The sequence below is a fragment of the Sorex araneus genome, chromosome X (genome assembly GCF_027595985.1).
Source record: "Sorex araneus isolate mSorAra2 chromosome X, mSorAra2.pri, whole genome shotgun sequence".
In the NCBI taxonomy this organism is placed as follows: domain Eukaryota; kingdom Metazoa; phylum Chordata; class Mammalia; order Eulipotyphla; family Soricidae; genus Sorex; species Sorex araneus.
This window is the reverse complement of record NC_073313.1, coordinates 314,673,779-314,816,780: the sequence shown is the minus strand read 5'-3', so window position 1 is coordinate 314,816,780 and position 143,002 is coordinate 314,673,779. Positions and strand designations below refer to the sequence as shown.

General features: G+C 45.9%; 4 protein-coding genes and 1 pseudogene across 10 annotated transcripts in view; 3 read left to right on the top strand and 2 right to left on the bottom strand.

Moving 5' to 3' along the window:
* MERTK (MER proto-oncogene, tyrosine kinase) overlaps window positions 1–2,154 on the top strand; it is a 122,654-nt gene extending 120,500 nt beyond the window's left edge. Inside the window, exon 19 of the mRNA XM_055122673.1 lies at window positions 1–2,154. This exon is cut by the window's left edge and continues 309 nt beyond it. Coding sequence (XP_054978648.1) covers window positions 1–211 — 211 coding nt within the window. The 3' untranslated portion in view covers window positions 212–2,154.
* A 17,997-nt stretch (window positions 2,155–20,151) lies between these two features.
* TMEM87B (transmembrane protein 87B) lies at window positions 20,152–65,734 on the top strand. The gene is made up of 19 exons (XM_055122350.1): window positions 20,152–20,599; window positions 25,883–25,943; window positions 33,437–33,528; window positions 35,279–35,413; window positions 36,656–36,706; window positions 40,137–40,227; window positions 41,685–41,746; window positions 41,890–42,073; window positions 43,682–43,781; window positions 44,553–44,646; window positions 49,685–49,758; window positions 51,366–51,472; window positions 51,559–51,617; window positions 53,510–53,613; window positions 54,298–54,371; window positions 57,870–57,943; window positions 59,584–59,636; window positions 61,348–61,378; window positions 62,241–65,734. The coding sequence occupies exons 1-19, from the start codon at window positions 20,462–20,464 to the stop codon at window positions 62,298–62,300; spliced, it is 1,644 nt and encodes a 547-aa protein (XP_054978325.1). The 5' UTR covers window positions 20,152–20,461; the 3' UTR covers window positions 62,301–65,734.
* LOC129399604 (protein FAM76B-like) lies at window positions 44,750–49,280 on the bottom strand (annotated as a pseudogene).
* Window positions 65,735–73,606: 7,872 nt separating the features above from the next.
* Window positions 73,607–108,768, top strand: FBLN7 (fibulin 7). Its single transcript, XM_055122890.1, has 8 exons — window positions 73,607–73,730; window positions 82,081–82,240; window positions 88,734–88,904; window positions 96,706–96,831; window positions 100,560–100,691; window positions 101,302–101,439; window positions 105,365–105,503; window positions 106,946–108,768. The coding sequence occupies exons 1-8, from the start codon at window positions 73,656–73,658 to the stop codon at window positions 107,319–107,321; spliced, it is 1,317 nt and encodes a 438-aa protein (XP_054978865.1). The 5' UTR covers window positions 73,607–73,655; the 3' UTR covers window positions 107,322–108,768.
* ZC3H8 (zinc finger CCCH-type containing 8) lies at window positions 90,315–139,664 on the bottom strand. 7 transcript variants are annotated; one of them, XR_008627406.1, is made up of 10 exons: window positions 139,498–139,664; window positions 133,977–134,073; window positions 130,266–130,500; window positions 128,330–128,466; window positions 128,069–128,191; window positions 126,954–127,065; window positions 126,109–126,218; window positions 125,072–125,113; window positions 122,902–123,150; window positions 90,315–90,446 (listed from the first exon to the last, which is right to left on the bottom strand). XR_008627406.1 is itself a non-coding variant. In XM_055122892.1 (9 exons), the coding sequence occupies exons 1-8, from the start codon at window positions 139,572–139,574 to the stop codon at window positions 125,084–125,086; spliced, it is 921 nt and encodes a 306-aa protein (XP_054978867.1). In that variant the 5' UTR covers window positions 139,575–139,664; the 3' UTR covers window positions 122,171–123,013; window positions 125,072–125,083. The 7 variants fall into 7 exon arrangements, 3 of the variants coding, with proteins under 3 accessions (XP_054978867.1, XP_004609369.2, XP_054978868.1); XR_008627405.1 differs by lacking the exon at window positions 90,315–90,446 and adding an exon at window positions 111,209–112,481; XR_008627407.1 differs by lacking the exon at window positions 90,315–90,446 and adding an exon at window positions 111,209–112,481 and having other exon boundaries at window positions 122,902–123,013.
* Window positions 139,665–143,002: the final 3,338 nt, after the last annotated feature.

Here is a 143,002-nt window from a genome sequence, read left to right as displayed (position 1 = left end):
CCTGAATGGGGCCAGCGAGGAGCAGGACGAGCCAGCGGCTGCCGCCCCTGCCACAAGTACTGAGGGAAAGAAGGGTGTTTTACCGGAGGACAGACCCCTAAGGAGTGGGGTCCCCTGGTCCCAGGCCAGCACGCTGCCCATGGGGAGTCCATCACCAGAGGAGCTTTTGTTTGTTGATGACTCCTCAGAAGACTCAGAGGACCCCATGTGAGCGGAGCTGAGAGGCTTTCCCTGGCCTGGGAGAGTTTCAACTCTAGGAGAACACGTGTGCATGCCATGATTTGGGTATTTGTCTTCCTTACCAAGTCAGCACCTTGACCTAAGGTGAATGTTGTCAAGTCATCATCATTAAAAGCACATAACAGGGGCTGGACGGTAGCACAGTGGGCAGAGAGCTTGCCTTGCACATAACCGGGTTTGATCTCCACTCCACATAGGGTGTCAGAGGCCTGCCGGATGTAATCCCTGAGTACAGAGCCAAGGGTTAGCCCTGGGCACTGCCAACTGTGGCCCCCCAAACAAACAGACGAAATTAAATGAAAACACGTAATATATTTATTTATAAAGAAAAATACATGGATGTATATGGTTGAAAGAGACAGATTTTATATTTTAATAAAAGATGATGTATTTTATTGCCCTTGCCTTGCAGCTTTTAAAATGGAAGCTGGATCAATTTTATCATGACAGTTCCTCGAGGTTAACACATGCAGAGCCAATGTTGTATTTATTTTTTTAAGAACTTTCCTTTTGTAAAGTTGTAAAATAAGTTGTAAAAAAGGTGTACATTTGTAAAATGAAATACCATATTTGACTTTGCTCCTGGTCTTAGGAAAAGTCTGACATGTCTGTCTGAATTCTGTGTTTGTGAAAATGATTCCTTGAATATTTAAGGTTTCATTTAAGGCTTGTTCTTCAATGTGACTTCCAAATAAAACATAACTGACGACAAATGTGTTTGACTTATTGGGCCCTTGGAAAAACAGTGGTCATTGCCGCATGGCGCCTTTGCAGAGGAATTCCTTCAACACTGGGCCTTTGGTATGTCTCCCAACTGTCATGGTTTCCATAGAGACATGCAAAAGTCACCCTAGAGAAACCAAAGATGAAGAGCAAAAATTATAAAAGGCTCAAAGAGCACAGGTCTGAGTGGCAGGTTCACAGTGAACTGTGGGAGAGAGAGTCACAGTGACAGGGAAGCCCCTGCCTGTGTCGAGCTCAGGTGGGAGAGGCCAGGCAGTGAGTGGGGTCAAGCCATGCACCCGAGTTCCCATCCTTAACTCACTTTTTTTTTTGGCTCTTTTGGTCACACCCAGCGATGCTCAGGGGTTGGTTACTCTTCGCTCTACACTCAGGAATTACTCCTGGTGGTATTCAGGGAACCATATGGGATGCCAGGGATTGAAGTCAGGTCAGCCACGTTCAAGGCAAACTTCCTACCCGCTGTCCTATTGCTCTGGCCCAGTTCTGTCACATCTTGCCACCATTGCCTTTGAGCACTTGACTGTCCAGTTTAATCTCTACCTCATTACCCTTGGTACCAGTTCAGCATGTTGGAAGAGCCAGGGATGCCCAAGCAGGGACGGCTGAGTACCCAGCTGTGGCCCACAGCTACAGAGGGCTGGGGAGGGGAGTAGAGAACAGAACCTTCTCTGACCTTGTGATTCAAAGGTCTGCAACAGGACATCTAGATTTGGGTGGAGGAGCCACTCCCTGGTGCTCACAGGTCACCCTGGTAATGCAGGGGGACCAGGCAGTGTCAGGGATCAAACTTCAGCCTCCTCCATGCAAAGTGTGTGCTCCAACCCACTGAGTTCTCTCTCTGGCCCTAGACTTTGGGATTTTAGTGAATAAACATGTACAGAACAATTACTTCGTTCATCGTTAAGACAACCACACAGTTATGTGCCTTTCACAAATGGCCATGTGAGGCAGGAAGAAACTCACTCACTCTGCTAGTAGATGCAGTCAGCTGACGAGTTGGTTCCTCTCAGCACTTGGGGCGGCCATACAGACCCAGGGTCACTGACATCCTCAGGTCTTTGCTCCTGTTCTTCTGAAATGCTCCATAGTACAAGCTTCTTATGGGTTTGAAAAGAACCTGCACTGTCATGAGAAAGGCCAACAGCATGTCTTAACAAAGAAAGAAAAAGGTGTTAGGTGCTAGAAGGATAATTTCTACCAGTGAGAACACTTGAATGATTGTTAAAACTTGTTATACCAACTCATTCATTTTCTTATTGGTGGAGACTAAAAATTTTGAATAATCATTACTTTGCCTTGATGTGGTTTGTTCACCCAAACCATATGTATGTGGTTTATATATACATATATATGTATATATATGCATATATATAAAACCATGTATATGTGTATAGGTATGTATGTACATATATATGAGTATAGGCGTGGTTTTTTTTCGATAGACAAAATCTTTAATTCTGATGAATTGACCATTTGTTGTTCCCTTACTGTTTCCTTTTTAAATCTCTTATATGGGAGTGATCTCTAGTGCAATTGGGGCTAGATTTATACTAACCTTGAAAAAATTGTGGTGATGTGGGAGCTGGAATTGCAAATTTTTTTAATTTATTTTATTAACTCACCATGTGGAAAGTTACAAAGTTCTCAGGTTTATGTCTCAGGTATACAATGCTCAAACACCCATCCTTTCACCAGTGCCTATATTCCACCACCAAAAAACCCCAGTATACCTCCCACCCCCCACCCCCCACCCCCGACTGCATAACTGATAAATTTCACTTCATTTTCTCTTTACCTTGATTACAAGGAATTGCAATTTTTAAGGAAAAAACCAAGTAGCAAGAGTTGCACTGAAAATATAAAGTATATAAAAGTATAGCTTTATATATATATATACATTTATATATGTACAAAAGAATAGTAACATCTGCCGAGCCAAATAAGTAATTATGAAAACTGAGCAATTTAGGCTGGAGAGATAGTAGAGGAGTCAAGGTGCTTGCCTTGCATGCAGCTGAACCCAGTTCAAGTAATTTTCTAATTTTAACTGCATGATGTAAATAAATATGAATCAATTATCAAACTGTTACTACAAAACTGTAGGCCTGAGTGGGTCCTTAAATTCCATCTGTAAAATTAGCATCAAAACTCCCAGTACTCAAGATGTATGTGAAAGTATCTTTGTGGTAAAGAGTTGAGTAGTTAGTCCTAGGTTCCTGCATGAGGTTCCTCTCTCTTCCACCCATAAGTGCTGTCACTCATCCTGTCCCTTCACTGTCCTCTCCTCTTGCATCACTTGTCCCCTTGCTCAGCCTTCCATAGTCTGGCATCCCCCGCCCCCAGCTGTCTGCAGGCGGTGTCCTCTGCTGTCCTGCTCTGAGGCCTGCTGCTGTGCGTGTGGCCTGTCTCGGGGCTCTTTGCCTGCTTCTCGAGTCCCATCACCCAGTGGCTCTTTGTCCCTCTTGCTTTCTTTGTTCTAGGGCCGCCTGGGTGAGAACTGCTGCTTTCCTGACACACCTCTCTCCTGGCAGATTAGGGGGCAAAGAGCACATTGCCTGACCTGGGTGCCGTTGGCTAGGCGTGCTGTCTCCCCGCACCTCTTTACGATAAACGAGCAGCCCGGATATCCAAACCAGTTTCTCCGTGTGGAAACACTGCGTGGAAAGCCCCAATCAGTTCTACTGGAGGAGTTCAAGTTGGCAAGTTTGGCGTCTGACTTTTCTTGAGCCATCATCAAAGATGGCAGAAGACTTGGCTTCACTCCACCCCCAATCACGCACAAAGCACCAACATGGGCAGCACCTTCGCTCTCCAGGAGAAGAGCATTTCCAAAACTTAAACACGTCTGTCTCCTGGCAGGGAACTGGGAAACCTTGGTCTTCATCTTGGTCTCCTTTGAACATGCAAAGGTCAGGAAAGAACTAGTCAGAGGGGGCCAAACTGGGTGAACTCTTGTACGAGTTTCTAAACATGAACTGGAAACTCAAATGACTTGTAAGCAGAATTTTCTGGGCAAAAAGAAAGAGCAAAAGCAGGAAGAAACAAGTCAGGTCATTGTCAACAAGCCATAAGTGGAGAGGTCAAAAAGACAACGGAAATAAATATCACAAATAACCTAGTTTAGCATTGTCACTGCTGGCTTTCTCCATTTTTTTCTTTTTTCCTCTTCCTTCTTTTCTTTTAGCTCTATTTCTTTTTTCTCTCTCTTTTATTGTTGCATTTGTTGATTCATTTTCTTTGTTAATTCATTCCCTCCTCCCTTTCCCTTTCCTTCTCTCCCCTTATTCTTTCTTGCTGTCTTCCTCACTTTCATTTCTCTCCTGGGTTCTTTCTCTCCTACCTTTCTCTTCTTTATCCCTCCCTCTTCTCCCTTCTCCTCCTGTTTCCAACATCTCTCTTCCTTTTCCTTCCCTTCTCCCCGGTCTTTCTTTCTGAGTAGAAAGAAACAAGGACTAGGGCCCCACTATTCAGTGACACCACAAACAACAAAGCCTGCACAAGCTCCAACCAGTCCTGACCTCTCCTTGGCCAGCTGTCTTGACGCTCCTGGTGCCTAAATTTGTGAGTATAAAGACAGCAGCACCTTCCTCTGTGAGTTGTTGCATAAGAAAAGAAGGAAGCTCATGCTTTGAATTTCCGGATGCTTTTCCCAACTAGAAGTATCTCCCAATTTAATTTCTTTCTTTCTTTTTTGTTCTCTTTTTTTTTAAGGGGACTGGGGTTGCCCACACCCAATGGTACTTATAGACTAACTTCTAGCTCTACACTCAGGGATCATTCTTGATAGTGTTCCATATGGTATGCCATGGAATGAACCCAGGTTGACCGCATGCAAGGCAAGCCCCCTACCCACTGTACCATATTTTCAATGTCATTTCTTCTATAGTGCCAGCTTATCATTTATCACATTTGGGGACATTTTCCTGATTTTATTATCTATCGGCTCCCTCCAAAATCACGATCACGATCACGAAATCCCGTTAATCATCGATTTCTCGAGCAGGTTTAGTAACTTCTTCATTGGCCTTTCCCTGAGATCTTAGAAGTCTCTCTTAACTCGGCCCTCCCAATGATGTTGCACTGGAGGCTCTTTCAGGGTCAGGGGAATGAGATCCAGCTTGTTATTGGATTTTGCATATGAATACACCATGGGAAGCTTGCAAGGCTGTCTCATGTGGGCAGGAAACTCTCAGAAGCTTGCCAGTTTCTCCCAGAGGGAGAAGTAGGCTACAAGATATCTTCTGGGAGCTTGCTTTTAAGTCTCTGGATGTTGGCCGTTGATGAGATTACACACACCTGAGTTCCTCTGCCGGTACCTTCATGCGTGAGGCCTGTCCGAACGTGTGGAAAGGGGCCTAAAGCATGGCTGTAGCTAGGTTCTGGTGGTCTTTGGCCACCGGGAGCTCTGCTCGGGGTGGGGAGGGAAACTGGAGCCCATCCCCACCGAGAGTCTCTTGCCCGCACACCTGGCTGTCTTCCCCGGGGCCCCCTCCAAAATAGTAGCTAAAAAATAAAAATAATTTCTTTTTTGCCTGTGATTCATGGTGTTGAGGAAATTGGTAAAGTGGAGAAAATTGGTCTCATCCTTCACCTCAAATGGCTATTGGGTCCAGAGGTGGCATCTCCCTGAGGCACGGATCTCTGGGTCTTATCCAGAGTTTAGTTGCTACTGAGTCTCAGTGCCCCCAGAGAACTAATGACAAGCAGGGTTGGCTTTGGGGACAAGATCTGGGGACATAATGTGGGTCAGAATCTCCTTCTGACATTGTCCCCCTGCCCCGGCCAAGCAGGGGGACACTTCCTGGTCTCTGCTCAGAAAGTGGCCAAATCACTGTTTCCCATCTTACAAATCACAGTGATTCTGGTTAGACCAGTCTGAACTCCTACAAGCCAAGACCTTTGTAACTTCTCTTGGTCAACAGCAAGAGCAAGTTGGCTGAGTCAATGGAAAAATGACCCCAAAATAAATTAGATGTGTCAGCAACTTAACTTCTCTAAAGACATTTTGTTGCCTTGGGTGACAAAGGGGAAAATGGGAAGTTTCGTTTTCACTGAATGATCAGTTCAGAGATGCACATTGCATTGAATTGAGAAGGTATTCATCCTCTTCCAAACCTTTCAAGAGAACAGAACTAAATGGCCAGAGGGGTATCTTTTTTTTTCTTTTTGGGTCACACCCAGGTATGCACAGGGGTTACTCCTGGCTCTGCACTCAGGAATTATTCCTGGCGGTGCTCAGGGGACCATATGGGATGTTGGGAATCGAACTCAGGTTGGCTATGTGCAAGGCAAACACCTTACCCGCTGTGCTATTGCTCCAGCTCCTAGGGGTATCTTTTAAAAAGCATGTCCAATCTACTTAACTTACTGGTATTTAAATATAATTATTTTTAGAAACTATAACCCAAAGACAACTATGTTTTTTAATATTTTTTAAAATTTTATTTTCATTAAGTTGTTCACATTAATTGATTACATTCAACATTTCAACACCAATCCCACCACCATTACACCTTCACATCACCATTACTTCAAATTTTCCCACCACCCCTCAAGGCTGTCTGCCACAGGCAGATGCTAGATAATTTATTTTCTATTGCTTATTATGAATACCATGGGAGGTCACGCGGCCACTAATGCATCTGCACACTTCTGGAATTCTAAAATTGTAAATGATTGGGGTCCAGAGACATCTCTGTAGGGAGCCAATCCATTCCGAGATCATTTGTGAGTCTCTGGATCCAGGCTGTTGGCGCACTTAAATGGCACCTGGAAGCAGTTTGTGGGTGTGACAGCCAAGACTCTGAAGAGGCAGGGAGGCAGGAAGGGGCAAACCATCCCCACTGCCACCATGTGGCCTGGAGTCTTCAGTTCCTGCTCCCTGCATACCTGGGTGTTTCTTCTGGAAGTTTGTGGCCGCAGGGGGTTCATTTGGAATAGACAGAGAGAGAACACCTGCTCCATCTGAGGTGCCCCAGCGAAATCACCTTGTCACGGGATCCGGAGAAATCTCCAGTGAGCGGCTATCTTCTAGGATTCATTGCTGAGTCTCTGGATCAAGGCCACTGATGTACTTAAATGGCACTCGGAGGCAGTTCATGGGGGTGACAGCCAGGACCCCGAAGGGGCAGGGAGATGGTAAGGGACAACCTGTCCCCACAGCCAGCTGGCCTGGAAAAAAGACAACTACTTTTTTTTTGCTTTTTGAGTTACACCTGGTGATGTCAGGGGTTACTCCTGGATATGCACTCAGGAATTACTTCTGGCGATGCTCAGGGGACCATATGGGATGCTGGGAATCGAACCCAGGTTGGCCATGTGTAAAGCAAACTCCCTGCCCACTGTGCTATCGCTCCAGGCCCCAAGACAACTACCTTTAAATACTTTCAAATGCAGTATCTCCTATTGAAAGGGACTCATGGATTAATATTTGAAAGAGAAACTTAAAAAGTGATCATATATATATATACATACATATAAAATACTCATATGTATGACCATATACTACATATATGACCTTTCCTACTACTTAAGGACAAAATAATTTCAAATCAATTAGAGTATTGAGACTGCACAATTATATATTCCAACTAAGACAATGTTTTCTAGCAATGGTCATGTGAGGACATATTCAATCTACTCGCCACTGTGCTACTGTTAGCTGAAGACAGGCCCCTTCTATACATTGGCATCTTGCAAATAATAGCAATTTAGTCCTTGCTATCTTAAATAGCAGTACAGAAGAGGAGATAGATGACTTCAAATTAATACTTTCTTTTAAAGACTTTTACATTCTGTCGTTCTGCAATTTTGTTGTTGCACAGTTTGTTGACGTTCTTTAACACCACAGTAAAGCAGATTAGCCAAGCCAGCAGATGCTGTTTAGCTCTGGAATGAGCCTCAGAACTAGAGATCAAATGCTTTTCCTGGAGCATGCTCTTGTCCCTGCCTGGCACAACTCACAACTGAAAGAGCAGCATTTGGAATTTTAAAACCGAAATTCAACTATACCACAAATAGTGTATGCAGCCTAAGGAAATGTAGGCAGCTTTAACCCTGAAGAAAATAAAATTTCAGACACTTACTCTTGTATTAAAACTTTTTGTCAGAAGATATAAATTTAGAGACTTAGGAGTTATTATTGGGTTTCATAAGCTTTCGTGGGTTTTGAATTTAGTCTTTTTACTTTCTTTACTTATTCATTTATGGGTTTTCTCATCCAATACTTTGGTGACGTGGGTATATTTTATAATCATGCATTAAATATTGCTAAGGTTTTTTCTTTCTGAATTTTTACGATCTAATAGGTTCTAAGTTTTCATACTTATTTTATTTATTTATTTATTTATTTATTTAATTAAGGCTGGAGTGATAGCACAGCGGTAGGGCTGTCGCCTTTCACACGGCCAACCCATGTTCAATTCCACCGCCCCTCTCAGAGCCTGGCAAGCTACCGAGAGTATTGCATCCGCATAGCAGAGCCTGGCAAGCTACCCGTGGCGTATTGGATATGCCAAAAACAGTAACAATAAGTCTCTCAATGAGAGATGTTACTGGTGCACGCTCGAACAAATCGATTTATTTATTTATTTATTTATTTAGCTACACACTCTGGTGCTCAGGGCTTTCTCCTGACTCTATGCTCAGAGATCACTCCTGGCAGGCTCTGTGGACCATACTGGGTGCCCAGGGAGTAACCAGTTTAACTTTGGGTCAATGAAGTGAAGGCAAACACCCTAACCGCTGTACTATTGCTCTGATTCCCCCTTTTAAAGAGTCTTTACTGGAGTAACATTGATTTATAACAGAGAATGGACTCAGGTGCACAGAACTATAAGCCATCATTCATACATGCTTTAATTTTTTTATACATAAACAATAATATTTTCACATTATGTTCAACCTCTACTACTTATATTACAGAATTACTTTGTAACTGGTTAAATTAAAATGTTGCATGAAAATTAATAAATGAATAAAAACCATTTAGGATAGACACTAATTTCTTTTTTGTTTTTTAATTAAGTCACTGTGAGATAGTTACAAAGCTTTCATGTTTGAGCTGGTTATACAATGATCAAACACCCATCCCTTCACCAGTTCACATTTTCCACCACCAAAATCCCGCCCAATTCCAACCCTTCCCCTGCCTGTGTGGCAGACAATCTCCACAATACTCTCTCTACTTTGATTACATTCAGTATTTCAACCCAGTCCCACCATTATTATTTGGAATTTTTCCGCCACCACTCAGACCTGCCGAAAAGGCAATGCTAGACCATTTGTCTTGTATTGCTGGTTATGAATAGATTATGATGTTGTGCAGCTGCTCTCACGGCTGTGCGCTCCTGGAATTCTAAAATTTTAATAATTAGGGGCTGGAGAGATCTCTCCAGTGAGCTGCTTGGTTCCGAGATTCTTATGTGTGTCTCTGGATCACGGCCATTAAGGAGCTTAAATAGTAGCCGGAGGCAGTTCTTGGGCGTCATCTCAGGGTCCCAGCAGGGTGGGGGGACAAGAGGGACCAGCTCCTCCCCTGCTCCAAGAAACCTGGCGCTTGCCGGTACTGCTCCTGTGTATCTGGGCTTCTCACTGGGTTCTGGAAGGTGGTGGCCGCTGGGATTCCTCAGGGCCAGGCGGAGGGACAGCTCCTGCTCTGGTCTGGAGCAGCCCAGAGAAAGTGGCCTGTTGCAAAGTCTGGCGGCATCTCTGCAGCAAACTGCTCAGTTCTGAGATTCTTTTGTGTAGAAACTGTAGCACTGTCATCCTGTTGCTCATCAATTTGCTCGAGCAGGCACCAGTAACGTCTCCATTGCAAGACTTGTTGTTACTGTTTTTGGCATATTGAATATGCCACGGGTAGCTTGCCAGGCTCTGCCGTGCGGGCGGGATACTCTCGGTAGCTTGCCGGACTCTCCGAGAGGGATGGAGGAATCGAACCTGGGTTGGCCGTGTGCAAGGCAAATGCCCTACCCGCTGTGCTATCGCTCCAGTCCAATTTCTACCAGACATTTCCGATGTGGATGCTGGAGAGATAGCGCAGTGCATAGGGCTCTTGCCTTTCATGCACTAGACCTGGGTTCAATCCCCAGCATCCCATAAGGTTTCTGAGACCACCAGGAGTGATTCTTGAGTGCAGTCTAGAATAAGCCCTCAGTGCTACAGTGTTACCCAAAAAAACAACAACAAAATTTTCAATCTGCTAGTGTCACCTGCTGGTGAGAACAGGCTATTGTTCTAAAAATAAGATGGTTTCTTCGAGTACTGGCGGTTTTTATGGTTATGTAACACATAATTTGCATGGAATAAAGAGTAAAATGACACAATTGGAAAAATATTCACATGAAGGGCTGTAGGTATAGCTTAGCAGCAGAGCTTTTGCCTTGCAACTAGGTCCGGGAGGGAAAAAGGATGGGGGGATATAAACATTTAGTCTTTATATTTGTTTTGTTTTAATTAATTAATTAATTTGTTTTTTGGGTCACACCAGTGATGCTTCGGGGGTTACTCCTGGCTTTGCACTCAGGAATTACTCCTGGCAGTGCTTGGGGGACCATATGGGATGAAGGGGATCAAACCCAGGTCGGCCGCGTGCAAGGCAAATGCCTTACCCAATGTGCTATTGCTCTGGCCCCTATATATTTGTTTTTTTTTAGTTGTTGTTTTATTTTGATTTGGGTCGTACCTGGCTCTGCACTCAGCGATCACTCCTGGTTAGCTCAGGGGTCTATATGAGGTGCCAAAGATAGAGCTGGTGTTGGCTCAAGGCAAGCACATCTGTCTGTATGGGCTCTCTGAGAGGGGCTGAGGAATCAAATCCGGATTGGCTGCATGCAAGGCAAATGCCCTACCTGCTGTGCTATCCCTCAGCCTTTTCCCCTTTGAGGCAGCATGGTGACCGCCACCATTCAGAATCAACTGGACAGAGAGGTAGCAGGTTTGCAGTGATGGGTCGCCCGCCCGGGGACTCTCGAGATGGGGGGCAGGGTGGGCAGAACCAGCCCTGCCTCCTGCCCAAATGAGACCCCTAGCGGTCACCCACAAACAGCTCCTCCGCTCCTGAACAGCCATGATCCCAGAGGCACACAAACCAATCTCAGAATGCAGCAGCTGCTGGCAGAAATACCTCTGGACTTAATACCAGAATCCCAAAACTGGGCGGCCGCTTTCGAGACCGTGCAACATCATATGCTCTTTGTTATCAACAGTAGAAAACATACGATCAATGATGCCATTCCGAAGGTCTGTCTGTTGGGGGAAAAACTCCAAATAATGATAGTGAGTTTTCTGTCAAAAATTGAATGTAATCAAAGTAAGGAGAGAGCAAAGTGAAAATCATCTGTCACACAGGCAGAGGGGGAGTGGGAAGGGGGGTATGCAAGGGTTCTTGGTGGTGGATCACGTGCACTGGTGAAGGGATGGGTGTTTGATCATAGTATGACTAAGACCTGATCCTAAAAGTCCTGTAACTGTTCTCACCGTGACTCAATTAAAAAAATAAATAAACCAGGGGCTGGAGTGATAGCACAGCGGATTTTGTTTGCCTTGCATGCGGCCGACCCAGGTTTGATTCCCAGCATCCCATATGATCCCCTGAGCACTGCCAGGAGTAATTTCTGAGTGCATGAGCCAGGAGTAACCCCTGTGCATCGACAGGTGTGACCTAAAAAGAAAAAAAACAAAAAAACTATTAAAAAATAGAAGATATGGAATAATGATTTCAAAATGGTTATGTATGTTTATAGTTATAGTAACATTCCATTCAGATCCCTTCTGCTAATTCTAATTTTGTGTGTATGTAAGTGTAGCAAGATTCAAAAGCCAAATAATACCAAAAGCAAAAGGAATCAAAGAAAAGTATCTGTAAAAGTATCTGAAAAGTGTAGCTCTGCTTCCAGCCTATAGCTAATTTATCTCATTATCTCAGATTTGTTTGCTCTTGGCTTCTTTTTTAAAAAATACGCAGGGGATGGAGAGATAGTACAGTGGGTTAGGTGCTTGCCTTGTACACAACCAACCTGGGTTCGACCTCCAGGGTCCCATATGGTCCCCCGAGCACCGTCAGGAGTGATTCCTGAGTTCAGAGCCAGGAGTAGCTCCTGAGTATTGGCAGGGGTGAACTCCCACCACCTGTGGAAAACAAACAAACAAACAAACAAACAAATAAATAAATAGCACTGTCATACCCTTGTGCATCGATTTGCACTAGTAGGTACCAGTAACGTCTCCATTGTGAGACTTCTTGTTACTATTTTTGGCATATCGAATACATCACAGGTAGCTTGTCAGGCTCTGCTGTGTGGGCGGGATTCTCTCGGTAGCTTGCCCGGCTCTCCAAGAGGGACAAAGAAATCAAATCCGGGTCGATCGCATGCAAGGCAAACACTCTACCTGCTTTGCTACAATGGGATAACAGAGCTACAGTGCTACTGAAAGGTTATCAAATAAATATATAAAACTTAAAAAAGAAATAATATGCAGGCACATATATTCATTATTTATAAAGTATAAACATAAAGATTATACTTGTTACTTATATTAATTGATCATTTATTACCCCTTTGTCTTATATAAAAGCTAGCTTATCACATAAATTTTTTTTTTTTTTTTTTTTTTTGCTTTTTGGGTCACACCCGGCGATGCACAGGGGCTACTCCTGGCTCTGCACTCAGGAATTACTCCTGGCGGTGCTCAGGGGACCATATGGGATGCTGGGATTTGAACCCGGGTCGGCTGCGTGCAAGGCAAACGCCCTACCCGCTGTGCTATCACTCCAGCCCCTTATCACATAAATTTTTCGCACCCTCTTGGAGAGAGTAAGCCTTTGTCAGAAGTTCTCCTCAGAATCAAGTGATGGTCAGAATGAGTAACAGCCTCCCAGAGAGGGTATCAAAGGGAGTAAGATCTAAGCCAGTGGAAAGGGCAATGCTTATGAGAAGCAAAGTTAAAGGAAGAACCTGCGGCCAGTTTTTTTTCTACTGTTTTTAGGTCCTCACCTGACTGTGATCAAGGTGTATTCTTGGCCCTGTGCTCAGGGATCACCCCTGGCAGTGCTCAGGGGACCATATGGGGTGCCAGGGGTCAAATTGGGGTTGACTGTATGCAACAAAGATTTCCTACCTGTTGAACTATCTCTCCAACCCCCTTTTGCCTATTTTGTAAAGTTTCCTGGGGGGGGGGGCAGAGCAATTGTACGGTGAGTAGGGCATTTTCCTTGGATGCGGCCAACCTGGGTTTGATCCCCAGTATCTCATGTGGTCCCCAGAGCACCGCCAGGAGTACTTCCTGAGTGCAGAACCAGGAGTAACTCCTGAGCATCACTGGGTATGACCTTAAAAGCAAAGAAAGAGAGAGAGAGAGAGAGAGAGAGAGAGAGAGAGAGAGAGAGAGAGAGAGAGAGAGAGAGAGAGAGATCAACTTAAGTTTCCTAACTTAAGCTTCTGATTATTTTATTTTGTTTTGGGGCCACACCGGCTATGCTCAGGGCTTACGCTCCAGCCCCCATACTTGGATTCTGAGTGGCCACTGACCCACTGTCCTCACTTGGTTCTAGGACTCTGTGTAGAGTTAATTTTGTTGGGCCAAACATCCTGTGGGCACATCACTCTTCACCCCTGCAGTAGGGGTGGAGTGGGGGTGAGGGACTACTGCATACCCAGACGTAGGAGATCCGTTTTTCTACAGAGGAGCTGCCCTCTATTGACAAAATGAGGTTAGGATTTTCTAAAGGGCAAATCAGACATTTGAGGACTGTTTGCATAAGTAAGTTCCAGTGTTTTCAGGCCAGAATTTCTAACTGGGAGGAGGGTCCCAGCACAGGAAGTCAGGTGGTCAAATTTTTTTTTTAGCTAGGTTTTTGTTTTTTGTGTTTTTTTTTTTTTTGCTTTTCGGGTCACACCCGGTGATGCACAGAGAGGTTCCTCCTGGCTCTGCACTCAGGAATTACTGCTGGTGGTGCTGGAGGACTATATGGGATGCTAGGAATCGAACCCGGGTTGGCCGCAAGCAAGGCAAACGCCCTACCCACTGTGCTATCACTCCAGCCCCCCGGGTGGTCGAATTTAAGGTAGGATATGGCTTAAAAGTCAGAACCAGATTCTCCAAATTAGTTCTTGTATCCCAGATCTGTTTGTGATGTTCCTTCCTGATATCCAGGGCAGCCTGACTTAGAAACTGATTAAAATACAAACAGAAGTATCTGAACGGCATAGCGTCACACCCCTCACCAGATCCAGGACTTACTGAGTGAGTGAGGGAGAACCTGTGGACAAATTGTTCTGTGTCTCATGGGTCAAAGAGTGATCATATAGTGGGTTAAAAATCCATGATTCCATGGACCAAAGGGCCCAGGCCTCATGGGTAGAAACACTTTGACGTGGTGCAGAGAAACACTGTCCTCTGGGGGGAAAAAAAAATCCAAGCACAGCCTTGTGCCAAGTCACCATTCATAAATGGGAAACCCAGAAAATTATTCTGGGTGGTGTTTTCCAGTCCCAGGCTGCCTGAGAACCTCGAAGGAACTATGGAGGCCTCAGCTCTGTTGAGTTTGCCACCAAAAACCTACAGAATAGGAATGGTTTCCTGGTGCTGAGATGAATCACCTCTCCCCAGGCCCAAAATCTGATGCCCACTGTGTGAAACAAATGGTCCTGAACTTCTAGAAGCACTAAGTCTATTAAGATTTTTAGCTGCACCTTCTAGACTCTCTTGTTTAATAAAATGCTTTAACAAAGTAGCCTTGAACTTGGTCAGTTCTCTTGACCATTCACCAAACTTTATCTAAAACTCTTCTCTCTTTTTTTTTTACTAATATCGGAGTACTGCTATTTGTTCAGCCATTTATTAAGCTGATTGAATTGTGCATGAACTCACATTACTTTTTAAAATTTTACTTTATTTTATTTATTTTTTAAAACTTTGTAGTGTTTAGGGGCCGGAGCGATAGCATAGCGGGTAGGGCGTTTGCCTTGCATGCGGCTGACCCGGGTTCGATCCCCGGCATCCCATATGGTCCTCCAAGCACCGCCAGGAGTATTCCTGAGTGCAAAGCCAGGAGTAACCCCTGAGCATCACTGGGTGTGACCCAAAAAGCAAAAAAAAAACAAAACAAAACTTTGTAGTGTTTGAATGGAACTATAGAGCAAAATGACAAATACATGTGTAATATTACCCACATCTATATTGAGGGTGCTTCCTTAGAGATATCTTCTTGGCACTCTATTCATTCATTCTTATGCATTCACATTTCACATAATGATATGTTGACAATAAAACAGATGTAGAATCTTATAGGAGAGGGGGTGTGAAATTGATCTCAGACTCTGAACCACATGTCAACTGCAGTCCCAGTAGCTTTCCTATTAGGAGTTCAGTGCCATAAGGATGAGGTCTCTTTAGTTGGTAGTTCATGCCCGCTCCAGGGACGCCAGCTGTAAAAAACAACTGCGGGCGGGGGAGAGCCCCAGAGGCTTTCCCTATCTGACACCTGGGTTTCAGGGGCCGGGGGTTAGTCCGGGCTGCTCGCTCAGCCGAGGTGACCCAGGCCATGGGGCAGATGAAAGAGGAAATGAGGGCCAAACTGGTTGATTGATCAGTTGCCATTTATTCCATTCTCTCCACGTGCCTATTACGGTCTCTCTGCGCTTCCCATTTCTCCTCTCTCCTCTCTCTCCCCTAGCACTCTTCCTCCCTAGTTCCTCATTCCTCCATCCCAGCTCTCTCACATTACTTTTTAAAAAATATTTTATTGTATCACCATGAGATATAGTTACAAAGCTTTGATGTTTGAGATTCAGCCATATAATGATGGAACACCCATCCCTTCACCAGTGCACATTTTCCACAACCAATATCCCCAGTATCCCCCCACCCATGCCACATCCCAGTCCTCACCCTGCCTCTATAGCAGACAATTTCCCCAATTTTCTTGCTCTAATTTTTCCAAATTTATGTTTTGCTCAAATTTTCCCACCACCATTGAAGCCTACCTGCCAGGGGCAGATGCTAGATAATTATTTTCCATTGCTCATTTTGAACATCATGAGAGCTTGCATGGCCATGGTTGTAAATGTAAATTTCGAGACTGTAAATGGTTAGGTTTCAAAGACATCTCTGTATGGCACTAATCCATTTTGGGATTCAATTGGGTGTCTCTGGGACAAGTCTGTTGGTGCCCTAAAATGGCACCCGAAGGCAAATTGTGGGCATGATCGCCAGTCTTCTGGGCAGGTAAGGACCCGGGGAGGGACAGCCCGGGTCCTCTGCCACCATGCAGCCTGGAGATTTAGTCCTGGAACCCGAATACTGTGGGCGGAGGCAGGAGCCTTGCTTGTGGAAGCTCTTGGTTACTGGGATTCCATCTGGAGTAGGCGGAAACTTTTCTTTCTTTGTCTCCTCTTGCCCCTGTTTTGCAAAATGTGAATTGTGCTTGTACTAGTTTCTTGTGATTGTGAGACTTTGTTTTGATTGGAAGCTTCCATTAGTTAGATTAAAATTTTCATAAGGCAAGGTTTCTGCAAGACCATCAAATTTTTTCTTATGAGCTTTGAGCTCCCTTGCAAATGGGATCTTATAAACTTCCCTCCCTCTGGCTACTGTACTTAGATTCCCAGTGACTATCTTCTAAAGATTTGGGATTCTCCTTTGCTCAAGTCCATTTGCTGTCCAATTATTCCTCCTGCTTTTCATGTCTAGATGCTAATAGTACCTATGCATATTTAGAGTTTTTCAGGAACATGCCATTCTTTTTTTTTTTTTTAATTGAATCACCATGTGGAAAATGACAATGCTTTCAGGCTTAAGTCTCAGTTTTACAATGCTGAAACAACCATCCCTTCACCAGTGCCCATATTCCACCATCAAAAAAAAAAATCACCAAAAACCCAGTAAACCTCCCATCCCTCCCACCCTCACCCCCCACCTCCGCCTGGGTAACTGATGAATTTCACTTTACTTTCTCTTTACTTTGGTTACATTCAACATTCCAACAAAAAACTCACTATTATTGTTAGGAGTTCCCCATTAGAGTCAGACCTGCAGAGAAGAGATATGAGGTCGCGTGGCCACAATAGCAGCCAATAGGTTTTGGATTTCTGTATTTTAGCAACTAAGTCCAAGGAAATTTCTTCCAGAAATTGGATCATTGCAAGCTTGTATCTCTCATTAGTGGTCCTCATAATATGGCAGTCACCATGCCCTTCCCCCCGGCAAGGAAAAGGCGGGGGGGCAGGGAGAGAGAGAGAGAGAGAGAGAGAGACAGAGAGACAGAGAGACAGAGAGACAGAGACAGAGACAGAGAGACAGAGAGAGACAGACAGAGAAACCATTCCCCTCCTGGGCAAGCATGGGACCTCAGCAGGTTCTCAGTCTGGAGACATTCTGCAAGGAGCTGCTGGTATCAAAAGTAGTTTAGCTGGCCTCTGGAATCATGATCGTGCAGCTGCGGTGAGGCCACACACGTGCAGCCCCCGGGATCACATCTCGGCAGCGAGCAGGGCCAGTGCTGCCCTGGACATGCCGTTCTGATTGTTATGTCGTGGGATTTAGGGTTATATGGTATGGGATTCCCTGTGTCAATGATAGTTTCTCAGAAATTATGACTAAAGTGAAATAGCGTATCATAAAATTAGGTACCCATCAAAAATGATGTTTTGTTCAATGACAACTATAGCACGGTAGCACTGTCCTCCCATTGTTCATTGATTTGCTCAAGCAGGCACCAGTAATGTCTCCATTGTGAGATTTGTTGTTACTGTTTTTGGCATATTGAATACGCCAGGGATAGCTTGCCAGGCTCTGCCATGTGGGTGGAATACTCTTGGTAGCTTGCTGGGCTCTCTGAGAGGGATGGAGGAATCGAACCTGGGTCAGCCCTGTGCAAGGCAAATGCCCTACCTGCTGTGCTATGGCTCCAGCCATAAACAAATGAAAACCTTAGGTGTTTTTTTGTTTTGTTTTGGGGACCACACTGGGCAGTGCTCAGGGGACCATGCAATGTCATAGATTGAACCTGGACAACTGGTTCAATAATAACAGCTACAGTATTTTGTTTATTACCAAAGTTATAACAAAATGAGACTGAATGAAATGATGTTATGTGGGACCTGTTGTGCTATCCTAGAGAAAGGTTATGGGAGAATCTCAGTAGATTAAGAACTAGATTCTTCACTGCCACCATCTTTCTAGAATTGATGGTTACCAGTGATTTTCCTGTGTGCTAAGGTTGCTGTACTCTCTCAGATTACTCCTCTCCTGACCTTTGTTCACCAGAGTCAGCCTCCTGAGCTCCCCTTTTCCCATGGTCCTGGTCCCCTTTCTCGTGTCACTGTTTCCCATTCACTGCCTATAATAAGGTAACCACAAAACCCAAGCACTTCCTCTGGCCACAAACTCATATTTATATACCTATCCACTCTCTGTCTCTACTTGTCATTCCACAGGCTGCTCAGACTTTGTTCGCATTTTCTCTTCCTCCTGATGATCTCTATTGTTCCAACTAGGAACCCTGGTACGAGCCTTAGTGCCTCTCCTTTCAGAGCCCCAATGTCTAATCAACTACTAGATCCTTTTTTTGTAAATAGTATCCATTTTCCACATCTCCAAATTTTACCCAAATCTTCATCACCCTGTTGCTTTTGTGCTGAGGCTACCATCTCTGAATTACACTTACCTATTCTGATCTGGCCACAAGTTATTAATTTATTAATAAATTTTCTTGGCAAGTTGCCCACCTTAACGATTTTAATACCACGATCAACAGTGGTAGGATAGTACAGTACAGCCTACCCAGGTTCAACCCCCAGCACCCAATAGGATCCCCTGAGCACCGCCAGGAGTGATCCCTAAGCTCAGAGACAGGAGTAAGCCTTGAGCACCCCCAGATGTGGCCCAAAAAACAAACAAAAACAGAAAAAACAATTTAGGTTTTGAAAAAAAAAAACGAGAGACCCAAGTAAGCCCTGCTTCTCTGCGCTTTAATCAGAAAATTATTTGGTATCGTCCTAATGACTTGACATTCACAACAGGGTGCTCTAGGTTCAAACGGCACTGGCCAGATACTTTTTACAAACAGAATATTTATTTCAACTGAGTTGCGAGGCAGGGAGTAGGATCAGAGTGTACAGGATTCAAGAAAGAGTCACAGCAGACCCGAACTTGAGCCAATCAGTTTATCTCACACTTTCCCATTAAGCGTCTGACTAAGTCCTGGACCCTGCCTGCCGCCCCGAGCTCGCCCCGCCTCCAAACTGAGGGCTCCATCTCTATCCCCGCCGGGGCCCCGCCTCTCCGTCTGGCCCCGCCTCCCCACTGGAGCCTAGTCTCGAATCCGGCCTCCTCGCTGGGCCCGCCTCCGCTCTTAACCACGCCCCCAATATGACCGATACGGGCCCCACCTCCTAGCCCCGCCCCGCCTCTGTCTGGCCCCGCCTCCAGCCCCGTGCGCGCTTCTGCTCTTAATCCCATCCCTTATTTATTTTATTTATTTATTTTTTTGCTTTTTTGGGGTCACACCCAGCTCAGGGGTTACTCCTGGCTTTGCACTCAGGAATTGCTTCTGGCAGTGCTTGGGGGACCATATGGGATGCCGGGGATCGAATCCGGGTCGGCCGCATGCAAGGCAAACGCCCTACCCGCTGTACTATCGCTCCGGCCCCTCATTCCTTATTTTGGACCTGCCTCCTCCTGACCCCACCTTCGGTCCTAGGCCCGCCTCTCCCCTATAGCCTTTTGTTCCGCCCTCACTTCTGGCTCCGCCTGAATTACCCGGCCCCTGCTCTTGAACCCGCCCCCTCCAGGCTTTATCTCCAGTCGTGGGCCCACCTCTGCTTAGTCCCGCCCCTGATCTTAGACCCAACCCCTCCGCGCTCACCTCCAGTCGTGGGCCCGCTTCTGCTTTTAGTCCCGCCCCTGGTCTTGGGCTCGCCTCCTCTGGCCCCGCCTCCAATCCCGGGCCCGCCTCTGCCCCTATAGCCTTTTGTTCCGCCCTCACTTCTGGCTCCGCCTGAATTTCCCGGCCCCTGATCTTGGAGCCGCCCCCTCCAGGCCTCACCTCCAGTCGTGAGCCCGCCTCTGCTCTTAGTCCCGCCCCTGATCTTGGACCCGCCCCCTCCAGGCCTCACCTCCAGTCGTGGGCCCGCCTCTACTCTTGGTCCCGCCCCTGATCTTGGACTCGCCTCCTCCAACCTCGCCCCCAATCCCGGACTCTCCTCGCGGCGCGGGGGCTGCCCCCGCCCCTCTATTGCACGCCGTGGCTCCTGTGGCTCCTCGCGGGGCGGCCCTGAGCTCTTGCTGCTGAGACCCGTCGAGACATCCCGGGCTCGAGCCGTGCTTGGCCATCCCGGCCAGAAGCTCTCCAGCTGCCGGCCGGAGCCCGGCTGCTCGGGCGAACCCGCCTCCCGGCGGCGGAGCGGCCCCAGGTGCGGGCCGGGGCGTGGCGCCCGGCGCGTCGCGGAGCGGCAGGTGCGGCTTCCGCGTCAAGATGGCCGCCGCGGGCCGCCGCCGCCGCCTCCCCGCCGGGCCCGGGCTGCCGCGCGTCGCCCTCTGCCTGGCGTGCTGGGCGCTGGCTCCCGCGGGCGCCGTGCCCGAGCTCGGGCTCTGGACTGCCACGGTCACTAATGTAAGTGGAACGGGCGCGTCTCCCGCGCGCCTCTGCGCCGGCCGGGCCTAGCCTCCGCCGGAGTCCGGGCCCGGGCTGGCCGGGGGCGCGCGCTCGGCCGGGCGTGCTTGCGCGTGGCCCGCGCCGGCCGCCCGCAGGTCCTGGCCGTGTGCTCCGCGCTGACTGGCTCGTCTGCTCGTTTACTCAGCCCCGAGCCCCCAGCCCCGGTCGCCCCGAACGGCGTCTTGGCCCGGTGGAAGCGGTCACTCGCCTCCGGGTTTGCAGACTCGGGCCGCACCCCTGACAGCGCCGGGACTTCGCAGGGCTTCTCTTTCGGCTTCAACTCAGAAAGCCCGAGTGTCTCGCCCCTTCTTCTCGTCCAGGGGGGAAACAAAGGAGCATGTAGTGAGTGTAAGCAGGCGCCTGCCCCTCTTTACAGCCCCTTGGTCCCTGATTTCCTCCCGGGTCCCTAGCAGCGTTGCGGAGCAGTGGGCGTGAAACCGTGCTAGAACGCGGGATTGATGAAGGAGGAAACTGGAGGCCTTGAGTGTGTGGAAACTGAGCATTCCCGGGCTGCCCGTTGGAGAACTTGGCATCCGGTTGTAACCCAGGATGATGTGGGCAGGATGCAGAGGCAAGTTTTTGTCAAGACCTGCTACAAAATTGTAAATAAATAGAAGGACCAGGGGGAAGCTCTTGGCTGTTTGGGATCTAGTCTTTTTCCACGTGCATTGAGGTGGTGGCCAAGTCCAAAAGGCAACACTTGCATTTTTATTACTTCAACCAGATAAAGAGTGGTGTCAGAGGTACCAGATACATCCTGCAAGACAAAAAGTGCATGGAGGAAAGAAAGTAGTTATCTTCCCGAGTCTCCAAAGACCTGTGTAGTCATTTTTCTTCCCAAATTCTTCTGAGTCGCTTCCCTGTTGCATACCAGGCAGATCACTGTATCATGGTATCGCTGTCATCCCGTAGCTCATCGATTTGCTCAAGCAGGCACCAGTAACATCTCCATTGTGAGACTTTTTGTTACTGTATTTAGCATATTGAATACGCCACCGGGAGCTTGCTAGGCTCTGCCATGCAGGCAGGATACTCTCAGTAGCTTGCCAGGCTCACGGGGAGGGACTGAGGAATTGAACCCGGGTTGGCCACGTGCAATGCAAACTCCCTGCCCGCTGTGCTGTCGCTCAATCTGCCTTTATTTCTGTTGTAGTATTTCCCAAGTATGAATTTTCCGGTGTTTCATAAATTTGATTTTCTATTGAAGGCTCTCTTACATTCCCCACATTTGAATGGTCTCTCTCCTGTATGAATCATTTGATGTGGAGTAAGGGAGGAGCTCCGGCTAAAGGATTTTCCACAATTACCACATTTGTAAGAATTATCTCCAGGATAAAGTCTTGTATTTTTATAACTGTCTTCAGTGTTACTGAAGACTTTTTCATATTTGTTGCCTCCAGAGGTCTTTGCTTTGGTATGAATATTCTGATGATGTATTCTGATGATGCTTAGTAAGGTTTTTCCTTGGGTGAAAACTTTCCCACGTTCACTGCATTTACACATAGAGCCTGCTTATTGCATTTTTCCCTAACAGTTAAAGGCGAGAACCTCATCCATGGTTTCCCCAACTTCTGTAGAGAATGGGCACAATTAATGGCTACTTCACAGGGGTCCGAGAGATAGTACTGAGAGTAGACATGACCAGCCCACATTCAAACCCTGTCATCCCATATTGTCCCCCGAGTAGCACTGGGTGTAGCCCAAACCCCTTCTCCCCAAGAAAAACCTCAACTAGGTCACAATAAACAGTATCGAGAGTGAGTCAGATTGTTGAACCGCTTTATGATGTCTGTGAAGATCTTTGCCCAATATACTGGGTGGTAAAGTTCCAGAGACCTCAGGAAAGGAATGGCTTTACTTGCTACTTGAGGCAGTATTTTTCCCCCCTTGGGTCCTTTATAATTTTTAGCCCGGTGTGACCCCACAAAATCCTTCATTGTAGAGACTAGCCTGATCTGCCCCCCATCTTCCATTCCAGCTGTCAGAACTTGTTCTTCTGAAAGAGATTAAAAGGAGTGCCTTTCATTTGTACTGCGGATCTATCAGGAAATTGTTGTGATTGTAAATTTCAGTACCAGATTTGTGTTCTTCTCTGGTTATGGTTGTGGAGAAGGTGAATTTTAGACCCCTGTGTCTGAGGCTTACACAATAGTAGGCATAGCTGATCGATGTGTATTAATTACATGCATGACAGCACTTGGGAGCTCTTACTGGAGAGCAAAAAAAAGAGCTAGCCTTGCTCACATGAGCTGGTCATGCCTGCCCAGGTCTTCATAGCTTAGTAGAAGCCACCTGGCTGAGAGAAGGAATGAGATAGAGCAGCTACTAGGTAGGAAATTCTTTTTTGGGGGGACATACCTGGTGATGCTCAAGAATTACTGCTGGCTCTGCATTCAAGGCTCACTCCTGGCAGTGCTCAGAGGACCAGATGTGATGCTTGGAATTAAACTCAGGTTGGCCACATGTGACGTTAGCACCCGTCTGCTACACTACCACTCCAGCCCAGGGCAGAAGACTCTTGGTGTCTCTGCTCCTGCTGTTCTGTTAGAGCCGTTGGAGGAATCTAACATGGAAGCCCCCTCCTACCTTCCATGTCAGAACTTGGCCATGAACCTGAGGCCAGGAACCTCCAGTCTGGATCCATGGGAACTGAAACAGATTGTCAGTGCACGACTAGGAATGCCGGGGGCAGGACTGCAAGTCCTTTCTGGAGAGGCATCCGAAGAGTCTGCTGGTATTTGAGAATCTGGGATCGGTTGGTGGATACTAGCAGTGTAGGCGCAGAATGGCCAGGTCTCTCTTTATGGGGATGGGGAGGTGCGGGAAAGGTTTGGCTACATCTGGTGATGCTCAGGACTTACTGACTCTGAGGGATCACTCCTCGTGGGGCTCAGGGGATCATCTGTGGTGCCAGGGATCGAACCCAGGTCAGCCGCAAGCCAAGCAAATGCCCTACCCACTGTACTATCTGTCTGATTCCAAATAAAGGGTTCTTTTTTGTTTCTTGTTTTTTGGGGGCTTTTTTTTGGAAGGGAGAGGGGTGTCATGTCTCCCTTTTAATGGGAAACCAGAACCCATGTTTTTATTAACTAATTCAGAACTGAGTAAGGGCCAAACAAAAGTTAAATGGCACCACCGCCCTGGTAACCCTAGTGGGAATTTTAGGGTGCCAGTGAGACTCCATAATGGCTCTAGGTGTTAGCTAGCTGAGGATGAACGGACAGTCTTGAGTCTGGAGACAGGGATATGACTTGTTCAATGCACAAGTATAGGCAGGAAAATATCGAGGGCTTGAATGAGGGCAGCTGTTGCAGGAAAGGAAGGAAAGAACTGGGATGTGTGTGAGATAAAGTAGGCATGGATGGGGGGTGAGAGGGCAGTGGAGTCGGGAACCATGGCTTGGGGGATTGCGGATGGCACCACCTACAGCCAGGGCCGACCCTGTGGGAAGGAAGAATTGGTGAGGAGCCAGGAGCCGAGAGGAAGGAGCCTGCATTAAGTGAGGTCACTGTGGGTGGCCTGTTGCACTTAGCCGGAGACTGAGAGTGTGGTTCTGGAGCTCAGAGAGGGGCTCGCACCGGGAGCCTTGATATTGTCCTTGGAGCTTCGTAAGGGGAGAAGAAAGTTGTTTGGAAGTAGTTGCTTGTCCTGTTTCTTTTTGGTTTTTGTGGAGAGGTGGCATTGCACCACATCTGACAGTGCCCAGCTTATTCCTGACTCTGGGCATTGCAGTCACTCCTGGTGGCACTCTGGCAACCTTTTGCAGTGCCAGGGATCAGACCTGAATTGGCCGCATGCAAGGCCAGTGTCTTCACACCTATACTCTCTGGGCCCTTGTTTTGTTTCTTAATTCTTCATTCTCTATTCGTTGGACCCAATGCCTTCAGACATGAACCAGGTCATTAATTGGTTCTTTTTTTTAGTTATGGTAAGAACTGTGAAGAACACATCCTTGAGACCATGTCAGGGATGACCAGGCCAGGCCTGGGTGTGGGGCGTGGTAGGAGGGTTCTTGAGGAAAGGGCTCTGAAAGTAGCCCTTGAAAGAGAAGAAGAAAGGAACTCAGTAAAGGAGGGGTAGGAAAAGGTTTTTAAGAAAGTCTGTGGGTTGGTTAATAGGTTGAGAGGGAATGAAGTTTGTGCGTTATTTATGTATTGTTTGAGATTTATGATGATGATGATGAATCACCGTGAGATACAGACTTACAAACTTGCATGATTATGTTTTGGTCATACGATGTTCAAGTACCCATCCCTCCACCCATGCCCATTCTCTGTCACCAGTGTTCCCAGTATCCCTCCTGTCACTACCCTCCTTCCCCCATGTGCCTCTGTGGCAGGCATATTCCCTTTTATTCTCTTTCCTTCTGGGTGTTATGGTTTGCAGTACAGGTACTATCGTGCTTTTACTTTTTAAGTTATAGTTGTGCTTTGTTTTGGGCCACACCTGGCAGTGCTCAGGGCTTACTCTTGGCTCTGTACTCAGTGATCACTCCTGGCGGTGCTCCGGGGACCGTATGGGAGGGGGATGCCAGGAATGGAACCCAGGTTGGCTGCATGCAAGGCAAGGCCCCTACCTTTACCCCCACCCACCCACCCCATCCCTGCTGTAGCGATGCTGGGAGAGTTGGAGCTTACTCTTGGAGAGTTGAAGGGCCGAAGGGACCCACGACAGTGTAGGAAGAGGGTGGTGGTTATGTCAAAAGTACAGCTGCAGATGACCACTCAGCCCGTACTGGAGCTGCATTCACTGAGCAGTGGCCGCGGTGCCTTCCCTCTGTCTTGTGGGCCCGAGCCTTCCCAGCCTAATGTCAGCTGCAGGCAGAAGAGACACTGCAGGTGATTTTAAGAAAGTGAACCAGGTGATCGGATTGATGTTTTGAATAAATTAACACCTCGGGGCCAGAGTGTTATCACAGGGGTTTAGGCACTTGCCTTGCACAGGCCAGTCCAGGTTTGAACCTGGCATCACCTATGGTTTCCCAAGCACTGCCAGGAGTTCCTCCTGAACACAGAGGCAGGAGTAAGCCCTGAGCATACGTTTGGGTATAGCTTTGGGTATCCTCCAGGCTCTTCTCATTTTATCAGAAGGGATCTGCTTCTGATAAAACAGAACAGCGCTCTGGGCATTGGGGGAATATACAGATTAGAAATCTTTATTTTCCAGGCTAAGGCTATGAAACGAACAGTAGAAAACACATTTTTAACAAGTTTTTTCTATATTTTGTTTCTTTAATTTTAGAAATCAGGACCTTTGGTATTTAGAAAAACTATGTTTAATTCTACTGAAATCAAGTTTTCTGGTAAGTATACTAAACTAATACAAATAAAATACAATTAAATTATAATGACTAGCATGTATTAAAAACTGTTTTATTAATGTAAATAAGTGTGAACTATATTAGAAATGAGGCAGCAATTTTGGTGTTGGTTAGGTAGAACATTGTAGGAGTTTCTTTTAGTTCAGTAAAGACAAGAGTGGGTTTTTTTGATCTCATAAAATGTAATGTAAATCATTCCTTAAAAATGATATTTGAGGGCTTGGAGAGATAGTACAGCCAGTAGGGTGTTTGTCTTGCCATGCAGCCAACCCGAGTTTGATCCCCAACATCCCCACCTGGCGTGATTTCTCAATGCAGAACGAGAAGTAACCCCCAATCACTGCTGGGTGTGCCCCCTCCCCAAAAAAGATAATTGAAGTTTAATAAAGTAAACTTCAATAAAGATATTTAACTTTTGTGAGATTTCACTCCAAATCTAAGATTTTAAATGTAGATCAATTCCTTTTTGTTAGTATATGAAATGGCTTCATTGTGATAAATTCAAGGCCCCTGAAAATTTTCCAGATATATACATATGTGAAATAAAATACTTAATAGCTAATCATGAGGTAAAAATTACTAGATGTTAGCACATTAATCTTAGATCTTTGACAGTAAAAATAACAGTATAATTGCTGATTTTGTGCAACTACCAATAACTCACAGATCTTCAAGTTTTCAGTTTTCTGAATGGACTAATATTAGGTCAGAGTTTGTCTTAAATTTAACCCCTTACATTTTTCAGTAATTTGACTAGATAAGCGGACTGCCAGGGTCAAGGTTTGGGATAAGCAAATTGGCTTCCTAGGGTCCAGAGCATACTCTGTCTCTGTAGCACACCATCTTCTGGTTGTTTGTTGGGTAATTCTTCTGTACTATGGGATCTGTGCTGACATCAGCTAGAAAGCAGAAGGTGTACAAGGCAGTTTGGAGGTCACAATCATTAGTGTTGCTAAGAGCTTGGTAAGAGGCAATACAAATCCAAAGTAGGTGAGGAAAAACTGCTGGCATCTTACTTGCCTTAATCAAAATATTGGCATCTAGAAGCTTTCATGTCCACTGTCTAGACAAATAAAATTTAAAAGCCTGTGGGACTGGAGTGGTAGTATAGCAAGTAGAGCTGACCCAGATTCATCCCCGGCATCTCTGAGCACTGCCAGGAGTAAGCCCAGGTCTGGCCCCAAAACAAAGCAAATCAAAAACACTAGAGCAGAAATGAACACGTATACGAACCACAGAAACACAAAAGTGGATTTAAGAACCAGCCATGTTTAATTTCTCACATCTGCCTAATAGACTGCAATCTAGATAGGGATTAATATACATAAAGAGTGAGGCATTGAGTAAAGAGTAAAGTTGAGGGGCAGAAGCATTCAAAAATGAGACCCCCCCTGCTTGAGCCACGAGACGTGATTGGGAGCTGAGAGGAGTTACAGCTGTTGACATGAAACCACCTTCCCCCTGACCTGGGAGGCAGTACCAGCAGATAATTTCGCCCTTCCTGGAGCCGCTGCTGTACTCTGAAGTTCTCAGCCAGCCTAGATTTTATAAAAATGAATTTTTTTTTTCTATTTGGATCATACCCAGCGATGCTCAGGGGTTTACTTCTGGCTCTGCACTCAGGAATTACTTCCGGCGATGCTGGGGGACCATGTGGGATGCTGGGAATCAAACCTGGGTCAGCCGAGGTCAAGGCAAATGCCCTACCCGCTGTGCTATCACTCCAGCCCCCTATAAAAATGAATTTTTTTTAAAAAAAGGGTTTAGTCAGGCAGAAGCTGGCAGTGTTCACCCTTCGGTGAGAAAGCGGTGTTGAATTGTCACTGTGGCTGTGACAGGTGGGAGGAGCGTCCGCCTGAGCACTGTGCTCACCCACCCAGCACCCTTCTCCGCCCAGTGGGTGGAAGGCCTGACGGAGGGGGACAGCCCATGGATAGTTACACTGCCACCGCACAGTTATGATTCATCCAACTGAGCAGTCAGATATTCTGCTTCTACATCTGCCTCAGTGGTTTGGTGAAGAAGTGAGTCGGTCTCTGTGTTTGCACAGAACTAGATTCGTGTCTCCCAAGCTAAATAAAAACATAGTTGGAAAAAACTCGATACTCATTCCTTGTAAAAACACTCAGAAGGTGGCCAGAGAGGTAGGGGTTAAGGGGCTTGCCTTGCATGCGGCCCACCTTGATTCAAATCCCCCATACAACGTACAGTCTGGGCGGCACCACCAGGAGTGATTCCTGAACACAGAGCCATGAACAGACTCTGAGCACCACCAGGTGTGGCCCAAACCTACCCACCCACCCACCTCCCAAAAAAACTCTGGAAAACAATAAACAACCCCCTCCACTTGATATATGGCATCGTGAAAAATATATCTCTAATCTCATACTTGCCGTTTTCCCCCAGATAGATAAATTGAGTTAATAATAATCAAAATCCAAGCCTGTTTTGATATGAAAGTTGAGTAGGCATTCTACGTATTTATATGAGAATATGAAGAACCTAGTACAGCAAAACCATTTTGCCAATGAACTTTTACTGTTTGATTTTGAAACCTAAGATGATGTCATGGAAATTGTGTGGTACCAGTATAAGGATGGATGTAGATTAATGGAACAGGTGAAGGAGCCAAAAATAGATCCACACATACCCGACCAGTTGATTTTTTTTTTCCCCTTAAAACAATAGTCCCAAGGTAATTTATTGAGGAAAGGATCATCTTCTCAACAGATGATTCTGGAACACCTGAAAACAGTCAGCATGGACTCTTACCTGGACTGTGGACTCACACTCCCGACTGTCCTCGGGAAACTCCACATACACATGCTAGGGCCTCTTGGCATCTCACATGTCACTGTAGCCATACTCACTTATGTAAGCTCTGTCTTCTAGGTAGGGGTCTTCGCCATTTCTAATCTGCCATTAATTTTGTTAAGTGAATTTTTCTTTTTCTAACTTTAGATGTTATGTTTCTTTAATCTCTAGAAGTTTAGCTCTGGAAAAAAATATTTATTTTTCTCTTCAGTAATATCATATTTTTCTTTATGTCTTTGAACATATAGAAACTATTTTTATTATTTCCATTATCTTTCTTATACATCATCTTTCTTATACTGAGTGATCTATTTTATGGTTATGGGTCAAATTTTCCCGCTGGTGTTTTTATTTAGAAGGTGTGGGCATTGTAAATGATGCATTCTCGTGAGTTATATAATGTTGGATTCAGTTGACAACTTTGTTCAGGCAGACAGTTGAGTTTCTGTTGCATCAATTTCCTCTTTTCTAATTTTTTTTTTTTTTTATCTTGGAGGCATACCAGGTGGTGCACAGGGATTACTCCTGGCTCTGCACTCAGGGACCACTCCTGGAGAGAGGCTTGGGGGATCCTGTGGGGTGCCGGGGATAGGACCCCGGTCAGCTGCCTGCATGCAACACAAGCACCTGGCCCACTGAACTATCTGTTGCCCACCTGTTGTTTTTTTTTAACTTGGATCTCTTTTAGCTGGTCCCCTTCGGGCCCTCTGGGTCTGGGTGCCTGTGCTTTCTGCAATCATGTCTTTGACTGTTGCTGCTTCATCAAGGTTGCCTTATGGCCCTCTGAGACCTGGTAGTTCTTATGTTGTTCCTCTTAAATTCATCCCAGAGTTTTCTGTTTATTTCAAGACTTATTTCCATGTTTCTTTTGTCTGGAGGTTTTCTTCACCTTATCTTGGAGTTCACTGCTTCTGTCCTCGGCAGCTGTTACTCTGCTGCTGAGGCCTTCGCCCGATAAGTTTCTCAATTCTGTCATTTTCCAGTTTCCTCATTTCTGCTCTCATACTCTCTTGTGTTTTATTGGAGGTGTATTTCATTGTTTCTTTGAGCTCCTTAAATATCCCCAACATTTCTTCTCTGAGGTCCTCATCAGAGAAGTTTCAGAGCTGGTTAATACTGGCTGAGTTTTCCGGGCTGCTGCCCTCACTAAGCGTGGGGGGGTTTTGCCTCTCTTCCCCGTGTGCCTGCTGCGATCTGGAGGTGTTTCTTGTGTGTTTTTGTGTGGCTAGGTGACTAGGGTTAGGATGTCTTTGTATGTTCATGGTGAGATACCAGGTGCAGACCACCCCACTGCCATGGCAGCACCCTGTCAGGATGGTCAGACAGTCTTCTCACACAGCCGAGGCCCAGAAGCCTCCGGGGCACGTGCCCAGTAGGATTGACTGGGCATCTCCTGTGGCTCCACTACCCAGGTAGTGTCGCTGCTGCCATGGAGCCTGAACTCGTGATGTTCTTTTCAAGCCTGAACTGAGCTGCAAAATCCTCTCCCTTACAGCACATCAGGAATACCGGCGGCCAGTATTCTCACTCAAGGACAGGAGTGCGGGGTAGTCCCCTTCTTTGGGCTTCTCAGCTTTGACTCGACACTTTCTCTGTCGCCTGGCCATCTGCACTCATCTTCTTGGCTTCAGGGCCCTTCGCTTAAACTGGCCTCTCCCCCTCCTGCAAGAGGGGAAGGAGCCTTTCTGGTTCAGTTGGGAATGTCATTTAGAATGGAGCCTTGGCTTTAGCACCACTTCTGGGGTGGGACCCTTCTACAGCTTCTCAGCACAGAAAAAGGCTTCTCCACTCTGACTAGGGGCACTCAAACAGTTCCCACCTCTGTGTGAACTCAGAATTATTAGTCTTCTTTATTTGCATGGACAAGCTGCTATTCAAGGGAATCTCTGTAGATTCTTTTCTTTCCTTATTTATTTATTTATTTTTTTAAGTGAGGGGTTGGGGCCACACCCAGTGATGCTCAGGGCTTACTACAGGCCTGATGCTCAGAGAGCAGTCCTGGTAGTGCTCAGGGGACTATATGCAATGCTGAGTATCGAGCCCCTGTACTGTCTGGCCCCAAGATTTTTCTTGGATGGAAAGGGAACGATTCCTAAGTAGTGCTCATGGGTCTCCAAGTCCACTCCCAGTGATTGTTTTTGGGGACCACACTCAATTGATGCTCAAGGGTTTATTCCTGGCTCAAGAATTCTTCAAAGCAGTATTCAGGGGGACCATATGGGACGGCTGGGGATTGAACGTTGATTGGCCTCATGCAAGGCTGTCCTCTTACCCCCAGTACTATCGGGCCCCCTGTGGTTCTCTGAAGGAGAATTTAGTGCAAGGGCCAAAAGATAGGTCCTACTTCTCAGGTACCAGGCACTGAACGTGGGTGCGGTGCATGCTCTGTGCTCTACCCCAGCTCCTCTATGGGTCTCTTTTCTTTTCTTTATTGTTGGTTTGGGGGCCACGCCCAGCCAATGCTCAGGGTTTACTCCAGGCTTGGTGCTCAGGGGCTCACTCCTGGTAGGGACTGAGGACCATCTACATTTCTGGGGATCAAACTTGGGTTGGCCACGTGTAATGCAAGTGGTGTTGCCTTGCCATCCCTTCCCCCCCTGCAGACTTTCTATCTTCTTTTTTTCCTGCTGTAGCTTTTTTCAGGCCTTGGCTATATTCTACCCCAGAAACTCTGCCAGCCTCAGCCTTTTGGACTTTTCTCTCTGTACTCGTTGAGTCTCTCTGCTTACCTGCTTTTAACCTGGCTTGTAGTGAACCTTGCCTCTCGGTCGTCAGGACTGCGTGCAGTTCCTTATTGTACCAGGCCCGGTCTGCCCAGGCAGCCGTGGCAGAGCAGTGGCATAGCCCTTCTGAGCCCCAGTCATTAAAGCGCCAGCGGCTGCTGCCTTGCTCTCCTGCCGTCTTCTGCCGAGAGCCAGCTGCCAGGTGGTGAAGACACGCCCCGAGGAACTTGCTTAGTTCTAGAATCAGCTCTTTCTAGTCTGTCTGATCACATTGCCCTCCCATGCAAATCTCTTGGTGGTGCCCTGTCATACACAGAATCAAGAAAACCCCTTCGTGCATCTGAGTCCTGGTGAAATCACTCTTCCCCAGTGCCAGTTCCCCCTCACGCCCTGATCTGACCAGAGCAGGTGATTCTCACGCGGTGTCACATCCATACCCCGCTCTCATGCAGCCTGGCCATGTGTCTTCTGCACACTTCCCTCTAACCTGACTGACCCTTTACCAAACGGTTGCTTCAGCCGGGCTGTTCTGCCCCCTTCTCCATGTTGTAGACTCTGAGAGGGGCCTTGCCCAGAGTCTTGCCCACAGCTGCTTTGAGGGTTTTTTGTTTGGACTTTTGGGCACTCTGCCAGTGGTGCTCAGGGCCTCCTGCTGGCTCTGTGCTCCGGGATCACTCCCAACGGTGCTCAGGGCTCCTTTGAGCTTCAGTTCTGAATCCCTCACTCTATCAGAGCTGCCTGTGATGTCTTAGCCATCCCCTCTCCCCAGTACCTCTCACGTCAAGGGCTGGAGTGGCAGTAACTTTATACAGTTACCGCCTGGCCCAGGAGAGGTAGTAATCCCGTGTTTGGGGTGACTACGTGATGAAAGGAAAAGGGAATCAGTGACTGTAGAGTGGAGTCAGCCGTGGCTGAGTTATCCAACAGCTGAATATTTTGTGGGGCTGGGAGCAGCTCCAGATGATGCTTGGGTCCTGGGGCACCCTCCCGCCCCCACTTGGTGTGCAAAGCTGCAGGTGGTTCAGTTCAGAGAGCCATGGGTCCTGTGCTGTGGTGCTGGGAGTCACAGGGCCATTCTCTGTCTGTGGGGCCTCCTGGTCAGCACTGGGAACCCTGCAGTGCTGGGATTCTTCATGCACAGCATCAGCATTGTCCCTGCATTGTCCCCGCTCCGCCTCCTGCTGGGCTGACTGACACACTGGACTTGGCATGGAGGAAGTGAATAGTATGGGAACCTCTGGTCAGTGACAATTGAATGAATCTATTTGTCTCATCTTTCAGTGACTTTTTTGGAGGGATTAGGTGGTATTTTACTCAACGTTTCATTTAAGTAGCCCATTTTTATTTCTTTTTCATTGAATAACCATCAGATACAGTTACACACTTACAAACTTTCATGATTAAGTTTCAGTCATACAATGATGGAGCACCCATCCCTCCACCAGTGCCCATTCTTCACCACTAATGTTCCCAATATCCCTCCCACCACCGCCAGCCCTTCCCACCTCCTGCCTCTGTGGCAGGCACATTCCCTCTTTCACTCTCTCTCTCCTTTTGGGTGTTCTGGTTTGCAACACAGGTACTAAGAGGCCGTCATGTTTGGCCCATAGTCTACTTTCAGCACGTATCTCCCATCCCAAGTCATCCCTCCAACCATCATTTACTTAGTGGTCCCTTCTCTATCCCAGCTGCCTTTTCCCCATGTGAGGCTGGCTTCCAAGCTATGGTGGGATCCTCCTGACCGTTATCTCTACTGTCCTTAGGTGTTAGTTTACTATCATGTTACTTTATATTCCACAAATGAGTGCAGTCATTCTATGTCCCTTTCTCTCTGACTTATTTCATAAAGTAACCTATTTTTGCATTATTGGAACCTTACATATTACAACATTTTGTCATATATTATTTTTTAATACGAGACTTTCTTTTTCTGAACAGTTAAGTCATTCAGTTGTTCTGGACCTATGAAGTTTACCATAGAGTGGCATTTGAAGTACCATATCTGCTACAATGACTTCTATAACCTGGAAGTAAGTAAAGCACAGTTTTTAATTTATGTGAACCTCTGAAGCGAAATGATGAATACAAAGCATCAATAGCGCATCTAGTATGGGGACTAGAAATACAGTAGCCTTCGAAGTCCCACTAATTAACTTGGGACTTCAACAGTAAGTGCTCTGATTCAAAGTTCCTGCTTTCTGAGAAGTATCTAAACCTTTCTCCGTTCTTACGAAATTGTTAGTTAACGTTTAAGTCACATAGGTAGAAACCATAAACAAAGGGCCTGTGGGTCACATGCAGATATAAAACAATTGAAAGATAGATTTCATTGCATTCAAGTTATCAGATGGGAAGCCTTGGACTTAACATAGGTCTAAGATGTGAGTGGCAGAAAGGAGCCAGGCAGGGGAGAAGGGAGGGTTGGGAGTGGAGGAGGGTGAGGAAGGGGGAGTCCTAGATGGGGATGATGGTGAGGAGGGGGCAAACTGGGAGGGGACAGCGGAGGAACTTGGCTAAGGTCAAGAAGTTCCTGGTTCTGAGGCTAGGCTCCCACTCTAGGAAGTCCACGGGCCCCTGGACCAGGGTTTCCTTTCGACTTCTCATGATGGTTGCTTGATCAGTTCCTTTTCTGCTACTCTGTTATCTGTCAACTCCTAGCTTGAGTAATGTACGTATCTCCAGATTCTCCCTGAACTCCTGCCTTCTCTCTGTGTTTCCCCCGAAATATTTCACCTCCCTTCCTCAGAGCAGAACTGCTCACTGAAAGTCAGAATGAGAAAGGCATGTGCAACCAGATCTTTGGGTCCTGGGAGAATTGGCCACCATGGGGCAGGATGGCCAGACTCCTAAAACATGCACCATGCTATGAACCAGTGTTACCTGAATGACAGAAAAGAAAAAGATGCTCACTTGAACAGTGCAGTTATCACATGACGAGACCTGCATCGTTCTGAAGCATATCAGACACAGTCAAAGGGATGAACATTCTTTAAGCATGTAAACATGTGGGTGTTTTGAATCAATCCTTCTGTGATCCTTGCCTGAGAAGTAAATTGTTACTGTGACAGTCGCTAAATGGTGATTTTTCAAATTCTAGTGTTTTCCTTCTACATTTATTAGCATTCTGTAAGTAATTCTGCCTTCCCCCTTTCTTTTATTTACCTGTCAGTTGTCAATAGGAGTTCACTCTTTTCTTTGTTAAGTGAGTTGTGATGTGTATCTGTTCTTATTAGCTTTACTTGGATTGTCCTATCTTTCGCCAGCAGGCACTAGCTTAACCTACCTTCAGTGCCAGGGAGCCATAGTTCTGTCACAGTCACCCTTTCAAGGAAATCAAACACTTTTGGTTATGATACTTGAATATTAATAACCTGAGTATAGGGGATCCTCTCCCATATATTCAGTTGACTTAGCAACTTTATATTACAGTTTGGTTTATTTTTCCTTCTGGTCAAATACTGCTTTCTCTGTCTAATTGCTTGTATGTGGGAAAAATTCTTGGTATACAGTGTTTTGTTACAAACACGGGGTAAATCACTCACTCTCTAAGATTATGCTTGCATTTTATATTACTGTGTGAGCCAAGTTGGATTAGTTGAGATACTGATTACTTCAGTTATATGTAAAATTATTTTCAAAACTTTTCCATTATTTTGTTTTGCCTGTCTCCAGTTTTGGTAACTTGTCTATGTTAAATTATTCTTTAGATACTAAATTTTACATATTGTCTTGAGTAAGCAGTATGGAAATAAGTTTTAACCTAAGTCTCATCTTGGATAGGAGCAGTTACAGAAGCATCAGCTGACTATCAGTGAAGACTTTTGTGGTAGTGATTCCAAGAACATTGATTGTTGGACAACGAAGAATGAAAACTTAGATTGCAACAGTGATTTACAGGTGTTCCCCTCATTGAATGTGAGTATGTGTTTTCCCTTTTGCCCAGAATCTATTTTGGGCATGAGTGATACTGCAATTGGTAGAGTGCTTTCCATGCGTGTGACTGACCCAAGTTCACTCCCAAGCACTGCCATAAATGATTCCTGAGTGCAGAGCCAGGAGAAACCCCTGAGTATAGGTGCATGTGGCTCCAAAAGAACAACAAATAACCCCTCCCCCCATCTGTTTTAATCCCATGAGTAAGTATCAGTTAATTATCTTAACAGTGTTTTGATAAAACAGTGCTTAAACTTGTTTTTAGGTTTAGTTGTGTCTGGAGTAAAATAAGGCATTTTACCACTATTCTCTACCTTCCACCTTTTATCTCAGTGTCTTTCCAAGGGGAACTGTTTGTCATCCTTGTATGATCTACAGCAGTTCATTTCTCATTCTCTTTTCTATCCGTTGTTGTCAGACCCTTGCCCCCAACGTTTCTTCAAAACAGCTCTAGGCAAGATCCTTGGTATTCTCCAAGTTGTTAAATTCTCTGATTTGCTGCTATTCCAAGACTTTTTCTTGGGTATGCTTGCTAGATTTTTCAGCATTTAGTACACCAAGAGTTTGCTCTCTCCTACTCATGGAAGATAAGATTCTGAGATATTCGTGAGCAGTCAGTCCTGGGCTATATAGGTCAGTATACAACTAACTTGGTTTTGTTATACTTTGCAATGGAAGGGAAATATGTAGCTAAGATTTCAAAGGAACTTGAAGGAGTTCTTTCAAAAGAGTATGTTGAGTGTCATGCAATGGAATATATATTTGAGAAGTTATCAGATTGATAAAGATTTCAAAATCTGTACCACACCCCTATGCATCCAGCGCAGAATATATTAGCACTTAGAGATCCTTTTACATCTTCATACTCTCCCCATCCATGACATTCAATTTTCTGATTAAGTGCTTTTTCTTTTTTCCTTTATTTTTTTTTGGTGTGTGTGTGACTGGAGGGAGCCCACGACTGTTGGTGCTCAGGCATTACTCCTACTCTCTTTGGGGACCATTTTCCATGTCAAGGACTGAACCCAAAACAGCAAGGCAAGCACCTTCCCTGCTGTACTATCTCTCCAGCCCCCTAAATGATTTTTCAGAGACAGGATTTTGCTACTCTGGTTTGGGGTCCAGTCAGATTTGTTCTCTGGTCTTCAGTTTTCAGAACTTTGGTTTCTTTCTTACCATGTTTTCCTTAATTATTAAACATTTCCCCCCCCCTTTTTTTTTCAGAATAAAGAACTAACAAATGGCAGAAATGTTTCAAACCAGGAAGGATCAATGGTATGTCATTTTATTTGTCCTTAAAGGAAATCTGTAAGTCAGTGAGATTAGAAAAAAAAAATCTGCTGATGTATATAAAGTAGGATTATAAGAATTGGCAATATAAAGTATTATATTAGAACTGGGGAAGATGGAATGTGTGTAAGGCGGGATTGGCGGGGTGGGTGTTGGTTTGTGTTTTGAGGGAAGTGTCAGTTTTCAGGTCCCAGACATGGAACATGTACATTCATCCCTGCTCCTAAATGGTGTGTTTGTTACATCTATGAATTTTATACACACTTGTTCCTGTCTTTGTGGAAAAGCCTTTATTAAAGCTGTGGTATCGCACGAACTCTTTTGAAGCCTTCTCGCTTCAGAAATTGACACTGCACTCTAAGGATGTAAAGAATTAGGGCCTAGGGTGGCACTTCCAGAAGAGGCGGAGACACAGCAGAGTCCTCCACCCCCTCTAGGTGTTGCCTCCACATCAGCTTTCTCAAAAGAACATAAAGAAATTGATCCAAATCAGGTGTAGCATAGGGTTTCAGGGAGGATCTGGAGTTGGAGTTGCTTAAGTTGAAATAGTCAGCGTTCAGGAAAATTTAAGAGTTTTGTAGGACAATATGGCTGGAGTGATAGCACAGCGAGTGGGGCATTTGCCTTGCACATGGCCGACCCGGGTTCAATTCCTCGGTCCCTCTCGGAGAGCCCAGCGAGCTACCAAGAGTATCTCGCCCGCACGGCAGAGCCTGGCAAGCTACCTGTGGCATATTCGTTATGCCAAAAACAATAACAAGTCTCATAATGGAGACGTTACTGGTGCCCATTTGAGCAAATCAATGAGCAACAGGATGACAGTGACAGTAGGACAATATGGGCATTCCTTCAGAAACTAGAAATTGAGCTTCCAAATGACTCTGCAATACCACTTCTGGGAATATATCCCAAGGGTTCAAAAAAGCACAGTAGAAATGACATCGGTACCTGTATGTTCATTGCAGCACTGTTCACAGTATGCAGAATCTGGAAACAACCTGAATGCCCAAGAACAGACAACTGGTTAAAGAAACTTTGGTACATCTACACAATGGAATACTATGCAGCTGTTAGGAAAGATGAAATCATGAAATTTGTTTATAAGTGGATGGTCATGGAGAGTATCATGCTAAGTGAAATGAGTCAGAAAGAGAGGGCCATACATAGAATGACTGCACTCATTTGTGGAATATAAAATAACATAATATGAGGCTGACACCCAAGGGCAGTAGACACAAGGCCCAGGAAGATTGCTTCATACTTGGAAGCCTGTCTCATGAGCTGGGGGAGAAGGCAGCTGGAATAGAGAAGGGATCACTAAGTCAATGATGATTGAAGGAATCATTCAGGATGGAAGATGTGTGCTGAAAGTAGATAAAGGACCAAACGTGATAGCCTCTCAGTATCTATATTGCAAACCATAATGCCCCAAAGTAAAGAGAGAGTATGGGGGAAATTGTCTGCCATAGGGGCAGCAGGAGGGTTGGGGGGGTATACTGGGGACATTGGTGGTGGAGAATGTGCACTGGTGGAGGGATGGGATCATTGTATGACAGAAACTAAAATACTAACTTTTTTTTCCTTATAATCTCATTTACCAAGTGATTTAATTTTATTTGGCTGGAGCAATAGCACAGCGGGTAGGGCGTTTGCCTTGCATGTGGCCGACCTGAGTTCAATTCCTCCGTCCCTCTTGGAGATCCTGGCAAGCTACTGAGAGTATTCCGCCCGCACGGCAGAGCCTGGCAAGCTACCCATGGCGTATTCGATATGCCAAAAACAGTAACAAGTCTCACAAATGGAAACGTTACTGGTGCCCGCTCGAGCAAATCGATGAACAATGGGACAACCGTGCTACTACAGTGCTACTTTATTTTATTTCTTTTTTTATTATTTTTTAATGAATCACTATTGAGGTACAGTTACAGATTTGCTAACTTTTGTGCTTACATTTCAGTCATACAATGTTTGAGTTCCCATCCCTCCACCAGTGCCCATTCTCCACCACCAATGGTCCCAGTGTCCCTCCCACCACCCCACCCCACCTTGCCTCTGTGGCAGGGCATTCCCCTTTGCTCTTTCTCACCCCTTTTGGGTGTTGTCAAAAAATGAAATTTTCGTAACTGTATTTCATCGTGATTCAGTTAAATATATATTGAGTAGTAACTGGGAGCAGGTTAGGAGAGGGCAGAGCATTTTTTATACTGTGACTTTCTTTCCTCTGCTCTGGCGCCATGCCCAGAGGTGGTCAGGCCTCACTCCTGGTGCTGCACTTAGGGGTCACTCCTGGGAACTTGGAGGACCACATGGGGTGCTGGGGACAAGAAGCTGGGTCAGCTGCATACAGGGCAGGCTCCTTCCTCACTGTTACTGCTGTAGCCCCATATGCCATGGCTTTAATGTTTTCTTCGACCACCTGAGTAGTGGGAGGTGGGGCACTGTGCAGAGAGGTAGCACAGCAGGTGGGCTTCTCGCTGCCAGCAGGCTGACTCCACTGCAAGTCTCTGAGTCTGGAACTGGGACTCCTGAGCACCACCAGGGGTGGCTCCCAAAGAAATGAGTGGTTTGGGGCTAGCTCACTCGGCTAGCAGCAGCCGGCAGAAGCCCTTTGTCCCTAGTGAGGTGGAAGAGTCAGAAGAAAAGGAAAGAACATATTCAGGAGGAGGAAGGAAGAACATGTCCCCTGTGTGGGTGTGTCCAACTGTGGTGGCCATTACTGGTCAGTGCTAGTCCTCACAGGAACAGCTAGTAATGTAAAGGCTAGTGCAAATTCAGCAATTGAGACTGTATTTATGGATGACTCTGAGATCCTCAGTTCAGTTAAAAAAAAAATGTTTAAAAACTTTTTATGGGGCCGGAGAAATAGCACAGCAGGTAGGGCATTCCCTTGCATGCGTACGACCCAGGTTCGATCCCCGGCATCCCATATGGCCACCCCAGCACTGCTAGGAGTAATTCCTGAGTGCAGAGCCAAGAGTAACCCCTGAGCATCGTTGGGTGTGCAAAAAGCAAAAATAAAATTAAATTAAAATGAAAATTTTAAAAAAACTTTTTATAATAAATTATTAGGATGGGAAGAGTGAATCTGGGGGAAATGGTTTGAATGGCAATCCGGAATAAATTATAGTGTGGTAATGTTAGAGGACAAACTCAGGGAAAAATCAAAGGCAGTAAACATTCGAGTGACCACGACTCTTACCCGCCTCCATTCCTTTGGATCAGGGAGGATGGTAGTTTTGGAAAAAAACAAAGATCCATTGTATTTCTTTTTCTACTGTCATTCTCTTTTGCTAATTTAATTCAGTGTTTTAGAAGAGTGGTCTAATTCAGTTATAATTGTATTAAAGTGTGGTGAACTATTTGGCTCATATCTTTCATAGTAACTAAAAACTTTTCCTCCCCCCTCTTGTTTTAGGATGTTGTGGCCAGAACACAGAGAGATGGGTTTCATATCCTACTTGTTTCTATTAAAACGGATAGGACAGATGCAAGTTGGAGTTTGAATGGTATGCTAAAATTGCAAGCCTGCTCACAGCTTTTTTCTGTGTTCTTGTCATTGATCTAAGTTTATCCAGTATTAAAGTCACACTGGGGATTAATCTCAGTTATCACAAAACTTCATAATCTTGTTTATTTGGAGAATTAAGTTGCTTTTTTAATGCGTTCATATGTATGTGTATATTGGATTGGATTGGAAAATGAAAATGGACTTAAACTTTTATATTTGTGAACAGAGCAGTAGTTCAATGGGGACAGTTAGCAGGCCGTGGACCAAGCTCCATCCTGGGCTCAGGGGCCCTATGTTGTTCTCTGAGCAGAGCCAGGAGTAAGTTCTGAGAACAAGTGAGTCTGGGTCAACCCCCCATGTCCCCCACGAAGTAAAATCCACCAAATTTTTAGACTTTCCCGCCCCCTTGGTTGTCATTTAAGCTGCAGCAGTGGCTGGGGGATCAAGCACCGGCAGTCTTTTCTCCCCAGTAGTGCTGGTACAGGCTCCTGCCAGCACACCACTCCTCCCCGCCATGTTTACTCTCTGCCCCAGGTTAAGCAGAGTCCCTCACGGGCTCCCAGTAGGCCACTTGTTTGGGGGGAAAGACCACACCCAGCAGTGCTTGGGGGCTATAACCGGCTTGACTACCACTGTGATCAGGGGACCATGTGGTGCCAGGATTGAACCCTGGGTTTCTGCATGCAAAAAGTCTTCCTCCAGCCTTTTGTGCCATCTCCCCAGCCACAGCAAAGGAATTTAGAGAGTGAACCTTTTTGAACCATCTGCTTGCTTTGACTCATTTCCCAGTGTGTGAGGGTCCCAGAGGTTTGCAGACGGCTCTGACTCGGCCATGGGGCACCGAGGGGCACCCAGCGTGGTGGAAGGCGCATTGCAAAGTGAAGTCAGCCAGCAGGGGCCTGGGCGGCTGACACCAGCCAGGAGAGGGAGCCCCTGGCATTTTGCTGCCGAGCTCTGTGCCCTCTTCCTTCCCGCTGGAGTCTTTCCCTGACACCAGTAGGCAGCGGTTACAGCGCGCTGAGAGTTGGGCCAGTCTCGAAGCCCTGGCCTCCGGGCTCGTCCTATGCTGGCCACTTGTTATTATTGCTCGCTCAGATGACAACCCATCCCCATGCTGACATTCCGAGATTCATCCCCCAGGTTGTGTGAAGAAAGATAAGGTCTTGGGCATGGACTCGGCGGGGTGCGGGTCTAAGGCCAGAACTTTTGTCATGTCTCTGGTAAGGGGCGGTTTGACCCCTGTTCTCCCAGCGCCTATATAGGCAAGAGTATCTTGGTACTCTTGGTATATCATCAGGCACTACTAATTATCCAGCTCCCTGTGTGCTGGGTGGAAATCCATTGTTTGTTTGTTTCTTGGGTCCTTCTGGGAAGTGAAGTTATGTTTAAAGAGTTAAAAGGCCGGTGTCTAATTTAATTCTTCCATTTCTTTGTTCCCACTCTTACTTTCATCAGTGTCTCTTTCTATGAAGGGGCCACATGGCTACATCTCTGCATCAGATTGGCCGCTAATGATTGTGAGTAAGCCATTGTTTTATTTCCTTTTTCATATTTTGTATCTTAATTGAAAAACTAGTGACCTAGTTTTGAGTAACTAGAAAATAGAGCAATCGGTTATTGACTATAGAAAGGCTTACTTGAATTGTTTCTCTTCCTACAGTTCTACATGGTGATGTGCATAGTTTATATTTTGTATGGTGTGCTCTGGCTGCTGTGGTCTGCCTGTTACTGGAAAGATATACTACGGATCCAGTTCTGGATTGCAGCAGTTATTTTTCTGGGAATGCTTGAAAAAGCAGTGTTTTATAGTGAATACCAAAACCTCAACAGCACGGGGCTGTCAAGTAAGTCGAGTCTCTCTCTGTGAATGTGAATTCAGGGGCTCCAGGCGTTTGCAAGTGCAGTTGGAGGGGAGCCTCGTGCACGCGGTGTGTTCTGGGAATGGCAGTGTGATAGAGGAGAGGACCGGGCACCCTGGGGGAGGGAGCACGTGTGAAAGGGAAGGTGCCCGGAGAGGTGTGAGAAGCCGACAACGGTTGCTGAGTGGCCACTTGGAGAGGAACTCCATGCACGTTTTCAGGGGACGTGCTTGCACTTGTATATCATATAATTCCTCCAGAGGCCGGTAATGAGTTGGCATATCTAGAGGTGTTTGTTGACACTGAATAATGGGTGTGTGGAGGTTTATTATGCTGCTTTAAGTATATTGGGGAATATCTGTAATTTACCTCCCCCCAAAAAAACTTACGGGGCCAAAGAAATAGTACAGCAGGGAAGGTGACTGCCTTGCACATAGCTAATCACCTCCCTTCCCCCACCTCCATCACCCTGTTGAGTCCCCTGAGCCCTGTCAGGAGTAAGCCCTGAGCGTTACCAGGTGTGGCCCCCAAAAAACAAAATACCAAAAAAAGTTTTAAAAGACATGCACAAGAGATTAATAGAAGGCCTCACTTTCCATGAAGGTGTATTAGGAATATTATTTGTTTATAAGTTGAGGTAAGATGTATATGTTGGTATGTAGGTTCTCCGTAAACCAGATAAAGAACAGTAAGGCAGATGAACATGGCTGGCCACAATTCAGTCCACAGCACCACATAGCCACAAAGCATCCCGAGTCCTGCCAGGTGTGAACTCTGAGCACAAAACCAGTAAGCACCACTGAATGTGACCCAAAAACCAAAGAAGAAAAAAAAAATGCATTAGAAAAAAGAAAAAATCCATTAACACATGGCATCCTTGGATCATGTTGCATTAGTTATGAATATTGATACATAGATATGTAAGTGAGGGGTTTATTTCTAACTTAGTGCTCTGTGAGCTGTTTCTCTAGTTTCACTGTTCTGTGCACTGGCTCCTAGACCAGAGGTCAGTACAGACCCATGGTTTTCATCCAATATGCTTGTGCAAAGAGCCTGCCCCCCCACATCCCACCCCTGGGATATTTCAAAGATAACACAGGTTGAAAGTATATAAATGTGTTTTGTTTTGTTGCCGCACTTGGCATTACTCAGAGTTTATTCTAACTGCTCAGGGATCACTCTGGGCGGGGCCTAGAGGATCCAATCCAAGTCAGCAGCATGCACGGCAAGTGCCCTACTTGCTGAGCTGTTGCTCTGGCCCTAACATGGTTTTAAAATATTCACAGGATGGAAAACGGATCTAATTATTTGTAGCCTCACAGGGAAGAAAAAGAAGAAAAATGGAAGTTGGGATGCCAGTTTAGATTGATAGAAGACACCTGTGCCCAGGACAGATAACAGATGTGGGCTAAATTTTGGGGAGCTAGTGAGTTGCCTTATGGGAATGTCAGTGTCAGTTGGGTTCCCTGACTCTGGAGTCAGATATGGGTGACTCACATAGTCAGCATGGAGCTGTCCACAGTACACACGCCAGCGCCTGGTGGCAGGCCTCTGGGCAGGCCAGAATGAATCATTGTCCATCTTCCTCCTTAGCCCAGAGCCTCTTGATATTTGCGGAATTGATATCGGCCGTGAAGAGGACATTGGCCCGTCTCCTGGTGATCATTGTGAGCCTGGGCTACGGCATTGTGAAGTAAGTCCTGGGGCGTGAAGAGACTGGGTGTGCAGTCTTGTGGTCCTGTCTGTTGGCATAGCAACTGGCACATGGCTGGAACCATATTCATACCATAACTAGGTCTTGCGGAGAAATTGCTGCAAGCGCACATTTCATAAGGACTTGCATGTGCTGATTATTTGATACCCACCTTCAAATAGAGATCCTGAATTGGAGTGCCAGTGACTTTGTGTAGTCAAAGGGTTAATCTCCTTTAAGGATTGTAGACATTCTTTAAATGATGCTTGAGAGCTGGGAAGATGCTGAGAGGGCCAGAGCACAGGCTTTAGATGTGGGTGTAAGGGTCCCCTTCCTCACCCCATCGCCAGCATCTGTGGGACTGTTGTGGTCCTCAAGCGCTGCCTAACAGCTGAGCTCCAAGCTGGGAATCTCCCCCAGCACCACTGGGCCTGTCCTGAAAACAAGCCAGGCAAAAAAAGAGATGCTCCAAGTTCAAAGCATTTCCTGTTCCTTGCACAACACTGCTTTTATGATTGTATCCGAGCCTCCTGAGAAGCGGGGGTCGGGGGGACAGAGAGGAGAGGGTGGCAAACTCCAAATCAGAACATTTTTCTGACTGACGGGTGGCTCTCTCCCGAGGACGCAGGAGCAGCTCACTTAAAATTTCGATTATAAAGAAGCCGTGGTTATGGTGGGTCAGTAGTGTCTGGAAGACAACCACAGTGCCCGAAGCTGACTGTTCACTCACCCACCCCTCCTGCTCCCCTCTGTTCTCTCCTCCCCCTCCAGGCCCCGTCTCGGCACGGTCATGCACCGGGTGATTGGCCTGGGGGTTCTCTACCTCATCTTTGCAGCTATTGAAGGCGTGATGAGAGTCATTGGGGTAAAGCCACGTTAATTCTACCACTGCTCCTGTGTGTGATTGCTGTGAAGTTCGATTTGCTTCCCATTGCCTGGAGAGGTGATGGAAAGCAAAATTTTACATCTCACCTAAAGTTTGGAGATGAAACCTTGAAGAACGGAAATCATATGAGAAAGGCTCTTACTGGAGGGTTCCCCCCACCCTTTGACTATTTTGCTACTTTTTAAGCCTTTCTGAACTTAAAATTCTACACTGCATGCTTTTTCTATTTTATGTGTTAAGCAACTACTGTGAATCAGTTACAAGGTTATTCATTAAGTTTCAGGCATACAATATTCATTACCCATCTCCTCGCAGTGTCCACTTCCCTTCACCAGTGGCCCCATTCTTCCTCGTGTGCCCTCCCCCCACACACATACTGCCTCTGTGGCCGACACTTGCCCCTCCACCATTGTCCTAGTGTTACCTTCCCTAACTTATCCCCTCCCACCCCCAGTCTAGTGGTAAATCTGCCTACCGAAGACCAGTTCTTCTGCTCCCTGTTTCTATTTTCTTTGGACATTTGCTATTCCCCTGGGAAGTTTCTTTCTGTCCTGCATACGAGAGAGATTATTCTGTGTCTGTTCCTCTCCCTTTGACTCATTTGACTCAACACCATCGTCTCCATCGAGTACTTTTTTTTCCTAAATGATGTCGCTGATTATAAAGCTTCCCCCTCATGTCACCCTTGGAATTAGCTTCCTCTTGTTTACTTATTTGCTTATTTTTTTTTGGTTTGGGGGTCACACCCAGGAGTGCTCAGTTTACTCCTGACTCTGCACTCAGAAATTATTCCTGCCGGTGCTTGGGGAATCCTGTGGGTACCGGGGGTCAAACCTGGTTCAGCCACATGCAAGGCAGGTACCCTCCCCTATGTACTGTTTCTCCAGGCCCCTCCTCTTTTTTATTCTTTTTTTTCCATGAAGCATTTTTCTTGTCACTATGCGGCTCAAACACTCTCCTTGCCCCTGTAGCCCGTAATGCAAGTGAGTTGGAAATGATTTGAACCCTTCTTGCATTTTACATCTTTACATACTCGTGCTTGCGTGGCTGTACGTTTGCTCTGACTCTGTGGCCCTCACATATTTGGGGTTTGACAGAATCTAATCTTGGAAGAAGTAGGAGATGCTTGTGCTCCAGGAGAACAAGACTGTGACACGAGTGCCAGAGTACTGATCTTGCCTGGGAAGACCGCTCACTTTCTGGCCCTTGACTTTTCTTCAGAGTATGGTCGAGGGGCAGGAGCAGTAGTACAGTGGGTAGGGCACTTGCCTTGCATGTGGCTGGCTGGCCTGGGTTTGAGCTCCGGCATCCCCGTATGGTCCTCTGAACTCTGCCAGGAGTCTTCCCTGAGCATAGCTGGATGTGACCCAAGAACGTGGTTGAGGCCTGGGTGGTTAAAGAGCTTACTAGGTTTTACTTGCTTCACAGAACTTTGTGACGGCCACTAAGAATGACTTTGCATTTGATGACTTAAGCAGATCACCATGCCCAGAGCCTGTCTGTGCTATAGAACATTTACTTGTGCTCTAACCCCTAAAGCAGGGCATTGGTCTTCCACAGGGCAGGTCTCCGTGTTCTTCTCCTGTCTGTTTCTGTATTAGACACACTTACTCTTCACAGCTCTGGCTGCGGTAGGAAGAGGGCATTATTGCTTTATTGTACCTTCACATAATAATCATTTGTGTCTTTATATGTAATATATGTCATTTTATAGGAAGCTATTTCTTGATAGAAAAGAGACAGGAAAGATCAATATCCTACATCCAGATACCATGTATATACCGTATTTCTTTGAATTTTTACATAGTCAGCATCTTAGAGTTTTAGAAGTATGGTTCTCTGTTTACCTATTTTTATTTTCCAGGATTCTAATCATTTAGTTATATGGGGTGACATCCTCTTAGCAGTTATTGACTCCATATTTGTGTGGTTCATATCCTTTATGGTGTCCTATAATTGTTGTATCATTGAAATCATATTACTTTTCATTTATAATAATTGTAATAGTTGTGCTTTGTTGTTGGTTGAAACTGAAAAATCAGCAATTTCCCAAAGAATACACATATACATATATATATATATTATTTTTTAGTTCATCTACTTAAGAGCTCAACATATGTCCCTGTATGTAGGGAGGCTTAGAAAAAAAAAAAAGATTATCTCTACACTTAAGGAATTGTTGCTAGGGGAGCCAATGGACAACTAGGGACAATATAGAAATAACTGTCACTGGACATGGAGAATATCATGCTAAGTGAAATGAGTCAGAAAGAGAGGGACAGACATAGGATGACTGCATCATTTCTAGAATATAAAGTAACATGATAGGAGACTAACACCTAAGGACAGTAGAGGTAAGGGTCAGGAGGATCGGTCTGCGGTTTGGAGGCCGGTGTCATGTGCTAGGAGAAAGGCAGTGGGGATGGAGATGGGACCACTAAGTAAAAGATGGTTGGAGGAATCTCTTGGGATGGGAGATGCATGCTGAAAGTAGACTAAGGACCAAACATGATGGCCTCTTAGTATCTACATTGTAAACCATAATGCCCAGAAGGAGAGAGAAAGTTAGAAGGATTGTACCTGCCACAGAGACGTGGTGGGATGGGGTAGGGGAGGTAGGAGGGATCCTGGGAATATTGGTGGTAGAAAATGCACTGGTGGAGGGATGGGTGCTCGATCATTATATGACTGAAACGTAATCATGAAAGTTTGTAACTATTTCAGTGATTCAAAAAAAAATTTTTTTTTAAAAAAGAAATAACCATTGTTTGGAAGAGGTGCTCTACAAAATGTCAGTATGTGTACACATACAGTCTCGGGGAAAGTACTGTAACATAATTAAGTGATTCTATGGCCAACAGCTTCCTATAGCAAAGACTGACCCCAAGGACCACATAAAGTCTATTTCCGTGATCAGTTCTGAATGCAACCTCGAACATTTTTTTAGTCACTCTGATTTCCTTTTGAAATAGATTTCTATACATCACATTTATATACATTTATTAAACATGACTTTAATATAAACTATGTACAAAAGATTAGCATTCTTATAAATAAAAACATTAGGTGGCAAAGAGGCATTTGTAAGTAAAAATCTACAGTAGTTTGTACAAAACAAGACACTGTCTTTCCTCAGATACTGTACATAAACATTAATTCTTTTTTTTTTAAATTTATTTATTTTTAATTAGTGAATCACCGTGAGGGTACAGTTACAGATTTATACATTTTTGTGCTCATGTTTCCCCCATACAAAGATTGAGGACCCATCCCTTCACCAGTGCCCATTCTCCACCACCGGTAAACCCAGCATCCCTCCCACCCTCCCCAATCCCATCTCCCTCCACCCCACCCTGCCACTGTGGCAAGGCATTTCCTTTTGTTCTCTCTCTCTAATTAGGTGTTGTGGTTCAAAACAGAGGTGTTGAGTGGCCACTGTGTTCAGTCTCTAGTCTACATTCAGCCCACCTCATCCTTCCCCCCCCCCCCCCCCCCCCCGCATGGCCTCCAACCGCATTATACTTGATAATCCCTTCTCTGAGTTGCCCTCTCCCCAGAATGTGAGGCCAGCTTCCAAGCCTGCTGCAGGAGGCGCTTCCAGGTAGCACCTCCTCTTTCACAGGCTGATGAGGACAGAATTGTCCCTTCCCCCGCTGACTGATTCATAGAGCTGCTGTCTCCATTAGCTGGCTTAGATTCCAATTGGGCTTTTTCTTTGGAGTTTCATTCTGAGTTGCAGCAGAGGATCTACGGCTCTGTTTCCACAGCCTCTGCTCTTATTCTGGACTCCAGCTGCTGATGTTGTGCTGGCCGCCGAGGTGCCTCAGGATGGGGTGAGAGGAATTGGAATGGGAGGTGCAGGCTCGTCCTCTGCTCCTTTGTCTGTCAGACTCTTGCACAACAGAGTCCAAAGCCAGCAGTTAACTTTCCATCAACCTTCCTCCTCCCCTCCTCCTTCCGGTCAAAACACACTGCTGCTTGCACGCTCACAGGTCTGAGGCACCCTGTACTTCTTTTTGAATTTCAGCAAGTGTGCAGTGCTGACACTTTGTGCCAATAAACACTGTTATTATGTTACAGTACTGACAAGGCTTGGGTGTGCCAAACTGCTTCACATTTTGAGCATACTTATTACAAATTGTGTTAGTTGTGCTCTTTTGTTGAAATGCAGTAAGGACATTTTACAGTAGGACATGCAGTTCGACATTCCTGGTGTCAGGAGAAGTCAGTCCTGCAGTGGCAGACGTGTCCCCCAGCTTTCAAGCTCTCCGGTGTCCATCTCCGGAGCTGCTGGGAAGTCCAGTGCTTCAGGCCCACTTGCCTCAGGCCTGCTTGCCGGTGGCATTTATTTGGCAGAATGTGTGTGGGGGGTGGGAGGCTACACCCATTCGTGCTCAGGTCAGGCTCCTGACTCTGCCCTCAGGGATCACTCTTGGGGCTAGGGGAACCATCTGCGGTGCAGGAGATCAAACCTGGCTCAGCCACATTGCAGGGCAAGCCCCCTGCCCACTGTCCGCGCTCTGGCCCCTTGCTTGGGTATTGTAAATTTCATTTCCTTCCTGCTTCCCTTCACGGCTGTTGGCATCACTGAAGCCCGGGCCCCGACTGGCCATAGGTCGTAGTGCTCACTGAGGCTTGCATCCTTTGACTGCGGTGCTTGCACATGGGTGCATGGGACAAGGACTCTTCATTGAGGCCCTTACATCACAGGTGCTGGATGCACGGTGCTGTTTCCCTAGGCCTAGTATGTGAGTGTATGTGTGTGGGGTACCAGGGATCCCACCCAGGGCTTCACAAATGAGGTGTGTGCTCTGCTCCTGAGCCCATCCCTGGCCTCTGCTCCCTCGAGTTTGGTGAACCATATGCCTGACCCTATAGGATTCAGCTTCTGAAGTAATGGGAAAATACAACACACACACACACACGCACGCACGCACCATTCCCCTTCCCCATTCAAAAGCCATAGAATTTTTTTCTGCTTATTTTGCTTATGTTTGTTTTTGTTGTTTTGCTGCAGGCAAATGATTCTGATCTTGTGCTTCTGACCAGCCTCCCTCTTTCCCTCCTTGATTCTGGCTTGTGCTGGTGGATATCCTTTCCTGTGGGGCCCGCCCAGGAGGACGGGGCATGCTTGCTTTGGTGGCTGCTTTCTTTTGTAGGAAAAATGGTTGAAACTTGATCTAAAGTGAAAGGCATCTTGGTAAGTTAAGGCTGCCAGAATTTGCTTTTAACCTCCTTACTCCTTGGTTTTAAAAATGTACTAGAATAATTAAATGAGACTAGATCTTTAATGCAGAAAATAGATCGAAGTCAAGAATCTTTTTTTTTTTTAAGTTTTTTCTTGTGGACATTTAATGAATTCACCATTTTTTTGTCAAGAGTGACTGAAGATTTAAGTGAATTGTGTTCTCTGAGACAATCTGCATTTACAACTCACCAGCAGTTAGGAAGAGGAAAAAGTTTTGGTACGCTGTGGTGCTGAAGTAAAGTTTTTTAGTTAAATCTTTTTTTAATTTAATCAATTAAGTCTTTAGAATTTAACATCGAGGGGCTGGAGTGATAGCACAGCGGGTAGGGCGTTTGCCTTGCACGCGGCCGACCCGGGTTCGATTCCCAGCATCCCATATGCTCCCCTGAGCACCGCCAGGGATAATTCCTGAGTGCAGAGCCAGGAGTAACCCCTGTGCAGAGCCAGGTGTGACCCAAAAAGAAAAAAAAAAAAAGAATTTAACATCGGAAGCAGGAATAGAATGTTTGCCACCTTTTTTTTTTTTTTTGCTTCCCTCCATTATTTTCAGGGTATGGTTCCTGAGTCCTGCTTACTGCTTATACAACCGCTCCAGAGGGAAGACTGGTGGAAACTCTGGTTGGGCCCCAGGGCCACTGCTGCGGAGCCCATGGGAAGCCTCACAGTGCTTTCTCACGCTTGACGGTGCTGACCTTGAGTGAGCCGCAGGCTTTTGTAAAATAGCCGTGGTTAGGAGAACCCCAGCCCTTGCCCTGCTGGAGGATGGGGTTCGCAGGACCCCACTTTCCTGTAGGACCGAGGCCAAGCTCTTGGCTCCCCCACCTGTGGACTCCCACACTGCTGCTTCCTGATCCCACTTCTCTTTGCTTACCTCTGGTGTCTGGCCTTGGAGACCCTTGCAGAATCTCAACATTCCAGACATTCTTCCAGTTTCCCTGAGCTTCCTCCTGTCTGTTGCAGTAATTCCTGCGGTCAAGTTTCTCCTGATCTAACTAGCTCCATATTTGTTTCATTTTCTTTCTTTAATGTACAAAAGGAAAACTGATAGATCACCTTGCTTAGTGCCACCTTCTTTGAGGTGGCATTCAGACGGTAAATCTGGAACCAGATCAGGATGTTTGAAAGAACCAGAACGAAGCAGAGCTGGGAGGCCTGGGCTATGTGCCATGTGGCAGGTCCTGAGGTGACCTCCAAGGAACGCTGGCCCATTAGGGGACTGGGACCTTGGGACAGAAGGAGTACGAGGCTGATTTTCTTCAAACAGTGGTAAATGGTAAAGCAAGATGTATGGTGGTATCATGGTTGTTCACAAAGTGTTGACTGTGATTATGCTGTATGTGGCTTAGATTTTATTTAGCAGTACTTGTTTTAGAAAGACAGAAGAGTCCTTTGTATTTTATTATCTTAACTGTTTGTTACTAAAATGTTTTTTCCTTAACTTTTCCTACATTTTTATAAGTTTGGCCCAAACTATGAAGACTCTTAGGCTAAGAAAGAACACAGTGAAATTTTCTTTATACAGGCACTTTACAAATACTCTGATCTTTGCAGTACTCGGTAAGCAATTTGATTTTTCTTACAGCCATAAATTATTTTTGTGTTGCATGTTGCTTCAAAAGTTGACTGTCTTGGTTTTGTTTCAGCTTCTATAGTATTTATGGTGTGGACAACTAAGACCTTTAGAATTGCAAAATGTCTGTCGGTAAGTATGATCTCTCTAGTTACACAGTTTCCATTAATTCCACTGCTTTGTGTAATCTTTAAAAATTTTGTGTTTGTAAATGAAAATAATTTTAGTTAAGATCTTGTTTCCTTTTAAATTTCTTTCATAGAGGACCAGGGATGTGTCTCAGGGGGCAGAGAATGTGGTAGTCATTGAGTGTGCTGCTTCTGCAACCCTGTCCTGCCTTCAGGGTGTGAACCCCCCCCATAAGAAGAAATTCTTTTCTATAGGATTATAATATAAAAGCATTGCCTCCACTCAGAAACCTCCTCTCAGACCTTCCGTTTTGATTGTGTCCTTTCTCTGCTTAGAACTATTGGAAAATAGTTCTCTGTCGTTTCCGGTAGGAGAGCCTGTTTCCCTCCCATCCACCACGAGACTGGTGTATTGGAGTGGGTCCGTGAGCTCTGCATTGAACTCACCTCCAGGAGAGTGTGCTTGTTCTGAGCACGGCAGATCCTGAGCAGTGAGCCCTCAGCGGGAGATGATAACGATGACGCGATGCCGTGTTCCTTAGACTCAAGATCGCAAAGTCTCTTTGGTGGAGGCAGCGGTGGGAGAGTTCTCTAGTTCTGTTTGGACATTTTACAAGTCCTCTGTGGTGGTTGAGATTGTACAGTGGGTGGGGACTTGCCTTGCATGCCGCCAGTCCAGGTTCTGTTCTCCAGCACTGCAGAGGCTCTCCCCAGCCTCCCTGGAGTAGGCCCTGAGCACTGTCAGGTGTGGCCATAAATCCAGAACTGGAGGAGAAGGCATTGAATGCGGTTTTTTTCTCTTTCCCTCACATATTTTTCACATGAGATTCTAAGTATATGATTTAGATTTTTAATTGTTTCACCCTCCAGTTTTGTGGAAGGGAATGGTTATTGTGTTAAAGATTTGTTAGAGCTATTTTCAGCAATCTAAAATCTATTGAAGCACTTTTGGAAAAACTGCCTTGAGATTTTTGGATCATAGGTTATAATGTTGTGATGTGAAAAAAATGCCCTTTGTTAGTTTAAGTTTAACTCTGCCTTGTGGTTTTTGTTTAGAAAATAGATTAAGTGACCTCTCAGACCTTTTTGAACTCTTGTTTTTTTTTTTTAATTATCTTTTTACTTAAATTTTTACTTTTACTTATCTTCCAAGTAGATTTTAATAAATCAAGAGATATTTTCAAGTCTGTAGAGATGAAATTTTAAAATATAGAACAAAAAACAGTAAGAGAAGAGAGAATATTAAAACATTGTTAATCCTAAAGGAGACAGGAAAGGGGAAGGACATTAGGCACAGTGTTTGACAAAAACCATGATTCAAAAGTCATAGTTGAGTTTTAGATATACAGTGTTCCATCACCAATCCCACCACCAGTGACAGCTTCCCTCTACCAGTGTTCTGAGGTTCCCTCCTACCACCCCCCTTTTAGCTCTTAATTCTTTTCATAATACTATATGTTATGATTTTATTGATTTGATTTGATTTTTAGGATGAAGTATGTCTTCATGCTGATTTTATAAAGATAGCATCTCTTAGGTTTTATATTTCTTGAAAGAAACACATATGGGGCCTACAGTGATAGCACAGCGGATAGGGCGTTTGCCTTGCACACGGCCGATCCGAGTTCAATTCCCAACATCCCATATGGTCCCCTGAGCACCGCCAGGAGTAATTCCTGAGTGCAGAGCCAGGAATAACCCCTGAGTATCGCTGGGTGTGACCCAAAAAGCAAAAAAAGGGAAAGAAACATATATGAAAGTCTTATGGTTAGATTTTAAGAGTATTTGTCTGTATATATGTGTACATATCTGTATACATACACACATGCTGTTTGAGTGCTCAATCTGTGTGTTTATCAAAAAATTAACTTTTTGTGTTTTGAATTGTTCTTATAGAATTGGATGGAACGCTGGGTTGATGATGCATTTTGGAGTTTCCTGTTTTCACTTATCCTTATTGTAATAATGTTTCTGTGGAGACCGTCAGCAAATAATCAGAGGTACCTAAGACGGGAAAATTACCATTCAGCAAATGTTTGCTAAAAAATATCTTTGTAGAAATGGTAGAGAAGTAGTCCTTACTTTTAAGAAGGGAGACAAACAGCAAGTGCTAGACAGTGAAATAGATGTATAAAGTGACAGGGCCTCAGGAGAGGGGGGTTCAGAGAGCTAGTACAGTGGGCTGGGGGGTTGGCACTTGCTTTGCACTAGGCCGATCCGGGCTCAACCCCGAACCTGCCAGGAGTGATCCTGAGCACAGAGCCAGGAATAAGCCTTGAGCTCTGCTGGGTGTGGCGCAAAAACAAACAGAAAGAGGGGCTGGAGGCTCCTTCCCTGGACCTCACATGTTGCAAGTTGGCGTTCAGAAAGATTTTATATATTTTTACCTTTAGTAATGGGGGAGTAGCAGTAGCTATAGCTTCTTTGTAATAGTTTTTGCTCATTTGACAGTGAAGTAATTAAATTTTATTTTACTTTATAAACTTTGAAGATGTTGGCATTTTTATATGCTATCATTCTGATACCAACTGAAAGTTGAACAAGTTTTTTTAAAAAAATTTTGCTTGTAAAACCAGCTTTTTAAAAAAAAATTTTTTTTCTATTGAATCATGGTGAGATGCAGTTACAAGGTTGCTCATGATTGGGTTTCAGTTTGTAAAACAACTTTTCTGTCTTTGATGTAGATATGCCTTCATGCCCTTGATAGATGATTCTGATGATGAAATCGAAGAATTCATGGTAACTTCTGAAAATTTAAGTGAGTGATTTTTTTAATATGTTTTGATGCATTATAACAGAAGTAATTGTACTTTCAGCTATAATGCAGGTTCACTTACATTTTCTCCACCACCACCATAAAAATATTCTCTGTAAAAAACTCTAACAATCACAAAGGAAAGTACATAATTAAAATCTCAGGATTATGAAAGTAGTTTGAATTTTCGTTATTTGTTTGCTCTTAAATCTAAGTATTGAGGTAAGTACACATTTACACAAAAACAATTTAGTACATTTTGTGCTTAGCTTCTAAATAATATTCATATGGTTAATGATGGACTGGAGCAATAGCACAGCAGGTAGGGCGTTTGCCTTGCACGTGGCCGACCTGGGTTCGATTCCTCCGTTCCTCTCAGAGAGCCTGGCAAGCTCCCCGTGGTGTATTTGATATGCCAAAAACAGTAACAAGTCTCACAATGGAGACATTACTGGTGCCCGCTCGAGCAAATCGATGAATAACAGGAGGACAGTGCTACAGTCTCTAGTTCAGCATTTAAGATACTTTAATAAGGAAATCAAATATTGAGAGTGATTTTAATCTTTTTTCATTTTGCCTTCCTCTTTGATTTCTCTTAGTGACAACTTTTTTTTTTTTTTTTGCTTTTTGGGTCACACCCAGCAATGCACAGGGGTTACTCCTGGCTCATGCACTCAGGAATTACTCCTGGCGGTGCTCGGGGGACCATATGAGATGCTGGGAATCGAACTCGGGTCGGCCACGTGCAAGGCAAACACCCTACCCGCTGTGCTATCGATCCAGCCCCCCCTTTTTTTTTTGAATAGCAACATTCTTTTCCTACAATTATTTTGCTTCTCTAATTGTCTAAAATATGTGAATATTTTACAATCTGATTGTCACGTAAGTAGTGTCTTCAGTGACCCCACTTCTTTTAACCTCCTCTCATCTTATCTCACTTCCAACCGTTCTCTTAAATATTATCTGATTTTGGACAAAAGAGACATAGCAGATAGGGAACTTGACTTGCACGTGGCTGACCTGGGTTTGATCCCCAACATCCCTTTTGGTTCCTTAGCCCCATCAGTAGTGGTCCCTGAGTGTAAAGCCAGAAGTAAGTCTGAATCCTGTTGGTGTGGCTACAAAAAAAAAAAAAGGGAAAAAAGAAAGAAAAAGAAAGTATTGAATTTTTCTGTTAAAAGAAACATGGAAAACTTAACTATGGCAAAGATAATAAAGTACAGTGTATTAAGGTTTTGGTTCCAGTAATGGTGGGGTGAATTATGTTATAAATAACTAATTTAACTCGCCAGGCAGAATTTTAAGGAGGCGTCTACCCCTGGTAGTGCTTGGGGGCTACTCCCAGTGCATGTTAGAGTCATGCCCAGTGGTGCTTTAGTAACTAGACGGAGCTGGGAGTTGAACATGGGTCTCTCACATGAAAAGGTGCTCTCTAGTCCTCAGAGCCATCTCCAGGGCCCCAGGATTGTTTGTTCAGTTAACTGAAGGCAGTGGGAAGCAGCCCAGTCTCCTGACTATTAAGCGTCCCAGACTCTCAGGAAGTCCCACAGCCGCTGTTCATTAACATGCTTGCAGCAGAAGAAAGGCTAAGAGAAGTTTTTCAAACTGTAGAGGAATGATGTAAGTTTGAAATACAGTTCTAAAGAATAAAGAATCATGAAAAAAGAACACTGAAAATAAGACATACTAGGATAAGTACAAAGTGTTTCCTTTTTTTTTCCATTTAATTTTAAAAGTTGACTTGGTGGCAAGAATAAAAGTTTGAGATCTATGACACAGGAGTATGTTAGGCTATAACATAGAGCGGTTAGGATAGAAGATGTAATGGAAGTCAGCACTATATTGTTTCACTTGTCATCCCCTTGATCTTCAATTTGCTCAGGCGGGCGCCAGTAATGTCTCCATTCGTCCCTGTCGAGTGCTAGTGTAGCCCAATGGTATCTGCTCGCTCCAGGAACACAAAGAGCCTCAAACCGTTTGCTCAGGGTTTTGATGAAACCTGCATTATAGTACGAGCACTATATTACAGCTCTTATCTTCCAAGTAGATTTTAATAAACCAAGAGATATTTTCAAGTCTGTAGAGATCCAATTTTAAAATATAGAAACAGATTTAAAAAAATAGAGAAGGGAAAATATTAAAACATTACTAATCTTAAAGGAAGCAGGAAAGGGGAAGGACATTAGGGACAAATAGTTAAAATCAAAACACAGTATGAGGGGCTGAAGCGATAGCACAGCGGGTAGGGTGTTTGTCTTGTACGAGGCTGACCCAGGTTCAATTCCCAGCATCCCATATGGTCCCCTGAGCACTGCCAGGAGTGATTCCTGGGTGCATAAACCAGGAGTAACCCCTGTGCAACTCTGGGTGTGAGAAGGGAAAGAAAAACAGTATGGGAGGCTTTAACCTTAACTATTTAAATAATCACATAAAATGCGTATATCCTAAATACTCAACAGCAGAGGTTGTGGGGCCTTTAAGAAAGTCTGTGATGTCTACAAGGAACATCACTGGCTGTTTGGTCCTTCACACACTCAAGGGGACCACACTCTTGTAGCTGTGGTGCTCTCTCGCATACTGGGTGCAACCAGGGGTCACTGTGGGCCCACACACATGCATTCCCCAGATTTGGTGCTTGCGCATTCTCATTAGTAGCTGGGTGCAATGGGCTCACCCCCTTCACCTCCTCTGCCCCCACGTAAAGCCTTAGGTGCCTGAAAAGTTCTGATGTTTCTGGAACTGTAGAATTCTGAGTTGTGCACCTGCCAGGCAGGTACTGGATTATCCACTGAGCTCATTCCCCCCCCAAAAAAAAATTAATGAATATATATTCTCTGACTATAAAAGAATATTTGCCTTGCATGTGGCTAACAGTTCGATTCCTTCGTCCCTCTCGGAGAGCCCAGCAAGCTACTGAGAGTATCCCACCCACACGGCAGAGCCTGGCCCATGGTGTATTCGATATGCCAAAAACAGTAATAACAAGTTTCACAGTGGAGATGTTAACTGGTGCCTGCTCGAGCAAATCGGTGAGCAACAGGAAGGATGACAGTGCAGTGCTACAGTAAAATAATTACACTTTTAAGCCAGTAAAACAGAAATAATTACTATGACGTTTTCCATATACTTAGAAGTTAAACAGAACATTCTTGTCTTACACCCGGCCTACGTTGTCCCATCCCCCACACATGTGTGTATGGTCCCCAAAGCCCACCAGGTGCACAGAGCAGCTGCTGCTGTGTAGTGCTGGCCGCAGCATTGACCAACGTCAAGTTTTCAGACCCTGTGGTTGATTGCTGCCAGGGGACAAGGTACACCCTCTGCGTTTCTAAATGGGTAAAGTTAACACCCACCCAGCGCTTCTAATAGAAACTTGCCTTTAAAAAAAGACAGCTATAAATATGAATGTATAGCATTTTCCCTTAGTTGATTGTTAAATGTGAGGCTATAAAGAAAATGTTCTTGCTTCATAAGTTTATATATATCTGTTTCTCACAATAGCTGAAGGAATAAAATTAAGAGCATCAAAAACACTTTCCAATGGGACAGCTAAACCTGCTACTTCTGATAATTTTGTGAGTATTACAATTATTTGGTAGGATATCAGTTATCTTGAGTACTTTAAAAGTCTATGCATGTCACATTTATTCAACATCATGAAAACTTATGTGGGTATTCTGTTTTCTTTTTTGCTAAGATTTTCTATATGGGGAGTGAGTGGCAGCAGGCAGTGATGGTAATTTAGTGATAACTGTGATTGTGCGTCCTTGCTTCTCAAGAGTTCTTCTCGGAACAGTTGTGGGAGCATCCCCTGGAGATTCATTAGAAATCCTGAATCTCAGGCCTCCCCCACGCAGATTGCACAGATGATTCAGATGTATAGCAGGTTACAGATGTGATCTGAATTGATTTCAGAGTCACTTTAAAATGCTACAAAGCTATATATTAGCTCTTACTGCAGTAAATTTGCTTAACCTGTAATGTCCATTTGAATCATCTCTTGTGGCTTATTTCTATTTGAAACTGATAATTGACGTTCCAGTAGTACTGGCTGAATTGTCCATCTTTTGGAAGAAAGTGAGGGGTGACTCTCAGTAGAGCTAGAGTATTCCACATAGGCAGGTAAAAGACAAACATTCTATTTACACTATACACAAAAATCCCCAGAATATTGCTGATTGTGAACCCAGAAAGGTAATAGTACGGTGGGTAACGTACTTACCTTGTGTGCAGTGGACCTGGGTTCAATCCCCGGCATCCCATATAGTCCCCTGAGCATTGCCAGGAGTGGCCCCCCCACAAAAACAAACATTAAAAAAAGAAAAAAAACGATGATTTTTCTTTCTTGCAGCGAGAGAACTATAAAGAAGTTTTGGTTTAAAGAGCAAAACATTTCAGCTTACATTTTTGGCTCCTACAGTGAATTGATCATTTAATGATGAAAATAAGTGGACTTTTGCAAAGTTGACATATTTGTTCTATTTTTTCTGTTAAATTATAAATTTATCATATAACAATTTGAACAAATTAGGGGGGTGTAATCAGAGTGCAAAGAAATCAATATACATTTTCTATTTTCTGTTTTATAAGTCAGGATTTTTTTGTATTTTTACTGTCATTTTTTAAAGCCCCCCCTCCTCCCCAAAAAATAAAATAATGCCTCCATTCAGCCAGAGATGTGACTGGAATGGTTCAGCACATGCCTGGCACATGGACCCTTCACACAGCCTGGAAGTGACCCGAGTTGCTCCTTGGAAAAACAGCAAAACACAGTAACACTTTTTTTTTCTTTTTCTTTTTTTCTTTTTTCTTTTTGAGTCACACCCGGCAATGCTCAGGAGTTACTCCTGGCTTTGTACTCAGGAATCACTTCTGGTGGTGCTCAGATGACCATATGGGATGCTGGGAATCAAACCTGGGTCGATTGTGTGCAAGGCAAACACCCTCCCCGCTGTGCTATCACTCCAGCCCCCACAGTAACACTTTTGCACCTAACTAAAGCCAAGAAGTACAACAATCTAGATTTTTTTGTTTGCCTTGTTAAGAAACGACTGGCATCTTTTCCTGGATAGCATCAGTGCCAACTTTCTATGGAATGAAAAGAATGTCATACATTTGAATTCATACACTTAATGTTGTATGTGTCCTGTTTTAAAATTCTGTTTTCAAGTGATATCAAGCAAATGCTAATGAATATAAATATTTGTTTCTGCAGGATGAAGATTTGAAGTGGGTGGAAGAAAATATTCCCTCTTCATTCACAGATGTGTAAATATCCTCTTTGATCCTGAGATTTGGGCAGTAGTCTGAAGGGATCACTTTTATACTTTGTTGTCTGCGTGGCGAGCCTTTGTGAATGACTGATTCACCGACTTCTTACAGAGCCCTCTTTCAGTCTTCCTTTCTCTCTGCTCTTTTTCACTTTTTTTTTTTTTTTTTTTTTTTTTTTGGTCTTTTGGTCTGGGCGCTATACCTGGTAGTGTTCAGGGCTTACTCCTGACTCTGCTCTCAAGGATTATTCTTGGCGGGGCTCTGGGGACCATATGGGGTACCAGGGATTGAACCCAGGTCAGCCATATGCAGGAATACACCCTCCCCTCTGTGCTGTCACTCTGGCCCCAGTCCCTGCACTCTTGAATTGTTCAGGGTCCTTGAAATGTTCTGTTGGAGGATGAATTCCAAATAGTTCCATAGTGAAAAACAGTATAACTAGATGTGGTAACTTTTGTGTCCATTTGGTCTTTCTTTTCCTTGCTCCCTATATACAAATTTTTTTTAAAATTTTTTATTAGTGAATCACCATGAGGTACAGTTACAAACTTATGAACTTTCATGTTTGCATTTCAGTCATACAGTGATTGTTTACCCATCCCTCCACCAGTGCCCATTCTCCTACACCAATGTTCCCAGTATCCCTCCCACCACCCCTACCCCATCCCCCACCAATTTTTTGGGGGGGGGTTGTGTCATACCTGGCGATGCACAGAGGTTATTTCTGGCTCATGCACTCAGGAGTTACTCCTGGCGGTGCTTGGGGGACCATATGGGATGCTGGGAATCGAACCCAGGTCGTCCGCATGCAAGGCAAACACCCCTACACTCTATGCTATCGCTCCAGCCCCCAGAAAATTTTTTTAAAACTTCCTTTACATATAATTTTGGTAGTGTATTTATGGGCTGGAGTGATAGCACAGCAGTAGGGTGTTCACCTTGCACACGGCCAACCCATGTTCGATTCCTCCGCCCCTCTCAGAGAGCCCAGCAAGCTACTTAGAGTATCGAGCCCACACGGCAGAGCCTGGCAAGCTACCTGTGGCATATTGGATATGCCAAAAACAGTAACAATAGGGGCTGGAGCGATAGCACAGCGGGTAGGGCGTTTGCCTTGCACGCGGCCGACCCGGGTTCTAATCCCAGCATCCCATATGGTCCCCTGAGCACTGCCAGGAGTAATTCCTGAGTGTAGAGCCAGGAGTAACCCCTGTGCATCGCCAGGTGTGACCCAAAAACCAAAAAAAAAAAACAGTAACAATAAGTCTTACAATGGGAGACGTTACTGGTACCTGCTGGAACAAATCGATGAGCAATGGGATGACAGTGACAGTGTATTTATGTTTCTACGCCCCTCTCGGAGAGCCCAGCAAGCTACCGAGAGCATCTCACCCATACAGCAGAACCTGGCATGCTACCCATCACGTATTCAATTGGCCAAAAACAGTAACAAGTCTCACAGTGGAGACGTTACTGGTGCCCGCTCGAGCAAATTGATGAGCAATAGGATGTCAGTGATACAGTGTAGTTATGCTGGAAATGAATCTCTGGTTTCATTTGTCTACAAAAGTCTCTTCCAGTTTTTCAAAAAAAAAGTTGGTGGGTCACACCCAGCAATGTTTGGGCTGCTTGTAACTCAGTGTTCTCTTTAGATTTAGTTGATAAATCACCTTTCAATACTTCTCAGCTTCCCCCTCTTTTATTTCAGAGCTCTTCCAGTGTTGGTGGATTCAGATGAGGTAATTTATATATTTACTTATTGCTTTGGAGTTGTTATATTTTTACAGTATAAATATGCTTCAGAAAGAAAATCTGAAAAGTTATTTTTTTAAATGTTTACAAATTGAGCAAGCTAAATTAAAACAGTGCATTTACTTGTGGGTGAAATTAAAGGAGCTAGATACTCACTTCACATAGGAGTATGGTAGAGGCTTGTTGGTATCAAAGAAAGAACTAGGAGATTTTAACTCTGTACTACCTTAACATGGTATTTTGTCTAAATTGCCTAGATCTTCTAGCTGTCTTACAGGACTAGTAAATAGAGCTTCTGGGTCTTGTTTATTTACTAAGGAAATTCAAATAGAGGATGTGGATTTTAAAATAGGAGAAATAGTGATAGTGAAGGAGTAATTCACGTGATGGCTAATAGACCATGGAGAAGCCAGCTCTGTATGAATGGTAAGGAAGATGACTATGGTCCCAGCAGACTGATTTGGCTACAGTGAAATGGAAAGTGGTGAGAAGTTCAACTTCAGGATTTCCAACTCTATAAAAAGTTAAACCATAGAATGGCTCTTAAAAAAACACTGGTACTATTCATTTGATAAATTGATTTACGATTTCAAATGTACATTAATTGTATAAAGTGAGGCAGATCTCTAGCAGAGTCACTTGAGAGATCCATTTTAACTCTGTCCCTCTCAGTGGCGATACTGAGCGCAAAAACCTTTGTAGCTAGCAAGACGTTAAATTATAGGTTTACATTTCCTGTATCTGTTGCGTGGAATATTCCTAGAAACTGAATATTGAAAGATTAGGTGATTTTATTAGGTACTAGAAGGAGCATCAACATTTTCATGTGTACCGTTTTTTTTTTTTAAGGAAATCATGACCAGATCGGAAATGGCAGAAAAAATGTTCTCTTCAGAGAAGATCATGTGAATGGGATTCACGAATGAAACCCCACGAATAGAGAAGGACATCTTAGACCTAGAAGAGGACTTTGTTCCGCTGTTGTGCAACAAGTTTTTATTGCATTCTTTTTTGGTAATCGATTCAGGTAGTGGGTGGGTCCTGAAAAACCTTTTAGAGCTGACTCTTGAAGGTCAGGTTAGTGCCCACTAAATGACCTGCAGCCGGGAACAAGCTGAGAGAAGTATTATAAAGATACATGCCCAGATGCCCTTAGTGGGTGGGTGATGGCATGTGGATAAGGGTATTTTTTCCTTCTGGAAAATATGGCTAATGCAGATAGATTGAATTTTTTTTTTTTAAGTAAATACTCCTCCTCTTCTTCCACAGACTTTTGAGGTAGATGAGGTAGATGGTGTGATTCTTCAGAAGCGTGGTAGTTCCTAGAGGTAATTATCTCTGCATTGCATTTCACACAGAGGTAGTCAGGTCATCAGTGCTGCTTGCTTAGTCTTGCGCCATAAGGTGTATGGCTGGTGTAGCCTGGTGCACAGACGTGTCCGCACAGAGCCCTTGTTTGTAAATATCCCCTGTTCATGAACTCCCCGGGCTTCTCTTCTGTGCCTGAGCTTCCCGGAACACAGAGAGTGGAGAGCTTGGTCCTGAGAAGTTTGTCCAGAGGTTTGCTGGCCACTGTCCCTGCCCTTAGGCCAAATGTGCTCCTGCTTGTCCCACCACTGACTGTTCATGAGGAGGCCAGAAGATCATGTCCCGTAGTGAACCTACAACCTTAACCATGTTTTATTTGGAATATTTGGTTTCTTAATAAAACATATTTAACTGCACAGTACATAATATTTGGTAATTTTTTAAATACTTATTTATTTTTGGCTTTTGGGGGGTCACCTCCACTGATGCTCAGGGGTTACCCCTGGCTCTGCGCTTAGGAACCACTCCTGGTATTGCTTGGGGGACCACATGGGATGCCGAACCCAGTTCAGCCACATGCAAGGCAAATGCCCTCCCCACTGTACTATCACTCCAGCCCCAATATTTGGTAATTTCCTAACCTTCAACTATGGTTTGTACATTATTTGGTTTCATTGTCTATGTAGTATGTCAACTTTCTTTTTTTTTTTTCCTCTTAAACATGCAGGAACTTGAGAGCTATTTGTTTGTAGAATAAAGGAATTGTGGATAGTTTTGCTGCTCTCATAACCAAAGATACAGAACTCTGGACATTTAAAATACGAATTATGATTAAAAACACACATGTCACTCTTTAAAGGAATCCCACCCCTTCTGAATTGAGAATGACTTCAGGGAGTTTTGATTGAGAAGCATTGCAGTTCTAACCATTGCAGGCACTTTTTTAAATTGTGATGCTACAAACATTTTTCTTAAAAAGTCTACCTTTTGAGTTTACCTCATTCATTCTTAGAGGCAAGGAAAAGAAATATTCACTTCAGGTAGTATTCTGTCTTGAGTTTTTAATTTTTTAGTAGTGAACTCAAAACGTTCTGATAAACGTTCCAGAAGAAGGTGTGGATTTCAGGAAAATGTTGGTTTGATACCTTTCGTCATAAGAGAGTTCCTTGTTTTGCTTCTGCCGTAGTGATGTGCTAACCCCCCACCTCCACCCCCAAATCATACACATACAGTAGACAGTATTTGTTTCTGTTCTGGCTTGAATGTATCCCACCCTCTTCCCTGCTATATCAGAGCTAGCGTGCCTCTGCCTTCTTGTTCCTAACATTTTTGTCCAGTCCAGCTGCCTTTAGTTGGAGGTACCTTGACTCCCCAATTCATTGTCTGACTCTAGTAAATCCTAAAGTGCAGAATCCTGAACTTCCAGCTCATCAAAGCTGCATAGCTCGTGGCACAGGCATGGGGAATAGACCATGATAGCGGGAAGGAAAACTGCTGCTCACACAACCTCAGGGCATTTACGAAATGATGCCGTGGACATAACTCACTGCAGGCAACCTTTCCTGGCCATCCAGAGCAAGCAGGAGCCCCGCTGGATTAGAACATTCAGCCTGGAATGTTTTGCAGAGAATATCTGCTGTGTTTTTTCGAGTGAGAATTGTGTGATCTGTCACACTCTTCTACACTGATTTGGGTATTCCTGTGAAGAGTCTTCTTAGGCCCCTCATATAAACCGGGACCATAGCTGGGTTCATAAGAAACACACACACAAGGGAAATGTTAGCCAAGCACCACTAGGCCCTGCTCAGTCTGCTTCTGCAGGAACTTTCCAGAAGCTGCTTATCAAGACTCTGATGGCTGTCAGGATAATTTATTCTTAGAATGCCACAAGATGGGTCTTCCTGGTAATGAAAGGAATTGAGATTGAGATTAGTTCTATGTGTTTCTAGCAGAATGCGTAGACAATCTAAACAGATAGTACAGCGGGTATGGCATTCGCCTTGCACCCCACTGACCTGGGTTCAATCCTTGGCATGCCATAGGGTCCACCAAGACCTGCCAGGAGTAAGCCCTGAGTATGCTGGGTATAGCCCTCCCCCAAAAATTTACATACAATTTTCTTAAAAGGGAATCTGTTTGAGTTTGTATTTAAATATTTGTTTTAAAACATATTTAGTTTATACTTAAAACATGGAAAATAGGTGAATGTGAATTTTTGAACCTACATTTTCACTGTAAAATTAAAAATTAAAATGTATTATATATTATAGGAAATACTGAGTTTTCCCCTGTAATACAGTGTATTTGCACTAAAATATCAAAACGGAAAATGTGGAAAATGTGAACATAAGGTTGATTTTTATATACCATTTTTAAAGCAGGGTTTAGCTCTGTTAAGTGACTTATAGTCTATACTATACATGGCTAATATTAAATTTGTAAGTCACTACTTTTGATACTCGTGTCTTTGTATAACCTACAGCATGCAATAAAAGTTTAAAGCATTAAGCCTTATACTTGAAGTGTAACCTACTGAAATTATAAATATCAAACATGTATAAGTGACAAACTAGATTTGGGGAGAACTGTACATTATAAAATGAGTTCAGTACTGCATTAAGAATTTTATTGTACAGAGCAATATACAGTGGATAGGGCACTTGCCTTGCAAGCGGCCAACTCTGGTTTGATCCCTGGCATCCCATATGACCCTCCCCCGCCCCCAGCACCGCCAGGATTCCTGAGCACAGGGACAGGAATAGCCCCTGAGCATCACCTGGTGTGACCTATAAAGCCAAAAGAGAGAGAGAGAGAATTTTATTTATAATTAGGAAAACATTTATTTGGGAAGAAAGTTCAGGAATACAAAAAGATACTTTTTCTGCCTAAAGGGTTAAATTTTATAATTTGAAAGACATTGTTTTGAGCAGTGAATAGATTTATTTGAAATCAAAGGTTTTTATTTGGAAAAACTGATGTATTACTGTGCCTTAATATTTGTTTTGACTTTAATAAAGTGGTTCTGAAATTTTGGATGATTGATTCTCAATAATATCTTATAGTGCTAGATATCTTCTACAGGAAAGTAGATTCCAACAGATGGCAAGACATGAGCTAGGAGGTACAGCTAATTTGCCAAGTGGAAAAGTGGTCAGCCACAATAGTCATCAAGGAAATGCAGTTAGGGAATTTTAAGACATTTTAATTTTGAGCTAGCTCAGTGATCAAGGGCACATGCTCTACATGCACAAGGATCACTCCTGAGCCCTGCTGCCAGCGCTGCCAGCCATCAAAGCACAGAACCATCCAGCCAAGTTAATTGAGTATTGCCGGGCATGGTACTGGTCCCCCCTGACCATGGCTTGAGCTGCCCCTCCAAAATAGTCAGATGACTTTACTGTTATATACATGAAAAATTGCCTTCAAAGTCTGGAATGAGTACATCGTTCAAGACAAAAATGTAAGTGATTCATTTGTTGAGACAAGAAGCTTTAAGTTTAATGACCTTTAAATAATGCAGTTCTGGTAATAATAAAATGATTCAAAATACAAAGTAAAAGTGCTGAGCATATTATAGCAGTATTTAAAAACTTAGAAACAATTGGCAATAGAAGTGAATGATGCCTAGCTAGATATTTCATGGAGTTCTCCACAACCAATAAATTACTTTGTAGGCTATATAATTAACTGGAATGAAAACCAAGTCAGCTGTGAGGTGCCACACCAAGTGGAGAAAGGATCAAACAGTCACTAGAGCAGCCCTGAGGTTCTGGTTCTCCTAGGCTGTGCCCACAACTTGGTCCCAGTGGCTTAGTAAGTAAGGCAAAACCTTTATTTCTCAATTCCGTCACAATTCAGGGTTAAGGGAAGATTGATTTCCCTGTTGTGGCTGGCCCTTCCATTAGGGCCAGCAGATGGGAAGGTTCTTCCAGCCTGGGGTGTGTAGTGGGACTAGATTCAGAACTAGTGTGCATGTCACTTCTCAATTGTGTTCCGTTACAGAAGACACCAAAGTCCAGTTAGTCTGGGGTGGTTTTGTGGCCTAGCTGAGACTTAAGGTTTACCAAGAAACACGCAAAGTGATGGTGCCATACTATGGTCTCAAACTCTGGAAGCAAAATCTCATGACAGCTTAATCTATAAATCCATTGTGCTTAAGTAAATGGAACATGGGCAACTTTCATCAGAGAGTCTCCCAGCATTGGGGGTGATCTACGTGGGTCAGCTGAGAGGAAAGCAAGATCTATCTCTTGCAGTGACAATTGTGAGTGTTGGGAGTACTTCAAGAGCACCAGCATTGTTTACTATCCATTGTTACCTTATACTCGCCAATAAGGTGAGCAGAACTAATGAGCTTAGGGAAAACTGAGACTTAAGTTGAATATTGTACCAAAGTCATCCTTTGGTAAATGACAAAAGTCATTTCATAGTGGTGGGCAGCATCTTTGAGTAAGTGCCCTCAAACTCCTAGGCAGAGGGAAGTTTCACTTAGCAGATAATGTGCTTGTTTTTTAGAAGATTGAGTCAGATTATGAGCTGAAGTGGTGCACAGGCCTTCACAGAACACTGAGATGCTGACCATAAAATGCAATGGGGATTACCCCAGGCCTGCTGCAACACAAAACCCCATGTGAAATTCAAGCAGTTCCTTAATGCATGTGTTAAATTGAGGCTACCAGGACAGGTTCCATGGTCCTTAAGTGATAGTGTACTTACAGCTGAGTTCCTTGTGTTACAGAGGAAAGAAGGAAGAAGGGGCAAGATGAGGACCAGAGTAGAGAGGGGCTGAATAATTAAAATTTTCAGTTCTGGATATAGGATATTCTCTGATTGGTCCCACAAACCTCAGAAGGCAGAAGTAACTAAGGGGTGGTGCTTAAAGAGCTGGAGCACAGGCTTTGCATGAGGGAACCCTAGGTTCAATCCTTGGTACCATGTGGCCCCCCTGAATAGTATTAGAAGTGACGCCCCACCCCTGCATTCCCCACCCCAACACACCCAAGAAATACTGAATAAGTATCTTCTGTTTAATACCAGGTATAGCCCAAAACCAAAATTAAAATAGAATTGTAGGCCTGGTAAAGTTTTGAAGTGAGTCCAGCAAAGTAAACTTCATCAGGCCAGGGAGATTCTTAAAGGCCTGGGTCACAGACTTGCCTATAGGAGCCTAAGGATCAAGTCCTACAATGCATGGTCTCTTGAGCACTACTGGGTGTGGCTCCCTCGACCAAAAAAATCATCAATCATCATCATCATCATCATCCCATTGATCGTCGAATTTCTCGAGCGGCCTCAGTACCATCTCCATTCGTCCTAGCCCTGAGATTTTAGCAGCCTCTCTTTACTCGTCCTTCCCAACGGTGCCGCATTGGAGGCTCTTTCAGGGTCAGGGGAATGAGACCCATCATTATGTGGGGTAAAATGGAAAGAAAACAGAAATTGAGGAATTCTAAATGCTAGACCTTAAAAAAAAACAATGAATACATCTCAAAAGCCTTTAGAATCAATATTTCAGAACTCTGGGGATGAATCAGTCCTCCAGCAATCAGTGCATTTATTCCAAAGAACTCGTGAAGGGAACCCTGGGAGGTACCACAACCACGTGCCACCAACCAGCATGTTTGGGACCCCTGATCTTCACATTAAGAGTAGGAAGGGAAAAGGCGGGTCAGGGAAACTGCCTGTACCTCAGTAACAACCCCAAGCTTAGTGAATTTTGAATTTGCCCTACTCCCCACATTACCATTATTGTAGGGGAAAGAATGGAGCTGAAGAGGCTTCCAAATCTCATTTGCAAAGAATTATGATTATTTGACTCTCTAGTGTCTCCTTGTAAGCCTTCACTAGAAAAGATGTGTCTTGATTTGACCTGGGTCAGAACTTTTCCAGTGTTAAAAGCCTCTTCCTTGGGAATGGCTGCTAAAAATACTTGAAGTTAAATATTTTTATGTCACAGTTGCTTGAGGCAATAAAGAAAAATAGAGGTGAATGGCAGAATAACAAAAGTCCCAAAAAGCAAAACTGGGGCTGGAGCAATAGCACAGCAGGGAGGTGTTTACCTTGCACGAAGCTGACCCGGGTTCAATTCCCAGCATCCCATATGGTCCCCTGAGCACCGCCAGAAGTAATTCCTGAGTGCAGTAACCCCTGTGCATCATTGGGTGTGACCCCCCAAAAAACCCAAACAAAACAAAACAAAATTAAAAAAACAAAAAACAAAACTTAAAAGGAAACCAAAAACTCGAAAAGAAAAAAATAAGAGGCCCACCTAGGACATGGAAAAGTTCCCATTGTATTTCTGGGAATCGAGAAGGCCATTTCGGGGCACTTTGCATGTTGGGAAAGACTGCAAGACGGATATGAAGACCAAGGCTGAGTTGCTAACTTACAGGATAAATGTTGAAGATGAGCCTCACCACATGCTCAAGCACTTGATAAAGACTGAAAACACTTTGTGAGACTTACAAAAGTTTAACGAAATCTCTATCCAATCTTTAGCTTACTGAGGTCAGGAGATAGTGTAGCATTAGGATGCATGCCTTGCACGTGTTCAGTTCCCAGAATCAGGGAACTATTCCCAGAGTGATAGTACAGCGAGGAGGACATTTGTCTTGCATGCAGACAACCCAAGTTTGTTTCCTGGCATTTCATATGGTCCCACGAGCACTACCAGGAGTAATTCCTGAGTGCAGAGCCAGGAATAAACTCAGCATCACTGGCTGTGACCCAAAAAGCCAAAAAAAAAAAAAAAAGAAGAAGAAGAAGAAATTCCCAGCACCACATGATCCACCAAGCATTACTGGGTGCCCCCCACTCCCAAAACTTAGGAGACCCTCCCCCAAACAAACTTTGCTTATCACTAGATAGTGAGAGGAGGCATCAGCAACTGTGGATTCAGAGTTGCATCCCACTGTATAAGTGTATGTACCATAGTTCTTTATCCAGGTATTTGTTCTTGGACATTTGGGTTGTTTCCAGATTTTGGTTGTTGTAAAAAGCACTGCAAAGAACATATTGGGTATGAGTCTTTTCTAAGCTGTGTTTCTGGGCCCTGGGGTATATGCTCAGAAGTGGAACTGCTAGGTCACGTGGAAGCTCTGTTCCCAGTGTTTTGAGAAGTGACCTTGGTGGTCTTTAATCATGACACGACTGGATCTTGTATCCCTACAGGTTTTAGCTCCATAAAGTTGGAAATAATTTTCAGGGGCAGTGGGGGGTGTTGTGGGCCGGAATCTCTCCCAGCTCTCACAACAGCATACCTGAACAGACAGGCTTTGCACAGTTCGTGGCCTGTGTAGTTTTGTTGGCTGGGACTCTGTGTGGAGTGAAAGCTTTGGGTGGGCCCCGCCTAGAGTGGGCTTCAGTCATGAGTGAGGAGAGACTCAGCCAGGCAAAGAGGCAGGGCTTTGTTTCTGGGGCCTCTTTTAGGTGCTCAGAGTCTGAAGACATTTAGACTCCAGATAGAGGTAGGGTGAAGGAAGGCAAGAGAGAGAGAGATGACCTTGTATGAATCAACAGACAAGATTCAGCAAGAATGAAATATGAAATGTAAAGAGTCAGCAACAGGACCAGAGAGACAGCACGAAGGTGAAGGCACTTACTAGCGTGTGGCCCCAGCCGCCATCCCTGTTTACATCCCAAAGCTGCAGATGGTCCTCCCAAGCACCAGGTGGGACCTGCGCTTCCCTCAAAACTGGTAAGCAACATGATGAGGGCATCATGAAGGACAGAGGCCCTGCAGATCAGTTCTGGAGGGACGGCTGCCTGTTGCCTGCTGAGCACTGCTTCCGATAGGTTTGAAACAGGCTTCCCCAGCTCCCCTCCCGATGCCATGAACATCCTGTTTACATGGGGCACAGGACTGTCTCAGAGCTCAGGTCCCAAGAAATGGCAATTGATTCTACCAAAATCAAAAAGAAAAAATGTAGAGTCGATGGTAGGGTAGAGGGACACTGGCAGAGAGTGTGGTTTGGGAACCTGATGGTGATCAGTACCGTAAATCATGGTGTATCAAGTAAAAAAAAAAGATATATATGTATATATATATATATATGTATATGTATATATATATAAATGTAGAAGTGTTCTTTAGATAAGCATGCGCCCATCAATCCCTTAAAATTGCAGAATATTCTGAAAACAAAATAGAGAGCTCAAGAAAGTTTCTAGTTCCATTTCATTAAGCAAAGGTTAGTCTTTGAAGTCCCAGCTGGAGCACTGGTGGCTGATTATCAGGTGTGTCCGCCTCAGACAGCCTGGAAAGGCATGGGCCAGGGAGGCTCGGCCCTGAGAACTGCATGGTGAGGACGCAGAGAGAAGCGGGGTGTACTGCTGGCTGGGGCCCTGGGAAGGTTCATTCAGGGTGGGTGCCAGCACACCAGCACGGCAGCCAGATGGGGGAAATTAGTAAGTGGGGGGAAATAGCCCCATTGAAATAAGGGCATATTTCCAAGGTTGATGGAAAAGAAAAAACACTCTGTTGCCGTAGATAGACTGTGAAATTCTGTGACTGTGATTTTAGTGAGAGGCCGGGAAAGCGCTCAGAGGGGCTGTAAGACCTGAGTTTGCACACCTCGGCCAAGACGTTCAGCCCGGTCCCACTTTAGTTGTGTGATGCCAGAGTCTTTTCGAACTTCAAGCAAGCAGGGAGAGGGCCCATGAAGACTAAAGGAGCTTGCTCACCACGAGGCCTTCTGGGAACACTCACCTCTGCAAACGCAAGGTGGGCTCGGATACAAAATAAACAGACCGGCCAGAATGAAGCCTTTCATTCATGAGGTGAGGTGTAGAGAAAGGGGAGGTCACTGGGCTTGGCACGAACAGTAAGCACAGAAAAGACCCGGGAAGAACCACAATGTCTACAGGCTTTCCACCACCCCCATCACTACCACCACCCACCCCGCCTTAGCACACGTACCTGGACTGGGAGAAGCAATGCACCACCCAGGTTTCTCTTCAAAGATGCGGAACCAGGAATGCAGGTAAGATGGCAGGGGCCTGTTCTGCCTCTTCTGGCAAGACGATGGGTGGAGCCACATAACAGAATTTCCTGGGTGATGAATGCCTGTGGCCAGCCAGCACCATGCCCCATGCATTCTGGGTCTGCCTCTTTCCCTTTCTGCCTACCAGTGGAAAGCAGCTCCTGTCTGCTTTTTTGGTTGTTTTTTTTTTTTTCATTTTTTTGGTTTTTGTTTTGCTTTGTTTTGTTTTTAGGCTTTTGGGGTCACACCTGGTGATGCACAGAGTTACTTCTGACTCATGCACTCAGGAATCACTCCTGGCGGTGCTGGGGGACCATATGGGATGATGGGAATTGAACCTGGTAGGTCACGTGCAAGGCAAATGCCCTACCCGCTGTGTTATCGCTCCAGCCCCTCCTGCCTGCTTGAAGACTAAGATTTACTGAGCTCCTGAATAAGATCTGGTATTTGAAATTTGGAAAAGAACCAGTAGGTCTTGTGGGGGCTGGAGCGATAGCACAGCGGGTAAGGTGTTTGCCTTGCATGCGGCAGACCCAGGTTCGATTCCTCCGCACCTCTCAGAGAACCCGGCAAGCTACGGAGAGTATCTCGCCTGCTCCTGTCGCGCATTCGATATGCCAAAAACAGTAACAACAAGTCTCACAATGGAGACGTTACTGGTGCCCGCTCGAGCAAATCGATGAGCAACGGGATGACAGTGACAGTGCAGGTCTTGTGGGGAGAGGGGTTATAGATATAAATGATGGAACCCAGGACTATATGTCCAGGAAGCCTGTGAGCCTGTGGCCAGCACTGGACTAAGTATGGTGCTCACCAGGGCATAGCAGCACGGACCCCTGCAATCTTTCTTCCAGGAAGACTGTCAATACTGTGTTCCAGAAGCCTAGTTCTGAGGCTCTCTTGTTGCTCCCACAGCCTCTGGGCGCAAGGATCTTCAGAGCACTGAAGCTTGCCTCTCTCAGTTGTCTGTTGCTCGGGCTCAGCAAAGTATGCAACCAAGCATAGTCCTAAATTAGCGGAGGTTTTACTCATTTGCTTGTTTGTTTTGTTGCTGGTTGGGAATCAAACTCTTAAGTTTGATTTGCCTGAAACATGCGAGGCAGTTGCCCTTACTGCAGTCACATGCTCAGCCCCTGCCTCCGAATTAAACGGTATTTTGGCTTCTGTTTGCTAGGTGGAGGAGGGCTGTCAACCAGGAAGATGTTCTGCCTGTCTCCCTATTGAAATCCAGATCCTGGCTAAGTTGGCTTTACCCAGGAGGGTCCAGCTAACTCCAAAGCAGGACACGACCGGAATTTGCTTTTTGTTGGGGGCCACAACGACTGTGCTCAGGGCTTACTCCTAGCTTTGTGCTCAGGGATCAGGGATCACTCTTGGCAGGATTCATGAGGGGTCGGGGATTGAACCCAGATCAGCAAACGCCTCTCCGCTGCACCCCGACACCTGGCCGTGAACCGCAGTTCTGCGGCTCCCTGCCAAACCTTCCCAGTCCCCGTTCTGGCTGTGCGCTGGTGGTGCTGGCAGCCTCGGTTCTCCCCAGCTGGGAAGGGGTGGGGGAGGCACCGTCCAGGGTGGGCTCCCACGTTCCCGTCTGCGTGCCGGGGCGCCGGTCGCGCTGCCCCGGGCGCCCTACCCCGCGGGGGCCCGGCCGGTGCCCGCGCTCGGCTCGGCTGCGCGCCCGGACGCCTCGGGGCGCCGAGCGGGCTGGGCGCGCTCCCAGGCGCATTCCTGGCCCGGCAGCCCCTCCTCCTCCTCCTCCTCCTCCTCCTCCTCCTCCTCCTCGGCCGCGGCCCCCGGCTGGCGCCTCCCAGAGCCGACGCTGTGGCCGCGGGTGGTCGCGGGCCGGCGCGCGGCGCACCTGGACGCTCCCGCCTCGCTCTCTGGGCCGCGCGCGCCCCGCGCCGTCCGGGACGCGCCGCACGGGAAAGCAAAGGGGACCGCGCCTCCGCGCGCGCAGAGGGTCTGGGGGTGCAAAATGGGGCCCAGCGGTCCCCGTGCGCTCGTGCTTCTGCTGCTCGTGCTCTCCAGCTCCCGGTCGCGGGCTTCCCAGGTCAGTGTCCCTCCTACTCCCTTACCTTTCCCCCTCCCGTCTGCAGGAGAAGCTTCGCTCCAGTTTTGGGGTTGGGGGCACGGCGCCGTTCTGGAGGGGGGCATTTCGTTTTCAGAGCTGTAAGTGAGGTGTCAGCCTCCAGCTTTCATCTCGCACGCACCTGAAACCTGGCGTCTGGGTGGGCCCGGGCTGCTCTTTTGGGAGGTGGGGACCCCTAGGCGGTCGGGGGAGAACGCTGCGCTGTAGAGGCTGGAGCAAAGGAGTCCCCGAGATTAAGATTCTGGATCCCAGAGCCCCCCAGCACGCACTGGGGTGTGAGAACGCCCCTGCTCGCCACTCGCCAGCATTTCCATGTCTAAGGAATCAAACACGCCCAGGACGGCCTTTGTAGTGTCCGGGGCAGCGTGCAAAGCCCTCCTCTGACTGAGCGTACAGGTCGGTGACAATTTTCTTCACTTCTCTGCCCTAGCCCTTTGTTGGAAACCGACTGGGTTTCTTGACTGTTAACTGAGATTGAGGTAAGAGCTCAGATCAAAAAAACCGCTTCCGCAGGTAGAGCGAGGGTTGCCTGCCAAGAGGGAAGCTTGATGCTAGCAGACTGCCGAGACTCCTCACCCGGGCAGGTTGTGGCCCTGTGGGCAGGGGGGTCAACTACCCTCCTAGCACTCTGGCGCACAGAGAGGCTGGCAGCAGGTGGGAGGAGCAAGGAGTGCAGGTGCTTCCTGAGCACCAGGTCCTTGGCTCCTGTTTGCCAGTGGCCTTGGGATGTGGGAAGTGTTCCTGTTTGCTGATGAAGAAGCCCAGGCCCATGAATTGCAGCTTCCTTAAGGCTGCTCAGCCGGAGACTTCCTCAAGGTTTCTCTTGGACTCCAAGACTTTCCCTGTCTCCATTGACTCCATTTCTGAGCCGCTCCGATTATATCCATGGCCAGCTAGAGGGCCCCGGGGTTGGGAGGGGATTCTAGACTGGAAAAACGATGGCAAACCAAACATGGCAATGTTACTGCAGCGTGTCAACCCAGCCAGCAGAAGTCACTCTGCCACTGACCAGGACAGGCGTCACTTGGACCCACAATGAAGACCTTCCACAGAGCAAGGGTGCCCACCGCATGCCCAAAGCTCCAAGTGAGCAGTCCGTGTCAGAACCTGCCCAGGCCTGTTATTCAGCCCATGACAACAGTTTGGGGCCGGGTGGACAGGAGGCGGAGGCATACTGGGGAGTGCTTACCGAATTTTACTGGGTCAGCTCAAGACTCAGGCAGCCTCGGGTCTTGGCGGGAGCTCATTCGGGCCCCATCTGTAGGAGCTCCTCCTGGCCCCTGTCAGGCTGTCTCTCAGTATCCGCCTCACTGGGATGTGTGAGAGAGGAAGGGAGCCACGAGAAGCATCCGTGGGAGCTGGTTCACACGTTCTAGCTAAACTGTTCCTCCGGGAAAGTCTGTGTGGCTGGGGGCCTGTCCACTGAGCCCCACTCAGGGAAGCCTGAGGGACGGACCCTGGAGAAGATCAGCGGCTCCAGGACTCGGTGCCTGTGGGACTCTTGTTCCAAGGCTTCTTCCCATGTCCAGTCTCAGCTCAGAGGCGTGTTCTTCCCAGCTGGGCTAAAATGTCCACTCTCTTACTTTTTCTTTCCCATTTGGCCCTCCGGATGGGTCTGGCCTTACACTGAGTACGTCTGTCATGACTTAGATAGACAGGTTTGGGGTTGATTGTTTCCCCCTCTCTGTGGGATGGGTGGGGTCAAGCTAGGCTGATCAGAGTGGAACTGGCCAGTCTGGGAACAGGTGGACTATGCCACATCAAGCTCCCCAATAAGCTTCTACACGCTTTCTGCCTGCTTCAACCCAGACACCTTGATGCTGTTGGCCAGGATTGGTGCTTGGGCTTGTCAGCATTTTTACATTTGGTCCCTTAGTGATTCTCATGAAGCTGCTGCTTAAGGGCCAGGAGGATCCAGCTCTTGGAATCGAGAGCTATGGACTGGACAGGAGAGTTAGTACAGAGATAAGGTGTTTGCTTTGGACACAGCCTACCCAGGTCCCATTTTATGAAACTCAGTTATTATAGAGAATTTTGAGGTAGAGCCCCTCAGTATTTTTCCGTACAAGCAATCATATCATCTGTATTTAGAGATGGCTGTGATTCTTCTTTTCTAATCTACATGCCATTTATTTAGGTAGCATCTTAAAAGAAAAGTTTAAATACTTTGTTGAAAAAAAGGTAGTGGTGTCCTGGCTTCTAGAACACAGAAGATTAGGCTACTTTTGTCACATCGTGTTGCTAGCTGGGAGTCGATGTTGTTTGTCATCATTTGTCATCGTTTGACAGAGTATTTATGAGTGGGTATTGTTTTGTTTTGTTTGGAGGGGGAGGATTACCACACCCAGAGAGGCTCAGGAACCATTCCTTGTTCTGTGGTCAGGGGACCACAGACAGTTCCAGGAATTGAACCAAGGTTGACCTCATTGCAGGGCAAAAGTACAATCCCTGTACTATTGCTCAAACCTATAATATTGGGTCTGCCTTTACTGTTTTAACAGATATTGTTCTTCCCAGCATCCCATATGGTCCCATGAGTACCTCCAGGAATAATTCCTGAATGCAGAGCCAGGAGTAACCCCTGTGCATCGCCGGGTGTGGCCCAAAAAGCAAAAAACAAAACAAAACAAAAAAACAGATATTGTTCTGTGGTTTTTCTTTAGTTTGGGGTGGATGACCTTAGTTGAGTTTCTAATTTTAAAATTTGCATTGCATACTCAGGTAAGCCTCAATTGATGTTGGTATCTTTTAGCTTCTTTATATGATCTGGCCTCCTTTTGTTTGTCTTTTGTGAAAATTCTTATCTGTGTTCAGGAGAGATAGAGATGTACAGCTGGGGGTCAGCAAACTATTGCCCATGAACCACATTCAAATCCAACCACAGGGGCTGGAGTGATAGTACAGCAGGTAGGGCCTTTGCCTTGCACACGGCCGACCCAGGTTCGATTCCCAGCATCCCATATGGTCCCCTGAACACTGCCAGGAGTAATTCCTGAGTACATGAGCCAGGAGTAACCCCTGTGCATCGCCAGGTGTGAACCCCCCCCCCCAAAAAAAAACCAAATCCAACCACATTGATTTATATTTGGTCAAATATGATTGGTCAAATTTACCCCTTCTATCTTTTTTTTTTCTCTAATGTAGTTGCAGACAGAGTGGTCCATTAAATCTATTCACTATAGACACTATTTGGTGTGCAAAGATGGAACTTTTTACTTCCTCATCCTCTCTATATTTTTTGGACCCTTAGTTTAGAGTTTTCTTCAACTTCCTTTGTCTGTTTGGGTTTTGTTGGTTTGTTTTTTGCCCAACTTTATGCTGGCTTCATAAATAAATTGTGAAATGTTACTTTATGTACCATTTTTTGAAATCAGGATCAGTTACTTTTGGAATATTTGATTAAAAACCATGTGATTCAGTCCTTTCCTGAAAGATTTTTAATGATTTATTCAATTTCTTTGAATGATATGGAACTATTTAGTTTATCTTTACCCCTCTGTTTGGGTGATCTTTGGTAATTTGTGGCTTTGGAAAGACTGGTCCACATATAAATGAAAACACTTGTTCCTTGTCTTTCTCATTCAGAGTTATTTTACATGACATAATAACCTTACCGCCCCTCCATGCTGTCACAAGTGGCAACTGTGCCTCTTTTCAGAGCCAAGTAATGTTCCATTGTGTAACTATACTATATCCTCTTTTTTAAATCCTTATTTAAAACAATCAAATTAAACAAGAGTAGACCCTTATATTAACAAAAAATGTTGATCACCGGAGGGCAAGGGTAAGGGGCAAGGGAGAAGAGTCATGGAGACCAGTTAGGTAGTGGGGAGTGTTAACAGGACCCTGAGTAGTGAGTGTGGAGTACATGGAGGTGTGATTCTGTTCTCTTGAAGCTTATACAATATTTGAACCGATGACACCAAATTTTAAAAAGGAGCCCATTGTCCTCTCCATCTTGAAGTAGCCTCCTTTAAATATGCTGGCTATGATCTGTAATTCTAAACTATGATCTCTTATGGCAAATGAATATTTTGTTCCATTTTCTCTAGTCAACTAAAGCTAACCTCTTTTGTTGAGTTTGCTCCTTTGATTTTCTTTTTTTGAAGTTAACTTTGTTTACAGCATGACGTGTCTTAGTAGTTTCACACTTCTTCAAATGTGTGTTAACCCATCATGCCCCCCACACAGAGCCCTCCATCACGGCCCATTGGACCCACTTCCTCTTCTCATCCCTTCCCCAATGCCTCTCTCATACTTCAGTTCTGTATTCAAAATCCTCAGGTTTGTTTTGGTGTAACATTTTCTGTTTCCTTGCATGGAATCTTTATATTCCACATATGAGGGAACTCATCCATTATTGTATTTCTTTCTTTTTTTTTTTTTTGGTTTTTGGGTCACACCTGGCGATGCACAGGGTTTACTCCTGGCTCTGCAGTCAGGAATTACTCCTGGCGGTGCTCAGGGGACCATAAGGGATGCTGGGATTTGAACCCGGGTTGGCCGCGTGCAAGGCAAACGCCCTACCCGCTATGCTATCACTCCAGCCCCCATTATTGTATTTCTTTAAGACTTATTTCATTTATCATAAACCTCCAGGTCCACCCATGTAGTTGCAAATGGCAAGATTTCAGCTTTTCTTTTTGTTTGAGTCCTTGAGTGCTCAGGACTTAACTCCTGCTCTGTGCTCAAGTGTCATTTCTTGACATAGCTGTTCTCAGGGTAGGATGGTCTGTGTAATGCTGGGAATTGAACTGGGCTCATTCAAGCCACATTCAAGGCAAGTGACTCCACCCCATTCATCATTTCTTGCCTCTGAGTATCGTTCCATTGAGTCTGTCTATACAGACTCTTTATCTACTGTCTGTCATTGAACTCTTGGATTGTTTCCAGATCTGTGGTGTTGTAAAAGAACTGCAAAGAACACAGGATGCACACATCTTTTCCTATTATTGTTTTTTGTAATTGGAAAAGATGGGAGGTTTTTTTTTTTTTTTGGTTTGTTCTTTGCATAGATACTTGGGGTAAAACTGCTGGATCACATGATAGCTCTGTTTTTAATGTTCTGAGAAGCCTCCTTACTCTTTCTCATAGTGGCTCAGCTAGCTTACCTTCCTGTCAATGCTAGCTTATGGTTCTTTGTTTCCCATATCCCCTCAGCACTTGTTCTTGGACTTTTTGTTTGTTCGCTTGTTTGCATTTGGGCTATATCTATCAGTGCTTGGGGCTGACTCCTGGCTTTGTGCTCAAGGATCAGTCCTGCAGGGGCTTGGGGGACAATGAGCAGTGCCAGGAATCAAGCTCAGATCAGCTGTGTTCAAGGTAAGTGCTGGCCCCAAAGCTGTATGACCAGTTCCTTAGACTTTATCTGCCTCTCCTGTTCTCCTGCCAGCCCCTGCTCAGATGTGTACATACGGGATAGAGGCATGTGTCCATCTCTGGGTCCTATTCTGTTTCTCTGAAGAACCCCAGTTTATAGCAGGGTGGGAGGTGACTCCCAGAACAGAGTTCTTTTATTTCCTGCAGAAGCACCCACTTTCTGTCCTTTCCTATGTGGGTGTTGGATAGAGGTCATGGGAATGAGGGAATTCAGAATTATAACCCACCTCCAAGTTGGTCTGCAACAAAAACAACTTCTGGAGAAAAGCACACATGGATCCGACATGACTCAGAGGCTGAGGGCTCGAAGCCCTGGCTCACAGGCACACATTTGGCGAGTGCACTTAGTCCTTCTAGATCTAAGAGCATCAAAACATGTGAGTTCCCATGAGCAAAATGCTGACAGGCACATAGTTGTGGCTTAGGGGCAACCAGAAGGAGACACTGTCCCTCCAAGGTACAAAGGGGCAGCCGGGGTCATGGGAAGGTTCTGCTATTACCTAGGTAACACGTAATAGTCACTTTGCCAAAATGGTCACTGTGAGGAAGCCTCCAGAGCAGGTCATGTGAGAACAAATAGACTCATCCAAGGCCCCTCACACATACCTCGAGAGCTTATGTCTGCCCTTGGGCCAGCCTGCACCCACTTCCCAGCTCCCAGCACTGATTTGTGAGTTCCAGAACTGTTTCTAACACCTTGACCCGAGTGGGAAGTGGTGGGCAGGTAACTTCCAGGCGTTCCTCACTTATCTGCCAACGCTGTCGTGGTTGTGGTGGCAAAGTGAGGTGAAGTGAGATCACAGAAACAGCAGGTTTTTTTTTCTTCCTCCATGGTGGAAATGGTTTGCCGAATGTCTTTTCTTGGCTCATTTCACATGAGTTATTAACCCGGAGAAATGGAAACTATTTTTCATTATTTGTTGTCAGTGGCATAAACCAGTCATGGAGCCACCTCTTAAAAGGATGGAAATTTGTACTCTTTGAAGGGAATCTCTTGAAGAAAAATAGGAAAAATTGGGACCCGCAGGGGATCCTGGACCAGCCCAGGAAAGTAGGGGCCTGAGTTTCTGATCACTCTTTCTGAAACTCTCCCCTCCCCAGCCCTCACTGAATTTTCCCTTTTCTCAACACAGTCTTGGTGAGGCTTCCTGCCATAGAGGAGGTCAGCTTGGGAAGACCCTGTGGAGTCCTTGATTACTATTATTATTTTTTTGCTTTTTGGGTCACACCTGGCTATGCACAGGGGTTACTCCTGGCTCTGCACTCAGGAATCACCCCTGGTGGTGCTTAGGGGACTATATGGGATGCTGGGAATCAAATCTGGGTCGGCCGCGTGCAAGGCAAACGTCCTACCCACTGTGCTATTGCTCCAGCCCCCAAGGGGCCCTTGATTATTTTTATCTTATTTTTTATTGTTTATTTGGGGGAGGCTGTACCTGGATCTGCTCAGGGATCACTCAGGTGGGGCTCAGGAGACAATTTGGAGTGCCAGGGATTGAACCCCATTGGCATGTGCAATGCTCTCATCCTGCCCACTCTAGGATCTCTCCAGCCCCCTAGAACGTTTCTAAATGTGTAAACGTGATGCCTCTTGTGAAAAACACGAAGTATAAATCTTAAAACAAGGTTTGTTCTTATTAGATTAGCATGGTCCACACACCTCTCCCAGAGACCACCATCAGAGTCTTCTTGCTATGCTCCTCTCTACCTGTGTAGACAGAGCCAGGCTGGAACAAGTGCCACTGAAGTCGCATAAGCTCCCAGATATAGCATCAAGGTCAAGGTCCCGTGTCTCTCCACTTTAATTGCCCCTTCTGTGCTTTGGCTCTTAGGGGAGATTAAAATAGGAAATTGTGAGCTGTAGAGCGTGAGCCTGATGCCAGGCATCACATTAAGTTCAATTGTATCTATGTAAGCACAAACTTTTTGCTGCTTTCTAAAAATCCTAAGAACTGGTCATTGACCTTGGCTTTCAGAATTTATTTGGGGGTGCCCTCCTCAGCAGGGGCCCTGGATGCCTCTCCTGCCATAGTTGCCACCCCTCCTGAATGGTTCCATGGCTATTGGGTCTCCTGGGTGCTGGTAACCAGGAGACCTGCTGGGGAGATCGTTCTCTGCCAAGGATTCAATTTGGGTCTTTAATATGCAAGGTGGGCTGGAGTGATAGCACAGTGGGTAGGGCATTCGCCTTGCACTCGGCCGACCCATGTTCGATTCCTCTGTTCCTCTCGGACAGCCCAGGAAGCTACTGAGAGTATCTCGCCCACACAGCAGAGCCTGGCAAGCTCCCCGTGGCATATTCGATATGCCAAAAACAGTAACAACAAGTCTCACAATGGAGATGTTAGTGGTGCCCACTCGAGCAAATGGATGAGCAATAGGATGACAGTGATACAGTGATACAGTATGCAAGGCAGATGTTCCAGTTCTTCGAGGTATTTCCCTGTCTCTATGTGGATACTTCCATAACTATATTAAGCTTATTTTTTCTTATTTGTCGTGTGACACCATTTAGTATAGGAACTACCAGGCCTTGCTGCAGTCCCCGCCTTGTATGTTTATCATCCACTCGCTTTCAAAACCATCCTAGAAAGAAATGAGGGAAAATGTCACCAGGGCATGAATCTAGAGAGTTACAGCGTGTCTCTTCTGGAACAATGGACCACTGAGGAGAAGACACTTTGGGCTGAATTTGCTCCAGTGCCCCTCAGAGGCATCCACTGTTGACTGTAGAACTGGGAGATTTGTTTTGGTGGAGGCTAAAGTGGGCACTTGGGGCCATCGGGTGACCTAAGTGGACAGATGTCACCGTCCAGCTGGCAGGCTCACAGGAAAGGTGCCTTGAGAGACCACTTGGACGTTACAGACCCTGAGCAGGCTTGTGAGAGCAATGCAGCCTCAATAAGTGACGTGATTTTCTCTCTCTGCCCAGAACTGCCTCAGCAAACAGCAGCTCCTCATGGCCATCCGTCAGCTGCAGCAGCTGCTGAAGGGCCAGGAGACGCGCTTTGCCGAGGGCATCCGCAGCATGAAGAGCCGGCTTGCCACGCTCCACAACTCTGTGAACAGAGGGGGCCTAGACGCCCCACCAGGTGGGTCCCCACATCAGCATCACTGGACACTCAGACCCTTCCCCATGGGCTCTTTCCCATCCCAACCTGTCCACACCTCACTGGGTCTCTTTGCAGATTCCCACACCTGGTATGCCATCTGGGACCCACGTTGAACACGAACTGGTGTGTGGTGTGTGGTATAGTCATTAACCCGCTCTCCTCACCCATCCGTACTTCCTTTCAGACCTTTCCTTTGAATGCTCAGAAACTCGTCTCTCCATATTATCTACAAAATGGTCCAAGGGCATAACTAAAGCCTGGGCTACTTCTGTCCCTAAGCAGGTAGACCAATTGATTCTAGGGGTGTGTGTGTCTGTGTGTGTGTGTCTGTGTGTGTGTCTGTGTGTGTGTCTCTGTGTGTGTGTTTAATGGATTATTTTTAGAGCAGTTTTAAGTTCCATAAAGTTTCCCTCAAATCAAGCATACAACATGGTTAGTTTCCATGCATCCTTTCAAACTCATTGTAGTGCTGTGCCCCCCCTCCCCCCCCACAGACACACATGTCCCTCACCCAGAGACCAGTGCGTGCAACTAAATGGGACAGTCCATGAACCAACATTGGCTTCAGGTTTTCAGGCTTGGAAACTCAGAGCTAGGGGGCCAGGAGGTGCTGAGGCAAATTCTCTTGTCTGGTGAGGTCAGAGAGGAGGTGTTGGGGCTCCTGCCTTCTCCATGCAGGCTGTCCAGCCCTGATGAGGCGTTTGTTTCCCTTGGCTCCATCGTACAGAACTAGGCTTGTCTGCCAAACCTCTGCTCACTCTCCAGGGCACAGTGAGGTCCCAGCCCTCCAGGGCTGATTGCTCAGAACCCTGAGAAGCAGGCAAGGCTTCCTTCCTTTATGCCACGGACTGGGAATCTGAGGATGAGTAGTAAGAGGGCCCAGAACTGGGATTGTTTTGGTTTTGCTTGTTTTTGTTTTCTGCTAGAGGTTCCACTCTAACCAAACTGCTGTTTCCTTGGCGTTAGAATTGCTGGTAGTTTCAAGAACCTGCAGAATCATTGATAAAACTGTCAGCCGAGGTTCTCAGCTTCTGTCCCCTCATGAAACAGGAAGATAGCAGTTATCATTAATTATTAATCCTTTTAGTCCAGATTCTGAACTACATTCTCCCCTGAACTGCACAGGGTTATTAAAACTGACCAACTGTTGGGGTTGGAGTGATAGCGCAGCGGGTAGGGCATTTGCCTTGCACACGGCCAACCCAGGTTCGATTCCCAGCATCCCATATGGTCCCCTGAGCAACGCCAGGGATAATTCCTGAGTGCAGAGCCAGGAGTGACCCCTGTGCATTGCCGAGTGTGACCCCCCCAAAAAAACTGACCAACTGTCTCTCTCTGTTTCTCTTTCTCTTCATCATTGAAGTTCGACATTTTTTTCATTTTTCTAGCAATAAGCTAATGAAAGCTAAGGTGGTAGTACAAATTCAGCCTGTTTTCAAGTAGAATTTCCAGTAACTTATTCTCTTGTTTTTGGACAGGAAGCTTTAAACCAATAGCAGATTTCTCACTTGTTCCTAAAAAGTAGATTAAAAACATCAAAAAATTAACTAGGGGATGTTTTTATTTCTTTTTTAAGTGAAGTAAAACAAGTTCATTTGGGAAATAAAGGGAAGGGAGGAGAGGTATATGTGCTCAAGAGATAACACAGGCTTCTCCAGAGTGGATATTCCCAGGCAGGGATACACAGGCATTTACCCAGAAATCAGAAAGTCCACATCTCAGACAAATGTAGACTCAAGACGCTCTAGAGTTAAAAAATGGAAATACACATCTCAGGCAGAGATGTAGACAAATGCACCTAAAAGGATACTTACACACACACACACACACACACACACACACACACACACACACACAGAACGGAGAGAGAGAGAGTTTGAAATGTTAATTTGAGATAAAGTTAGTTTACAAAAATGTAACTATTGAGGCCAGAGAGATAATATAAGGGGTAGGGCTCTTACCTTGCATGCATGCATGCAAATTACCTGTGTTCCATCCCTGGCACCACTTACAGTTCCCCGAGTCCTATCAGGGGTGACCTCAGAGTGCAGAGCCAGGAGTCATCCCTGAGCGCTGTCCCAAAAGAAAAACAAAACAATAAAGATTGTGACTGTTTACTGGTTTAGGGGTGCAGTGTTACCATCACCTCCATTCGAGCAACCCTCCACCAGCCCATAAGGCCCTGCCTCTACCTGTGGGTACATTGCTCTGTCTCATGTGTTGGACACAGGAGGAAGCAGGCAGAATCCTCTGCGCCAGGCCCTGGGGCAGGAGCGGGTGAGGGAAGCTTCTCCTAAAGCTTATTCCAGACCAAATAGGTAGGAGAAAAATCAGCTGTTTTTTTTTTAAGGGAATTTTCTGTGAATCCGGAAGAATGATTTTAGTCTTGGAGGATTCTTGACCTTCCTCTTTCTGACTTGTCTTCCAAACCTCTCCCTTCTGTTTTCCCATCCTTTCTTGCCTGGGAACGTCACAAGCGATCAGCTCCAGGGTTTCCCCAGGCGTCTTCTCTGACCACCTTTCCAGTGACCTCTGCCTGCTGCTGACCTCATTCCAGAGTGTGCAGAGGGCTTCCCGGGGGCCAGTGCCCTCACATGGTGGCAGCAGCCAGGCCAGAGGCATGTGCCCCCAGACACACGGGTCTGAGGCCCCCACTGGGGAAGTGACTGCCAGTGAAAACTCAAATGGGTTTTTTGGTTGTTTGTTCGGAGGCCTAAGCCAGCAGTGCTCAGGGGCTACTCTTAACTCTGTGTTCAAAGGATCACTCCTAGCAGTGTTCAGGGGACCATATCCAGTGCTGGGGAATCTAACTGGGGTGAACCACAAACAAGGCAAACACCTAAAGCCCTGTACTATCTCACCACCTCTCAATTTATTTATTTATTTATTTATTTACTTATTTATTTATCTATTTATTCTTTTTTGGGTCACACCCGGCAGTGCACAGGAGTTACTCCTGGCTCATGCACTCAAGAATTACTCCTAGCGGTGCTTGGGGGACCATATGGGATATTGGGAATCGAACCCGGGTCAGCCGCGTGCAAGGCAAACACCCTGCATGCTGTGCTCTCTCCAGCCCCACAAATGATTTATTTTGAATCAATATGACTCCATCAATTCCACTAACATTTTTTGAGCACTTGCTGTGGACTCGGTACCATTCACTCTCTGCTTTACCTGTAAGTGGTTCCATAGTTATTCTTCTTCGAGAGTTTTCCTGTTTTCTCCTCCCCAGAGTCCCTGGTCCTTTTTCCTCAAAGTATTTTACATCTTTTGAGTACAAGAAAGGTACGATCCCGTCATGTATCCACAGGGGCTGCAGGAACACCCAGGAGTGTTCAGGCATCAGATTTGAGCTCGGCCTCACTTCTGCCTAGAAGGTCACCTCACTGGTGCCAAGTTGGGGGTTTGCTAAATGGGGGTTGATGAAGCAATGGACAGATGTTCCCCAGCAGCAAGGACACTGAGAGGGCTTGGTGGGGAGCCTCCTGCCCTTCTCCCCAGTCCAAGCTGTCACCTGCTGCTCCATGAAGGACACAGATGGGCATTGGGGACAGAGCTGCAATAGTCTGCCTGCTACCTGGGGATAGGAGGAACTGCTAGGATCCAGGGAACCCCCCTATCGGCATGTAGCTCAGGCTCTGGCCATGGCCATGATCAGTGATTGTGTCTCACAGCTCAGCCACGCTTTGATTTCCATGTTTAAGACTCCATGGGGCCGGAGCCCTAGTACAGCAGGTAGTGTGCTTGTCATGCATGAGGCTGACCTGCGTTTGATCCCTAGCTGTGGTCCACTGAGCACCACCAGGAGTAATTCCTGAATGCAGAGCCAGGAGTAATCCCTGAGTATCATGGGTGCTCCAGAACAAAACACCTCCCTCACAAAGTAACAATGAACATTTTTTAAACTTTATTTTTCCCTTACACTATGTAAACGCTGTGGTTTACAAAGTTGCTCATGATGCTTTGTTACAGACATTGAATATACCAACATCAATTCCCACACACCATTTGCTCCAATTTTCCCAACCACCCTTTAAGACTGCACCCATAGCAGACCTTCAATGATTTATTTTATATTTCTTGATATAAATCATTTCCTAGAAGAATGATCAAAAATGTTTCCTTAGAAGGAAGTTAGTGAAGATTGTTGTAGCTCACCATGGAGCCATTAAGCCATTTCATAAGAGAGTAGTAAGATGTTGTTATAGGTTAAGTCTTCTGTGTTTACATTTTGTTAATCAAGATTGGTCGCCTTCGACATTCCATCACATCTAATCTGGTGTGCTACTTCTGGTTTATTAGTGTTGTAGAGTTTGAGATGTTGCATGGTCGCACATGTGGCTATTCATTCAAGGAAGTACAAAAATTTTAAAGGGGTGTTGTAGCTTGAGTTCAATTTTTTAACTGGGTGGTGGTTTGGCATGTGTGTGACTGCCAGCGCTTCTGGAAGTACAGGGTGATAGGGGGAGGTAGCCCATCCCCAACTCTGTGAAAGCCTACAAGTTTTAGTCACAAAACCTGCTTACTTCAGTTTTCTGTCATATTAATTTCTGGATGAGGCTTGTCCCAAGCAACGGAGTCTGGCCGGAAGCATGGCAGCAGTTATGGAGTATGGAGGTTTTTGGCTGCCAGGGTTCTGTTGGGGCAGGCACTGGGCCCACATGTACCCCTTTGCGATGCCTTGCCCAGGGTCTGGAATAATTTCTGCAACTGGTAATAAACATTTTTTTTTCAAGGCTCCAAAAGAGTTTCTACAAGAGGCCATTGGGGCTGACTTTAAAGTGTTTTAGAAGTGGCTCTGAATTTCCAGCTAAACCCCGTCCAGATCTGATCAGGCCTCTTGCTGCAGAGATGGGGCCTGGGCTCCCTCCTCTGTCTCCCACCCACAGCTGTCCTTTAGGAGACCTGCACCAGCTTCCTCTGCACCTGGGGTGCTGTTTCCCTGTCCTCTCTGGCACCTGGCAACCATGTGCTCAGGCCCACAGGCCCACATTCCCTTCTGCCTCCACTCAGACCCTCTAAGACCCCATTCTCAAGGCATGCAGAGCACAAGTGGCTCCCGGCTCTTCTCCGTCCATGAGGCCTGGCCCCTCACTGCTTGCTGCAGGAGCACGCTAGCCACAGGCGTGCAGATGAAGCCACAGATGCGCCAAGTCAGTGTTTCCAGAGGCTTAGTGGCGCGAGCTCCCACAGAGAGGCCCTGGCACAGGTCTAAGTGAGTCCAGGAGACAGCAGCTGGCAGGGGAGAGTAAGACCGGGTGAGTGAGAAGTCAGGCGGAGACGTTCTGGAGAAAGGAGATTCAGGGCAGAGAGACGGGCAAGAAGGCTAAAGGTCCTGTCAGGTCAGAGAGATGGGCAAGAAGGCCAAAGGTCCTGGCAGAAGGACTGAGGCTAGTCTGCTCAGGAGATGAGGGGTAGGGCCCGGGATAGGACCCACTTCAGGGGGCTAGACTTTGAGCCATCAAGTGTCCCTGCTTTGAAGGGATGTTTAAAAACCCACTCTCTGCCTCTGACCCCGGGCTCCTGCCTTTTACCCAGCGGCAGGGGGCTCTGAGCCTGTGGGGAGACTTAGCACTTAGAGTTCCTGGGGCTCGGAGGAATAGGGTACTTCAGGGGCCAGGGCATGGCTTTGCAGGCAGTCTCATCCCTGCTTCACATCCCCAGCACCACACATGGTCCCCCGAGGGAAAGCCAAGGGTCAGTCCTGAGCACAGAGCCAGGAATAACCCCTGAGCACCACCAGGTGTGACTCTGAATCCTAAAATGAAATGAAATAAATTAAAATTAGAAATAGGGAGGGGTACTGGGAACTTTGGTGGAGGAGAATGGGCACTGGTGGAAGGATGGGTAAACAATCATTGTATGACTGAAATGCTAACACGAAAGTTCATAAGTTTGTAACCATACCTCATGGTAATTCACTGATAAAAAAAATTTTTTTTCCTTTTGGGTCACATCCGGCGATGCACAGGGGTTACTACTCATGGCTCATGCACTCAGGAATTACTCCTGGCAATGCTGGGGAGACCATATAGGATGCCGGGGATCAAACCCAGGTCGGCCGCATGCAAGGCAAAAGCCCTATTTGCTGTGCTATTGCTCCAGCCCCTGATAACTTTTTTTTTAATTAGAAATAAATAAAAAATAAAGTGAAATGAAGTGAAATTAGTGTAGAAGAAAATCAAATATAAAATATTGTACTGAAAATAAGGAAATTAGATTAAATAAAAGAAAATCACATAAAGGATAATAAAGTAAAGTGAAACATTTTATTACAATTTTTAAAAAGTGAAATAAAATAAAATATCACATTAAAAATAATGAAAAAATAAAATGAAATGAAGTGAAATGAAATGTGCGGTCTGATCTGGTCTGAGCAGACGCCCAACACTCATCGGAGGGCCTCCTGCAGATGACAGTCATGTCACGAGTGGTGTCTCAGTGGCTCTTCTGCCTTTTCTCCTTGCAGTTTCCTGCCCAGCTCTGCACACGCCTCCCGATGGCAGGAAGTTTGGCAGCAAGTACTTCGTGGATCACGAAGTCCACTTCACCTGCAACCCTGGCTTCCAGCTGCTCGGGCCCAGCAGCGTGCTGTGTCTTCCCAATGGCACCTGGACAGGGGAGCAGCCCCGCTGCAGAGGTAGGGTCCCTCCTGCCCACGGCCCTGACTCACCCCTCCACACCCAGCAGGAGTCCAGATAGGGTGGGCCCCTCCTACGAAGACTTTCTGCCTGATGAATGCCCCCTCCCTGGCTGCAGGAGCATGCCGCTGAGTCCAGTAGCCTGCCTCCCTGCTGCTGCCTCTCTGCATTCACTTGCTAGGTCCTGTAGCTGGTTAGTGTTGGTTTGTGTGGGGGAGGGTTGTTGCACCCACAATAGAAGAACTTGCCTGGGCTAAGCTGACCTATACATCCCGCTCTGCTCAGGCCCCGGTGTACATGTTCCTCGATACCCAGCCCCGTCTGTCTGCCTCGGTTCTGATGATTAGCTTTCAGGGGGAGGAGAAACTTGAATCCAGCACTCTTGGTATGAGAGGTGAGTGGTAAAGAAGTGACTGGGAGAGCTAGAAAGTTAAGGCAGAGAAAAGTACGTTTATTTGTTTGTTTGTCAGAGGTAGGGGGGACGGGGACAGATGACTTGTGCTCTGGGCTTACTCCTGGCTCCTTTCTAGGGAGTCATATGTGGTCCCAGGGATTGGGACCATGCAACATGTAAGGCAAGCGCACGTAACATGTAACCCTAGTATACTATCTCTCCGGCCCATGTAAGTTTGACTGGTCCAACTGACACAGAGAAAGCCTCCAGAGATAGACCCGCTTAGCACAGCCTTGGGGAGACCCTTATTATGTGTCTCTAGGCTGAGATAGGACGTTTTTGCTTTCTAGAGATGAGTTAATTTGGGGAGGTGGATGAGCAGGAAATGTGCAGCCAATTCTGGGTTCTGGACAGCAGAATTGAGCTACACTGAGGCCTTTAAAGTGTCCTGGTTTCCACGGATGGTGCCAGCAGGGACTGTACAGCTGACTGTTCTGACAGGGATGGCCTCAGCCCCTTAGAACTTTGAAATAGGGACTTAAGAGTGGCATCTTTTTAGGGGCTTTTGCTAGACCACTTCAGAGCTCTCAAGATGCTGGGCATGAAGCCTCCTGTAGGCTGGGGGAGACAGAGGAGGGATCATCTTCTGTGATGATAGAGCAGATCACTTCGACGTGCAACCTCGGAGCTTAGCCCCCTGCCAAGTGAGCAGGCAGGGCTGCGTGGCCACCTCTGCTCCCAGCAAGGCTGTGTTGATTAGTGATGCCATGTCCAATCTGAGCCTCAAAAGGGGCTTCCCAACCTTGTCAGGTGAGATATAGGACTTATCTCTGCTATTTGGTTCCCGTGCTGATTGTATTAAGGGTATGGGCAGGACACAGGCTTTACTCCAGCAGTCTGAAGGTTCCATGGAAGAACGTTCCTCCCCCATGGTTCTAGATCTTACCAGTCATGACTGCGTGCGTCCAACTCATTTCTGAAGGCTGCAGTCTTGCAGTTACCATGAGGGGGAGGAAAACATTTCTAAATTACAGAAGAGGCAAGCTCCAGAATGCCAGCGCCAATGCAAAACTTGGCAGTATCTTCATTGCTCCTTGCTCCATCCGCAGTCAATTGCTTGGAAAGAAGGTGACGAATCCAACTTTGCCTAAAAAGGAAATGGCACATAATTACACAGGTAGGCTCCAGAATTCCACAACAGAAAGCAGCCCATTTGGCTCCATAGACATTTTTTTTTCCTTTCCTCATTTTTTTTTTCTTCTGAAAGGCATAATTTGAAGATTTGAGGCTTTCTGAATGGGAGGAGTCATAGCCTCATGTTCCTCATAGCCTTGTCCCTTTGACTACATGGACAACTAAAGGAAAAATGCATAAGAAATAAAGACTTACTTTCACACCATGAGAAAAATAACATGTGAGTGTATGTAGTACTCACTCACTCACTCCCCTTCCTTGACTTCTGTTAATGCACTATACCAGTCTTCTCTGAGCACCACCTATGTACAAAACAGCGTACCAAGTGCTGGGGGCTCAGCGGGAGCCTCCAAACACTGCCCAACTTTCCAGGGTTCACACTGTAAGGAGGAAGCAACCCAAACTGGAACCAAACACAAAGCTACATTGGCTCCACGACTAGTAAGTGCTTTGGAGGGACATCACATGAGGCTGAGAATAAATGCCATGAGGAAGAGGACCTGTGGGTAATCACTGTAAGGGGGTGACCCGAGGCTGAGACTCAGGATGAAGAAGATCTAGTCATGTGACCACCAGATGTAAGGTGGCACAAGGCATATGCAATCAAAGGGAAGAGTTGCAACATGGACAAAGACCTGTGGAAGGAGAGCCTGTGGCATAGACGAAGAAATGAACAAATGTAATACATAACCAGAGTGATCCCTGACACCACATGTGCCCCTGAGCATTGCTCCCAGCCCTGACAGGGAGGCCGAGGTAACCCCCAGCAGGTCCTGAGCTGCACCTCATCCTCAGAGTCTTGCACTGAAACACCACTCCTGCTCGCGTGAATAACTCTCTCCTACTCTTACCCAGTCAGGGATATGCAAGCTTCAAACCTGTGTACAGGGTTAGCATAAAGCAAATCTCTCTATCATGACTTACTAATGGAGAAACACTTCCTCCTGAGACATACTCTATGCTTTTTTTTTTAACAATTTGTCTGTTTGTTTCAGGGTTTTCATGATCATAAATAATACCAAGTCATTTTTGTTTTGTTTTGTTATTTTAGGCTTCTCCTGGTGCTGTTTGGGGTTTATTCCTGGCTCTGCACTCAGGAATCACTCCTGGCAGACTAGGGGACCATACAAGGTGCCAGGGATTGAACCCAGATTGGCCACATGAAGGGCAGATGTCCTACCCATTGTACTGTCACCCCAGCCCCTACTGGTATTCACTTTTTAAAAAGTCCCTCCCCAGCGCCTCTCCCTGTTCCCTTCATTGCTGCTGTCAGTCTTGTGGAAGTGAATAGGGCTTGCCCACACGCCTGGCACAGGTGTTCACACATTCTGAGCTGTGCTGTTCACCGAGAATCACCCATCAGGTTGTGATACTCAACTTGACCAGGTGTTCACTAATGTTTGCACCCCGTTGACTTTGGGGCTTGCAAACATGACTGCTGGGGAATGTACCTGTTTTTTGGTGCTTGCACATACCTGGGTTCAGTGTGGCCAGAAATTCCTTATGGTGCCAGGGATGGCAAAGAGCAGAGCAGCCAGGATGGCACTGGATATACGAGGGGACACTAGAGATTTGAACTCATGACCATACACTTACAAGACAGGTGACCTGGGGCTGGAGCGATAGCACAGCGGGTAGGGCGTTTGCCTTGCACGTGGCCAACCCGAGTTCGATTCCCAGTATCCCATATGGTCTTCTGACAACCGCCAGGAGTAATTCCTGAGTGCAGAGCCAGGAGTAACCCCTGTGCATCGCCGGGTGTGACCCAAAAAGCAAAAAAAAAAAAACAAGACAGGTGACCTAAGCCCCTGTACTATTCTTTTGGGCTCAAGAAAACGTGTTAATATCTACTTAAGGTAAAACATTTCTCTACTTGTTTCATATATTTACCCCTCTGTTTTATTTAGCTACCATGATTGATGTGATTATTTACAGTGGGACTTCAAGCATGCAATGTTTCCACCTCCAGGCCCATCTCCCCAGATTCCCTTCTACCCTGCAGCCTGACTCCTTGACAGTTACATTTTTAACTGTGTTATAGTCGGCATCCCACACTGGATCTGGTGATTTGTATACTTATACTTTGCCTCTACACACTTTGAACTCGGATCCATCTAGGGTCTAAATATTATCATTGGTTAGGTCTCTTAGATCTTTTCATTCATTTTGTATTTTGGGATCACATCCAGCTGTGTTTTGAACTTAGTCCTGGCTCTGTGCTCAGGAATCACTCCTGGCAGGTCTTGGGGGACCATATGGAATGCCAGGGACAGAACCCAGGTTAGCCACATGCCAGGACAGTGCCCTATTCACTGTACTACCACTCCAGCCCCTCCCTCTTAGTTTTTTTTTTGTTTTTGGGTCACACCCGGCGATGCACAGGGGTTACTCCTGGCTCTGCACTCAGGAATTACCCCTGGTGGTGCTCAGGGGACCGTATGGGATGCTGGGAATAGAACCTGGGTTGGCTGCATGCAAGGCAAATGCCCTACCTGTTGTGCTATTGCTCCAGCCCCTTAGATTTTTTTTTAAAAATTGATTATCTTCTCCTTCTCCCAACCCCATAGTCCTTTGAATTTTATTGGTGGAAGAGAATGGGTTGGTTTCCATAGTTTTAATATTGCTGACTGCATCCTACAGAGTCATTTAGCTGAGCTCTGGTCCTCGTCTTCTTCCTGAAGGTCTTGTGTATGTCCTGCTCTCTCTTCTGTTTTGAGCCCATTGTTGACATCATAACTATCTTAGACTTTTTTACCTGGAAACCAAAGGATTCCTTTCTGTTTCCCTTACATTATATAGTTGAATTAGGACCCACCTCAGTACCAGCTCCCCAGGGCTGTTTTCTTGGGGGTGAGGGTTCATCTTTTCAAGCAGGAAATGCCATGGCCAGAGAAATCTAGTCTCTAGGATCCACCCCAGTTTTTCATGAAAAATCCCCAATACTTAGGGGACTGTGGAAGGATAATCCAAGAGTGGAAATGTATGTAAGAGGATGATCAGTGAAGCTGGGGAAGGGAGAACTGGGAGAGAATGTGGGTGAACCGCTTTGAAGAACACAGCGACAATGGGAGCCTGAGAGGCAGGCTGTTTGTTGGAAGAGTTATGTGGGGAAACTTGATTCACTGAAACATGAGTAAGATAAAGGAACTCTGGTTAAATTCCAAACAATTCATGTAAGAAAACAGAGAATAAAGTCTATAATGAGGAAATTCCAGAAAGATATGTCCCTAATATTTCTAAACAAGTTGGAAACAAAATATAAATTAGTTCATTTATTTTTGCAGGGACCTCCCCAGAAATACTAGGGTACCCTGAGCTTGGGGGTCACTCCTGGTGATGCTTGGTCGACAGGGCCAGATGGTCCCATGCTCATGTCCAGGGCTATGATTTGTGGTACCCCTTGGGGGCAAGGGGTGGGGTACAGTGCTGAGGACTGAATCTGGGCAAGGCTGAGCTCCAGCCCTTTGAGGACAGTGGCCTAGCCCCAAAGAACAAAACTGAAAGACATAAACTTATGAAAGGACAGAATAAGTAAAAATTAGAACTCCTTAGAAAACAAGTGGTGGAAGTAATGGAAAATTAAAAACAAGAAGACACAGGACTGGAGTGATAGCCCAGCAGATAGGGCGTTTGCCTTGAATGCAGCCGACCCGGGTTTGATTCCCGGCATCCCATATCGTCCCCTGAGCACTGCCAGGAGTAATTCCTGAGTGCAAAGCCAGGAGTAACCTCTGTGATTCACCAGCTGTGACCCAAAAAGAAAAAAGAAAAACCAAGAAGACAGAACACAAGAAAATTAAAGATAAAATCAGGTTGAGGGGTCTGGACTTGCATGCAGCTGACCCAGGTTCTATTTCTGACATCCCATAAGGTTCCCCAAGCTCTCCCAAAAGTGATCCCTGAGTGCTGAACCAGGAGTATGCCCTGAGCACCCCTGGGTGTGGCTCTAGACATACCCCCACCAATAAATAAATAAGGAAATAAACAGATGGTGTCTGTAAAACACCTTATTGGTTTCAGGGCCCCTGGAAGTGTTCACTAGACACTAGATGAAAACATAAGAGGAAGTGATGGGGAAGGGAGGGGAAGAGAAGGGTGAAAGGGGAAGGGGAAGGGAAGAGAAGTCTTCGAGAAGCCTGTTTAGAAAATCCTACAAGGTCCAGACAGAGATAGGGCATAGGATCCTGGGAAGTGGGTGGGTTTCTGTTGGGCCAGTGACCCCCTACCCTCCCCCTACTGATATTGGCCAGGTGCAGCCGGGTGCCCGGCTCACCACCTTCTTCAGAAGGCCCCGTGGGAGGGATCTGTGGCGCCAGGCCCAGATGAAAGACACACATGTTCCCACTCTTTGGCATTCTGCCCTCAATCCTGCGGCCTAATAACTGGTCAGACTCCCCTCACCCCCGGGAGATACCGTGCTTCCAGGCACAGTGGCATTTGTGTTGCGTCCTCCCCGACACATTCCTGGAAATCTGGCCCCCTGAGAGCAGCATGTTGGTGGGCGAGCACTCCAGGCTGAGGTCACTGGGGTCTGCTATGAACCCTCCCCCAGGCCAGCAGCATTTGAAGTCCCTGGGACATCAGTGATGGATAGAAACCATAGCGTCATCCACAGAACATCCAGTGATGAAGGGCCTCGTGGGAAACCAGAGGCCCTTCCACCCGCCGCTCTCGTGCAGGGCTGCGGTTCTCCTCAGCCTTAGGACATTTCCCTTGCTCTCGATGGCCTCGTGGGATAGGACATCCCCAACTTTCCTCCCCACAGGCCGTGGCCCAGTCAGTGAGCCGACAGCCACTCCTCCAGTGGACACAGCTTGGGCGCTGTGTGCTGAAGGAATTCCTCACAAACATATTTCAGATGAGTTTTATTTTTTCTAGTTAGAAAATCACTGTCACGGTCATCCTTTTGCTCATTGATTTGCTCCAGTGGGCGCCAGTAATGTCTCCATCTTGAGACTTGTTACTGTTTTTGGCATATCAAATATGCCACGGGTAGCTTGCTAGGCTCTGCCGTGCGGGCGAGATACTCTCGGTAGTTTGCCGGGCTCTCTGAGAGGGATGGAAGAATCAAACCCGGGTCAGCCATGTGCAAGGCAAATACCCTACTGCTGTGCTATCGCTCCAGCCCCAGTTAGAAAATGTTAAACTTTATTGTAGGAAAATAGGAGAGTACCAAAAAAGAATGGGAAAGCAAAGGAATATAACGAGAGGGAAATCTATACATGCTTAAGTGTGTAACTAAGTATCTGTCTATAGACAAAGCTTGGCATCAGGACTGTTGTGTCTACGGTCAAGTAGAACCTTTTCCTTTTCTAATATTAAACACTATCAAGAGAAACTCCTCTCTGGTCCCACAGGAAATGTCATGCATAAGAGAATTCTTGGGAAGAGTTGAATTCCTCCGTCTCCGGGCATGCTGATAGGCTGGGTCATCGCTCTCTCATGACTCTTGGGAATTGGGTTCTTGCTCCAAAGGAATTCTACCTGCGTGTTGGCTGATAGAAGCACTGTTGGCGGTGGGGGTGTAGCTGATTCAAAGGCAGCCAGGTGCATGCCATGGCCTCTGTCTAGACTGCAAATGACCACATGGCTGATGATTGAACAGCGCCTCGAGGCAGAACTCCAGGTGTGCCAAAGTACATTCAGAGACTTGCCGAAGGGAGTGTGGGCTACATCTCCCCATTTCCCCCCTCCCAGCTCTTGTGGAAGGGACAGTGACAAGGGCAGAGAGTGAAGTGGGAAGCTAGAGTCATTCTACCATGTAAAGAAAGTCAGTCCTCTTTATTTTTTTGGTTTTGGTTTTGGGATCCACCTGGCAACATTCAGTGGTTACTCCGGGCTCTGCCCTTGGGAATCACTCCTGGCAGTGCTCAGTGCCCATATGATATACGGCGTGCAGGGGTCAAACCCTGAATGGCCATGTGCAAGGCAAGTATACTATGGTTCCGACCTCCATTCCCTAATTTTGTTATTGCAATTGTTGTTTTAGAATAGAACTTGTGGAGAGCAAGGACAGGAGATAAGGCGCTTGCCTTGCAGGTGGCTGACCCAAGTTTGATCCCCCGTCACCACGTCGAGGTCTTCTGAGCACAAATCCAGAAGTAGCCCAAGAACGTAGCTGGGTGTGACTTACCTCACCCCCCACCTCCGCCCCACCCCAAAAATGAATTTGAACTCACACCCTTGTATTTGAAAAGTATTTCTTTAACTAGATATCAGCGAATGCTCCAGTCAGCCCTGCCAAAACGGCGGAACTTGCGTGGAAGGAATCAGCCAGTACAAATGCATTTGTCCTCAGGGAAGGACAGGAAGTCGCTGTCAGCATCAGACCCAGACTGGTGAGTAGTTGCTATGGGGCTGTGAGAGTGTGGAGAGAAAACCCTTCTCCTGGGCCACCCCCAGCTGCCAGCTCGGAGCTCAGCCCTGGGTCCTTGAGAGCAGACAGATCGCCCTAGTTCCCCAAGGTGGTCACCTGGGATCGACTTTAGCTCTTCGGATGGATATACGATTGCAGAGACTGACTCTGAGCCTGAAAACTTCCCAGATCAGAATTTGACTTTTTTTTTTTTTGCTTTTTGGGTCACACCTGGTGATGCACAGGGGTTACTCCTGGCTCTGTACTCAGGAATCACCCCTGGTGGTGCTCAGGGGACCATATGGGATGCTGGGAATCAAACCCAGGTCAGCTGCGTGCAAGACAAACGCTCTCTCTACCCGCTGTGCTATTGCTCCAGCCCCCCAGATCAGAATTTGAGGTGGGAAGTCTCTTCGCTGCTGTCACCTCACTTGGTGGACACTGTCTCAGCATGTCGCTCCTCTCAGCAGCTCCCACCCATCCTGAGAAGTCAGTGGGTAGGGACCAGAGAAATAGTACAGTGGGGAGGCCACTTGCCTTGAATGTGGTTGACCTGTGTTCGATCCCTGGCATCCCATGTGGTCCTCTTAGTACCACCTGGAGTGATTCCTGAGTGCAGAGCTCAGTCACCTCAGTACTGCCCAGGGTGGCCCCAAAGCAAACAAAGCCAAAAAAAAAAAAAGCAAAATAAGTCAGTGGCTATTGGAGTAGGCCCAGGTATTTCCAGGGCTGGATAGCTAGGCATATAACAGCTAAAGAGGTTATCAGAGATGCTCAAGGCCCAGCATAGCCCAAACCAGAAGGCCTAGGAGTCCGTCCAACCGTGGTTGCTTTTGCAGAGGGCAAGTAGATCTGCTGACGGGACTCTGGAGAATGGGTGGAATTTCCCACGCATTTCTTTTTTTTTTTTTTTTTTTTTTTTGCTTTTTGGGTCACACCTGGCGATTCACAGGGGTTACTCCTGGCTCTGCGCTCAGGAATTACCCCTGGCCATGCTCAGGGGACCATATGGGATGCTGGGATTTGAACCCGGGTCGGCCGCGTGCAAGGCAAACGCCCTACCCGCTGTGCTATCTCTCCAGCCCCCCACGCATTTCTTATATGGAAAAGAGAAACCCAAAAGCTCTCCTTGCCAGAATAGCCTGCAGCATCCTTTCTGGTTGTCTCGATTTTTGTGTGGTGTTTCTGTGGGTGGCGGGAGAATTGGTGGTCAACACAGTGAGGAGAACAGTCGCTTTCAGTGTTTGTTGCCCTGGCCTTGGACCCCTGCCTGAGGTTTGCTTTGAATACTGTCCCTGGGTCAATGGTGAAGTGTGGGCCTCCCATGAGGGAGACCTGGATTTGAGCCCTGATTCTGCAAGATGAGGAGGAGGAGGAGGAGAAGGAGGGAAAGGAGGTGAAGGAGGAGGAGGAGAAGGAAGAGGAGAAGGAGGAGGAAGAGAAGGAGGAGGAGCAGAGTGAGGAGGAGGAGGAGGATGAAGATGAGGGGGATGAGGATGAAGAGGAGGAGGAGGAGGAGGAGAAGGAGGGAAAGGAGGTGAAGGAGGAGGAGGAGAAGGAAGAGGAGAAGGAGGAGGAAGAGAAGGAGGAGGAGCAGAGTGAGGAGGAGGAGGAGGATGAAGATGAGGGGGATGAGGATGAAGAGGAGGAGGAGGAGGAGGAGGAGGAGGAGGAGGAAGAGGCTAGGTGTCGAGTGATGCTGCAGCCTCCTGTGCCTTCATGTGGTTCTGCTCAGTAAGTCAGCGTGCTGGTTCTTTTTTTTTTTTTTTTTTTTTTTTTTTGCTTTTTGGGTCACACCCAGCGACGCTCAGGGGTCACTCCTGGCTTTGCACTCAGGAATTGCTCCTGGCAGTGCTTGGGGGACCAATATGGGATGCTGGGGATCGAACCCGGGTCGGCCGCGTGCAAGGCAAACGCCCTACCTGCTGTGCTATCGCTCCGGCCCCAGCGTGCTGGTTCTTGCTCAGAAGAAGCCTGCCCCTCAGGGAGCCCAGAGGCCCCCCAAAGGCTCCAGTCCCTGAAGCTCTCCTTGTTCCTTGTGGAACCATCCTGGCAGCTTTACTTACAGATAGGAAAAAAAAAATCAATGGGTTCCTTTCCACCCACATGAACCTGTCCAGCCCCTCAAGACCCGCGGTCCCCAGCTTCAGCAAATCATTCCTTAGCCCTGCAGTCACTTTCTATAAAGCCTCTCCCTGGAGCTCCCACCAGAAGGGAAGGAGGGAGGGAGTATTGCCAGCGGTGTCCCTCACTTTCCACATACAGCTCAGTCACAGTGTGGTTCTGGCCCCACTGGTCCCTCAGCCCAGAGCCTGCCTCCCATCAGCCCTGCCTCTGCCTTTCCAGCCCCTTCAAGGAGCCTCTCTTGGCTTGATGTTGAATAATGTTTATTCTGTTGAGGTAAAATATACATGACATAAAATTGACCATTTGACTCCTTTTTCGTCAGTAGCATGCTAATCAGTATAGTGATCAGTGTTCTAATCAACATCCTTACCACCCATCTCCCAAACATGCTTCACCTTCAAAGCCCGTACAGTCCCTACGAAACAGAAACTCCCCATGTCCCTTCCTCCAACCTCCCAAAATGTCAAATCTGCTTCCAATGTCTTCAGGGGCTGGAGCGATAGTATAGTGGATAAGGCTCTTGCCCTGCACTCTGCCAACCTAGGTTCAATTCTTGGCATCCCATATGGTCCCCTGAGCACAGCCAGAAGTAATTAATTCCTGAGTGCAAAACCAGGAGTAACCCCCGAACATCACTGTGTGTGGCCCCCCCAAAAAACAAAACAAAATAAGAATTTATTTCTAATCTGCTTCTGATGTCCTCTGAGTTTTACTTCCTGTGAGCATCATTTGGTTTCTTGTGCTTCCTGTACTCTAGTCTCCAATTGCTAAGCAGAGGCGTGCTCTAAATCCTTTAAAACTTTCTTTTCTGGGGCCGGAGCGATAGCACAGCGGGTAGGGCGTTTGCCTTGCACGCGGCCGACCCAGGTTCAATCCCTGGCATCCCATATGGTCCCCCAAGCACCGCCAGGAGTAATTCCTGAGTGCAAAGCCAGGAGTAACCCCTGAGCATCGCTGGGTGTGACCCAAAAGGCAAAAATAAAAACCAAAACTTTTCTTTTTTTTCCTTTTTGGGTCACACCTGGCCATGCACAGGGGTTACTCTTGGCTCTGCACTCAGGAATTACTCCTGGCGGTGCTCAGGGGACCATATGGATGCTGGGAATCGAACCCGGGTCGGCCGCGTGCAAGGCAAACGCCCTACCCATTGTGCTATCGCTCCAGCCTCAATCCTTAAAAACTTTCAAGAACTTTTTTTTTTATGATCAGAAAAAGTGATTTGTGTTCCAACACCACAGAACTTAGAGACTTTATAAAAGTTCCAATAATGATGACAAAAAAAGACCCCCCCCCCCAAATAGTGATGTTTTAAACTCCATAATTTCAACGCCCTGTTACTATTTGGCTGTCGTTTAAAGGTCTTTCAGTAATAAACGTCTTTTGCGACTCTGTGAAGGGCGGTGGGGGTATCGGGGTGACCCTGGCCCGCGGCCGTCCGCCGTGCGTGGAGCCTGGGGGCGGGCGCCAAGGGTGGTCAATGACTTGTCTTTCCTTTCCGTACTCCAGAGGGAGCCCCGAGAAGGGGCGAGCCCCCTCCCCAAAGGGGTGCCAGGGCCGGGCAGTGAGTGTGTCTTCTCCCCGCAGCCGCCCCCGAGGCCAGCAGCCCCGCCTTCAGCCGCGCGCCCCGCTGCGCGCAGGTGGAGCGCGCGCAGCACTGCAGCTGCGAGGCGGGATTCCACCTGAGCGGCGCCCCCGCCGGCGACGGCGTCTGCCAGGGTAGGCGGGCTGGGCCTGGGCGGGGTGGGAGGCAAGCCAGGGCCACCAGACCGCGCTCCCTGCTCGTGCCCGGCCCCCCAAACCGCGCACCAAGCCTTTCCACGCCCCCAATGCCTAACCGCCCCCTGCAAGAAAGCAAGCTCTGAGCTCCCCCTGCAAGAAAGCGAGCTCTCACCCCCACTCCAGGCCTGGCCTGTCCACACCTGAACTGTGCATCCTCATTTCCGAAGAGCCTGGAGCCCCTGTCTCCTCAAACCTAGCGGGAATCACAGGGGCAGGTGGCGAGGAGAAGACTGAAAGGCGGGGCTGCATGCAGCCTGCTGGAAGCTGAGGGGGGACCAGAGACTCGTTCCTTATCTCGTCTCTCGAGGCCCTTAGCTTTACTGACTCACCCACTTGTACTAATTTCTCCTGATCTCTCAAGTTCCCAAGTTATAAGCAACTCAGATGAGGGGGATTCAAACCTGGAGCGGGCCAGTGGGTGCTGAAGGCATCATTTTATCAGAGCAGAGCACCCTCTGACTCATCCCAAGATAAGGCTCAGAGAGTGCAGGTGGGTCTGTGAACCAAGGCTAACTTCCGGTGTCAAACTGGGCGTTTCTGTCCCCAGATGTGAACGAGTGCGAGCTCTATGGACAGGAGGGGCTGCTCGGGCTCTGCATGCATGCCTGCGTGAACACCCCTGGATCCTACCGCTGCAGCTGCCCCCCTGGGTACCGGATCCTGGGGGATGAGAAGAGCTGTGAAGGTCAGTATCACGTAGGGGCCAGCAGAACTGGGGAGCACATCTCTACTCCTGGGAACTCCACGACCTCAGAACAGGGAGGAGGAAGGGTATCAACGGCGTCAAAGTCTCAGATACACTCAATGTATTTTTTGGTTTTGGGGTCACACCTGGCAGTGTTCAGGGCTTACTCCTGACTCTGAACTCAGGGATCACTCCTAGAGGGGTCCAAAGGACCATATGGAATGCCGGGGATTGAACCTGGGTTGGTCCTGTGCTAGGCAAGTTCCCTACCTGCTGTACTATTGCTCCAGCTCCTCAGTATATACATGCAAATACACATACATATACACACATATATGTATATATACATGTATATACATACAACTATACATATATAGACACACAAATATACATACATATATACATACTCATGCATATAATATATATACATATATATGCACATGCATATGTGTGTATATATATATATTTCAAAAGATCCTCTCAGCCTACAATGCCCTCCATATAAATAGAAAAATGAGTTATTTAATATTGTGTCAAATGGCCTGTTCTGGTACTTTTTCTTTTTCTTTTTTTTTTTTTGCTTTTTGGGTCACACCCAGCGATGCTCAGGGGTTACTCCTGGCTCTGCACTCAGGAATTACTCCTGGCAGTGCTTGGGGGACCATATGGGATGCCGGGGATCGAACCTGGGTCGGCTGTGTGCAAGGCAAATGCCCTATCCACTGTGCTATCGCTCCGGCCCCTCTGGTACCTTTTCAAGACTGGATCCCATCCTCCCTTAGCTATGCCTTCAGTGAGGTCTGAACTCAAAGGCAGGACAGTCAGCTGGTCATCATGCCATGCAGCCTGGAGGTGACAAGTAGGCTCCTGGCACAGTGCCCCTCTACATTGCTCCCTATAGAGACCAGCACATTGGCCTCTAAAAGGCAGGGCCAGGAGTGGCCTGACAGTCTGGAGCACATGCTTGGGATGCAGGAAGCCCAGGTCCGACCTCTGGCACCACATGGTTTCCCACGCACCTCTGAGGATAGCCCCCAAAGTGTGCCTGGGTGTGGCAAAAAATCAGTCAATGAGGGGGCTGGAGCGATAGTACAGTGGGTAGGGCATGGCCTCCTGAGCACTGCCAGAAGTAACCCCTGAGCATTGCCAAGTGTGAACCCAGAAGCCCCTCCCCCTCTAAAAAAAACCAATCAACAAAAGGACAGCAGGGACAGCCTCATGTGCACATATGCCGTGGAGCGGTCAGCAATCAGACTTGGGGGAGGCCCCAGAGATAAGGACTCAGGTGAGTTCCTGCGCAGGGCAGGCCAGTACCCTACCTGGCCCATACAGTGTTCTTCACACCATACCTACGTGCACTTCGTCTACGTGTCTGAGAACTAACCTCTACCACCCTGAGGAGTCTAGGTTAGGGTAAAATGGAACTCTTAGGTCCAGAAAGTGTGAAAGCAGTTTTAACCCAAATTGATGTTTCCAGAGTAGTTTCTGGGGAAGTCAGAGGCAGAGGAGGAGAACTTGAGACACAGTGCGAGCTCCTTCACAGACAGTCCCCCGGAGGCAGCCCTAAGATTGTGCTAAGTTCCACTAGATCTGCACAGCCTGGGTCTGAGTTCCTGCAATCTAACGTTCAGAGAATCCCAGGCAAGGCCAAGTTCTTACTCTTAACAGAGATAGGAAAGAAAAGATTTTAGTTTGATACCCCCTGGTGTCCAGGCTCTTGTCTTCCTGTGGAGAAAGAATTCAAGAAGATGGTGTAGATAAAAGCAGAAGGCGCTATTATAGTAATAGTATACACCCAAAAGTGGGATTCTCAAAGGAGAGCGTCATGCACCAGGTCTTGGGTAAAGGGAATGAATATGCATGGGAGTATGGATACATTAGCAGGATTTGAGTGATACTGAAGTTACACATGAACTACATATTGCAGGGCCAGAAAGATAGTACAGTGGGTAGGGCACTTTTCTTGCATACAGCTGAACCAGGTTTGGTCCTTAGCATCCTCCAATCCTGCCAGAAGTAATTCCTGAGTGCAGAGCCAGGAGTAACCCCTGAGTACCACTGGGTGTCAGCCCCAAATAAAAAAGAAATAAATACATGTTGCTTGTATGTCACACATACCATTTGCATCTCATTATGCAGCTAGGGAATATGTGAGCTAACATGTATTTGGAATTTAGTAAAGAGAGAAGCAAAATTAAAATCAGAGTACTGTTTTCTACACATGCTCTAGAAACTGGTTTAAAATCAGTTATGGCTACATCCCCCTACCCCTCAGCTTTTTGGGTCACATCTAGTGATGCTGGAGGGAGTCTGGCACTGGGAACCAGAAAATGCAGTCTAGAGGTGTCAGTTTCTCTAACTAGCAAGTTGTACCCATAGCAGCATGGAGAGGGCCCAGTGCAACAAGAGATTGTATGCAAGGTAGGAGGTTGTAGACACAGCTGGTAGATTGGGAGGCTGAGGACCCTTCCAACAGTCAGTTATCAGCAGCAGACAGGGTGTGGGCATGTGGAACACATATATTCCCAGTCTGGTCTCTGTGGCACAGGTACAGCCACGGTATTCACCACACACTTAGGAGTACATAGGATATTTGGGGCTATTGCGTATTTGCGTTCACTCTTATGACAACTATTATTAGCACTCTCCTATATTCACACTGCCCCTTAGGACAGATACAAGTATTAAGAGGCACATATAGGTCAATCTTGACACGAGCAGATAGTCAAGCTGCACAAAGGAGGGTTTCCAGTTGTTTAACCCAGACTTCATCCCTGGAACTCCAGTGTTTCAGTCAGTCTCTGGGAGAGAACTGAATCTTTTTTTTTTTTTTATTAGTGAATCATTGTGAGGTACAGTTACAAACTTATGAACTTTCATGTTTGCATTTTGTTTATATCCCTCCACCAGTGCCCATTCTCCTCCACCAATGTTCCCAGTATCCCTCCCACCACCCCCACCCCCACCCCAACCCCACCACCCCACCCTGCCTCTGAAGCAGGGCATTCCCTTTTGTTCTCTCTCCTGTTGGATGTTGTAGTGTGCAATAGAAGTATTGAGTGGCCATCATGTTCAGTCTATAGTCTACTTTCGGCAAGCAGTTTTCAACCCGAGTCGGTCCTCCTAACATTCTCTACTAGGGAGAGAACTGAATCTTCAAGTGTGGGTCACACTAAGAGAAAGGCACATCTGTGTCCCCCCCCAGCTGGTACATGACTCGAAAGAATCCATTGCAGGGTCTCAGAGGAGTAGGTAACCAGGAATAGAGTAGAAGGCATCTATATAGCCACCATCCATCTGCCACTCATACGTCTACCCATCCATCTGTCCATCCATATGCCCATCCTTCTGTCTATCCATTAATTCCTCTGTCCATCCATCCACCCATCCACCCCTTCTTCCACCTGCCCATCTGTCCATCTGTTCATCTATCCATCTGTTCACACATGTGTCCATCTACCCATCTGCTTGTCCATCAATACATCCATCCGTCCACGCATCTGCCCACCCACCCAGTTGCTATTCATGCATGGAAGGAAACAGCCTCCAGCCGGGCAATTCACATGGGCAGGAGTGCGCTCTCCCAGAGGAAAGTACGGCGGATCTGAAGCTTAGAGGGCATGAGAACAGCTATGGAGGGGACTTCAGAGCCCTTGGGAGAGGCAAAGCAGAGAGTCGCATGGTTAGCAGCAGAGAGTACAGAGCCTCAGGGAAGGAAGGAAAGAATCCAGGGAGGCGCGAACCCAGCAGGGGTCTGCTGACTGACACAAGAGCTGGACTGCAGATGGTCAGAGGCAACCGGGTTTCCTGCCTGAAGAACAAGCTTTGGGTATTGAGGCAGTCCACATAAATGGAAGCCCACATTCCTGCGCCAGTGTGGGCCCTTTGCGCGTGGTCTGCCCTCACCGGCCATCCTGTGTTTCAGATATCGATGAGTGCGTGAGTCCACAGCAGGTGTGTCCCCCCGGGACCACATGCATCAACACTGGAGGAGGCTTCCAGTGCGTCAGCCCACAGTGTCCCGAGGGCAGTAGCAACGTCAGCTATGTGAAGACGTCCCCCTTGTACGTATGGGCATGGTGGGGCTGGCACACCCCCTCAGCCAGGCCTTCAGGGTGGCCGGGCTGGGCTCTCCTGGAGGCTCTTGGGAGAAGATGACTGTCTAAAGAAAGGTGAATGGCGGGAGTTGGTAGTCTGGCTTCGGGAGCTCAGATCCCTTCACTGGTTTTGAAACTCACTTCTGCTTGGAGCCCTAATAACCCAGTTTACCCCGACAGGAATCCTCCAGGTTCTCCTCTGCTAACATGGAGGATGACGGGGCTGTATCCATCCCAGGATGGTGCTGTCAGGGAGGGCCTCTGAGGGTGGCGGCTAGAGGCAGCAAATACAAGGAGGTTTGACGCCTAGTAGCATCAGAGCTTGAGACATAAAGATTCCTGCTCCCCCCGAAGAAGGGGTAATGTGCTGTTCGAGATGTGCCATATCTCCTCCTCAAAGAACCCCCCAAACTGTCTTTCAGAATTGACTTCCCAAGCTACTGATTACTGCTGCCTGAACCGGTGATGCTTGAATTGCCTGAGGCGGGGGCTCAGGGCTTTAGCAGATTAGAAAGTAGGAGAAACTTGGTGGAACTGGAGATGGCAGTTCATGGTATGAACCACCAGCAAATTCCTCGGTATTCACCTAGTGAAGGGACAGTGTCCTGCCTTTGGGGACATCCCTGATGAACACCTACAGTTACTCTTTGCCCTGCATCACCGGGATGAGTCCCATCACCGAATAGGCAGATCTGCCTTTCACGTTTGAGAAGGCATAGAAGCAGCAAAAGCAGTTTTCTTAAGATGAGATGGTTTGGGGAGGCAGCGTTACCCACTTTAAGGAACTCTCTCCACATCTACGTGCAGTGGAACTCGCTAACTCCTGGGGTCTGAACAGCAGCAGCACCAGTGTTAGACAGTTGCACTTCATTTTTCTGTGAAAATATAATAGGGGCCAGAGAGAAAGTACAGTGGGTAAGGTGCTTGCCTTACACACAGCTGACACAGCGCCACATTAGGTCCACTCACCCCTGCCAGAAGTGATCCCTAAGCACAGAGCCACAAGTAAGCCTTGGGTACCACCAAGTATGGCCTCACAAACAAACTGACGGCAGTAGGGACGGGGATGTGGGTCAGTGGTAGGGCACATTTCATGCAGGTGTGAGCCCTGGGTTCAATTCCCAGCACTGCCAGAAAGAGACATTGTCATGTCTGTACGTAGCCCAGAGCTCCTGTCAACACATGCATGTTGCAGCAGGAGAGTCAGTTGGGAGAGCACCCCTTCCCCGACCACACCCACGCCAGCCACACGTGCCTGGAGCTCTAGCCTACGTGACAGCAGAGTCCCCCGAGGCTGGGAGAGGTCACTCTTCTGGCCTCTGCAAGAGATCAGGTGGGCTGGATGAGCCAGGTCAGAGCACCCGCTCGCTGGTCTCCCCGCGGCTGACTCTTGGCCTCTGTGTTTCCAGCCAGTGCGAGCGAAACCCCTGCCCCATGGACAGCAGACCGTGCCGCCACTTGCCCAAGACCGTCTCCTTCCATTACCTCTCCCTGCCCTCCAACCTGCAGACTCCCCTTACGCTCTTCCGCATGGCCACCACGGCCTCTGTGCCAGGCCGGCCTGGACCCAACAGCCTTCGATTTGGGATCGTGGGCGGGAACAGCCGCGGCCACTTCGTGATGCAGCGCTCGGACCGGCAGACGGGGGAGCTGATCCTCATCCAGCCCCTGGAAGGGCCGCAGACGCTGGAGGTGGACGTGGACATGTCCGAATACCTGGACCGCTCTTTCCAGACCAACCACATGTCAAAGGTCACCATCTTTGTGTCCCCTTATGACTTCTAAGGGTGCAGGGGGAGGGGAGATCCGGGCTCACTTCTCTTTGGCAGAGACCCAGCCGCCGGCACATCAGCCACAGACTCCCACCCTGTCCCCTGGCTCTGCCCACGCAGGCCTTAGAGCAGCTCCACAGGCTGTGCCACGGAGGGCACAGGGACAGCCACGGAACCCTGCTGCCACCATGACTTTCTCTGCTTGAGGGCCCTTCTCTTAGGTTGCACATGCGTTTCCTGGAAGATTTCTTGGTCGGGGGAACAGGCAGCCTCCCCAGATCCCACGTGAATGGCCTTGATGAGCACCAACGAGCCGGGGAGGCAAAAGCTCACGGTGAGGAGTCCGAGGTGATTTCTGGGTGACTCTAAGATGGAAACCCTCCCAGATGGTCACAAGGTGGCAAGTGTTCTGGCCACGTGCAGGAGGAAGCCACAGCTGCACACACATGGCATAGGGAGGTGGTGGTTCTCTTGCCACGAGCCAGTGTGGTTTGCAGCCGTGCCCTGTCTGCCTTCTCATCGGGGAGCCAGTTCAGGGGGCCAAGTTCCCCCATACAGGTCTTTCTGGACCTGCAGGCCACATTAAAGCACTGCTCCTGCCTGAAGTGACTCCTCTTTGAGGGACCTTCTCTCAAAGTGTCACTGGTACTGTGAGCAGAGAATGAAGGCTGGTCTCCCCTGCCCCTCAGGCCTGACTCCGAGCAGCGGTCCTGCTCCCAGGCTGTGACCCCTCGTGATGAACGGGTCAGCGAGAACTTCAGAGGTGACTCCAGAATTATCCCAGGCACCGGGCTTGGCCAATGGGAGAGAGGCATGGTAGTGGCACACACCTGACTTGCCCTTGGCTCCAGGACCACCTACTTCTGAGGAACCAGTCAAGGGGTGATACCCTCTAGCTGTCAGAAGAGAAAAAATTGCTGGGCTAGGAGTGTGGTATACTAGCATCCGGGGCACCTTTCAAGACCAAGGTAGAAAGCCAGCCAAGGGGCCAGGGAGACAGCGCCCAGAGGCAGAGCACAGGCTTTGCCTGTGCAGGGCCTTCAGTTCCAGCCCTAGCACTGTATGACCCCTGGATCACCGTCCAGTGTGGATCTGACGATGCTCCAGGCCACCTGGCCTGGGCACTGGACTTTCAGATCTAAAACACTGGGAGTGGCCCTGGGCTTCCCCTGCATCCCAGCACTGCCTGTGATCCTGATTTTAAAAAAAGACCAATTCTTTGGGGCCAGATGGTAATACAATGGGCAGTGTGCTTGCCTCAGACCTGGTTGACCTGGGTTCGATCCCCAGCACCCCGTAGGGTACCCCAAGCACTGCCAGGAGTGATCCCTGAACACAGAGCCGGGAGCAAGTCCTAAGCACCACCGGGTGTGGCCTAAAACCGTATGTTAAAAACAAAAACTTCTCTCTCTACCTTGGTATGAGATGGGAGCAGAAAAAATGTGCCTTTACTTTGATAGACACCGCTATTAAGGTCGCTTCTGGGACTCCTGTCCTTTCATCAAAAAATCAGATATGGTCAAGAGGTAGTTGTTTTGTTGTTGTTGTTGTTTTCTTTTCTTTCTTTCTTTTTTTTTTTTTTGGTGTGGGGGGGTTCTCAGTCGGTGCTCAGGAGGCTTGAGGGACCATGGGTGATTCTTAGCCAATCAGAGCAGCAGCTAAAGGCAAAAGCCCAGGATGTAGTACTGCTCAAGGCCCGCAGTGCCAGAAATCCCTGGGTCACCCTGGCAGTGCTCAGGGGTCTCCAGGAGCACACCTGGGACTTGAGGGTGGGGTGGGGCTCCAGGGCTGCACCCAACTGTGGGGTCCCGTCCTGTCCAGCAGGGAGGACCCTTCGTGGGGCTAAGGAGGCGACGCAGCCAAACGAACAGACGCAGAGCCAGGAGGAAGAGGAGGGAGAGAGAGTTTATTCACTGCAGTTACAATACTTATACCTCTCTGCTGGGAGGGGGGTGGTATAGTATGCATGCTTGGACCCCCACAGGAACAGTAGTAGAATGTCGATCAGGCATGGCCGTTGGCTAGTGAGATAAATGGTGAAATGATAAGATCACAGGAATCCCAAGCAGCCTCCGCTTGACTAGATGATAAGAGCCAAGATCTGTAAGATGGCTCCCTACACCCAACAATGCTTGGGGGACTGCGAGGGGCTGAGGCTCTAACCTGAGTCACTCTAACTTCTCTATTTCCCAACCCCAAGAGGTAATCTGAAACTCTCTTGAGCAATTTCTCCAACAGAACAAGATCCTGCAAATCTGCTTTTCTGATTCCCAAGAGTTTATTGAAACTTTCCCATTAGCCTTTCCAAACAGTACTGCGATAGTAGTCCCCCATGCAGCGCCCTGAGTTTCTGAAAATAAAACGCCGTGTTTGTGTACTTTTTCCTGCTGTAGAACCATAGCAAATGAGTTGGGTTCTGCAGAACAGAAACCCTACCTACACTAGTAGATGATGGTGACTGGGATGCCAAACAGGTCCAGTCTACAGTGCTGATCTTCACCACCACCTCTGCCTCCCATTTATGAAATCCCACCCACAGCACCAACACTGTACATGTCGCTAGTTGAGATCTCTCCCCCAAATGAATCCTCAAGTGATCTCCTGTTCTGTAGATCACCTCTACTCCCCATTCTCTGGTGAAAACCAGCTTCTTCCTGCTTTTCCCATCTATGCTAGGTCAGAGCTTCAAGGCATTAACAGGTATTGATTGGCACCACTTTCCAGGTAATAGAGTTTTGTGTAAGGGACTTCTGAAACATTTTATTATGCCCAACTTGCAAACATAACAAAATTATCGAGAAGAGTCTCTTGAGCCCCATGTCTGAATTACCAGCTTTACAAATGAACATTCAGCCATAGTTTCATCTTGGGTCTTTCCCTACCCCATGATGACTTAGAAGCAGATCTTGTACTTTTGAGGTATCATTTCATCTGTAAATATTGCACACTTATCACTGATGCTAAGTAATTTTTTCCCCTTTTTTGGTCATACCCGGCAATGCACAGGGGCTATCCCGGCTCTGCACTCAGGAATCACTCCTGGCAGTGCTCAGGGGACCATATGGGATGCTGGGAATCGAACCCGGATTGGCTGTGTGCAAAGCAAATGCCATACCCACTGTGCTATTGCTCCAGTCCCCACTAAGTAATTTTTAAAATAAAAATATAGCTAGGACTGGGGATATGGCTCAATAGTAGAACATATACCTTAGTCAAGCACGTGATGCCTTGGTTCACTCCACACCCCCACTACTCACCTTTTCCCTTCCCACACTGCCTCCCCCTCTCCACCCCTGCACTACGAATACCTTCAAATAGTCATTGTTCAAATTTCTGTGTGGCTTATGACCAAGTGTTTGAATAAGGTCTATGTTGTTGGCTTTATTCAACTTGTTAAATATGCTCTAACTTGTTGGGGTGCCTTTTAAATCTTTCACCTGTGAAGTGTGAGTAGTTTTCATACTTTAGTAGCTTTTGGAATAATTGGTTATTAGAAGATGGGGTTACTGGGTCATTTGTCCCATAGAATTCCTTATAGTCTGGGTCTTCTCTGTGCATCTCCGTGATGTCTCTTAATGTACTCCTTGTCCTGAATATGTCTTACGTGCCAATAGTTAGCTCTAGAGATTTAATCAGAATTAAATTAGGTTCCTTTCTGCAGGACCACATCATTAGTGGTGAGCAGTCATTCCACTGGGAGCTAAATAATCTCTGGCTGCCTCTATTTTCTGACATTGACAGTCACTGATAATTCTTACATAAATTCATTACGTTTTTTAAAAATTAATTTTATTGAATCACCATGTGGGAAGTTACAAAGTTCTCAGGCTTATGTCTCAGTTATACAATGCTCAAACACCCGTCCTTTCACCAGTGCCCATATTCTACCACCAAAAAAAAAAGAGGAAAAAAAACAGTATACCTCCCACCGCCCCACCCTCACCTGCATAACTGATAAATTTCACTTCATTTTCTCTTTTACCTTGATTACATTCTATATTTCAACACAAAACTCACTATTGTTGTTGGAGTTTCAACACAGAACTCACTATTCTTGTTGGAGTTTATCCCCCAAGAATACGGCCCTATTGACAAGGAAACATTTGATAATTAGTTTTCCACTGATGAGAATGAAGAGATACAGAGTCGTGCAGCCACTACCGCGGCCGCGCGGTTAAGGATTTCTGTATTTTAATAATTAAATCCAGGGAGATTTAAGTTGAAAATTGCATCATTTCCCCTCCTGGGGCAGCATGGAGCAAGAGCTTATTTCACAGTCTGGAGACATGGCTGCAAGTACTTGCTGGGACCAGAAGTCATATAGCTGGCTCTGGATCCTGGTCGTTCAGCAGCAAAGGCGCTATGCAAAGGCATGGCCACCCGGGTCGAATCTCGGCGGAGCACGAGCCGGTACCGGCCCCGGCCCGAGACTGCCCAAGCATCCCGCTGTTTCAAGTTCAAAACACATTTTTTTTCCTGCGCCACCAAGTTCATACCTGTTTAAAAGTTCCATAATATGGCAGACACCATGCCGCTTCCTCCTGGAGGGAAGAAAAACCAAGGAAGAAGGATATTTCCCCCCTTAGCCGGCATGGGGCAAAACGTTAGTTCACAGTCTGGAGACATGGCTGCAAGTACTTGCTGGGACCAGAAGTAATATAGCTGGCTCTGGATCCTGGTCATTCACCAGCAAAGCGGCTGTGCAAAGGCATGGCCACCTGGGTCAAATCTCGGCCAAATTCATTACTTTTTAAGGGGCTGCAAATAATATTTGAGAGCTACTATTTCTTCATTTCTAAGCTGGCACACTTTATATATAAAGTGAAACTTCCTTTGATCAGTTATTTAGTATGGAAAAATCAGAAGAAATTCCTTTTTCCCCTTGGTCAGTTTTCAGGATGTCCAGTGAGAAATTCTACCTGGAGTGCAGTATGAACTTGGATTTTATACATATTTGATGGTATTCTCTATATTGTTGCTCAAAGGGGCTCATCTTCAGCATCAAGATAAGTTGATTCCTTGGAGCTGGAGAGATAGTACAGCAGATACGGTGCTTGCCTTGCCTGAAGCTGATCCAGGTATGATCCTGGGAATCTGATCCCTGAGTAATCAGATTCAGGACTAATACATGAGCACAGAGCCAGGAATAAGCTCCGAGCACTGCCAGGTGTGGCTGCCAAACAAAACAACAACAAAAATAAGATAGCCAATTTCCCTTTGACATGACATTAGTGGTCTCTGATAGCTTTTGTAGTACCTTGAATGGCATGATATTTCATCACCATCCTTTTTTTTTTTTTTTAATGTCTTAGTCCCTAAAGCTTTTCCCTCAGAGACCCTGGTTCCTGTGAGTAGGGAATGAGAATGCAAGACAGAGCTCTGGGGGCTAGAATGCTCACTGGCAATGGTTTGGTCATCAGTTTCTTTGTTTCAGTGAATAGATGTAAGAACTACGTACTTTAAAAAATGGTGGTTTTTTAACCAGAAAAATAACACTATATGAATTTATATGAACATTTCCCATTCAACTCAAAACCAGAGGGGTTTACATAATTCCTGTGATCACACATCTGATCTTTCATTCTGAGAACCTCCCTTTCAAAGTCACCAAGATAGTTGTCTGATATTTTTAAATAACATCTATACATTATTTTTATTCTTTTCCTCAGAAGAACGAGGTCAAATTTATCATAAAAAGTGATTACTGAAAATAATGAAATTTTCTCTTTTGCAATCCCTTTTGTCCTAAGGGTCCCAGCTGTATGGCTGTATAATCACATTAATTGTGTGTGTGTGCTTGTTTGTTCTGGTTTGTCAGGGACTGAGCCCAGAGCCTCAAAATGCAATGTAAGTATTCTACCACTGAGCTATGTCCCCAGTCCTCAAATGACTATTTTAAAATAACTTGAACTAATTCTTATCTCTGTGATTGTGCCCCAAACTTAAATCAGGGTTCTGATTATTCATTTTAAATTGCTTGTAAATTCTAGCAGTTTTTAAATTTGAATTTTGTGTTATAATTATATAAATTATTTACATTATTCCAAAGTCAAGTGCACAAAATAAGCTGTATCCAGAGAACTGCTATAATCCATTTCTCTTCACCCATTTTCTCCTTTGGCTGCAGATATTTTTTTCTATTTTACTTTTCCATTAAAAAACAAAAGAAAGACAAATGACCATTTCGTTTATGAGAAATGAAATGTAAATACTATTTCATCCTTGTCTGATTTTGCTTTGTTTCCTCTTCCTCAACATAATACTGCTTGGATGCGAGGAATCAGCCATAGAACCATACGGGCTAGTCAAAGGTATATATTCTCAGTCTCCATTCTGAACATATCACTGTCATCCCATTGCTCATCGATTTGCCCAAGCAGGCACCAGTAACATTTACACTGTGAGACGTGTTACTGTTCTGGCATATTGAATACACCACGGGACTTGCCATGCTCTGCCATGTGGGCGGGATACTCTCGGTAGCTTGCCCGGCTCTCTGAGAGAGACGGAGGAATCAAACCTGGGTTGGCCGCGTGCAAGGCAAACGCCCTACCCGCTGTGCTATCGCTCCAGCCCATTCTGAACATATACCATTGTTTAGTCAACCAGTCACTCTTGGTTGACATTTGTGTTCCTTTCCAGTCCCTTGCTATCAAAAATATTACAGCAGTTATATCACACAGCTTCCTGCCTCTGTATCTCTGGGGTCAGTTTTTCTTTTATAAGGGTTATGCCACTTCACCAGCCACATGAGCGTAAGAGAGCTCCTGCTATTGAAGAAGACCCCCAAAACTCCATGGTCCTCACACCTGTGCAACCACCCAATGCCCTCTGGGTGGGCAGAGTCCAGAATGGAGGGCTGTCGCCCAGCAAGCCCACAGCCCATCTGGACTTCTGAGCAGCCATCGACAACCAGCAGGCCAAGGTGAGAGGCTAGCCGGTTCAATCTTTGGCTGCTGAGAAAAGGACAGTTAACATGGATGTTGAATCACTCTGAAATCACCTTACATTTAAAATACAACACTTCCAACATTAACAAAGAAAAAGGAAAATAAAATAAAAATGTATCACTGCATGGTTACAGTCAACTTGGCGTACGGAAAAGGTGAGCATGTTCCCAATGCCATGAAGTCAGACTTGCCTGGGTCACTTTCCACTGACCACTGCCTTCACTTTCACCAAGCTCACACTCAAGAGATGGAGAGTGACAGTTCTTGACTGTCACTTTGGACATAGGTAGAACGATATGTTTATAAGCGGCATGGATCTTCCTGATTGCCCACCTGGCACTGTTCTAGTTACTGAGGGTACGGTGGATGGCCAGGCTGACAGATCTGAGTCCATGAAGCTTGCATTTAACACAAAAAAAGCATGGGGCCAGGAAGATAGCTCAAGCGGTGAAGGACATTCCCCAGGTGGCTATGGTGGCTCCCAAACACCACAAACTGGACCTGAGCAATGGACCATCAGGTGCTGTCTCCAGGCCAATTGTCTCTGGGAGGAAAACTTCCAGCTCCACCAAGCACAAAAGACTGTGGCCTCTATAAAAAGGAGAAAGGTATTGGGGTTGGAGAGAGCACAGCAAGCATGCACCCAACACAGGTTTGATCTCCAGCATCCATTATACACCCGAGCACTGCCAGGATGATCCCTGAGCACAGAGCCAGGAGTGAACTCTGAGCATTACCTGGTGAGGCTGCCAAACAAACAAACAAAAAGAACTTTTCCAGAAAAGCAGGAAAGAAGAGAGGACTTCAGACTTGGAGGGACATGGACCAGCGAGTCCTCAGGGAGTGAAGTTGTACAGTTGAGTAGATGGAGCCATGTGTAAAAATTGGCTATTCCTGGTTTCCGGGCTCTCGTGAAATCTTGCTTCCGGTTTGTGGGTTTTATTAGATAACCTGTGCCCTTTCGGTTCTCCATTGTTCACATTCTTGTGGGGATGTTCTTTTCAAACAATTGGTTCCTGCTTTGACAAGGTAGGAGATAAGATCTCCACATACATCACATGGCGGCACTTTTTTTTTTTTCATGCTCTGCTGAGCAGCAGAGGTCTGATATCCAGAACTGGGCCCTCAGAAATAACCGGGGGCTGCCCAAGTTACACTCAGCAGTGCTGGGGGAGGGTGCACAGTGCCGGGGATCAAATTCACGACTCGCACATGCTAGCTAGGCACGTGCAATACCACTTTAGCTCTCTTCCCAACCCGACAACGGGACTTATCAGAAGGGGGAGCATCAGGAGAAAGTGACTCAAAATGGTTCCTAAGCGGGAAACTCTGGTGAAGTATGCAAGTCCTATTCTTGCAGGAAGATTTCCAATAAAACCTTCGGCACAGCCACAAAATGTCAGCTAGGAGGCAAGTAATAATCTGTGTGAAAATTAGAACTAAAAAGCCAAAAGAATTTTCTGAATCTGACCAGCATCAAATGAAAAAATGACATTATAATTATGTTCTTTATCTGCTTGATCATTTTGCTTTGTTTTGGGGCTACACCTGGCAGTTCTCAGGGGTTAATCCTGGCTCTGCACTCCAGGATCACTCCTTGTGAGCTGGGGGACCATATGGGATGCTGGAGATGGAACCCATAAGTGCCCAACCCTCCCCCCTACTATCTTTTCTTGAATTTCTTTAAATGTGTTTCTTTACCGGGGAGGCCAGCTCTAAGGCTGTATCCCATGGTTCCTGTGCCAAGATTCACCTCAGATCTGCAGTGCACAAGTTCCCTGCCTGCCTGCCTGCCTGCCAAGTGACCAGTTTTTGTAGCTGAAGGTCTCTGCTCCCCAAACTCATTCGTCCAAGTTCCATCATAGGAAGCTGGTTCATTCCTTACCCTTTTCCTGGATCCTGCATATTAAGAAATGTCACTCTTCCTGTCCTTCACTTCACTTTCAGACAAGAGAGAGGGCCAGGTTGAGCAGAGAACAAACCTGCTTGCTGGACACAAGAACTTTACTCTCTAATGAGTACTTCAGGGCTGGATTTACCACCGCTGGGCAGTCTGTGTCCACGGGTCAGAGACAACTTTGCAGTTAACTGACCACATGTAGTAGATACAATACAGGCTATCCTAGACCATGGCTCCTGACAGAGTCAACAGGCCTACTTTATGCCCCTTGACTGTCAAGTCCCTTCCCACCTTGGCCCTTTGTATTCGCCCAGTCTTCTCCTGTCTCAGATCTCCTGCTGATATCAGCTCAAATGGCTCCGACTCTGAGAGGCTATGCCCAGGCACCCCCTCTAATACATCTATCTTCTCTAAAGTTCCTTTGATTACTCTGCTTTGTTTACTTTTCCTTAGAAATACCACTCTGGGCTGGAGAAATAATATAGCAGGTAGGGTGCCTGCCTTGCACATGTCTAATCTGGGTTCTATCCCCAGCATCCCATATGGTCCCCCAAACATTGTCAGGAATAAATTCTGAGTGCAGAGCCAGGAGCACCACTGGGTGTGGCCCCAAAACAAAAATAAAATAAAAATTACAAAAAATAAAAACATCACTCTCTAGGGCCAGAAAATAGCTCAAAAGGCGGGATTTCATGCTTTACATGTGGGAGGCCAGGAGTAATTCCCAGCACATGGTTCCCCAGCTCCCAAACACCAAACTCCCGTGGGAGCAATCCCTGAATAATGCACAGAAAGTTATCCCCAAGCACAAAACAAAAACAAAAACACCCACCAGAAAACTCACCACATAAAATTATCAGATGTTTGCCTTAGTTCCTCCCCCACCCCCCACCCCCGCCCGGCTCTCCTCATTTCTTGCTGCCCATCTTCTCTTCATTTCCTTTTCCACCCTCAAAAATTAAAACAAATAAAGGTGCCTGTTTTGCTCAGGTACCTTTCTTCTTTGACAGGAACTAATCTGTAACCACAAGATTCTTACCTTGAACTCCTAACCCCGCTTAAGAATGTGACTTTCTTTGAAGCTAGTCTTTGAAAAGAAAACTAAGTGAAAATGGGGTCATGAGGGCAGGCCTTAATTTAATCTGAGCTATGTCCTTATAAAAAGAGATTAGAACACACACAGCATGTGGAGATACAGGAAGAGAAGTCTCAGAAGCAATCACCTTGCGGACTCCCTGATATGCTTCCAAGTCTTCAGAACTGTGGGAATATAAAGTTCTGTTGTTTATCCCCTCAGTCATTGGCACTTTGTTACAGCCACCCCAGCAAACCAAACACAATCCTCATTCCAGCCTGTGTTTTAAGAGGAAGATGATCACTGCACCCCCCGCCCCCGCACCCCCTTCTAAGCTCCAAGACAACCAGTGATTCATCCTAGGCCAGGGAAAGCCAAGACCCAGATTAGCACCAGCCATGCATAGCATTTCCCTGGTGACAGCCACATATCCAGGGACTGTCCCTGGCAGAGTGATTTCAAGGTGTTCTGACTTCATTCTTTAAAAGAGCTCTTTCTTTTCCACTAAACAAGGAACTAGATCACAGTTGTTATAAGAAGCCATTTTGGGCTCTGAGACATGCCAAGATAGGAGAAAACTTGCTGGCAAAAGGCTGAGCCAAAGGAAATGAAGCAAGGGTCCGAGATGAAACAGGCCTGGGAACTTCCCAGCCTCCAGCCTTCCTGTTACATGACATAATGTGCTCCTGGTTTTCTCACTGGGGCTGAGATGAGTTCTTGCTGGTAGCCCAAAGCATCCTGGCTACAGCAGACTAGAACACCCGCTCTATGACTGGGCATGTACCCCCAGATGAACCCCTTGCCCTTTGGGTTTGGCTCAACAACCTTGAACAGGAAGACTGATACGAAAACAACCAGCATGGGTCACATCACTGCCGCCACCAACTTGTTTGGCTTTAGTCTGTGAAGTCTAGGGCCCTGAAGAAAGTGGATTGGGAAAGAATACCAGAAACAGAGATGGGACAGGAGGTCCTTGGATAGATGGAATTCTTAGTGGAAATGAAGGGACCACAGGCCAAATGACAGACAAACCACAAAATGAAAGTTGGCGTTTGTGACAGATGTTGGGGAATTTGGCCAAATCAACCCACCCACCTCTGTGCAAACATTCTCTGCCATTTAGTACAATGCCTCTAATTTTTAGCTCATGTTTCCTTTGCCATGCATTCCTCCCATCTCCTTTTATACTTTGTCCTCAAAAGAGAGACTTGCTCTGCTGCCACCTAAGAACACAAAGTTGAAACAGGAACAACTTTTCCAAGGGGACAACTTCAGAATGTGTGAACTCCATAAATCACATCCATTCGAACTAGACATATCAAACCATTTCAGCATGGATTTGTCTGTCCTGGCTTTACTCTGACACAAAATTACCAACTTTCCAGTGATTGTTTAGTGCCTACTAAGGTCATCCAACGATTTGTCTCAAAACCAATATAACGATTAACTCGACTCACTCAGGTCAAGTTTTCCCCAGAAAACTTGTGGTCTCTCGTGCAGCAAGTAATAAACCTCAAATAGGTTCCAGGGCATTGACTCCCAACTCAAGAAACCAGGGATCTCCCCCAGGGTCCCTGCCCCACTGGTTGGTTTATCCACCAACTGGTAACTGGTACTAGTCAAGAGCCCACATTTTAAAGGAGGAAAGAAGATGCCAAAGAAGACGCCTAGCACAGCACCCCCAAGCAAGACTCAACATCCCCACCTGTGCTGTTTCCTGGGGCAATCTCAACCACTTCAAAATGTCACCATTAAAGAAAAATTGGGTTTTTTGTTCTTTACTTATTCATTTTTTAATGCCTAAGATTTTTATATGCTTGTTCATGAGGGTAGAGGTGAGGGAGAGCACCGTTCATGTTTTTTTGACATCTAATTCTGAATTAATATTAAGAACATTTCACGTGCCCGATTCTTGCAAGGAACACAGTCTAAGACAAGGTAAGAGGGCTAGAATGATAGGACTGCGGGTAGGGTGTTTGCCTTGCACGTGGCCAACCTGGGATCGATTCCCAGCATCCCATGTGGTCCCCCAAGCATCACCAGGAGTAATTACTGAGTGCATGAGCCAGGAGTAACCCCTGTGCATCGCTGGGTGTGACCGCCCCCCAAAAAAGCAAAAAAAAGATGAGATGTTGAACATGCTTAGGCTGCTGCCAGATTATGGGCGGGATCGCTTTGAACAAGGGGTAGAGTGCTGCTGAGACTAAGTGAGGAGGGAAGGGCCTGCTATTCACCAGCTTCCCACTGACCACAGAGGAGCTGGGTGCCACTCAAGAAGTCAGAGGGCAAGCCAGTGAGACAGCAGGACCACACTCACTATAAACTCACTCACTGAGTCACAATACTGAACCTACTCCTACACCTTGACTTGATCTGGACTGTTTGGAACAGACCCTCACTGGCTCCTGGCTGGACTCTGAGACGCACTAATTCACAGGCCTTCCCGCAGCTCCCACACCCATTCCTGCTGAGAGCTCAGCAGAGCCGGGCCCCAGCAATGTCTAATCAGTCAGTTATCTTCTTGGTCCCAAACTGGTGAAAGGTATACTCTTTGACTGAATCGCCTTTTAGGCCCCTAGTAGATGGTGTAAAACCATCCCAGAAATCAAGGCCAGTCCTACCACTTTGCTTTTCGGCTACTGATTCAGTTGCAGTGCATATCCCGAAAAAAATCCAGCCCTCTCTGCTGAACTCTGGGCAGTGTAGTGGGGCAGTGCTAGGGTGGTTGGGGATGTGAGGGGCAGGCAGATGGTTTTTATTTGCTGAGGGGCTGCTCACATGGTTTCTCCAGCCTGGGGAAAACAAAACTATTCACAGCTGTACAAGGCCAGGCATTCAGCCTCTAAGACAACCAGGAATTCACTGTGACTAGGTTTTCTTCCTCCATGAGCTGAAATGACTGTGTTATGTGCATTTGGCTGAAAGAGGGCACTTCTGTTGATTTCAGGTTTACCAACCTGAGTAGAGCTACACAGGGAAGTTTAAATTGGCTTGCTGTCCACCGGCGTATGGACTGAAAAAGAGCTTGTGTGTCAGCAGATATGGGACTGAATCAAATTTGTTCAAGAAACCCAAGATTGAACAGCAATTTATATATTATTATGTAACAAATATACATGCCAAGCAACACATCCATGCCAAATAAACTTGGAAATACTTTTTCATAGGATTCAGTTGGGATACAAAACTCGTATTTATGCAAAACTTATGTGAATGGTAAATAATGCCTCTTCTGTGGAATTTCTATATATTTTTTTAAGTGTGGCTTAAAAAATTTGTAGCAGGAATGAAGGTCCCAAATCTTCAGGAATAAGGAACATGTACCTGGGCAGTCAGGCAAAAAATGGGAAAAAATAAAGGAAGAGATGAAATCCACCATCGCAAACACTTATAAAGTGCAGATATGGGGAACAGGTATTGTGATGGCAAACAATACTTGCAGGTGAACCCGAAGTTTCCACTCTGGACATAGCAACTAACCATCTCTGAAAAGTCACCAATCCCCCAAAGGAATGAGGCAAAACTATAACAAACAATTTTTCCATAATTCTGACAATCAAATGTTTGTTTACAAAAATTCAAATAGAAATGTTCACATGAAACAGTGAAATCTCAGTCGTGGTTCTTGTAGCTTTTCAGCCTGGCCTAATATCTTGCTCTGCCCAGTAGGCTTGAACATCAACAAGCCCAAAAACTCTGAAAATAAAACCTAGTACTTAGCAGTGCCAGAGTGGCTAGACCAGGTTTGGAGTGGGCCAGATAGATAGCAGAGCAGGTTAAATGCTTGTCTTGTATGTGGTCCACCCAGGTTCAATACCGGCATCCCATCTGGTCCCTCAAACCCTGCCAGGAGTGATCCTTGAGTGCAGAGCCAGAAGTGTCTTAAGGTCAACCAGGTGTGGTCAAAACAAACCAACCAATCAACCAAAGAACAAAACTGGAGTTCCTCCGAAGTTCCAGTCCCCAGACATTATGTATTAGGCTTTTATCTATATGGCACCCCACAGTCCATCTTTGGTGGACCAGACCGAAGAGCATGAAGCATATCCAGAACCCATATGTTGAATCATATAGATGACCTTCAACTAAAAGAATCTGGGCTTTAAAAAAACAGCTGAGGCTTGCTCTATCAGGCCCGTGTTCTTTCTGGGAACACATATGCCTCTTTCTCTCCCCTCATATCTTTCTCTGTAAATTTTGTTCAATAAAAACTATCTTGCTTCAATAACAAAATTAGTGGCTGATTTGCAGACTAGGGTGGGCACATATAAAAATGAGCCAGGATCAATGCTTCCAAATTTATTCAGGTAGTTGAGAGAATTCTCTCTGGCCCAGAATCCTGAATTTCTTTAGACTGTATGTGTTTTAAAGATACACATACAATCTTTGGAGCCAGAATGGGTAGAGGAGCCAGAATGGGTAGAGTGGGTAGGGCGATTGCCTTGCAGACCAATGACCCAGGTTTGATCCCCAGCACCCCATATAGTTCTCCAGGCATCACCAGGAAATAATATCTGAATGCAGAGCCAGGAGTAACACCCAAGCATTGCCAGGTATGGCCCCAAACCAAAACAAACCAAACAGATATAAAAAATTACATTCTCCAGGCAATATAACCCCCCTTTCACCATTTACTTATAAAAGGTTTAATGGCCCCTCTGGAACTCTGCCTCTCTGTGCAGCTGACCTGGCAGCTTTCAGCGCAGCGTTTTATCTTTCTCCCAGGCCGTAGTGTGTGTGTGGGGGGGGTGACTCCACGGACATGGCAGACGGCAGGCGGTGCCAGAGATTCCTGCTGCAGAGGGCTCGGGTCTCATCTGGTTTCTTTCTTTCCCAGGTCACGTGTGATGACTCTCTGCATGGAGTACTAGCGATTCCCTTTCTTGTTTCAGTGGGACTAGATTACAAGAATAACTTTGACTCATATTCCACACAGGACTTTAGCTAAGAAATTTCACCAACTTGGATATATGGTTAAGTAATAAAGCAAATTCGTGATGCTCTCCTTTTCTCCCAAAGCAAAACAACACAATGATATCAGCAGTTCACTGTAAATTCTAATCATTTCTAAAGTGCATATTTAGGATTTTGTTACTTATGGTAGGAAAAATTTGAATGTGAACACTAAGTGAAGGAATTCTGCATACTCCTGATAGGCACTGTACACAATTATGTGATCAGTTTGAGTCAAAGAGAAACATTACCATCCATATAGCTTAATTAAAAAATTCAGACCTTCAAGTTTTGAAACAGTATAACAGAAGAGTGTCCCATTTTATTTATGATAATGGAAAAATGGAAAAACACTTAAATGTCCAACAACTGGAAAACAATGACATAAGTCACAGAAGCAAAACACACCACAGAACTATGTGCCATCAATACGTCATGTCTGCTGTGCTCCAGGGAGGCCATTCATTGACAGGGCTCCAGCTTTGAATGTGTTAGGCCCTGGGTCTGAACCCAGGCATTGGCAAGAAAAAAAATTTTTAAATAATAAAACACAATGAAACATGATAAAACACAATAATAAAAACAATAAAACACAATCCATGTTTGAAAATAAAGATTGTGAAAATACTTGAAAAGCTCTAGCAGCAGATCCACTGTTTATTATTCTAATGTCTTCCCAGAGCAACCCAAGTTTTCTTTCCTCATGCACACTCACTCGGGCCAGAGCTCCGATCTCACTGGGCAAACTCAGTCAGCAGAGCTGTCCGCAATTACCACCACAAGCTGAAGTCAGCAGCCAGCAGCTCTTGTTCCAAAGGTGGCAGCACCTGGAGGGAGAAATTCCCTTTACTCTTATCCAGGCGACTCTCGACACATCATCACAGTGACACAAGGGGGCGTGTTAGAATAAGGAATTCTGTGAGCCACTCCAACACCAGCCTCCTGAATACGCAGAAACACTCATCTACACAAAGCAGAAGGAAACACAAGAACCCGTCAGCTACTGAATCTCAACCACTCTTCAAATCACCAGCCACAGAACATTGAAGGCACAAACTTCTATTTTTAAAAGCTGAATGAAACCACCTCATTTAGAAATATGATGAGGGGTTGTAGAGAGAGTACAAGGATTAAGGTAATTTCCTCGCATAAAGTGGACTCTGGTTTGATCCCTGGTACGGCACAGGATCCCCTGAGCCCTGCCAGGGGTGATCCCCGAGTGTAGAGTCAATAGGAAGCCCCGAGCAACCACTGGGGTGTGGGTCCAAACTCTCCCCCCACCGAAAGAAAGAAATACACTGACCTGAAATTCAGAAACTAAGACTATGAGCATAAAAATGCAAACTCGTATGACATATGAGCAAAAATTAGGGGATGAAAAATGCATAGCAGGGATTAATTATCACCACAAAGTTGAAAGGGCTCTAGAGATGAATATGAAGAGACTTAAGAGAGAGCTACCAAAGACAAAAGCTAGACCTTACTTTTTTCAAAATTAAAAAACAAAAGTAAACATAAAGTACATTACCATTTTTATAAAGCATGAATGACTAAACAAGTAACTAAACAAGTGTTGTCTGATCTAAGAAAAGATACAAGCAAAAATATCATCAAAAATGAAGACAGTATCACAAGAAAAATGTTACTGGAAATTTAGTAAGGGTTACTGGACAAAATGAAAAAAGAACAAAAGAATTTAAAAAATGATAAAAAGGTAACATTTACTAGCAACCCAAACAGAAAACACATCACAGACAGGGAAAGACTGCAAATCTAACAAAAATATAGCACTGTATAACACTGCCGTCCTGTTGTTCATCAATTTGCTTGAGTGGGCACCAGTAATATCTCCATTGTGAGACATTGTTACTGTTTTTCACATATGGAATACACCACTGGTAGCTTGCCAGGCTCTGCTGTGCAGGCGGGATACTCTTGGTAGCTTGCTGGGCTCTCTGAGAGGGACGGAGGAATCGAACTCAGGTTGGCCGCGTGCAAGGCAAACACCCTACCCGCTGTGCTGTTGCTCCAGCCCAACAATATATCCAGAGAAAAATATGAAACAACAGAAATCAAGTGTTCAATTATTCTAATAAATATAATTGGGCTTCATTCACTTACCACGAAAGAAAAAAAAAAGAGGGACTGGAGATATAGTACAACAGGCAAGGCCTTACAAGCAGCCAACCTGGGTTTGAGCCTTGGCACTCCACATGGTTCCTGAATCTGAACCTTGTTAGGAGTGCCTCCCCAAAACACCACAAAGAGTTTTAGTTTGGCTAAAAGAAGTTTTAGGGGGCCAGAGAAACAGTATAAGGCGGGTAGGGTGTTTGCCTTGCACATGGCCAACAAGGTTCAACTCCTGGCATCCCAGATGGTTCCCCAAGCCCATTAGAGTGAATTTCAAGAGTTCAAAGCCAGGGGTAACCCTTGAGCACTGCCAGGTTTTCTCCCCTACCCCCCCAGCCCCCGGAAAACAAAAAAGTGCTGGGAGGCAGAGCAAAGGATCCACATGCCCATGCCCTGGCTAGATCCCTGGCGCCACATCCACATCCCAGCACTGCCAGGTGTGGCTCCTATAACACAATCAAATCAGAAGCAAAGCTAAATACACTATTTAAGAATCATGCACATCAGATGTGTCTACAAAAAAAAAAAAAAAAAAAGCAGGGGATGAAAATATAAAAAGACAGTGACATGCCCAGAGAGAAGGAGGTCCATGAAGAGCCATGTAGAACTATCAAATATTTTATAAATCCTATTAGTGGGGTACAAGACAGACTTCTATTTGGAAAAACAGAAGAAGTCTTATGTTTCCATGTCAATTTCAAGAGATGTTTCAGAGGAGGTAAAAAATAAAATCAATGTGCTAATTCTAATTTTACCTTATTTTATTTTCATGATGACTTCTTATCCGAATCTAAAACCTAATATGAAAGAAAAAAATCATAGAATCTTTTATGCATGAATATCTAATAAATGTGCACAAACAAATAATTTTGGAGTGATTATAATAATATCAATCCTGGTAATCATCTAATGATAACTGACAGGAACTGAAAGCCCAAAACATTGCACATGTCATTTTTATCACCTCCATATTTCACACTAATAAATCAAACATTTCCTGACTTCTAAAACCCTTGGAATATCTACAACCAAAAGGTATTCAGACAGAAGTACCTTTCACTATTTTTTTTGTTTTGTTTTGGGGCCCCACTCAGTAACGCTCTGGGGTTACTCCTGGCTCTGCAGCAGAATTTACTCCTGGCATGCTCAGGTGACCATAAGGGATGTTTAAGATTGAACCTGTGTCAGCTGCATGCAAGGCAAGCACCCTACCCACTGTAGTATTTCCCTTACCCTCCTTTTACTTTTTAATATTTGTATACGCTCAAGGGAATTTCTACTACAAAATGGTATGAGTCTTTTATTTTCACTTTATATCTAAATTCAATTTTGAAGCAACCAGCTTCAATTATTGTATGGGAAATGAAAATAAAAACTACTATTTTTCTATTACCTTTTTTCACAGACTAAAAAGAACATTTGAGCAAAATATTTTTAAATTACTAATTGAGAATTCTCAATAATTCTAAAATACTTATCAGCCAATGATCCTTAACTTTCCAAGAATATAACAATAATAGTACTGCTGTATTTACTGCTTTCCTTCGTTCAGCTTAGTTATAAGATTGCTAACAACACTGGTTTTAATAATATTCCAATTCACATCAGCAATAAATATAAAATAATCTTTAAGCTACAAGGGAAAATATACAAATAAACAATGATTTTCTAAACTGAAAAAATTTCTTGGATAATCAATCTTAGTCTCTTCCATATTAACCTATGAAGAATTATCTTTTAGTTTTTCATGTTTTCACCTTAAGTTCAAATATATTCTTAAAACTGTACTTACTTTAGCCAACAGTTCTTGTGTTTCAGCAGTCAGTGGAGCATGAGAAAACTTGCAATACTCTCCCTGGTAACATTTTGCTCCTGTATGGTAAAACTTGCAAGGATATTCATGTATCCAAATGTTAAAGAAGAGAACAATTTTTATCTTTTTTTTCCTTTTTAGGTCACACCCTTCGATGCATAGGGGTTACTCCTGGCTCTGCACTCAGGAATTATTCCTGGCATGAGATGGCAGGGATTGAACTCAGGTTGGCTGCGTGCAAGGCAAATGCCCTACCCGCTGTACTATCGCTCTGGCCCAAAGAGAACAATTTTAACCCAATTAAAATTTTGTTTTTTTAAAAATATTGCTTTGTTTTCTTAAAGTGGCACTATGCAGTGCCCAGATTTCAACTGGGGTTGGCTATACGACAGGCAAGTGCCTCAAAACATTTACTATCTCTCTAGCCCCTAGGACTTTATTACTAGAATTCGCTACTTAAGTTGACTCACTAAAGAAGTTACACAAAAAGTCTAATTTTAAAATAATTCTTTAAGTTAAGAGTATTGGTCCTCACAGGTACTGTTTCACATCCAATCTTAAAAAAGACTACAAGCAAGTTTCCTTGATATAATAAAGGGATATTTAAGAAACGCAATTCCTGCAGATCAGGAAGTGACTAAATTTAGGGCCTGGGAGAAATCTGTGCATTTTAATATTTTAATCACTTAGATATGAGACTGGGCTTGGAGAATATAAGTTTGCCACAGCTGAACCACTTGTTCCACTCAAAATTTTACACATTTAGATTGTCAAAGTAAATGTTCATGAAAATCAAAGTTGTTGTATCTTGTGATAAAGGATATTATGCAAAAATAGACAGTTTTCACCTCTGGTACAATATCCTTGTACATAAAATTTACACATTTCCTTTTTCTTCTCTATCTCTGCATCATGATCAAATTTACACTGGTCTCCCTAGATCAAGAGAAGGAACAAGGAAAAGTCATTATTTCTTGAGTCATCACAATGCCTACTAAACTTTGTTAACAAGTAATTCCAAGAAAAAAGTCTTAGTTGCAGTTAACTCTATTTCTTTTTTTTTTTTACTTTTTTACAGTATCACTGTGAGAGCGACCCTTATAAAGCTGTTTATGATTAGATTTCAGTTTTACAGTATTCCAATACCCGTGCCTCCACCAGTATACATTTCCCAGCACCAGCGTCCCAGGTTCCTTCCCATGACCCCCCATTTAAATATATCATTGTAGCACTGTCATCCCGTTGCTCATCGATTTGATTTGCTCGAGTGGGCACCAGTAATGTCTTCATTGTGAGACTTGTTGTTACTGTTCTTGGCATAATGAACATGCCACAGGTAGCTTGCCAGGCTCTGCCGTGCGGGGGGATACTCTCGGTAGCTTGCCGGGCTCTCTCGAGGGGCAGAGGAATTGTACCCAGGTCGGCCATGTGCAAGGCAAATGCCCTACCACTGTGCTATCGCTCCAGCCCATTTAAATATATAAATATAAAAAGATATATATTTCTTTTTGGGCATTGTGGTTTACAATATTAATACTAAAAGGTTATCAAGAATATCCCTTTACCTAATTTTAACCCTCAGATCTTGTCTAGCATGATCAATCCCTGCTATTATTGTCATACTGGTCTCTTCTCTATCTTACCTAATCTCAGCCCAACATACACTTGTGGTTAGTTCTAACAACTGAAGGTCTAAATCTTAATGAGCTGTACTGATTCCTCTCCTCCCCTCCCCTCCTTTCTCCTTCTCTCTCTCTCGCACACACACTGACACACACACTTTGCTTTTTTAAACATAAAACAATACATGACTATAATTTTCTTGTTAAAAACTTTTCTGGAAGAAAGTAAGTCTTAAATGTCGAAGCATGTTTTTAGAGGATCTAATGGAAACAAGAGCTGGCCTTAATATATTTTTCTAATGTATATTTTTATGTACCTTAATACATTTTCTTTCAAGGAAATATTTACAAATTTGTTTTCCGTCACGTTCCACTGTATGTTGGTTGATAAATCCCTGGCTCATTCTCACTCGCTGCGGATTCTCCTTAGGTTTGCCATCCTTTAAGAATAAAAACAAGAAACTCAAAGTAGACACAGAAAATTATTTTAGGTCAGAGATACTCCAGCTACAAGTAGGGTGCTTTGCCAGAAACCCAAGCACGTATACGTGTCTAAGCACCGAAGTATACGCGTGTACCTGGTCCTGAGAGCCTTGCTTCCTTGGTAAAGCATTAGATCCTTTGTCCCCTGCACTACGCCGTTTCCGCTTCACTTTCTTCTGCTTCCCGTTCTTTTGAACAGCTTTAAGGTGGTTTTGATTCTTTTGTTGTACTGCTTAGAACAAGAAGGTTCATTTCAAGAGATGACACAAAAGCAGTTCTGCCGTAAGAATTAATATTCCAGGGGATGGAAATACAGTACAGTGAGTAGGTGCTCGCCTTGCATGTAGATAACCTGAGTTAAATCCCTGGAACCCCAGGTGGTCCCCCCAAGCATACCAGGAGTAATCCCGGAGTACAGAATTGGGAGTAAGCCCTGAGCCATGAACAGGTGTGGACCAAAACCAAAACAAACAAAAAACATAAACAAACAAGAAACCAACTCAATGATGGAAAAATTGAGTAAGAGACCGACAGTGCCTTTCCAGCAGGCCTGGGATAAAGAAACCAAAAGGGGGCCTGGAGAGAGAGGGCAGAGCTCAAGGAGCCTGTCTCGAGAGCAGCCGACCCCGTTTCAATCCCCAGCTCCACAGAGGGCCCTCTGAGCACTACCAGGATTGAGCCCTGGTAGCACAGAGCAGGAAAGAACCATCCAGCACAGACCTGGTGTGGCCCCCAAGTCCCACTTGGAAGACTTGCCTTCTCACCCACCACAATAATTAATTAATTAACTAATTAATTAATTAAAAAGCCACAGAGAAACCAAAAGGAAAATGAGTACTTCTAGGTTTCTGACTCATTTGCTACAAAGTAAAGAAGGAATTGTTGAAAAAAGAAAGCAGACTTCTGAGCTATAAGTCAGATGTCAGATCCTTCTGAAGTGCAGGCACACGGGAGGGAGGCACACGACCCAGGGAGGGTTCTAGCGTAGCACCTTACTAGGGGGAACTTGAAACATACAATGCCTGTCAGATCTAGTACTGTCATATTTTTCTCCACTGAAAAACATTTTACATAAAGGGCATCAGAAGACCTATTTCAAATAGAAAAACATTTAAAGAGAAAAACACAATAAAATGAGAGAATTAAGGATGCACAGCTGTCGTTTTCTCTCAAGACTGAGTTTATTTAGCAGGGTGGGGGAGGCTCCCAAGTGGCACTGAAGGTTCCAGGCTACCCCGGCAATACCTGGGGTAAGGTGGTGCCGGGAGGAAGCCAGGCACACGCTCCACCCCTCCAAGCTATCCCCCAACCCCCGGTTCCATTTTAGTAATTTGAAAACATGCTTTTATGCTCTCAGTCCACTCAGATTCTCAATGGTAATGAAGTCAACGCAGGGTAACAGCAGCAGGAACAGGCACACTTTGCCCTTCTGCCAAGCAGAGGCCAGGGACTTAGGATCTTCTATTCCCAAGTAGCCATGACACTTAGAACTCTCCTGGACTCCCCTAAGTGAGCGTTTCACACCGAGGGGCCACGTCAGTGTACTGGGTCTTCATCATGCAGCTCACATTGAACATCAAGCGCAAGTAAAAACCATCACTCTGAGACACAATGGAGACTTCCCTCCCTATTCACACATGGACACTATGATTAGTTCTCTAGATCAGCTTTTCTCAACCATGGGGCACCGTAGATAGTTCCACAGGAGACCACAGGTAAAAGTCACATAAATGGATGGCCACGGCATGAGGCTAGAGGGCTGACCGGAAGAAAACCAGATCAGCAGGGGGTCATGGTGTGAAAAACAGTCGAGAAACTCAACTTGCAAGTGATAGAACAGATGGTAGGATCCTTGCCTTGCACACGGCCAACCCGGGTTCTAATTGTAACATCCCACATAGTCCCCCAGAGTCCTCAAGGACTGTTCCCTGAGCACAATACCGAAGTAAGCCCTGAGGGTGACAGGGTGTGCCCCCCAAAACAAGAAATCCTGTGACAAAATTTCCTGTGACAGACTCATCAAACACTTACCATTCCGGGGTTCCTTCCCTTCGTCTTTTTTCATGGAGTCTTCAGGAGCGAGTGATGCCTGAGCAGCACTGGCCATTTCTTTAGCTTGGATATACTGCTGAAGTGCTTTAGCAAAATGATCTTCTGAGTCTTGATTGAGTATTTCATTGTCACTCTCTGGATCATAGTCTTTACTCCTTGATTTTCGACGGGGAGAATTCTTTTGTGGTGCTGTGGAATTTCTGGAACGTCGAGGCTATGTCAAAATTAAATGTTTAATTTAAAAACCCTAGCATGAATGACTGAAAGTAATCTAGTCATGAACACAGAAAAAACAGAGTATGGCCAAGAGTTTAATAATTTTTCACATTGAGTGATAGGTTCATGGAGGTTCAAATTCTCTTTACTCCTGTACTTGAAACTGTCTAGAAATAAACAAACAAATAAATAAATGGAAGTAGCATGTCCAACCTTCCCAGTAATGTGAAAGAAGACTATGAATTTGCATACAGCTCAGTGTAGAGCGCCTGGGGGCATATGTGAGGCCCTGGGAATCTCACAAAAGCAGGAAATTTAGACACACATAAGACAGCCATGGGAACACGCTACAGACTGAGGTAACAAGGAATGTCAGGCAGTCCCAAGTTGCCAGAGGTGGGACTGGAGTGACAGCACAGTGGGTAGGGCGTTTGCCTTGCACGTGGCCAACCCGGGCTCAATTCCCAGCGGTCCCCTGAGCACCACCAGGGGTAGTTCCTGAGTGCAGAGCCAGGAGTAACCCCTGCGCATTGCCGGGTGTGACCCCAAAAAGCAAAAACAAAACAAAAACCAAAAAACCCTCCACCAAAAAACCAAGTTGCCAGAGGTGAGGTCATGGGCCTGGTATTGTTTCTTTACAGCCACCCCAGAAAAACACAAACTGCCCGCCCCACAGCATGGTGACTTTCCCTGTCCTCTAGATAGCACATTTAGCACATTTCTCTCAAGTCACTCCACTTGCAGTTTTCTGGGGCAGCTCTCACAAACTAATACACGCTATAAGCTACAAATCACTGAGGTTAAGTTATTGCATTGCCTTTGAATGTATTTTTAAAAGACAGGAATTTTGACATACAAATGGCCAACAGGGCATATGAAAGAGTGCTTGGGGCTGGAGCAATAGTACAGTGGCTAAGGTGTTTGCCTTGCACATGGCCGACCCAGGTTCAATCCCCGGTGTCCCACATAGTCCCCGGAGTACCATCAGGAACTATTTGTAAGTGCAGAGCCAGGACTAACCCCTGAGCATCACCAGGTGCGAACTAAAAAAGTGTCAAATAAAGAAAGGAAGAGTGCTCATCATCACTCAGGATTAGGGAAAGAAAAACCAAAATGACATTGATATATCATCTCACACCTGTGAGAATGGCACAGATCAAAGTCTGTTAGCATATTTATGCTAAGAAATTCCCGTTCTCATCCACTGTTTGTGGAAATGTCATGTAGTACAGCCTCTATGCAAAGCAATAAGGAAATCTCTCAAAAAAAAAATTGGAAAGAACTACCATATGACCCAGTGATACCACTTCTTGGAATCTATCCCCCAAAATCAAAAACATGAATTTGAAAGATTATATACACACCACTGCTCATAGCCAAGATGTGGAAACAACCCAAATGTCCAACTATGGAAGAAAAGATTAAGAAGCTGTTGTCCACATTAGAGCTGTAATACTAAGCTTTAAGAATAAACAAAATCGGGGGCTGGAGCGATAGCACAGCGGGTAGGGCATTTGCCTTGCACGTGGCCGACCTGGGTTCGATTCCCAGCATCCCATATGGTCCCCTGAGCACCGCCAGGGGTAATTCCTGAGTGCAGAGCCAGGAGTAACCCCTGTGCATCTCCGGGTGTGACCCAAAAAGCAAAAACAAACAAACAAACAAAAAAAAACAAAGAATAAACAAAATCGGCCAATTTGCTGTGATATGGACTAAACTAGAGGCTATCATGCTGAGTACATCAGTCAGAAGGAAAGGGGGAGACAATGATGTCTCTCATAAGTGGGATTTTTAAATAAACAAGGTAGCAACGATGAGCTAAAGACAACACAACAGAATTGATCCGCACAATTGAGTTGTTGGAAAGGATATGAAAGGGGACTTTGGATGGATGTGAGGTGGAAACACTGGGGGTGGTTGTTGTGCTGGTATTATGTACACAGAAAACCATCACTAACAATACTGCAAATTGGCGACCAAAATACAGAGACAGCCTACAGAATGGGAAAAATAATTTACCCACTACCCATCAGATAAGGGGTTAATATCCAAGATATATAAGGCACTGGTAGAACTTTACAAGAAAAAAAAAATTCCAACACAATCAAAAAATGGGGAGAAGAAATGAACAGAAACTGTCTCAAAGAGGAAATACAAAAGGCCAAAGGATACATGAAAAAATGCTCTACAAAGCTAATCATCAGGAAGATACAAATTAAAACAACAATGAGATATCATCTTACATTACAGAGACTGGCACACATTAAAAAGAACATTAACAACCAGTGCTGGCACAGATGTGGGGAGAAAGGGATTCTCATTAATTGTTGGTGGAAATGCCGACTGATCCTGCCTTTTTGGAAAACAATATGGACATTCCTCAAAAAACTAGAAATTGAGCTTTCATATGACCCTGCAATACCACTTCAGGGAATATATCCCAAGGGTGCAAAATAAGCAGAAATGATATCTGCACTCGTATGTTCAGTGTAGCACTGTTTACAACAGCCAAAATCTGGAAACAACCTGAGTGCCCCAGAACAGATGATTGGTAAAAAAAAAACAAAAAACTATAGTACATCTACACAATAGAATACTATGAAGCTATTAGAAAAAACAAACTCATTAAATTTGCTTATAAATGGATGGACATGGAGACTATCATGCTGAGTGAAATGAGGAGAGGGCCAGACAGAATGACTGACTCATTTGTGAAATATAAAGTAACAAGTATGAGACTAACACCCAAGGACAGTAGAAACAAGGGCCAGGAGGCAACCCTGGTTCACAGCTAGAACCTAGCCTCACATGCTGGGGGGGAGAAGGCAGTTGGGATAAAAAAGAGACCACTAAGACGATAGTTGGAGGGATCACTCTGGATGGGAGATGTGTGCTGAAAGAAGGTAAAGGACCAAACATGATGGCCTCTCAGTATCTGTATTGCAAACCACAATGCCCCAAAGTACACACAGAGTAAGAAGAAAAGTGCCCTGCCATAGAGTCGGGGTGGGGTGGGTTGGGGGGAGATATACTGGGAACATTAGTAGTGGGAAGTACACACAGGGAGGGATGGTTGCTGGAACATTGTATGACTGAAACTCAATCATGAAAGCTTTGTAACTGTGTATCTCACAAATGATTCAATTAAAAAAAAATTAAAAACTATTCTCCAAAAAAAAACCCAACAAAAACCCAATACTGCAAATCACAGTATCTCAACTTAAAAAAAAAAAAAAGTACTGCAGGGAAAGAAGTTTTAACAGCAAACATTTCATTTCGGAAATATTAAAAAACAAAAAAAATGCACTAAAAACAATTCATGTTAATTGATAATACAGTCCATAATAGTGTTTCTTAAAAACTAGAACCAAATATAAGCATCTGGTTCTCAAATGCTCACAGAAATGAGACAACTAGGGTTCCCCAATGGATTTCTCACTTCCATCTTTTTTCAATATGCGAACTTAATCTTACTTTTTTTGGAATTTTCTCACATTCCAGTTTTACATCCCATTTTACTGTCTCTTCTTGTGTTTCTTCAACTTCTGTATCATCTACTTCATCATGGTTTCTGTAACAAAAATATCAAACAACACGAGGATTTGTCAGCCTAGACAGTCTACACCTCAGCATTCAAAATCACTGCTTTGACATATCTTCAACTTGCCACTCAAAAAGTCCAAATTCAAGTTATAATCCAAATAAGGCAGAAAAACAATGCATAAAATTATGATGAGCTCTAACGGTACATATTGTTTGTAAGTAAACAAAAACAAGCATTTTAGGTATCATCTTAATGTTCAACTATTAGTAATGTTTGTTTGCTAATATATATTATCCACTTAGTCCATTCACTTAACAAAAATGAGTATCTATCTTAAGAAACTCTGAACCTTAGTACTGAGAAACAACAATGAAGACAGGCTTGCCCTGACTTCTGAGAAGTTTCCTATCAAAAAAATTTCTAAATGGCGGGATAAGGATGTATCCATTAACTAGGAGCCTTTATCCAAAATGGGGCCAAAGGTCTTCTGAACCTGAAAGACACCAAAGGATTGTCAAACAAAGCAACAAAGCAAAAACAAAAAAAGCAACAAAGTATTTCAGGTAAGTACAATGTATTCTTAAGAGCCAGGAGAGAGCCAAACATAACAGTCAAGGGCAAAAATGCAAAAGGAATGTTATTTTCATATTCATAAGGGCAGAGAGATTAAAGCAAAAGGATCATCTGAAATACTTAAACATGTTACAGGAAAAGAAAAAATAAATCAACAACAAAAGGAAAATAAGAATGAGGAAGGCAGCAAATATAAGAAACTAGAAAAGAGGCTGGAGTGATATACGGCAGGTAGGGCACTTGCCTTGCACATGGCCAACCCACGTTGGATCCCAGACACCCTATATGGAGCAATCCCTGAACACAGAGCCAGGAATATGTCCTGAGTACCACCAAGTGTGCAACGCCCCTCCCCCCAAAAAGGAAAAGAAGCAAGAAAAGCATACAATAAAACATACAGGTACAGGGAAGCAGAGTTTGCTCCATTATCTATGGGGCTACTGCAGACAACTGCATTCCAGTAAGAAGTAACTATTGCATTCAAGGCCGGAGGGAAGATGTAGGCTGCGTGCCAGAAAAAGGACCAGAAAACGGGGATTTTCTCAGAGTTTTTTTCATGGACAGCACTGTTAGTAAGTCAAAATTAACAGCAGCTTTGTGGCTCTTTCTAAGTTTCAAGTTCATAGTTTCACTTGACTGAAGAGTTAACCAATGGACTCAAGAGTCTCTGAGTTACATTCGTCCCATGCAGTGCCAAGTCATGAAACATTCTCAGACGTTAACACAGCATCAGAAACAAACAATTTACTAGGAGCCTTCCTGTTAGTTCTTTTGGTCATAGTGAATCTCTGACTAGCATAAGAAACAACTTTTCCTTAGAACAGTAATGAGATGACAACAGTGCTAAGCTTACTACTCGTGCTTACTTGGTGCCAGGTGCCAGTTCCCGTGCATGACACCTCATACCAGCACCATGCATGCTTTCACTAGAAAGCCTGTTCGATAAATGAGAAAACGGAATTACAGAAAGCTGTGCAGATCGTCACGGACTTCCTCCTATCTACTATGTGGGTAAATCCAATTTTCAAAATAGATGCGTATTTGACCACTTCTTGTCACTGATTCTATGATCCAAGCTATTCTTGCCTTCTTCTAAGCTAATCAGCCACACAAGAAGAATTATCCTAAAATGTCACTTTACTGAAAACCCTCCAGTAGGGCCAGGGAGATGGTTCAAAGGAACTGGAGGTGCATGCTTTACCAGTGGGCCCTGAGTTCCATTCACAGCATATGATCCTCCCAGCCCCTGCATGGAGTGGCTACTGAGTCAAGTGTGACGCCCTTGCCCTCAATGAAAGTGAGAGAAGAAAACCCTCCCGGACAGTATAGCAAGTAGACAACTTTCTGTAGGATATCATTGGTTTGTCCTTTCTCCCTTGCCACAAGGAGCTTAGGTTTATAGCGTTACACCCATCACAGTGCTCCCATTCCTTTGTTTATCTGTAACCACTTCTCTATGCTCTCTTCCCCAAACAGTTAATCAGCTTAAGGTCAGATCTTTCTAGGACACTGAACTTGTACTGCAAATTAATATTGCCTTTCTTCTCTTCTTATGTCTTTTGAATAGTTTACTTTAAAGCAATGTCCTTTTTGTATAGACAAAGGAAGACAGTAAATATTATGCTTTTGTAAGTTGGGATTTAATTGGCTTCAAACATTCCCGGGCATCTGCCTTCTCGACTTAAGCCTCAGTTGCCCTTAGTTCCTAGCACCCCAAAAACAGGATGCCAAAAAGGGACTGAAGGGACCCATGGCAAGCTCTGAGCTACCCTGGCATCAAAATGGGCCAGGCCAAAGCACCATGATTCTTAAGAGCTTGTTCATGGACAAATGCTGTCATGATCCAAAAGCAACATGAGATTAGGATCCTGCTAGGGATAGGAAAGACTAATCTGGCCTGAGCACTGTAGTCTGAGACTGAGATGACCCTAGGAGAGCAATTCTATAAGCTTAATGCATCTCTTACTGTGTCCATACAAAATGACTAATATTATGAATGCTTATATGTTAGTTGGACAAGGAGAGGAGAAACACATCCACGGGATCCCACCCTTGGTTGGGTCGTCCAGCTGAAAGAGAATCTGTCCTAGAAGCAGCATCCCCTGAGGGAAAGAACTTTACCCCTATTGATTGTGACCACACCTGTGTGTAAGCCCCAACCCCTCATGCTGGGGGATTTAACTAGGCTGTAAGAGTGGGCTGGGGGGCCAGATTCCAGGCCAGGAGAAGGAGAAAGGCAGGAGACTGAGGAGAGATGGAGAAGGGGAATGAAATAGCATGGAGGAGGGAAAAGCAGGAGGAGAATCAGAGGAGAATGGAGATGGGAATGGAATAAACTACAACTGACACCAACCAGCCTGGCCCTCCATCCTTTCTTCGCCTGCCCATCGCCATCGACCTCCCCGGGGTGGGGGAAGCAGCGTGAGAATACCGAACACAGGTAGCGGGAGGGCGATCATGGGCGGTGGGAGAGAGATAGAGCACGCCATTGTCCCTTTCTGTGATTATACAACTTTCCACATGTGTTCCATCCCTGGCACCCCTTACAGTCCCCTGGCCCCATCAGGAGAGATCCCTAAGCAGAGCCAGGAGTAAGCCCTGAGCACCACTAGGCATGGCTCCAAAATCCAAAATAATAAACCCGCTCTGCTATTGCTCCAGTCCATTTTTACTTATCATTACTTAAAATATTATTTAAGAGTTGTCTGTGTCCCAAGAATAAGAAGCTCATGAATACATGGATTTTTCTCTTACAGGTTTTTATAACAGCCCAGAATTATGGACTGTAACAAACAGCCCATTATTGTAGGCTATAACCTTTAAGCCCATGTTTCACTTATAGCAGGAACTTAATAAATGAGTAATCCTATCCTAAAATTACTACTTCCAGAAACTGTAAGAGTCCTCTCACTGCATTTAAAACAGAAATATTTTACATAGAAAAAAGGCACAGGCAAATTCAAAGGACACAAGAAGATAGTGCAAGCGGACAGAGTGCTTGCCTTGCATGCAGCAGGTGCGAGTTCAATCCCTGGCACCATAGATGGTCTATGGAGCCCAGACAGGGGTGCCCCGAGTGCATAGCCAGCATTAAGCCCCGAGCATAACTGGTGTGGCTCAAAAACAAAACAAAGATTAAAAACCAGAAAACAAAACAAAACAAAGAAGTTAGGGCTAAGGTACTTGCAGACTAAAGAACCAAAAATTCACAGAAATTCCTCATACCAATACAATCCTTCATCTAACATTTTATTAAAAAACAAAACAAAAAACAGAAGTAGTTATGTAGCTCTTACATATTTCCTTAGCTCTCTGATTGGAATCTTCCAATCAACACATTTTCACATTGATCATCACAGTGCTCAGGGCTAACTTCCTGCTCAGGAACCATATGGGATACTGGGGATCAAACCCGAGTTGTTCCAGTACAAGGCAAGCTCCCCACCCCCGTACTAATGCTCTGGCCCAAACATCACTATTTGGTTCTTTATTTCTTTTGGAGCCATACCCTGCAATACTCAGGGGTTACTCCTGGCTCAACACTCAGAAATCACTCCTGGTGGTGCTTGGGGAAATGATATGAGATGCGGGAGATGTGCTGCACACAAGACAAGCACTTTACCCACTGTACTACCTCCCCAGTTCCCAATCACTATTCTTACGTCACAGTCTTCCTGTGACGATTCCCATATATTTGCTTATGTAGTTTAAGTTTACTGATTTCTCTTGCTTCTCTTTGCAGAGGAACTTATTTGCAATTAGCATCTTTGGCTCTCTTCGATCTAAGTCTTATTTTATTTATGTCATTTTGCTATGGGAGCTTGTTGATGAAGTTCTGAGTCCTGGAGTGAGGCCACTAGATAGCAATCCTCAGCTTTGTCACGAAAACTGCCTAATCTTGGCATGTTATTTATCCTGTGTCTCAATTTTCTCATCTGCTAGATGAGAACAAGATTATCTTTCCAGGTGGCCCTGAGTTAAATGATAGCATTATTATGTAAAGACAGTGATCTAAATTAAGCTAAGTTTCAAGGGTGGTATTTGAGATAGAAGTCAAAAAGAGTTTGAGTGATCAAGAGGTCAAATCAACCTGGACAAGATACAGGAGAGATGAGAGAGATAAAGCACATGTGACTAGTTTCAGCTCACGAGAATCTGCAGGGCTGGCTGGGGAGAGAGAGGGGCAGATGTAGGCTTAGAAGTAGAGATGGATGTTAAGCACTTCAGACTCAGAAAAAAATGAGGATCCTTTGGGTGTAAACAAAGTACACATCCACAGGAATGGGACCAACAATCTCTGTCTTTTTCAACAGAGTAAATATACCCAAAATGTGTTTTTTCGTTTGTGTTTGCTTTACTATATATGGTCTTTCAGGGCTTCTTCGTATATATGTGTGATGCTGGGGATCGAACCCAGGATTCGCAGCCTGCGAGGCTCATGCTCTGTCGCTGGACTTAATCAGCGGACGAAAGACTGAGCCGACCCCTTTCGGCACCCCTAATAACGACGCACCTTGCCTGTGTCACGGAGAAAACGACAACCGACCTCTGTCCCTCCGGACGAGGTGGTGCAAACGCGGGCGCTGCAGGGACAGGGGCAGCCCGGAGGAGCGCTTGGAGCCCGCGTCTCTCCCATCCCTTAAAAGCCGCCGCATCCCGCTGCTCCCATGGGCCGGGGCCGCCTCGGCTTCGATCCCCCCCTCCTCCGCCCCCAACGACCTCAGCACGTGCGACCTTAGTGGCGGTGTCCCCCCCCCCCAACCCCCGCGGTCGCCGCGGCGGGACAGAGACGCAGCCGCGGACACACCCCCAGGAACCCAGAGAGGGGAGCCCGGGCCGGGGCGCCTGCGAGGAAAGCAGGAGAAAAGGGAGGTTCACCTTTCGTCAGAGTCCGTGGCCGGCCTTTTGCCAAGGGCTGGGTTGGGGGGTTTGGAGAAAAGATTCTCAAAATCCATGGCTGTCCCGAGCGCGAGAGCCGGGCCACTACAAATCACGCCAGCCGCCCGAACCCGGCGTCCGCGCGGCGCACAGGGCCGCGTGCTGCCCGGCGCCTGCGCGGCCCCGCCCCGCGCGCGCCGGCCCCGCCCCGCTGCGCGCTCGCAGCGGTCGCCCCGCCCCGTCTCTCTACGCGTGCGCCGTTTGAGCGTGTTTCCGCGTGCTATTTGATACTAAAGCTCCCGTTTAGGAGCGGTCGAACTTGGAAACTTCATTTTAGGATTCTCTTTTCTCCTAGTAAAGACTCTTTAATGAACATCGCAGTTACTCGAACCTCACAACTGCTTTGTGAAATATGCACTGTCACCTCCCACAATATTTGGAGAAGTAAGCCGAGGTGTAGATGTGTGACTTGTGAGAAACAATGAAAAATACAGCGTGCGCTCTTCTAGTCTCTTCTGCAAAAGGCAATGTAGAAAGGGCAAATCAAATCAGTGAGATTGTTTATTACGGAGGCTTGATGATGATGTGGAAAGATGAATGTGTGGACGTGAACAAGAGGGGCGAGGAGTGACAGTTCTGTGTCCATGTTCCAGTGTAACGTTGACTTTTAGAATCATAGTATGCTTCATGTATTCAAAGTAGAATACAGGAGCTGTAGAGATGGTACAATGGGTTGACTCTTGACATCCTTTATGGTCCCTGAGCCCTACCAGAGGGTTCTCTGAGGATGCAGACAGGAGTAAACCATGAGCACCGCTGGGTGTGGCTCAAAAATTAAAAATAAATACATAATAAATAAAGAGACGTTTGAGAGATATTACAGTAGATGAAGTCCCCTGCCTGCCACTGATCTGGGTTCTGGGTTCAGTACCTAGTACCACACATGGTTCCTGGAGCCCAGCCAAGAGTAATCCCTGAACTCAGATGCAGAAGTTAAGCCCTGAGCACTGCCAGATGTGGCCCAAAAAATGAAAACATGGAGTGAAAAATAATGAAAACATATCACATTAATAGCCCAACTACTCCTTCTTCAACTACTATTACTTCTTCACTTCTGAAGGTAAAGAATGCTTATAATCCTACAACATATATTTTGACTAAATGCATTCAAGAATAAAACACTAAAAAAATAAGTGGACATGGTTCTCATGAAGATGTAGATTAATAATTCTTAAGCTACTAAATAGTTATTGAGTAAACTGGTAAATATTATGGCTCAAAATAAATGAGGCTGTGTGGTTGGAAGTCATGTGGGGGAAGCGTGAGGCGGTGGAATACAGACTAGAGACTGAACACAATGGCCACTCAACACCTTTATTGCAAACCACAACACCTAATCAGAGAGAGAGAACAAAAGGGAATTCCCTGCCATAGTGGCAGGGTGGGGTGGGGGGAAACGGGACTGGGGAGGGGGGGGGAGGGTTGTTGGGTTTACGGGTGGTGGAGAATGGGCACTGGTGAAGGGATGGGTTATCGAACTTTGTATGGGGGAAACATGAGCACAAAGATGTATGGATCTGTAACTGTACCCTCACGATGACTCTCTAATTAAAAATAAACTAATAAAAAAAATAATAATTATTTAAAAATAAATAAATAAATAAATGAGGCTGTTAAAGAAGGAAGCTATGTAAATGAAGAGTGAGGGTTAGAATAAAGTCTGTGGTTCTGCATTAGAATTGGAGAGTTGGCATCAGTAGTATGTAAACATTTTTTTAACTAAATTGAGAGAGAGAGAGAGAAAGAGAGAGAGAGAGAGAGAGCAAGGGAGATCATGCTTGAGCACATTCCTGGATGTGCATAGATTTTCCCTGCTCTCTTGTGAGTTGGAATGGAGAGGAGGGATACTGGTTTTTTTTGTTTTTTTTGTTTTGTTTTGTTTTGTTTTTTGGATCACGCTCGGCGATGCACAGGGGTTACTCCTGGCTCTGCACTCAGGAATTACCCCTGGCGGTGCTCAGGGGACCATATGGGATGCTGGGAATCGAACCCGGGTCGGCCGCGTGCAAGGCAACCACCCTACCCGCTGTGCTATTGCTCCAGCCCCAAGAGGGATACTGTTTTTTTTTTTTCTACTTTTTGGGTCATACCGGGTGATGCACAGGGGTTATTCCATGCACTCAGGAATTACTCCTGGCGGTGCTCAGGGGACCACATAAGATGCTGGGAATCAAACCCGGGTCAGCTGCATGCAAGGCAAACGCCCTACCCGCTGTGCTATTGCTCCAGCAGGGGACACTGCTTTCTATCTCAGCACCTGAGATAGAAGAGGAACCAGAGGTACCTGACTCCTTGAGCAAAGATTCTCTTGTGTGTCAGCATAGCCTAACAACTAGATCCTACTTATCCTCTTAACAAACATCCTCATGCTTATGCAAAGATTCTAACTGTTTTATGCTATTGTTTTTATTTACTTTTGGGCCCAAGGACTCAATTTGCAAGGCATGTGCTCTGCCACAGTCATCTGTTCTGTCCTAATAAGTAAATGAATGCCTCCAAATTTGAGAGGGGGGAAGGAACATACAGTTCAGCACATATCACTTGCAGTCCTTAAAAGAAATACATTTAAGGTCTAGAAAGCTAGTATGGGATTAAGGCTTTGCGTGTGGCCAATAGAGGTTTGATCCTGGATACTGCAAATGGTCTCCTGGGCTTAGGGATAACCAGGAGTAAGCCCTGAACACCAACAGATGTAGCCCATCCCCAACTCTTTCCCCATCCCCCTAAAAAAAAATCAGCTTGTGAGACTAGGGATATTACATAAGAAGTAGAGCACATGTGAGGCCCTAAGTTGATCCCCAGAACCACCCAGTGTGCCCCCCCTCTCCAAGCACTGCCAGTCCAAGCCATGCCAAGTATCCCAGGGAATGATCAAAGGTTCCCCAGCACTGCTGGGGGAAACCCCTATAAGATTTTTTTTTTTATGGCCACTCACTTTATTGCCAAATACACACTTTTATAGGGACTCTCGATTTAAGAGGATGGTCCAATCACATAAAGTTTAACATTGCTGACCTATCACCTTCCCAATTCTGCTTTTGCCCTGGCCCAATCTCAGACAAGGCTAGATGCTGCAGTTAGGAATGCAGTTAGGTGACAAATCTTGGAGGATGAGACTCAACACCAGAAACCTGGAACTTGTAAAATGCGCCCAGACACTCCCTCCCTACTGTGTCACTATGCAGGGACAGCTCTATCTGCTCTGGTGCCTGTTACCATGTTCCGCGAAGATGGTTTTGAGTCTAGGAAGTTCCTGAGACTCTCGGTAGCTTGCCGGGCTCTCCGAGAGGGATGGAGGAATCGAGTCACGGTCAGCCACATGGAAGGCAAATGCCCTACCTGCTGAGCTACTGCTCCAGCCCGGGTAAAGTTAATCACAGAAAAAAAAACTTTCAGTAGCTGTGCCTCAACAGGATTCACCTATAAATTTTTTTTTTTTTTTTTT

Excerpts from the sequence above, each read along its gene's own strand:
- TMEM87B (XM_055122350.1), top strand. The coding sequence starts at position 20,462 with ATGGCCGCCGCGGGCCGCCGCCGCCGCCTCCCCGCCGGGCCCGGGCTG. Across the intron at positions 41,747-41,889 it reads CAGATTGGCCGCTAATGATT|TTCTACATGGTGATGTGCAT; the intron begins GTGAGTAAGCCA and ends CTCTTCCTACAG. Across the intron at positions 44,647-49,684 it reads GCGTGATGAGAGTCATTGGG|GCAAATGATTCTGATCTTGT; the intron begins GTAAAGCCACGT and ends GTTTTGCTGCAG.
- ZC3H8 (XM_055122892.1), bottom strand. The coding sequence starts at position 139,574 with ATGGATTTTGAGAATCTTTTCTCCAAACCCCCCAACCCAGCCCTTGGC. Across the intron at positions 134,074-139,497 it reads GCCACGGACTCTGACGAAAG|AAACCATGATGAAGTAGATG; the intron begins GTGAACCTCCCT and ends TTTTTGTTACAG. Across the intron at positions 128,467-130,265 it reads AGGGAAGGAACCCCGGAATG|CAGTACAACAAAAGAATCAA; the intron begins GTAAGTGTTTGA and ends TCTTGTTCTAAG.
- FBLN7 (XM_055122890.1), top strand. The coding sequence starts at position 73,656 with ATGGGGCCCAGCGGTCCCCGTGCGCTCGTGCTTCTGCTGCTCGTGCTC. Across the intron at positions 88,905-96,705 it reads GGAGCAGCCCCGCTGCAGAG|ATATCAGCGAATGCTCCAGT; the intron begins GTAGGGTCCCTC and ends TTCTTTAACTAG. Across the intron at positions 96,832-100,559 it reads TCAGCATCAGACCCAGACTG|CCGCCCCCGAGGCCAGCAGC; the intron begins GTGAGTAGTTGC and ends TTCTCCCCGCAG.